Genomic DNA, 121,896 nt, shown 5'->3' on the forward strand with positions numbered 1-121,896 from the left:
TTTCTCAGACACCTTCCCAGGGCTGAGAGCCAGCACTGCATCTCATTTTGTGCTTTGTCCAGCTGCAGTAGAGCATAAAGCTGACGGGGTTTTAGAAGTGGATAGAGAAATGTTGATGTAAGTTTCTTTAAATGTTGTTGGTCTCGGCCTGTTGCAAGAAAAGCAAGATTTCCGAAGGGTTTGGGTCTCATTAAGACATCAAAATACAGTTGTTTTCAGAAACTGTAAGAGTTCTGTGTGCTTAGTAAATCCCTGTGATTGACAGAGTTGCCATGGTGAACTGCTGTGCAAAGTGTGTCAAAATATGTGCTGTCGCTCTCAGGTTTTCTAAAGGTGACCTAAGGTCAGTCAAAAACACATAGAAAAACTAAGATTGATTTGAAGCCTACAGCAAATAGGAGTGCTGACTGAATTCTGCAAAAAAAAAAAAAAAAAAAGAGTGATATTTCAAAGCCATTTCATTGTTTTGAGGAAGGAAATTCATCAGCCTCCCTGCAACCTCAAGCGTTGGTTTTCAATAACCTTTCATCCCCAACGTGAGGTGTAGGGGTTTCAGTTTGACCAGGTCAGGCAGTTCACAAAACTGCAATTTTGACTGCGGTGTTCCTGTGAATGACGGCACCTTTTCAGCTTATGGACACTGCTGGACTCAGTTGAACCTGGATGGTCAGAACAGTAACAGAGGCTATGAACTGCATTCATTGCTGTAAAGAAATCGTGACTTGTTCAAATGGGCAAAAGGCTGTAATAAAATCACCAGAAAGTAACGTGGATGTTGTGGATAACTGAATGTAAGGGCAGATGGAGTATAACACAGAAAAACACATACAGGTAGTTTCAGGGTGGAAAAAAAAAGTGCACAATTAAGTGTTGCTAATGAAAAATATTTTTATTTCAAAAATGCAATACATTTCAGACAGAAATCAGAAACACTCAGAAGGTGATGAGTGAGCAATTTCATCATGTTACCTTCTGTACCACGGGTAAAAGGATTTTACTCAGCGGGGAAACCTGGCCACATCTACAGTGATGGCTGACAGCAGTTTTTTCTTTCAGGTCTTTCAAATCTTGACTCGTTTGGCTGTCACAACCTCTTTCAAGCACGGAAGGGCACATTCTGTGTGCACTAACGCAGATTTTCTGAACCAGAATAGCTGGGAGAATCACTATTGAGACAGTGATAGTTTCCTTTGTCCTTTCAGACTGGTTAGTGTTTGGCGGTTCAGAGAATCCCTGGCCGTGGCTCTCAATGGACAAAAATAAACTCATTTACTAGCAAAGATGTTTTTCCATAATGTTCCTATGCTTACAGTCCTCTCTACATCACAACTCATTTTGAATGAAAGCTGCAGGTTCTGTCCCAGTCCAGATCAACCAGTCTGTGCTATGCAGACACAATCAACTACATTTTTTTGGAAGCTAATCAAGAATAAGATTATGACATAACCTGTTTCTGTTTAATGTCTCATCTAATTTCCCAGCGTAATAGACATTGTCTCTAATTTTAATATACTACTGTTATCTCTTCACAGGTTAGTATCAGGAGAAGTTTGAATGAATGAGCCCTTTGTCATTTGACATATAGTAGAAGAACCTGAAACTTTAATTAATCTTTATTAAAATAGATTTTAAGATAAAAGGCAAGAGAACAAAATATTTGGGAACAGAATTTTAACTGCTATAAATTAATTACAAATAAATTATTTTTAATTCTACTTTGCAGCCTCAAAAAAAGTAAACTGTGTGCAGAAGGAGTTTTCGTCAAAACTTTGAAACAAATAAATAAAAATATGAAAACCACGAATTGTGCAAACCACAGAGAAATAAAAATTATGCAAACCTCCACTTCACTATGTTTCTATTTCCACAGCATAACAAATTTTAGTTTTCCCTCTCCTCACTCTTCTAAAAGGTGGACAAGACATAAGGATGATTTCTGTTGCTCTTCTATATGCTTTCTCTTGTTTTACACTGACAGACAGGCACTGGAACCACATGCTGAAGCCACTATTGAATTTCTTCTATTTGGACCTTTTTTTTTACAATAGAATCTATTTTTACAATTGGATCTGTTCTTATGATTGAAAGAAGATATCTGGGTTTCAGTCATCAGCACTGTCTCGCACCATAAGCTGAAGAGATGCATCAAATTAATTTTTAGGAATACAGAAACAATCTCTTCTGCTTTGAAAGATGCACTCACTTCGCATGAGAGTGGAGATGTGGATGAGTGTTGGGTTGGAGAAGCTGGATGAGCTGGCAGAGGGAAGATGGAGAGGCAGCTCCAGTGGGCCCCCAGAGCCTCACCTAATCACCCAAAGCTGGTCACTGGACCACTTCTAGCACTTCCAAAGCTCTACAAAGCACCACATACTGGTTTTAGCTGGGATAGAGTTAAGTTTCTTCGTAGGATTTTGTACAGTGCTAGGTTTCGGACTTGTGCCAAAAACAGTGTAGATAACACAGAGATATTTTAGTCATTGCTGAGCAGTGCTTGCACAGCTTTGTGTTCTTTTCTGCTTCTCATGGTGCCCTGGCAGTAAGTAGGTTGGAGGTGCACAGGAAGATGGGAGAGGACACAGCCAGGACAGCTTTCCCCAGTGACTATAGGAATGCTCCATACCATATGATGTCATACTCAGCAATAAAACTTGGGGTGGATGAAGGTTGGCAGTGTCTGCCGTTGCTTGGGAACCAGCTGGGCATCAGTCAGTTGGTGGTGAGTAATTGTTTTCCTTTCAATCACTTGTTTTTCTTGGGTTTGTTTTTGTCACTTTCATGTTCGTGGGGTTTTTTCCTCCTTTTTAAAACTATTAATGATCTCAACCCATGAGTTTTTTTGCACTTTTGCCCTTCCAATTCTCCCCTCCGTTCCTGTGGAGAAGAGTGTGTGAGTGGCTGTTGTGCTTAGCTGCCTACACGGGTTAAACCATGGCACACCACTACCCTACATGAACCCTCACGCATTTTACAGCCCCTAGTTCTCTTCACCCAGTCCTCAACTCTCTTGGCGTCTGCCCGTTGAGTCTTCTCTACAACTACTGCAAACACATTCCTTATTTTTTCCTGCACTCCCTTCACTTGGCATCTACAAAATGCTTTATCTGTGGGCACTGTGACTGTCAATCAATACTGTATTTAGAAGGTCAGTGATCTTTCAAAATAAGAAAACAGCAAAGTCAGGGAATAGGTAACAGGCATCTTAGGTTGACTGTTGATTGAAATTAAGAAATATTTATGATTTTTTTTTTACATGTGCAGTGTAGGAATCATGATCGTTTGGGTCACATTGACTGACATTTTTAAAAACAGGAATTTTATCAAAAGGGATAGCTTTTACAAAAGATGAAGGGCTTGGCTCAATGATGTTGATGGGATCAAAACTAGGCTTCTGCCTCATTTAGCTGTTCAAGCAATAAGAAAGCTCATTTGGATATACAAAACTGACACAAACAGGAGCTTTGCTAAACTATCTCATGACAAGCCTCATAATCACAACAGTTTGCATTATTAATAGAATTTAACATTTTAATATAATTTTATATTTCATTATATATACAGATTTAATGCAATATCTTCTTCATCTTCTGGTGAATACAGCAGCCTGTATCCATCAGGAGGTGTAGGATGTTCGTTATATCAGAAGTTATCCTAATACCATGTATCAACTGGGAGTTGCTCTGGGCTTGTGGGCAGAAAATCTGCATCCTTCCTCAGCTGTTCCTGATTTTGTGGTGTAGCTTTCTGTGTGCTCATTACCTACTTTGCATTAGATGAAGAAGAAATAACTCAGAAGGGATACTAAATATAAAGAGTGAGAAACAAGGTAGAACTTTTTTATGTATTTCAGTAGCAGGAGAGACCTGCAGTTGTTCTAGTGCTGCGGGTTTTGAGTCAGTTGTGAAGTAGGTAGCTTCTTTCAACCTCTTAGCGTATTATTATATTATTATATTAGTTTGTAAGGAGATCAAAAAGAAAGTTGCTATTTGTACTTTGAGTCCTACAGCCCCTGTAAGATCCTGGATGTTTTCTCTACTTTGCAATCTTGCTCAAAGGAAAGGGAACATCCTTGTGTAGTGCTGAAAACTGCATTTCCACATGCTGAAAACACTAGGGAAAAAAAAAAGAACAACAAGTGATGTTTCACTTTATTTCTCAGGGAAAAGCCACTGGACTTAGGGGTAAAAAAAAATCGTCCTTTGGCCAGATCTTTCATAAACCTCTGTCGTAGTTCAGCCCTGATCAGGACCAGACTACGCAGTCTCTCTCTCACTCCCCCCACCTTCCGAGAGAACAGGGAGAGAAAATATAAGGAAAAACGGCTCGAGGTTTGAGATAAGGACAGGGAGAAATCCTTAAAGTTACCGTCATGGGCAAAACAGACTCGACTTGGGGAAAACTATTCATTTATTATTACAAACAGCAGGATAATGAGACAGAGAACAAGAAAACCTCCCTCCACCCCTCCCTCTTCCCAAGCTTAACATTATCTCTACTACCTTCCCCGCCCAAGCGGCACAGGGGGGAAGAGGGAATGGGGGTTGCAGTCAGTTCATCACATGTTGTTTCACGCCGCTGCTTCATGGTCAGGGGAAGAACTCCTCACATTCCTCCCCTGCTCCATCGTGGGGTCCCTCCCACGGGCCACAGTCCTCTGTGAAACTGCTCCGGCGTGGGTCATCTCTTCCACGGGTGCAGTCCCTCCAGAACAGCTGTCCCAGCGGGCCCTCCACAGGCCACAGCTGCCTTCAGGCATCCACCTCCCCTGGTGTGGGGTCCTTCATGGGCTCAAAGTGGATCTCTGCTCCTTCGTGGACTTCCATGGGCTGCAGGGGGACAACCCGCTCCACCATGGTCGTCACCACAGGCTGCAGGGGAATCTTGGCCAGGAGCCGCATTACTCCTCCCCCTCCTTCTTCACTGACCTTGGCGTCTGCAGCCGTTCCTCACAACAGGCTGGCAGACGCCTCTCAGGATCCTTTTTACATCTTATTCACTTCTCATCTCCTCTCCACTTCTTGCAGCCAGGCTGGACCGAATTGGGCCCAGTCGGCCGCCTGGCGAGAGGCCAGAGGGTGAGGCCCGCAAGGCCCATAGGCCTGTGCCTCCCCCTCTGCACCTCTGCCCCTGTTCAACTTCTTCACATCTTCTCTTCTCTCTTTTTTTTTTCCTGTTTTCCCCTTCTTAAATACGTTATCGCAGAGGCGTTATCACAGAACATTCTGCTACCAATCAGCTCGGCCTTGGCCAGCAGCGGGTCCGCCCTAGGCCCGGCCAAGTCCACTGAATAAAGGGGAGCGACTTCCAGCAGTTTCCTACAGAAGCTGCCACCTTAGGCCCCCCCTCACTAACAAAACCACGACAACCTCAAAGGTGGTAGTAATAGAGAAGAGTTTTCTCTCAACAGTTCACAGGTGGTTTGCAGGGCTCATTTCCCTCAGCAAATCATCCACGACAGTCTGCCTTCAGAAGTTCTTACCTGTGTGTGGTAGCTTAGCCCCACTTGGGACCAAGCCATGCAGTCTCTCACACACCCCTCAAACACACTGCGAGGGAGTAAGGGAGAGATAATATAACAAACAATATAATAAAACAAAAAGGCTCAAGGTTTGAGATAAGGACAGGGAGAGATCCTTCAAGTTACCCTTATGGGCAAAACAGACTAAACTTGGGGAAAACTATTTATTTATTATTAAAACCAAAGCAGGATAATGAGAAAGAGAATAAGATAACTCCCCCCCCCCACCACCCCTCCTTCTTCCCAGCCTTAACTTCATTTCAGTTATCTCTACTTCCCTCACACCCTGAGCAACACAGTGGGGGGAATAGGCATGGGGGTTTTGATCAGTTCATCACATGTCGCTTTCCACCGCTCCTTCCTCCTCAGGGGAAGAACTCCTCACATTCCTCCCCTACTCCAGCCTGGGGTCCCTCCCATGGGTAGTCCTTCACCAACTGCCCCAGCACGGGTCGTTTTTCCACGGGGTACAGTCCCTCCAGAACGGCTGCCCCAGTGCAGGCCCTCCACGGGCCACAGCTTCCTTCAGGCATCCGCCTGCCCTGGTGTGGCGTCCTCTACGGGCTGCAGGTGTATCTCTGCTCCTCCGTGGGGCTGCTCTGCTCCTCCCGTGGGCTGCAGGGGGATCTCTTCTCCTCCATGGGCCTGCATGGGCTGCAGGGGCACAGCCGGCCTCACCATGGGCTGCACCACGGGCTGCAGGGGAATCTCTGCCCGCAGCAGCATTACTGCTTCTCCTCCTGCTTCACTGACCTCGGCGCCTGCAGCCGCTCCTCTCACCAGAAATCCTTCACAATGGGCTCAGGCAGACACCTCTCCGGTTCCCTTCACACCTCCTCTCCTCACTTCTCTCGGCCGGGCCCAGTCGGGCCCAGTCGGCCGCCCGGCGGGAGGGAGGCCAGAGGCTGAGGGCTGCAAGGCGCACAAGGCTCGCGCCTCCGCCTCTCTGACCACCCTTCTGCTTCTTCACTTCTTCCTTTTTATTTTTTTTTTGCCAAGCCTCACAAAAGGCTCAGACCTTCCATCCCTAACACTTCATTCTACATGGAGGGATGTTGTTCTCGTCAAAACATAACCCCTCGCTAGAGCTGGGGAGCCACCTGTTCTGCCCCTTTCTGGATGTGGCCGTAGCAGAGCCACTCCTCAAGATCTTCTTGTGTTGCAGCTTCTCTGTAACATTTCTAACTCCTCGGAGAAGATACAGACACATTTTCTGTCCCAGAGGGTGAATCACGGTCACTCGCTGTGACTACCACAGCTGCTCACTGAGGACCTGGCCTTCTGCAAGGGTTTCTTAGCCCCATAACATTATTTTTGGAGGACATTGCACTTGCTTCTCACTCCCTTTCATCTCACTGACACGAGCAGTACCTGGCTGCTCCAAGTTTTCGCTCTTTGTTCGCTCAGTCATGAGCTGCAAACAGGGGTGTCTCTCACGAATGTGCCCCAGAAACTGGGGGCCCACCGGGCTCAGCCACACACAAGAATGTTTTCACTGCAAGCCTTGCGGTGAACTCTGTCTAACCGTGGGATTCTATTAGAACAGCACAATGGATTCCATCTCTCATCCCTAAACAGCACCTCTCTGTAGTACTTCTAGGCATTGTGGGACAACGCTGTAGTGGGACAGTGTCCTGGAGACAGGAGAACTGAAACACTGGTACACAAACAGCACCAGGCCCAGCACCTGTCTGCGGGTAACCTGAAGCTCCTCACCGCACGAGCCTGAATTTTGCCCCTCGTGCAGATGTTCTCTGCGTGGCGTCTGGGTGACGGGAGGGCTGGCTCAGAGCAGCAGTGCTGGTTGAGCAGCATGTTTTGGCAAAGCAGGCAGGTTCCCTTAGCTTCCCAGTGGAGCGGGACCATGTGCTCTGAGGGACTGACTTTTGCTCTTGGAATTAAGGGAGGTGGTTCCTGGACCCCACCTGGAGTACTGTGTCCAGTTCTGGAGCCCCCAGCACAAGGACATGGACCAGTTGGAGAAGGTCCAGAGGAGGCCACGAAGATGATCAGAGGGCTGGAGCACCTCTCTTATGAGGACAGGCTGAGAGAGTTGGGGCTGTTCAGCCTGGAGAAGAGGAGGCTCCGGGGAGACCTTAGAGCAGCCTTCCAGTACCTCAAGGGGGCCTACGAGAAAGATGGGGAGAGGCTGTTTAGTAGGGCCTGTTGCAATAGGACGAGGGGTAATGGTTCTTAAATAGTGGGGGCTAGATTTAGATTGGAAATTAGGAAAAAATTTTTTACAATGCGTGTTATAGAACACTGGACCAGGTTGCCCAGAGATGTGGTTGATGCCCCATCCCTGGAAACGTTCAAGGCCAGGCTGGATGAGGCTCTGAGCAACCTGATCTAGTCGGGGATGTCCCTGCTCCTTGCAGGGGGGTTGGACTAGATGACCTTTGAAGGTCCCTTCCAACCCTAACCATTCTATGATTCTATAATTCCTGTGAAAAGTAGAAATACGGGATCTAGCCCCAAAATGCCTGCTTTCATCATCAGGATTCTGGCCTTGATTTTCAAATCCACCTAGGTTTCAGTAGCTCTTAGTGCTTGGCGATTGGTATGTTTCTCAAGCCAAACGGTGAAAATTAACTAACTTCCCAATCAAAGCTTCCACCTGGTTGAATGAGGCTGTGCTCCTGCTTTATCTTCTCTAGCTCGTATGAAAAATGCTTTCCAGAGCACTATGTGGTCTGGAAAAGCTATGTCAGTTCGAAGAAGGCATGTATTTATAACTAAAGCAATGCATATATGTTTATTGAGCGAGGGAGTGCTCAAACATTTTTGACAGAATAGGGCGCACGAGCAGAGCAGTTTGAAGGCCGCTGCTGCAGGCGTCCCTCTAGGAGTATCTTGGCCCACCATCCTTCATGCAAGCATGCCTTGAGTAGTGAAACTCGGAAAAAAAATGAGCTCACCTGCTCCTGATTCCTAATGATATCAGAGTCTTAAAGCAGTTTTGCTTACAAGTAAAGCTAAGTTAGAATTCGCTATCAGTTTGTTACAACTACATCCCCTTTATTGCCTCGTCTAATGAAATTGTTGTGAGTTTAAGCCCCCAAGCACTGGGGGTCCCCCACTGAAACGCTGGAGGTACACACCCAGGCGGATGGTTCCGGGACGGACCCCTATCCTGGAAGGGCCATCAGGGAAAGAGTTTCTCTCCCCAGGAGCCGCAGTCAGTGGTCAAATGGGCAGGGCAGGACAGGGCAACCCCCCATGCGTGGTTCTCTCCTGCTCCGGCTGAGATGCTGCCGGCCTCTTCCAGCACCCCGTGCCTGCACGTGCACAGGCAGACGCACGCAGTCACACGCGCACGGCCCCCATCGCCTTTGGCAGCCTGGACACCTCCAGGGCTCAGAGCCGCCCAAAGCTCTCCCCGGCCTCAGCCGCTGCTGGCACGCACTGCCTCTTTCCTCCTCTCTCCCTTTGCCGCTGCCCATGGAAAATGTGCCAGCAACTTCCTGGGCCTGGCCGTGGAAGCAGCACACTGCTGCTCATTCCAGCCGTGTCCTTTCTGAAGTGCCAGCTAAGAGAAGCTTCCCAACTCGCTGCTGCCGTCCCGCTCCCTTCTCAAGGGCAGGCTGTTGCTAACAGGACAACAGAGCCTTTTGCGACGTGGGCTCTCCACCAGACACCCCAAGACAGCAGTGGCACAGGACGACACACCCAGCAGCCAGGCCATGGCATGAGCTCTACTCCCGAGCTCCGAGAGCCCTCTGCCACCTGCCCAAGCAGAGATGCTGCTGTTCTGCTCACACAGACTGTCCGGACTGGCTGGCAGGACCGGTTTCCCAAGCCCATTTCCCACAAACCACTGTGAACAGGGCTCTGGGGCCCTTCGCCAGCAGTGGGGCAAGGGAGTTAGGGTGAAGCACCAGCAGAAGGGCGAGAAAGCAGCACCCAGAAAGGCTCTTTCAAGGGATAAGAAATTTGTTCCTTTTTTTTTTTTATGGATCCCTGCTAGTGCCGCCAGCGGGGTGGCTTCTTGCTGGCCTGTGGAGAGTCTTGGTGGCTCGGAGCCCTCCTTTTTTGTGCAGTGTTGGGTACATGTGGGGGAAAGACCTGCCTCATCTGGGAGCGGACGGGCTGCGCCTGTCAACCTGGGCAGAGGGGCCTGTTGCCGTCGCTGCCTCCTCCTGCGGCTGCTCCTGCTCTGCATGTTTAGGTGCAGGTGAGGTGCGGCCAGGAACCCCGTGGACTCCAGCCTCGGACAGGCCACCTTCCTCTTCCAGGTCAGAGACTGCAAGGGTGCTGGAAGGGTTGCTGGGGCTGGAGATCAGAGTCCCCCGATGTGAGATGGTGCACTTGGAGCTGGAGGAGCTGGAGTTGCTGGAGCTGGACCTGCTGGTGCTGGAGCTGGCCAAAGGGCTGTTGTCCTCCTCCCCAACAGCATTGCAGCATAGCAGTCTCCCACCTCCTCACTGCACTGCTCCACAATGACACTGATGATCCCGTGGACCAGTGGTTCCGTATGTGCCTCCAGGCAGTCCTGCAGCATCTCCACCATGACTCGTGCATTCGGACCAGAGGCGCAGAGGCTGTGCAGGATCAGGCACTCTGCGCTGTTTACCTGCCACCAGCGAGCCCCAAATATCTGCTGCAGCCTGGGGCGCAGCCAGGGCAGCACGGGATCCAGGAGACTTTGTTGTCTTTGGAAGAGTCCTGCCCAGACCTCGGGCAGGAGCCCCCCCACGGTCTCTGGTCCTGCAGCCCCGTGCTCAGCCAGGGACAGCATCCGCTGCCGGGGGGACGCCGCAGGGTGATGGGGGCTGTTTTCGGCCAGGCTGTTGAGGGCTCTTCCTGCCTGGCTGCTGGCATCTGGTAACTGTTCACGGGTTCTGATGACACACTCTAGATAGTCATCTTCTCCCCGCACAGAAAACCTGACAATCCTGATTCGTGTTCTGCAAAGGGGGCACTCTGCTTTCTCCTTTGTCCAGCGCAGGATGCAGCCCAAGCAGAACTGGTGCTGACAGGGCAGCACATGAGCAACTCCATCTCGATCATTGTAGCAGATGGGGCAGCTCCACTCTGCCTCCATGGCCGTGTTTGTGCTCTGCGGTGGGTTGGCGAGGGCTGAGGATGAGGAGCTGCTCCTCCTCGCTGGCACTGACGCTGCCAAAGGCTGTCACGCACTGCAAAGCAGGGAGAGGCCATGGTCACTCCCTGTGACTTGCCATGTCCCAGGGAGGGTAGGGGAGGACAAAACGCTCAGGTTCCTCAAGCAGGACACTTTCCTGGCTCCCCAAGCCCCAGCACCCATTCCAGGCAACCCGGAGGTATGTTTCCCGACACAGCTCTCCTCACCTGCAGCAAATGAGTGTTGTAGTGCCCAGCTGCCTGAACCTGCAGGGCTGTATAAAAACACAGGGGATGGCTGTCCCTGCCTGGCCGATGACCAGTCCCCTCGGCCCCTTTGCCCAGAAGCTTCTCCCACCAAGGGGCTGCAGAGCCCCCCTGCTGTCCCCTTGGCCGCAGACAAACACCATGCAGCATGGTTCCTCCGGCTGGCCACAGCCAGCAGCAGCCTTTATTTCACAAGTTGCCCTTGGCAAAGGCACCCCTCTCCCACTGAAAGGCGGGGCTCTGTGATGGCTAAGGCCCCTGCCGCTGCACTCTCCGGGGCTGCTCGCTGCTTCTTGGCGTGGCTGGCACTCCCTGGGCCCTCGCACGGCGCTCCAGCAGCCTCGTCTTCTCCGCCCTTCTAAAATACACAGAAGAAAGGACCTCAGCTCTGCCTGTGGCCGGGGAGAAGGGCCCACAGTGCCCAAAGCCTGGCTCAGCCCAAGAGTTCCAGGAGCTGCTGCCGAGGCCAGGGCGCTGCTCTGTGCCGGCTGATGGGCCCTTGTGCCCCAACCGATCTGCAGCGGGAAGAGTGCCGATCAGCCAGGGCAAAGCCGGGCAGCGCCCAGGCCCAGGACTGAGCGGGCATGGACGCTGAGGGCTGGGTGCCCAGGAGATGCTGGCAGGGAGGGCAAGCACAGCTGCCACATTTGGGAAGGCAGAGCCCAGCAGCTGAGCTGGCCTTTCCTCTCCAGCCCCCACACTGGGGGTCCCCTGCTGAAACGCTGTCCTGAGCCCCCAGCGGGTGGGTACCCACCCATGTGGATGGGACGGGGCGCCTGGGTCCAGGCTGGGCACTGGAGCTGGCTTCTCGCCTGCAAGGGCCATCAGGGAAAGAGCTGCCTTCCCCAGGAGCTGCAGCCAGTGGACAAATGGGCAGGGCAGGACAGGGCCCCCGTCGTGCGCGGTTCTGTCCGGCTTTGCCTGAGATGCTGCCTGCCTCTTCCAGCACCCCGTGCCTGCACGTGCACATGCAGACACACGCAGTCACACCCACGGCCCCCATTGCTTTTTGTACCCACAGCCTTGCCCCAGGGAGAATCATCACAACCTCAGGGGTGGCCTCTGTGCCCGCTCCTTCCTGGGTCACCAGGAGCTGGAGGATGCCAAGCTGCACAGCCTCGGCAAGCCTGGATACCTCCAGGGCTCGGAGCCACCCAGAGCTTTCCCTGGACTCTGCCGCAGCCGGCACGGCACACACTTACTCTTCCCGTGCTCACCCTGGGAGGTGCAGCTCTGCCCGCCCCTCCGATGCTGCCTGCCTTGCAGGGTTTTGGCATCGCTCCTTCTCCTTCAGCCTCTCCTTGCTCATCTTCTCCGCACAGTCCTTTCTCAGGAGGTGGGCAGGGCGATGGGGGTCCTCACACAGACGGCGGCAGGGGCTCTGCAAAGGCACAAGAGACTCTCCTAAAGCACCCCCACCAAGAGCTGGGGCTGCTGACAAGGCTTCAGCCCAGCCCTGTGACTTGCCCGGCTTGGCTTAATCCTCACGGCAGCGGTGCGGAGCCCTGGCCGGGAGGTCCGCGCACCAAGCAGACTGCCCATGCCACAGCCAAGTGCACGTGTCGGCCTGGGGCCTTAGGGGAACGCTCCTCCTGCACGGCATCGTGCAGCGGGCAGACAGAAGAGCCCGGCTGTCCTGCCGGGAGACCCTCCCTGCTCCCCTCCCAGGCAGCGGGGCGAGAAATGCCCTTTTCCTGGGGGCTGTGCAGTGCGGGCCATACCTGGCCTTGCCCCGTGTCCTGCCCCATCCTGTGGCCATGGTATTGGCGCCACACTTCCTCTTCCACCTCTCGCCGCTTGTATGCCATCAGCACCCGCAGCCGTTTCTCCTCCCTCGCCGTGCGCAGGCAGCTCTTTCCCTGCAGGACACGCACACCCCACACACCCAGCGTGAGTCTCCTGGGGCTTGGGCAGGGCAGGAGGGCTGGGACACCGCGCAGCTCCTGCTGCCTCTTCTGCCCTGGCCAGCCCACAACGGGACACCGGGCTGCCAAATCCCTACACCGTACCGTGTCTGAGGGCTCTTGGACGCACTCAGGGAGCTCCAGCCGCGGCCCGGCTGCAGGTCTGGGCTGCTTCAGCTTCTCCTTGCGCTTTTCCTGCGTTACTGGCGGGAATCTAAAGAGGCACGGCACCTGAGCTTGTGGGAGCTCACTCTGCGCTGCTTGCTCTGTGCCGGGCTTGCAGGCTACACCCCGCCTCCGGCAGCACTACCACGTCTCCAGCAGGACAACGTCTCCAGAGACCTTTGCCATCACGCTGGGCACCCCGGCCACAGGAAACATCTCCCTCGCACTGCAACGAGCGCACGGTGGGCCCCCGTGTCCCCAGCCACACCGCTTCTCCATGAGGCTCACCTGGTTCTGCCAGCTTCCTTGGCTTTCGCCTGCTCGCCCTGCTTCGCCTGCTGCCTGGCTAGAGAGACCCTGTGCTTGGCCAGGAACACTGGATCCAGCACGCTCACTGCAAGTGGGAGGCCAGAGAACAGCTCAGCAGCTGCTCTGGGGCCGCGTGGGCCACCACGAGTGGCAGAGCTGCTCGGTCGTGCCGCGCAAGGCTTGCCGACAGTCCTTGCCACCCCTGGCAGCCACGGTCCCAGGAGCTCCTCGGCCCTGGACCACACCGGATCTGCTCCAGCGCTGAACTCCTGCTGAGCCACCCGCCTCCCCGCGACGTGGTTTCTCCCCTGCCCTCTCTTGCCCCTCTGCCGGCAGCAGGGACCCGCCACTGCCAGCAACTGGGAGGTGCCCGCTGGGCAGGGGCAGCTACCGCAGCGCAGCAGAGACTTTTTCCTCCCGTTCAAGCACAGGGCTTGCGACAGCAATGCAGGCCTGGCCTGGCCCTGCTCGCAGCTCCGGGCAGGACCACTGGAAGGCAGCCCCCAGGGCAAAACGGGGCGCACAGCCCTCGGCTCCCTCTCGCAGTGCGGGGCTGTCCGGCTCATAGTCTCTTACAGAACGGGACACCCTGCATCTACTGGGACGGGTGGGCAGGCTCGCAGAGCTGCTTGCTCCTCTCCCCTGCCTCGCACGGGGACCGTGGCTCTCCTCTCTCGCAAGGACCAGGGGAGCTCCCGCAGCGCCCTGCCAGCACTCAGCGGAGACGTTACCTCTGCGGGTGCCTCTGCCCCAAGGCGCCCGCTCTCGCTGGGGCTTCAGAGAAACCACAGTGGGCGATGCTGGGTGGCCGCTCTCGAGCTCCAGCCTGCAAACAAGAAGGCACCGGCTGAGCAAAAGGCCTCCACGCTCCCTCGGGCACTGACGCTAAGAAGCAGCTGGCAGGCATCTGTGGGAACCACTGCCAAGTCCCCGCAGGACGCAGCTCTCTGCCCCCTTCAGCGACCGGGGGCTGCACAAGCCAGCCTGCTCACCTTGGCAGTGTGACCACGCCGTCTTCACTGAGACGAATAAAAGCGTTTTGGCCAGGTAAGGCCATGATACGCTTCATCTTGGCATCCTGCAGCGGGACAGAGGCACGTCAGCAGACGCCCAGGACAATGGGCAGCTTGCTCACAAAGGCGGCAAACCCTCTCAGTGCTCACAGACACAAAGGCTGCCTCTCGGAAAGCCGCGCATCGCCTTCTCCCTTCGTGTCATCAGCCACCCACTGAAAGGGGCCGAGGCACTGTTGCGGCTTGGCCCAGCGCACGGAGAGCGTGTCTTGGCCAGGCGGCCGGGCAGGTGAGGGCAGCCAAGAGAAAGCAGCTGCAGAGACCTTGGACGGCATTGCCGCAGAGCCGCTGGGAGGAGTGCCCCGGAAATGACCAGCTCACCTCGTGAAGAGCTGCCCCCATGTTCCCTGTGGCATCCAGCTCCAGCAGGCAGTCATCAAAGAAGGTCATGCTGAGCTCTTTTCCTCGCACAGCAAGGACGCCAATGCCCTTGAAGGAGAATTCCACCTCCTTCTCGTCTTGGAGGGCCCCAGCGAAGAAAAGCAGGGTCTCGTGTATGCACCGCTCCACAATTTCTTGGCGGAAGCGGATGTCTGCGCCGATCTGCGCAAAGTCCAGCGGAACACGTAATGTGTCCTCTAGGAAAGAAGCACAAAGCCACCAAGTCACTCCGCCGCAGTTCAGCCAGCTCCCCGACCAGGTGCCACCAGCGCCCAGCAAGGCTCTGGCAACGCTCTGCCAGAGGCCGCTCCCCTTTCGGCTTCGGCCACGTCTCCACAACCGACCTGATGGACAGGAGAAGGCAAAGAGGAGCTTTGCCTCCTGCCGCCAGGAACCGGCCGGAGCTTGGGCCAGCTGGGCAGATGGGGCTGGCACCCCGCGGAGGGACAGGCTGCCGGCCCGCCGTTCCTGTGCCCACGCTCAGCGCTCTGCGCGTTGGAAGAGCCTTTGCTCGGCCGTGTCACAGAGCTGTGGGCGCCAAGCCAAATGCAGGGGCTGTGCAGGGGATGCATCCCGCTTCTTACCAGGAATTTTGGTCTTGGCACACCTGAGCTTGTAAAATTTCTTCAGAAACCTGCATGGCTGGAACACGGGTCTCTCAAGAGGCAAAACCTTGTCCTCTGCCACCGTGGCACACGCGGGCAAAACTGCAAACGTCCCGACTCCGATCTCCACTGCCTGAACATGCAAGGAAGAAGAGGGAGCATTAGCAGGGCTTCCCGGGGGCGAGAAGGCTGCCGCGTGACTCGTGTGGCCCTGGGGATGCTGCTTTGCGCCCTTCAAACCCAGGAGTCCCAGAGGGGCGGCGTGGGGCACAAGCGACAGGCAAGGCTCACCTTCTTCTGCAAGAGCTGTCTCCGGATGTACCTGGATGCGCCAGCCCAGATCCGGCAGATTTCTGGAAAGCACAGGAAAGGCATGCCACGCGCTGAGTCAGCAACAGCCACTCGTCCAGCACCCCCTACCCACGGAGGCAACAGCAGAGTGCACTCAAGCCCCTCCTTGCCCTGCGCAAGCACTTGCACCGCCGGGGCTGGCCAGCTGCGTTCTTCAGTGCCCCCGGCCTCCGAAAAAAACAGCCCTGTGCCCAGGGGATGGCCTGAGGAGGAAAGGCAGGCATGGCTAGTGTTTTGGGGAGGGGATCCCGCCCTTCGACATGGCCAACAGCTAGAGGACTGGGCTACCAAAGCCAGCCTGCAGCCCATCAAGGCACCATCAGCTGCCACTCCTTGCAGCTGCCGGTCCCTCCGCAGGAGCCCCGCTACAGCCCCAGCCCCAGCCTCAGGCTTTCCACAGCTCGTCTCCGCTTCATCTTGGCTCCCACAGCGCTCGTGCCAGGGCCCCCGGGGCCTTACCACTGGTGCTGAGCTCCTTCAGGGTTGGCAGCTTCTCGGGCTCCAAGGGGTTAAAGAGCAGGTACTTCATCATCTTGGCCCCCTGCACTGCAGCAGCTGGGTGCTGCTCCTGCTACAAAAGCCCTCTGCTCCTCTCCTCCTCCTCCACACGTCCCCAGGCGCCGTCGCCAATGCTCTCCCCTGGCCTCCCGGAGCGCTGGCCACAGCAGCCCTGCCGGTGCCCAGGCCTCCCCGGCGACTGTGGCCAGGGGCTGGGTGGGGAGAGAGAGGTGTCGCTGGGATGCCCGTGGCCCACTGTGATGCAACCCCGTGTCACACAGGGCTACGGGGACCCACCACCTCGCAGCCCCACCCACCCTTGGCCCTAGCATGGGCACGGCACTCACACTGCCCACCCAAGACTGCTGCGCTGACACTCCCGCCTGCCTGTCTCCACTCAGCTCCCCTCGGCTGGCCACCGAGAAACTCTTGAAAGCTGGGGAGGAACATGTGTCACAAAACAAAGTGATGTATAAAAGCCAATTAACTAAGTCAATTATTGCACTGTATTATGTATTGGCAAACAAGCCAATGTACAGAATTCATTCCCTAAAAATTTATGGAAAGGAGAATATAAGTTCCTAGCTTAAGTTATAAAATTTTAGATACATGTTTTTATAAAATAACTAAAGTTATGATCCTTCTAAATTCTAAGAATGACATTAGTCTGAGTGCATTCAGTTCTTTGCTGGATTAAAGACTACACTAAGTCTTAATTTTCAAAGATGAAGAAAAATGATGATCAAAGATGATAAAGGAATACATCAAGTGTACTGTTAAAGCAAATACTCAGTATTCCATAGATAAACTTTTTTTTTCTTTTTCTTGGCTCTTCAAACAGTTAATAGAATCACAGAATGGTCTGGGTGGGAACAGACCTTTAAAGCCCATCCAGTCCAACCCCCCTTCCAGGAGCAGGGACATCTCCAACCAGATCAGGTCACTGAGAGCCCCGTCCAACCTGGCCTGGAATGTTTCCAGGGATGGGGCATCCACCACCTCTCTGGGCAACCTGGGCCAGTGTTCCACTACCCTCAGTGTAAAAAATTTTTTCGTAATGTCTAATCTAAATCTACCTCCCTCTACGTTGAAACCATTACCCTTAGTCCTGTCACCAATTTGTTTGCTTCTCACATTTTTGTAGCCTCAGAGTATTTCTTACCCGTGCTTTTGATAAAATATTGTAAAACCATTTCCAGTGAGCCTTTGACTCTGTTGTGTGCTTTCATTTAAGAACAATATTACAAAACATATTTATGTTTTAAAATCCCTAGTTTGTGAAGTTGGATATGTTTTCATATTGGTATTTAATAACTCTGATTTTGCCATACTGTTTTAGGTAGCAGAAGGCTTCATGTCTACAAGCAGGATACTCCGAAGTCAGTACGATAATATTCTCTTTGTCCCATATGCTATGAATGTTTCACACCACAGAAAGCTAAGCTTTATTTATGACTCTCTGATCTCTGTCAATCTTCTTTTCCACATAGTAGAAAAATTAAGGAGTTTGGTGGAGATCTGCATGTTCTTTATAACATCTGCATTTTGTTTTACATTTTATGGCTACATAAAATAGCATATAACAAATTATACTTCTAGGGTTTATTCAGTTAAGCAGATGCAAAAATCCCCAAGATCTCTGATGTATTACAAGAACTATATTTTGAGCTAATAGATAAGAAGGGAACGTTTGAGAAGGAGAACAGGTAGCAACCTTTAAATCAAACATGCTATATCTTTCTCCATTGATTTAACTATACAAAGGGTTTTTATTCCTTTCTCTGGTCTTTATTGTTTTAGAATAAAGCTTTGGACTTCGATGATTTGGACTAGCTGGAAAGCTGCCAGGTGAAAACGGACCTGTGGGTGCTGGTAGACAGCCAGCTGAACATGAGCCAGCGGTGTGCCCAGGTGGCCAAGAAGGCCAGCAGCATCCTGGCTTGCATCAGGAACAGTGGGGCCAGCAGGAGTAGGGAAGTGATCGTGCCCCTGTACTCGGCACTGGTGAGGCCGCACCTGGAATGCTGTGTTCAGTTTGGGGCCCTTCGCTGCAAGAAGGACATTGAGATGCTGGAGCACGTCCAGAGAAGGGCAGCAAAGGTGGTCAAGGGTCTGGAGCACAACTCCTATGCGGAATGGCTGAGGAACTGGGGTTGTTGAGTCAGGAGAAAAGGAAGCTGAGGGGAGACCTTATTGCTCTCTACAACTGCCTGAAAGGAGGTGGTAGTGAGGTGGGTGTGGGTCTCTTTTCCCAAGTTCAATGATAAGACAAGAAGAACCAGCCTCAAGTTGTGTAAGGGGAGGTTTAGATTGGATAATAGGAAAAATTTCTTGACCAAAAGTGTTGTCAAGCATTAGAACAGGCTGCTCAGGGTCACCATCCCTGGAGGTATTTAAAAGATATGGAGATGTGAAGCTTAGGGACATGATTTATTAGTGGACTTGGCAGTGCTAGGTTAATGGTTGGATGATCGTAAAGGTTTTTTCCAACGTAAATGATTCTATGATTCTATGATGTGGAAAAAGGTGATTTATTCCAAGAACATAAAACTTTATTTCCTAGGCAGTAACTTAAAAGTGTTAATTTTTTTAAGCTTTGGTGAGCTGAAAGACATCACTTTGGCTTTGGTCTGACATCCAGGTTTGGTTCATAATCTTCTAGATGACTGTCGTAGTTCAGCTCCGATTGGGACCAGACTATGCCGTCTCTCTCTCACTCCCCCTCACCCTCCGGTGGGACAGAAGGGAGAATTGGTAAACAAAAAATCAGCAAAAACTCATGGGTTGAGATGGAACGAAAAAATAAATTTAACAGCAATAACAGAAGAAAACAAAACAGTGATGGAAAACAAATACAGTACAATGGCTTACAACAAATCTCCACACCTAGTTTCTTTCAAGTAGCAGGAGGCTCCCCTCAGCACCCTCCTCACTGATATCCTGAGCACAATGTCAGATGGCATGGAACAGCCCTTTAGCTAATTTGGGTAAATTAACCCCAGCTATTAGCTAATTAGTTAACTATCCCAGCTGGGTGGCGCAGCCATAGGGGCCGACAGCTCCAGTTCTCTGCCCAGCTTAGGTGAATATTAACTCTGTCCTAGCCAGAACCAGGACACTGACACTTGCTGGATAAACAATTGTTCTGGTTTTATTTAGTGGAGGGGGTAAGAAGGTGCTGGAAGTCGCTCCCCTTTGTTCAGTGGACTCGGTTGGGCCTAGGGCGGACCCGCTGCTGGCCAGGGCCGAGCCAATTGGTAGCAGAATATTCTGTGATAACGCCTCTGCAATAACATATTTAAGATGATAAAAAGATGGCCACAAAGATGATAAAAGGGCTGAAGCACCTCTCTTATGAGGACAGGCTGAGAGTCTTCTGCACACATCCCTCACAACTGTAGCTTATCCACGGATCCAGGCAGAAGTATTTCGTCAGGCGCGGTTCCGACCTGTCTGTTCCTCTGCACCGCTGGGATGTGGCACTGAACTGCTGCGTCCCGGGGAGGCGGAATGAGGGGAGAACTTTACCCTTTGCACAGTAAGCAGACACATAACTGGTGAGTGCCATGGAAATGTAGGAGATGAAAACAATGAAGAGTATTTTTTTTTTTCCCTGGAAAGTTGCTGACATGGACTCTGCCAGACTTGGTACTTTGCACGGGATCAGGGTAAGATGACAGAAGGGATGCGGATGAAGGGGAGCTTGGGAGGAGTCTGGACAAAGCTGCTGCCAAAGCAAGGTCAGCCCAGGGGTCGGCCCAGGTGCTGAGGGCTTTGTCCAGCTGCAGCTTGAAACCCCCAAGCACAGGGATGGCAAAACCCTCTCTGGCCACCACCCGACTGCCAGACTGTCCTGATGGGGGAAAAGTGATCTCCAGCCCTTGATCTCCAGCACCAACTCCCTAGTTGCGGCTGATGCTGTGTGCCTGGGGGGGCAGGTGGCCCACAGTGATGTCACGGTCTGGTGGAATGTGGTGGTGGATGGTGATGTCACTGAGCAATGGGACGTGCCCTCACGTCCCTCGCTGCATCAATTCGGGTGCCGCCAGAGCCTGGCCCAGTCTGGCTCAAGCCTGGACTCCTGCCGAGCAGGTCTGCGAGGTCTGGAGGGCAGAGCGAGACTTTTCCTGGTTTAGGGTGGTGCTTTGGGGCTGTCTGTGGCAGCTCTTGGTGCCAGTCTGGAAGCCATTCCTTGTGCTTTCATCCGGCCCTGTGTGGTTCAGGCAGCCGGGCACCGCGGTGCACACTTGCAGCGGCGGAGGTGAGTTGTGCGGGGAAGCATCCCCGTGGGGTTGCCTGGGGCACGTGCTGGGGCTTAGGGAGCCAGGAAAGTGTCCTGCTTGAGGAACCTGAGCGTTTTGTCCTCCCCTACCCTCCCTGGGACATGGCAAGTCACAGGGAGTGACCATGGCCTCTCCCTGCTTTGCAGTGCGTGACAGCCTTTGGCAGCGTCGGTGCCAGCGAGGAGGAGCAGCTCCTCATCCTCAGCCCTCGCCAACCCACCGCAGAGCACAAACACGGCCATGCAGGCAGAGTGGAGCTGCCCCATCTGCTACAATGATCGAGATGGAGTTGCTCATGTGCTGCCCTGTCAGCACCAGTTCTGCCTGGGCTGCATCCTGCGCTGGACAAAGGAGAAAGCAGAGTGCCCCCTTTGCAGAACACGAATCAGGATTGTCAGGTTTTCTGTGCGGAGAGAAGATGACTATCTAGAGTGTGTCATCAGAACCCCTGAACAGTTACCAGATGCCAGCAGCCAGGCAGGAAGAGCCCTCAACAGCCTGGCCGAAAACAGCCCCCATCACCCTGCGGCGTCCCCCCGGCAGCGGATGCTGTCCCTGGCTGAGCAGGGGGCTGCAGGACCAGAGACCGTGGGGGGGCTCCTGCCCGAGGTCTGGGCAGGACTCTTCCAAAGACAACAAAGTCTCCTGGATCCCGTGCTGCCCTGGCTGCGCCCCAGGCTGCAGCTGATATTTGGGGCTCGCTGGTGGCAGGTAAACAGCGCAGAGTGCCTGATCCTGCACAGCCTCTGCGCCTCTGGTCTGAATGCACGAGTCATGGTGGAGATGCTGCAGGACTGCCTGGAGGCACATACGGAACCACTGGTCCACGGGATCATCAGTGTCATTGTGGAGCAGTGCAGTGAGGAGGCTGGGAGGCTGATGCGCTCCAGCACTGATGGGGAGGAGGACAACAGCCGTGCGGCCAGCTTCGGTTCCTCCAGCTCCAGCTCCTCCAACTCCCACAGGTTGACTCCCAGCTGCAGCAACCCTTCCAGCCGCCCCGCAGTCTCCAACGTGGAGGAGGAAGCCGGTCCATCAGAGGCTGCAGTCCATGGGACGCCTGGCCGTCCCTCATTTGCGCCCGTCCCTGCAGAGCAGGAGCAGCCCCAGGAGGAGCCAGCGGAGGGGGCAGCTGCAGGCCCCTCTGCCCAGGTTGACAGGCGCAGGCCTTCCGCTCCCAGATGGAGCAGGGACACCTCCACCGTCCGGGCCCGGCGCCCCCCAAAAAGGAGGGCTCCCAAGCCCCAGGACTCTCCACAGCCCTGCAAGAGGCCACCGCGCCGAAGGCACTAGTAGGGCTTCCACAACTCTTTAGTCAAAAAAAAAAAAAAAAATTCCTCTTTCCCTGGAACAGACTTTCTGGGTGCTGCTTTCTCGCCCTTCTGCCGTTGCCTTTCCTTGACCCCCATGCCCCACCGCTGGCCAACGCCCCTGAGGACTCTTCGGAGGGCTGTGTGGACCAGCGGGCCTGGGGGCCAACTTCTGCCATCTGGTCCTGACAGCCCACGCGCCCTGAAGAGCAGTGTCCAGGGCACAGGTCTTCCAGAGCACGGCTTCTGTGAATCCAAACACCACTTTGTGGGGACAACCAGAGCGCCGTGGCTGCTCACAGCACTCTCTCAGAGCACATTCACACTCATAAAAGACAACGCAGGGCCTGATGCTCCTTGAAGAGCTACACTCGTGTGGAGAAACGCGCTTTGATGAAGTCATTCCTCATCTGAGCCCTTGGCTGACCCTCAGGGACAATCCAGTGGCCTTCTTGGTAGAGAGTTCATTTGTCTGGGAAAGAGAGGAACTTTGGAAAGAAAAAAAAAAGCCTTTTTTTGGCAAGGTAAACTACAGCATGAAGATGAAAGCTGTGGTGTGGAAGGGAAAAAGAGCACTAGCAGCAGCACATGCAACTAAGCTAGAGCCACGTCACTGCAGGGTCTGCAGTGGGAGCACCTCTGCTGAATCTCTTCCTGGAGGACCTGGCTAGTGGGATTGAGTGCATCCTCAGCAAGTCTGCAGGTGCCACCAAGCTGAGGGCGAGGAACTGGGGAGTTCTTTGGGCCAGTAGAAAGTCCAGCTCCTGCAGGAGCTGGAAGGGTGAGATTGCCGTGTCTGTGCGTGCTGCGGGTGCTCTTCCCTTCCATCGTGTGTGTCTTGACGCGGGCAATGCCAGGAGAGGCTGCTCTGTGACACTGCCCAGTGCGCTGGCACCTGCACTCCAGTGCGGCCTCCTTTTCTGGACGGCTCATTGCTCCCCTTTTTGGTGGGAGCTTCTGCCCTTGGAGGCCTCCTTGTTGCTCTGGTGTCTGGGCTTGGGCCGATGGCACCTTTGTTCCTTGTTTGCGTAGTGGTGTCTGTCACATTCCGATTTCGGATGAGAGGAAGGCCCCCTTGCATTCTAGCCAACCTCAGACAAGTCTGGGAGGCTAGGGGCGGCTGGTTTGGTGGACGAGAAGCTCAACTGGTGGACGAGAAGCTCAACATGAGCCGGCAATGCGCCCTTGCGGCCCAGAAGGCCAACCGCATCCCGGGCTGCATCAAGAGGAGTGTGGCCGAGGGAGGTGATTCTCCCCCTCTACTCTGCTCTGGTGAGACCCCACCTGGAGTACTGCGTCCAGTTCTGGAGCCCCCAGCACAAGAAGGACATGGACCAGTTGGAGAAGGTCCAGAGGAGGCCATGAAGATGATAAAAGGGCTGGAGCACCTCTCTTATGAGGACAGTCTGAGAGAGCTGGGGCTGTTCAGCCTGCAGAAGAGGAGGCTCTGGGGAGACCTGACAGCAGTCTTCCAGTACCTCAAGGGGGCCTACAAGAAAGATGGGGAGAGGCTGTTTAGTAGGGCCTGTTGCGATAGGACAAGGAGTAATGGTTTTAAAATAGTGGGGGCTAAATTTAGATTGGAAATTAGGAAAAAAATTTTCACAATGCGAGTTATAGAACACTGGAACAGGCTGCCGAGAAAGGTGGTGGATGCCCCATCCCTGGAAGCATTCAAGGCCAGACCGGATGAGGCTCTGAGCAACCTGATCTAGTCGGGGATGTCCCTGCTCCTTGCAGGGGGGTTGGACTAGATGACCTTTGAAGGTCCCTTCCAACCCTAACCATTCTATGATTCTGTGATTCTATGATAAAGATAATTGTTCAGGACCTTCTATTGGCATATTTCTTAAAATCTCGGACTTTTTCTGCTGTTTAAAAACTACTGTGAACTGATCAGAGTAATTAACATGTATGTAGCCAAGGAGAATAAATACTCTGCTATAAGATTTCTGTTATTTTAAACAGTTATTGTTAGGCCTAATAAAATCCAAAAAGTTACCATATGTATCCCACTGTCAACCATACAGTGAGCCAACAGGAAAAGCCAGGTACTGAGACAATATTCAGTCCATTTCTTAAACTAAGCACCCAGCGATGAATAAAATCCTGTCATTTTTCGTGGCACTCTAAAATATTGTAGTTAGAACTGCTGACCAAATGAAAGTTTGGTTGATTCTCATGACATAGGCAAAATTGGACTAACGTCCTGAACTGACAGCTACTTGTAGCTTTACGAGTTTGAATGGCGAAAGGAAAAATGGGAATAATTTGCCTTTGATACAGAATTCCTTTAGCATTTTTTCACTTTTTAAATTGTCTAAGATGGCAAGGAACACTCCAAATTTATTATCATTCTGGATTTGAATAAGTGAAGCGGGTGCTTTGATGTAAGCTAATACTTATATTTTGTTAAGAAAAGTGTAAAGTGCAGTTGTTTTGAAACCCAGAATGTCAAGAACACTCTTAAGATCACAGTGATCATAATGGTGGTGTACACGTGAAAATGATGTAAATACAATTAACTGTGTATGACCAGTGACATTAGGGATCATGACTATCTTGTGTCTGAAGAGCTTGCAGCCTGGTACTAACGTGTTAATTAGATAATCAACATTGTAAAACTACATGTCTGTAAAATTATTATTTTTTCCGTAATATTGCTTACCTTAATCTTTTGCGTCAAAAAGCCTGGAAGCATGAAAGGAATACTAAGTGTCTAGTGAAAGTCTCATCCTAACATCACAGAATGGTTTGGGTGGGAAGGGACCTACGAAGGCCATCCAGTCCAACCCCCCTGCAAGGAGCAGGGACATCTCCAACCAGATCAGGTCGCTCAGAGCCCCGTCCAACCTGGCCTGGAACGTTTCCAGGGATGGGGCATCCACCACCTCGCTCCCCTTTGGTCAGTGGACTTGGCCGGGCCTAGGGCGGACCCGCTGCTGGCCACGGCCGAGCCAATTGGTAGCAGAATGTTCCGTGATAACGCCTCTGCGACAACGTATTTAAGAAGGGGAAAACAGAAAAAAAAAAAAGAAGAGAAGATGTGAAGCAGCTGAGCAGGGGCAGAAAGTGGGAGGTGCAGGCCTCTGTGGGCCTTGCAGGCCTCACCCTCTGGCCTCTCGCCAGGCGGCCAACTGGGCCTGACTGGGACCGGTTTTGCTGCAAGAACTGGAGAGGAGATGAGCTGGATGATGGATGAAGAGATTCTGAGAGGCGTTTGCCTGCCTGTTGTGAAGAACTTTTCTTGTGAGAGGAACGGCTGCAGTCGCCAAGGTCAGTGAAGAAGGAGGGGGAGGAGTAATGCAGCTGCTGGCCCAGATTCCCCTGCAGCCTGTGGTGATGACCATGGTGGACCACGTTGTCCCCCTGCAGCCTGTGGAGGCCCACGGAGGAGCAGAGATCCCCCTGCAGCCCGTGCAGGCCACCGCAGGAGCGGGTTGTCCCCCTGCAGCCTGTGAAAGACCCGACGCCAGGGCAGGTGGGTGCGTGAAGGCAGCTGTTGTCCGTGGAGGGCCCTGCACTGGGGCAGCCGTTCTGGAGAGACTGCACCCCATGGAAGAGATGACCCACGCCAGAGCAGTTTCACAAAGGACTGTGGAGCATGGGAGGGACCCCACAATGGAGCAGGGGAGGAATGCGAGGAGTTCTTCCCCCAAAGAAGCAGCGGCGTAAAATGTTTGATGAACTGACCGTCACCCCCATTCTCTATTCTGTGCTGCTCGGAAGGGGAAGGCGGTAGAGATAATGTTAAGCCCGGGAAGATGGAGGTGTGGGGGGAAGTTATCCTGCTGGTTTTAGTAATAAATGAATAGTTTTCCCCAAGTTGAGTCTGTTTTGTCCATAACGGTAACTTTAAGGATTTTCTCCCTGTCCTTACCTCAAACCTCGAGCCATTTTTCTGATGTCGTCTCTCGCTGTTCTCTCGGAGAGTGGGGAGAATGACAGAGAGACTGCGTAGACTGGCCCCGACTGAGGCTGAACTACGAAAACTGTGCAGCTTCATTGACAAATCCTCTTGAAATTTCACAGTTGAGAATGCAACAATCACTGAGCTCACACAAAGAAGAACCAAAAAGGAAAAGACCCACTTTGACCTGTTCAGCATACCTCTACAGCCACGTTGCCGACTCTCACCCAGAAGGGTCCAGCAGTGAGCTGATTGTGAAAGACGTAGGTTTGTTCAATAGCCAGTGCTTGACTACTTACAACAGATTGCATCCAAGAAATCACATTTATTTTCTTTGTTAAGCGTGGAGAGACGCTCGTGACCGCAGGTATGGCATGAGACTATGGAAAGTGCTTACACGACGTGGTTGCACAGCCTGCAGAGCTGCATGGAGCAGCTCACACAAAGAAATCTGTGATTAGCCACGTGTAACTCTTTGCAGATCACCAAAATTTTGACACATCCAGCTTTGTATGTAAAGCCTGTGCCTACCTTAACCTGTTGATCGTATGACTGAACAGAGAAGGCACAATGCCATAAATAAGATGACCCAGTGCTACCTCAGCACAGCTCTCACTGGCTGGTTCAGGGGTGCTGCCTGGCAAAGGAGATCTCCTGATGTCGTGACGGAGAACGTGAACACTCAACAATTTCCTCAACTGTTGCTCATCAGCGGGTAAGATTAATAATTAATGGTGTTGTTCCTTGCCTACGTGGCAAGTGAGCCATTTGCCTTCCACTCATGCTTAGATTGCTTGCATTCCTCTCAGGCTTAATTATTGCTTGTCAACTGATATTATTATAATAGACTTCATCAGACTTAGTCCTTAGACCAAGTTGCCGTTTTATCATCCATTATCCAAAGAACCTTTGTCGTGTGACATTAAGATATTTTACCTTGATGTGACCTTTCCCAGTGTGATATATTTGTTTATATGTATGCAAACAGACACACACACCGACACAGATAAAACAGTCAGTAGAAAGTGTCTGCGAAGCTCAGATCAGTGTGTGTGCTTGTGCGTGGAAGCAAAGGAGTGCAAAGACCCCTACCTGCCCCCTTCCCTTCAGCTGGGATTTTATGGTGCTAAGTGCTAGGGGAAAAGGGCTGAATACCAAGAGGTAAAGTTTGGAATATATTCTTATGCCTTGCTGTGCGTCGCATATACTATTTTCTCCTCAAATCATATTTAGAAATTCATAGGGATGTGTATTACAGGTAATTTATATTTATAAATATATTTGTATTTTTATATTTGTAGAAGAAATTAAACAGTTTGAATTCTTACGATTTTTAATTCATATTCTATCGAGCAACATTGTTTTAGAAGTCAGGTTACGGTAAAATGGAGAGGAGTCACTCTATAAAAAGTATAACAAAGTAATGCTGGGAAACTTTGGTATGTCCTGGCAAGAAGATGCTGGCTGCACCACCACGTCGTGCTCCAGGGGCATCTAACGCCTCGTTAGAAACTCTGTCCTCTCCTATCTTCCTCCCAGGACACCTCTGCATGGAGACACTGCCTAGGCTTCGACCTAGGGTCTCCCCTGGGACCCTGTCAACATCCTTGAACATTTCACCCTCCCCTCAAGAGTCACAGATAAATGGCTGTGTGTGAGTTCAAGACCTAGGTAGGATAAGCACTACGAATTTCGATCCAAGCCTTTCATCAAAGCAGCGTAATTAGGGGATGCTCCTGCCTGGGACTGGAATTCCTGGCTGCTTTCTTCTCTGCCGTATGTCGATGCCCAGTTGCCAGCACTCTGAGTCTGCTGACTCAGCACTTCTTGAGCTCAGGTGTGGCACAAGTTTTTAAAAAATCGTGTGTGGACATAAAACAGTCTAAAGCGCTCTGGGGACGCGGAGAGCATGTGAAATTATCCTTTAGGCAAAGCAGCTCTAGGACTGCGAGGCTGGCGTAGAGCTTAGAAACAGAAGAAGCTGTGAGGCTTAAGAGGCAAATACAGAAATGTTTCTTCTGCAGTGATTTACTAGAACAGACACTGGAAAGAGTGTGAGAGCTTAGACAGAGGGCTCGGCAAGGAAAAAGGCCTTGAAGAGCTGTGACAGAGTTAAAGCGTAGAAAGTCTGTTTCCAAAACACAAAGGTCCACATCAGAGGACCACAGCAAAAGGTTGCCAGCCGCATTGTAGCAGCCTTGCATCTCTGTTTGCTAAATGGTTTCTCGGTGGCCAGCCGAGGGGAGCTGAGTGGAGACAGGCAGGCGGGAGTGTCAGCGCAGCAGTCTTGGGTGGGCAGTGTGAGTGCCGTGCCCATGCTAGGGCCAAAGGTGGGTGGGGCTGCGAGGTGGTGGGTCCCCGTAGCCCTGTGTGACACGGGGTTGCATCACAGTGGGCCACGGGCATCCCAGCGACACCTCTCTCTCCCCACCCAGCCCCTGGCCACAGTCGCCGGGGAGGCCTGGGCACCAGCAGGGCTGCTGTGGCCAGCGCTCCGGGAGGCCAGGGGAGAGCATTGGCGACGGCGCCTGGGGACGTGTGGAGGAGGAGGAGAGGAGCATAGGGCTTTTGTAGCAGGAGCAGCACCGCTTGCCCAGCTGCTGCAGTGCAGGGGGCCAAGATGATGAAGTACCTGCTCTTTAACCCCTTGGAGCCCGAGAAGCTGCCAACCCTGAAGGAGCTCAGCACCAGTGGTAAGGCCCTGGGGGCCCTGGCACGAGCGCTGTGGGAGCCAAGATGAAGCGGAGACGAGCTGTGGAAAGCCTGAGGCTGGGGCTGGGGCTGTAGCGGGGCTCCTGCGGAGGGACCGGCAGCTGCAAGGAGTGGCAGCTGATGGTGCCTTGGCGGGCTGCAGGCTGGCTTTGGTAGCCCAGTCCTCTAGCCGTTGGCCATGTCGAAGGGCGGGATCCCCTCCCCAAAACACTAGCCATGCCTGCCTTTCCTCCTCAGGCCATCCCCTGGGCACAGGGCTGGTCTTTTTTGAGTCTGTGGGCACTGAAGAACGCAGCTGGCCAGCCCCGGCGGTGCAAGTGCTTGCACAGGGCAAGGAGGGGCTTGAGTGCACTCTGCTGTTGCCTCCGTGGGTAGGGGGTGCTGGACGAGTGGCAGTTGCTGACTCAGCGTGTGGCATGCCTTTCCTGTGCTTTCCAGAAATCTGCCGGATCTGGGCTGGCGCATCCAGGTACATCCGGAGACAGCTCTTGCAGAAGAAGGTGAGCCTTGCCTGTCGCTCGTGCCCCACGCCGCCCCTCTGGGACTCCTGGGTTCGCAGGGCGCAAAGCAGCATCCCCAGGGCCACACGAGTCACGCGGCAGCCTTCTCGCCCCCGGGAAGCCCTGCTAGTGCTCCCTCTTCTTCCTTGCATGTTCAGGCAGTGGAGATCGGAGTCGGGACGTTTGCAGTTTTGCCCGCGTGTGCCACGGTGGCAGAGGACAAGGTTTTGCCTCTTGAGAGACCAGTGTTCCAGCCATGCAGGTTTCTGAAGAAATTTTACAAGCTCAGGTGTGCCAAGACCAAAATTCCTGGTAAGAAGCGGGATGCATCCCCTGCACAGCCCCTGCATTTGGCTTGGCGCCCACAGCTCTGTGACACGGCCGAGCAAAGGCTCTTCCAACGCGCAGAGCGCTGAGCGTGGGCACAGGAACGGCGGGCCGGCAGCCTGTCCCTCCGCGGGGTGCCAGCCCCATCTGCCCAGCTGGCCCAAGCTCCGGCCGGTTCCTGGCGGCAGGAGGCAAAGCTCCTCTTTGCCTTCTCCTGTCCATCAGGTCGGTTGTGGAGACGTGGCCGAAGCCGAAAGGGGAGCGGCCTCTGGCAGAGCGTTGCCAGAGCCTTGCTGGGCGCTGGTGGCACCTGGTCGGGGAGCTGGCTGAACTGCGGCGGAGTGACTTGGTGGCTTTGTGCTTCTTTCCTAGAGGACACATTACGTGTTCCGCTGGACTTTGCGCAGATCGGCGCAGACATCCGCTTCCGCCAAGAAATTGTGGAGCGGTGCATACACGAGACCCTGCTTTTCTTCTCTGGGGCCCTCCAAGACGAGAAGGAGGTGGAATTCTCCTTCAAGGGCATTGGCGTCCTTGCTGTGCGAGGAAAAGAGCTCAGCATGACCTTCTTTGATGACTGCCTGCTGGAGCTGGATGCCACAGGGAACATGGGGGCAGCTCTTCACGAGGTGAGCTGGTCATTTCCGGGGCACTCCTCCCAGCGGCTCTGCGGCAATGCCGTCCAAGGTCTCTGCAGCTGCTTTCTCTTGGCTGCCCTCACCTGCCCGGCCGCCTGGCCAAGACACGCTCTCCGTGCGCTGGGCCAAGCCGCAACAGTGCCTCGGCCCCTTTCAGTGGGTGGCTGATGACACGAAGGGAGAAGGCGATGCGCGGCTTTCCGAGAGGCAGCCTTTGTGTCTGTGAGCACTGAGAGGGTTTGCCGCCTTTGTGAGCAAGCTGCCCATTGTCCTGGGCGTCTGCTGACGTGCCTCTGTCCCGCTGCAGGATGCCAAGATGAAGCGTATCATGGCCTTACCTGGCCAAAACGCTTTTATTCGTCTCAGTGAAGACGGCGTGGTCACACTGCCAAGGTGAGCAGGCTGGCTTGTGCAGCCCCCGGTCGCTGAAGGGGGCAGAGAGCTGCGTCCTGCGGGGACTTGGCAGTGGTTCCCACAGATGCCTGCCAGCTGCTTCTTAGCGTCAGTGCCCGAGGGAGCGTGGAGGCCTTTTGCTCAGCCGGTGCCTTCTTGTTTGCAGGCTGGAGCTCGAGAGCGGCCACCCAGCATCGCCCACTGTGGTTTCTCTGAAGCCCCAGCGAGAGCGGGCGCCTTGGGGCAGAGGCACCCGCAGAGGTAACGTCTCCGCTGAGTGCTGGCAGGGCGCTGCGGGAGCTCCCCTGGTCCTTGCGAGAGAGGAGAGCCACGGTCCCCGTGCGAGGCAGGGGAGAGGAGCAAGCAGCTCTGCGAGCCTGCCCACCCGTCCCAGTAGATGCAGGGTGTCCCGTTCTGTAAGAGACTATGAGCCGGACAGCCCCGCACTGCGAGAGGGAGCCGAGGGCTGGGCTCCCCGTTTTGCCCTGGGGGCTGCCTTCCAGTGGTCCTGCCCGGAGCTGCGAGCAGGGCCAGGCCAGGCCTGCATTGCTGTCGCAAGCCTGTGCTTGAACGGGAGGAAAAAGTCTCTGCTGCGCTGCGGTAGCTGCCCCTGCCCAGCGGGCACCTCCCAGTTGCTGGCAGTGGCGGGTCCCTGCTGCCGGCAGAGGGGCAAGAGAGGGCAGGGGAGAAACCACGTCGCGGGGAGGCGGGTGGCTCAGCAGGAGTTCAGCGCTGGAGCAGATCCGGTGTGGTCCAGGGCCGAGGAGCTCCTGGGACCGTGGCTGCCAGGGGTGGCAAGGACTGTCGGCAAGCCTTGCGCGGCACGACCGAGCAGCTCTGCCACTCGTGGTGGCCCACGCGGCCCCAGAGCAGCTGCTGAGCTGTTCTCTGGCCTCCCACTTGCAGTGAGCGTGCTGGATCCAGTGTTCCTGGCCAAGCACAGGGTCTCTCTAGCCAGGCAGCAGGCGAAGCAGGGCGAGCAGGCGAAAGCCAAGGAAGCTGGCAGAACCAGGTGAGCCTCATGGAGAAGCGGTGTGGCTGGGGACACGGGGGCCCACCGTGCGCTCGTAGTGCGAGGGAGATGTTTCCTGTGGCCGGGGTGCCCAGCGTGATGGCAAAGGTCTCTGGAGACGTTGTCCTCCTGGAGACGTGGTAGTGCTGCCGGAGGCGGGGTGTAGCCTGCAAGCCCGGCACAGAGCAAGCAGCGCAGAGTGAGCTCCCACAAGCTCAGGTGCCGTGCCTCTTTAGATTCCCGCCAGTAACGCAGGAAAAGCGCAAGGAGAAGCTGAAGCAGCCCAGACCTGCAGCCGGGCCGCGGCTGGAGCTCCCTGAGTGCGTCCAAGAGCCCTCAGACACGGTACGGTGTAGGGATTTGGCAGCCCTGTGTCCCGTTGTGGGCTGGCCAGGGCAGAAGAGGCAGCAGGAGCTGCGCGGTGTCCCAGCCCTCCTGCCCTGCCCAAGCCCCAGGAGACTCACGCTGGGTGTGTGGGGTGTGCGTGTCCTGCAGGGAAAGAGCTGCCTGCGCACGGCGAGGGAGGAGAAACGGCTGCGGGTGCTGATGGCATACAAGCGGCGAGAGGTGGAAGAGGAAGTGTGGCGCCAATACCATGGCCACAGGATGGGGCAGGACACGGGGCAAGGCCAGGTATGGCCCGCACTGCACAGCCCCCAGGAAAAGGGCATTTCTCGCCCCGCTGCCTGGGAGGGGAGCAGGGAGGGTCTCCCGGCAGGACAGCCGGGCTCTTCTGTCTGCCCGCTGCACGATGCCGTGCAGGAGGAGCGTTCCCCTAAGGCCCCAGGCCGACACGTGCACTTGGCTGTGGCATGGGCAGTCTGCTTGGTGCGCGGACCTCCCGGCCAGGGCTCCGCACCGCTGCCGTGAGGACTAAGCCAAGCCGGGCAAGTCACAGGGCTGGGCTGAAGCCTTGTCAGCAGCCCCAGCTCTTGGTGGGGGTGCTTTAGGAGAGTCTCTTGTGCCTTTGCAGAGCCCCTGCCGCCGTCTGTGTGAGGACCCCCATCGCCCTGCCCACCTCCTGAGAAAGGACTGTGCGGAGAAGATGAGCAAGGAGAGGCTGAAGGAGAAGGAGCGATGCCAAAACCCTGCAAGGCAGGCAGCATCGGAGGGGCGGGCAGAGCTGCACCTCCCAGGGTGAGCACGGGAAGAGTAAGTGTGTGCCGTGCCGGCTGCGGCAGAGTCCAGGGAAAGCTCTGGGTGGCTCCGAGCCCTGGAGGTATCCAGGCTTGCCGAGGCTGTGCAGCTTGGCATCCTCCAGCTCCTGGTGACCCAGGAAGGAGCGGGCACAGAGGCCACCCCTGAGGTTGTGATGATTCTCCCTGGGGCAAGGCTGTGGGTACAAAAAGCAATGGGGGCCGTGGGTGTGACTGCGTGTGTCTGCATGTGCACGTGCAGGCACGGGGTGCTGGAAGAGGCAGGCAGCATCTCAGGCAAAGCCGGACAGAACCGCGCACGACGGGGGCCCTGTCCTGCCCTGCCCATTTGTCCACTGGCTGCAGCTCCTGGGGAAGGCAGCTCTTTCCCTGATGGCCCTTGCAGGCGAGAAGCCAGCTCCAGTGCCCAGCCTGGAGCCAGGCGCCCCGTCCCATCCACGTGGGTGGGTACCCACCCGCTGGGCGCTCAGGACAGCGTTTCAGCAGGGGACCCCCAGTGTGGGGGCTGGAGAGGAAAGGCCAGCTCAGCTGCTGGGCTCTGCCTTCCCAAAGGTGGCAGCTGTGCTTGCCCTCCCTGCCAGCATCTCCTGGGCACCCAGCCCTCAGCGTCCATGCCCGCTCAGTCCTGGGCCTGGGCGCTGCCCGGCTTTGCCCTGGCTGATCGGCACTCTTCCCGCTGCAGATCGGTTGGGGCACAAGGGCCCATCAGCCGGCACAGAGCAGCGCCCTGGCCTCGGCAGCAGCTCCTGGAACTCCTGGGCTGAGCCAGGCTTTGGGCACTGTGGGCCCTTCTCCCCGGCCACAGGCAGAGCTGAGGTCCTTTCTTCTGTGTATTTTAGAAGGGCGGAGAAGACGAGGCTGCTGGATCACCGTGCGAGGGCCCAGGGAGTGCCAGCCACGCCAAGAAGCAGCGAGCAGCCCCGGAGAGTGCAGCGGCAGGGGCCTTAGCCATCACAGAGCCCCGCCTTTCAGTGGGAGAGGGGTGCCTTTGCCAAGGGCAACTTGTGAAATAAAGGCTGCTGCTGGCTGTGGCCAGCCGGAGGAACCATGCTGCATGGTGTTTGTCTGCGGCCAAGGGGACAGCAGGGGGGCTCTGCAGCCCCTTGGTGGGAGAAGCTTCTGGGCAAAGGGGCCGAGGGGACTGGTCATCGGCCAGGCAGGGACAGCCATCCCCTGTGTTTTTATACAGCCCTGCAGGTTCAGGCAGCTGGGCACTACAACACTCATTTGCTGCAGGTGAGGAGAGCTGTGTCGGGAAACATACCTCCGGGTTGCCTGGAATGGGTGCTGGGGCTTGGGGAGCCAGGAAAGTGTCCTGCTTGAGGAACCTGAGCGTTTTGTCCTCCCCTACCCTCCCTGGGACATGGCAAGTCACAGGGAGTGACCATGGCCTCTCCCTGCTTTGCAGTGCGTGACAGCCTTTGGCAGCGTCGGTGCCAGCGAGGAGGAGCAGCTCCTCATCCTCAGCCCTCGCCAACCCACCGCAGAGCACAAACACGGCCATGCAGGCAGAGTGGAGCTGCCCCATCTGCTACAATGATCGAGATGGAGTTGCTCATGTGCTGCCCTGTCAGCACCAGTTCTGCTTGGGCTGCATCCTGCGCTGGACAAAGGAGAAAGCAGAGTGCCCCCTTTGCAGAACACGAATCAGGATTGTCAGGTTTTCTGTGCGGAGAGAAGATGACTATCTAGAGTGTGTCATCAGAACCCCTGAACAGTTACCAGATGCCAGCAGCCAGGCAGGAAGAGCTCTCAACAGCCTGGCCGAAAACAGCCCCCATCACCCTGCGGCGTCCCCCCGGCAGCGGATGCTGTCCCTGGCTGAGCAGGGGGCTGCAGGACCAGAGACCGTGGGGGGGCTCCTGCCCGAGGTCTGGGCAGGACTCTTCCAAAGACAACAAAGTCTCCTGGATCCCGTGCTGCCCTGGCTGCGCCCCAGGCTGCAGCTGATATTTGGGGCTCGCTGGTGGCAGGTAAACAGCACAGAGTGCCTGATCCTGCACAGCCTCTGCGCCTCTGGTCTGAATGCACGAGTCATGGTGGAGATGCTGCAGGACTGCCTGGAGGCACATACGGAACCACTGGTCCACGGGATCATCAGTGTCATTGTGGAGCAGTGCAGTGAGGAGGTGGGAGACTGCTATGCTGCAATGCTGTTGGGGAGGAGGACAACAGCCCTTTGGCCAGCTCCAGCACCAGCAGGTCCAGCTCCAGCAACTCCAGCTCCTCCAGCTCCAAGTGCACCATCTCACATCGGGGGACTCTGATCTCCAGCCCCAGCAACCCTTCCAGCACCCTTGCAGTCTCTGACCTGGAAGAGGAAGGTGGCCTGTCCGAGGCTGGAGTCCACGGGGTTCCTGGCCGCACCTCACCTGCACCTAAACATGCAGAGCAGGAGCAGCCGCAGGAGGAGGCAGCGACGGCAACAGGCCCCTCTGCCCAGGTTGACAGGCGCAGCCCGTCCGCTCCCAGATGAGGCAGGTCTTTCCCCCACATGTACCCAACACTGCACAAAAAAGGAGGGCTCCGAGCCACCAAGACTCTCCACAGGCCAGCAAGAAGCCACCCCGCTGGCGGCACTAGCAGGGATCCATAAAAAAAAAAAAGGAACAAATTTCTTATCCCTTGAAAGAGCCTTTCTGGGTGCTGCTTTCTCGCCCTTCTGCTGGTGCTTCACCCTAACTCCCTTGCCCCACTGCTGGCGAAGGGCCCCAGAGCCCTGTTCACAGTGGTTTGTGGGAAATGGGCTTGGGAAACCGGTCCTGCCAGCCAGTCCGGACAGTCTGTGTGAGCAGAACAGCAGCATCTCTGCTTGGGCAGGTGGCAGAGGGCTCTCGGAGCTCGGGAGTAGAGCTCATGCCATGGCCTGGCTGGTGGGTGTGTCGTCCTGTGCCACTGCTGTCTTGGGGTGTCTGGTGGAGAGCCCACGTCGCAAAAGGCTCTGTTGTCCTGTTAGCAACAGCCTGCCCTTGAGAAGGGAGCGGGACGGCAGCAGCGAGTTGGGAAGCTTCTCTTAGCTGGCACTTCAGAAAGGACGCGGCTGGAATGAGCAGCAGTGTGCTGCTTCCATGGCCAGGCCCAGGAAGTTGCTGGCACATTTTCCATGGGCAGCGGCAAAGGGAGAGAGGAGGAAAGAGTCAGTGCGTGCCAGCAGCGGCTGAGGCCGGGGAGAGCTTTGGGCGGCTCTGAGCCCTGGAGGTGTCCAGGCTGCCAAAGGCGATGGGGGCCGTGCGCGTGTGACTGCGTGCGTCTGCCTGTGCACGTGCAGGCACGGGGTGCTGGAAGAGGCCGGCAGCATCTCAGCTGGAGCAGGAGAGAACCACGCATGGGGGGTTGCCCTGTCCTGCCCTGCCCATTTGACCACTGACTGCAGCTCCTGGGGAGAGAAACTCTTTCCCTGATGGCCCTTCCAGGATAGGGGTCCGTCCCGGAACCATCCGCCTGGGTGTGTACCTCCAGCGTTTCAGTGGGGGACCCCCAGTGCTTGGGGGCTTAAACTCACAACAATTTCATTAGACGAGGCAATAAAGGGGATGTAGTTGTAACAAACTGATAGCGAATTCTAACTTAGCTTTACTTGTAAGCAAAACTGCTTTAAGACTCTGATATCATTAGGAATCAGGAGCAGGTGAGCTCATTTTTTTTCTGAGTTTCACCACTCAAGGCATGCTTGCATGAAGGATGGTGGGCCAAGATACTCCTAGGGGGACGCCTGCAGCAGCGGCCTTCAAACTGTTCTGCTCGTGTGCCCTATTCTGTCAAAAATGTTTGAGCACTCCCTCGCTCAATAAACATATATGCATTGCTTTAGTTATAAATACATGCCTTCTTCGAACTGACATAGCTTTTCCGGACCACATAGTGCTCTGGAAAGCATTTTCCATATGAGCTAGAGAAGAGAAAGCAGGAGCACAGCCTCATTCAACCAGCTGGAAGCTTTGATTGGGAAGTTAGTTAATTTTCACCATTTGGCTTGAGAAACATACCAATCGCCAAGCACTAAGAGCTACTGAAACCTAGGTGGATTTGAAAATCAAGGCCAGAATCCTGATGATGAAAGCAGGCATTTTGGTGCTAGATCCCATATTTCTACTTTTCACAGGAACCACCTCCCTTAATTCCAAGAGCAAAAGTCAGTCCCTCAGAGCACATGGTCCCGCTCCACTGGGAAGCTAAGGGAACCTGCCTGCTTTGCCAAAACATGCTGCTCAACCAGCACCGCTGCTCTGAGCCAGCCCTCCCGTCACCCACACGCCACGCAGAGAACATCTGCACGAGGGGCAAAATTCAGGCTCATGCGGTGAGGAGCTTCAGGTTACCCGCAGGCAGGTGCTGGGCCTGGTGCTGTTTGTGTACCAGTGTTTCAGTTCTCCTGTCTCCAGGACACTGTCACACTACAGCGTTGTCCCACAATGCCTAGAAGTACTACAGAGAGGTGCTGTTTAGGGATGAGAGATGGAATCCATTGTGCTGTTCTAATAGAATCCCACGGTTAGACAGAGTTCACCGCAAGGCTTGCAGTGAAAACATTCTTGTGTGTGGCTGAGCCCGGTGGGCCCCCAGTTTCTGGGGCACATTCGTGAGAGACACCCCTGTTTGCAGCTCATGACTGAGCGAACAAAGAGCGAAAACTTGGAGCAGCCAGGTACTGCTCGTGTCAGTGAGATGAAAGGGAGTGAGAAGCAAGTGCAATGTCCTCCAAAAATAATGTTATGGGGCTAAGAAACCCTTGCAGAAGGCCAGGTCCTCAGTGAGCAGCTGTGGTAGTCACAGCGAGTGACCGTGATTCACCCTCTGGGACAGAAAATGTGTCTGTATCTTCTCCGAGGAGTTAGAAATGTTAGAGAGAAGCTGCAACACAAGAAGATCTTGAGGAGTGGCTCTGCTACGGCCACATCCAGAAAGGGGCAGAACAGGTGGCTCCCCAGCTCTAGCGAGGGGTTATGTTTTGACGAGAACAACATCCCTCCATGTAGAATGAAGTGTTAGGGAAGGAAGGTCTGAGACTTTTGTGAGGCTTGGCAAAAAAAAATAAAAAGGAAGAAGTGAAGAAGCAGAAGGGTGGTCAGAGAGCGGGAGGCGCGAGCCTTGTGGGCCTTGCAGCCCTCAGCCTCTGGCCTCCCTCCCGCCGGGCGGCCGACTGGGCCCGACTGGGCCCGGCCGAGAGAAGTGAGGAGAGGAGCTGTGAAGGGAACCGGAGAGGCGTCCGCCTGAGCCCATTGTGAAGGATTTCTGGTGAGAGGGGCGGCTGCAGGCGCCGAGGTCAGTGAAGCAGGAGGAGAAGCAGCAATGCTGCTGCGGGCAGAGATTCCCCTGCAGCCCGTGGTGCAGCCCATGGTGAGGCCGGCTGTGCCCCTGCAGCCCATGGAGCCCCACGGAGGGGCAGAGATACACCTGCAGCCCGTGAAGGACCCCACGCCGGGGCAGGTGGAGGCCTGAAGGAGGCTGTGGCCCGTGGAGGGCCCGCTGGGGCAGCCGTTCTGGAGGGACTGCACCCCGTGGAAGAGATGACCCACGCCGGAGCAGTTCACGAAGGACTGTGGCCCGTGGGAGGGACCCCATGCTGGAGCAGGGGAGGAATGTGAGGAGTTCTTCCCCCGAGGAGGAAGGAGCAGGGTAAAGTGACAAGTGATGAACTGACCGTAACCCCCATTCCCTATTCCCCGCTGTGTTGCTCAGGGCGGGAGGGAAGTAGGGATAACTGAAATGAAGTTAAGGCCGGGAGGAGGGAGGGGTGGGGAAAGCTGTTTTTGTTCTCTTCCTCATTCTCCTCCTTTGGTTTTATTAATAAGAAGAAATAAGTAGTTTTCCCCAAGTTGAGTCTGTTTTGCCCATCAGGGTAGCTTGAATGATCTCTCCCTGTCCTTATCTCAAACCTCGAGCCTTTTTGTTATTTTATATTGTTTGTTATATTGTCTCCCGGAGAGTGGGGGGAGTGAGCGAGAGACTGAGTGGCTTGGTCCCGTGTGGGGCTAAACTACGACACACAGGTAAGAACTTCTAAAGGCAGACTGTCGTGGATGATTTGCTGGGTCAATGAGCCCTGCAAACCACCTGTGAACGGCTGAGGGAAAACTCTTGTCTATTACTACCACCTTTGAGGTTTATGAAAAATCTGGCAAAAGGAGGAATAGTTTACCACTGAGTCCAAAGGTTTTTTCCTTGAGAAATAAAGTGAAACATCACTTTTTGTTCTTTTGTGTCCCTCGCCGGCACAGAGCAGCGGGCTGGCCTTGGCAGCTCTTAGTTTTGAAATTCATTTTAGTTCTTCTCAACTTGTGTGTTTTTACTTACAAACTCATCACAGATTGTCCTGTTGTGCTCACTGCACTTGCAAGGAGTTGTGCACGTAGAGCCAAGAAGAAGTGGGAGGACTCCCCCAAAGTTAATTGAGTCTGGACCTCACTAGTACCAGCGCTGCACTCAAAGGGAGGTGAGGTTGCTCCAGGCTTAGTTCAGTTTGGAATATTCCTGAGGACGGAGCCTCCACGCTATCCCTAGTCTTCCTGTGATGGTCTCTCAGTCACTGGGGTTGAAACTGATGGTGATTCCCAGTCTTCAGCTTTCCTGCCTGTTCTGTTACCTCAGGAAGTCTGCAGAATGCCAGAGGGACAGGCTGAGCTATTACAAAATTCTATTTTAAAATTAAAATGCAGGGTAGGGTAGTACATCATTGGAACTCCTCTCCTCACTCGTGCTTCCTCTGATTAAGTTTCTAGATTAACAAAGAGACCCCATTTTACCATATTAGTAGTTTTTTTCACGATTCTTTTATCTTTTGGCAGGAAAAGAGATGGACAGGTGAACAAGGTTTGTATAAAGCTATCAGCGGTATGTTATTTTGTTAAAGGTCAAATTAAATGAAACATGAATAATTTTTTTTTTTTGACCACAAAGCTCCATTTTTTAAAGAGTTAAAATTTATTTTCACAATAGGACCCCTTTATACATATGAACCTTAAATTTGTCAGCTTTGGTGTATTTTTGGTAGAAGTTGAATTATATTGGTTAAAAGGAAAACAGTAGTCTCCAACATATGAAAAAGAAGCTGGTGACTACAGTTACAGAAAGTAGATTTGTTGACAAGTTAAGCAGCCTTTCTCCAAATGTTCAATGAAAGCGATGGAAATGGAAGAGATAATTGGCTTATCACCAAATTTCTCCTCGGCGGCTTTTGCGAAAAGAGCCCAAACACTCTCCCAGGCTGGGCTGCAGGCTTTGCATTCCATGACTAGCGGGGCTTGGGGCAGAAAGAGGAGTTCTCACTTGTGGCTGTGATCACGAAGTTTCAGAAGCTGTTGCAAATCGGTGTCTTGGCGTGGGCTCCTGTGTGACAAATAACCATTTGCCAATATTTGGGACTGTGAGATCACGTCAGCGCACACGCAGATCACATTGATGACCAGACTCTGCTCAACAGAATGTCCAGCAACTTGTATTATCGTTTTGATTTGTAGCTCTTGGTACTTGGCCACAGTTGGTCTGTAGTTTAATATTTGTCTGAATGAATGACAGACACTAATGACATAATGACCTCTCACCAGATTATACGCTCCAGCTGTAAGACCATGTATTCACGCTTGTTGCGAGTTAACCCCGGTGGGCAGCTCAGCCCCACCAGCCACTCGCTCCTTCCCCCCGGTGGGATGAGGGAGAGAACTGGAAGGGTAACAGGGAGAAAACTCGTGGGTTGAGACAGAGATAGTTTCACAGGTGAAGCAAAAGTCCATCACCAAGCAGAGCAAACCAGGGAATTCATTCACCACTTCCCATCGGCAGGCAGGTGTCCAGCCACCTGCAGGGAAGCAGGGCTCCATCGCGCCTAGCGCTTCCTTGGGAAGACAAACGCCATCAGTCCGAACGTCTGCCGTCCTCCTTCTTTCCCCCATCTTTATTGCTGAGCATGGCGTCATGCTGTGTGGGCCATCCCTTTGGTCAGTTGGGGTCAGCTGTCCTGGCTGTGTCCCCTCACAAATTCTTGTCCACTGCCACCCTACTTGTGTCGGGGCACTGAGAGAGACACAAAGGTGAACGGTTCTTCCCAAAATGGTTAAATGGACAGAAGTCACTGTCCAGACCACTAGAAAGGCTTGGCCCAAGATCATCAGTCTTCTGCACACATCCCTCACAACTGTAGCTTATCCACGGATCCAGGCAGAAGTATTTCGTCAGGCGCGGTTCCGACCTGTCTGTTCCTCTGCACCGCTGGGATGTGGCACTGAACTGCTGCGTCCCGGGGAGGCGGGATGAGGGGAGAACTTTACCCTTTGCACAGTAAGCAGACACATAACTGGTGAGTGCCATGGAAATGTAGGAGATGAAAACAATGAAGAGTATTTTTTTTTTTCCCTGGAAAGTTGCTGACATGGATTCTGCCAAAATTGGTACTTTGCACGGGATCAGGGTAAGATGACAGAAGGGATGTGGATGAAGGGGAGCTTGGGAGGAGTCTGGACAAAGCTGCTGCCAAAGCAAGGTCAGCCCAGGGGTCGGCCCAGGTGCTGAGGGCTTTGTCCAGCTGCAGCTTGAAACCCCCAAGCACAGGGATGGCAAAACCCTCTCTGGCCACCACCCGACTGCCAGACTGTCCTGATGGGGGAAAAGTGATCTCCAGCCCTTGATCTCCAGCACCAACTCCCTAGTTGCGGCTGATGCTGTGTGCCTGGGGGGGCAGGTGGCCCACAGTGATGTCACCGTCTGGTGGAATGTGGTGGTGGATGGTGATGTCACTGAGCAATGGGACGTGCCCTCACGTCCCTCGCTGCATCAATTCGGGTGCCGCCAGAGCCTGGCCCAGTCTGGCTCAAGCCTGGACTCCTGCCGAGCAGGTCTGCGAGGTCTGGAGGGCAGAGCGAGACTTTTCCTGGTTTAGGGTGGTGCTTTGGGGCTGTCTGTGGCAGCTCTTGGTGCCAGTCTGGAAGCCATTCCTTGTGCTTTCATCCGGCCCTGTGTGGTTCAGGCAGCCGGGCACCGCGGTGCACACTTGCAGCGGCAGAGGTGAGTTGTGCGGGGAAGCATCCCCGTGGGGTTGCCTGGGGCACGTGCTGGGGCTTAGGGAGCCAGGAAAGTGTCCTGCTTGAGGAACCTGAGCGTTTTGTCCTCCCCTACCCTCCCTGGGACATGGCAAGTCACAGGGAGTGACCATGGCCTCTCCCTGCTTTGCAGTGCGTGACAGCCTTTGGCAGCGTCGGTGCCAGCGAGGAGGAGCAGCTCCTCATCCTCAGCCCTCGCCAACCCACCGCAGAGCACAAACACGGCCATGCAGGCAGAGTGGAGCTGCCCCATCTGCTACAATGATCGAGATGGAGTTGCTCATGTGCTGCCCTGTCAGCACCAGTTCTGCTTGGGCTGCATCCTGCGCTGGACAAAGGAGAAAGCAGAGTGCCCCCTTTGCAGAACACGAATCGGGATTGTCAGGTTTTCTGTGCGGGGAGAAGATGACTATCTAGAGTGTGTCATCAGAACCCGTGAACAGTTACCAGATGCCAGCAGCCAGGCAGGAAGAGCCCTCAACAGCCTGGCCGAAAACAGCCCCCATCACCCTGCGGCGTCCCCCCGGCAGCGGATGCTGTCCCTGGCTGAGCAGGGGGCTGCAGGACCAGAGACCGTGGGGGGGCTCCTGCCCGAGGTCTGGGCAGGACTCTTCCAAAGACAACAAAGTCTCCTGGATCCCGTGCTGCCCTGGCTGCGCCCCAGGCTGCAGCAGATATTTGGGGCTCGCTGGTGGCAGGCAAACAGCGCAGAGTGCCTGATCCTGCACAGCCTCTGCGCCTCTGGTCCGAATGCACGAGTCATGGTGGAGATGCTGCAGGACTTCCTGGAGGCACATACGGAACCACTGGTCCACGGGATCATCAGCGTCATTGTGGAGCAGTGCAGTGAGGAGGCTGGGAGGCTGATGCGCTCCAGCACTGATGGGGAGGAGGACAACAGCCGTGCGGCCAGCTTCGGATCCTCCAGCTCCAGCTCCTCCAACTCCCACGGGTTGACTCCCAGCTGCAGCAACCCTTCCAGCCGCCCCGCAGTCTCCAACGTGGAGGAGGAAGCCGGTCCATCAGAGGCTGCAGTCCATGGGACGCCTGGCCGTCCCTCATTTGCGCCCGTCCCTGCAGAGCAGGAGCAGCCCCAGGAGGAGCCAGCGGAGGGGGCAGCTGCAGGCCCCTCTGCCCAGGTTGACAGGCGCAGGCCTTCCGCTCCCAGATGGAGCAGGGACACCTCCACCGTCCGGGCCCGGCGCCCCCCAAAAAGGAGGGCTCCCAGCCCCCAGGACTCTCCACAGCCCTGCAAGAGGCCACCGCGCCGAAGGCACTAGTAGGGCTTCCACAACTCTTTAGTCAAAAAAAAAAGAAATAAATTCCTCTTTCCCTGGAACAGACTTTCTGGGTGCTGCTTTCTCGCCCTTCTGCCGTTGCCTTTCCTTGACCCCCATGCCCCACCGCTGGCCAACGCCCCTGAGGACTCTTCGGAGGGCTGTGTGGACCAGCGGGCCTGGGGGCCAACTTCTGCCATCTGGTCCTGACAGCCCACGCGCCCTGAAGAGCAGTGTCCAGGGCACAGGTCTTCCAGAGCACGGCTTCTGTGAATCCAAACACCACTTTGTGGGGACAACCAGAGCGCCGTGGCTGCTCACAGCACTCTCTCAGAGCACATTCACCCTCATAAAAGACAACGCAGGGCCTGATGCTCCTTGAAGAGCTACACTCGTGTGGAGAAACGCGCTTTGATGAAGTCATTCCTCATCTGAGCCCTTGGCTGACCCTCAGGGACAATCCAGTGGCCTTCTTGGTAGAGAGTTCATTTGTCTGGGAAAGAGAGGAACTTTGGAAAGAAAAAAAAAAGCCTTTTTTTGGCAAGGTAAACTACAGCATGAAGATGAAAGCTGTGGTGTGGAAGGGAAAAAGAGCACTAGCAGCAGCACATGCAACTAAGCTAGAGCCACGTCACTGCAGGGTCTGCAGTGGGAGCACCTCTGCTGAATCTCTTCCTGGAGGACCTGGCTAGTGGGATTGAGTGCATCCTCAGCAAGTCTGCAGGTGCCACCAAGCTGAGGGCGAGGAACTGGGGAGTTCTTTGGGCCAGTAGAAAGTCCAGCTCCTGCAGGAGCTGGAAGGGTGAGATTGCCGTGTCTGTGCGTGCTGCGGGTGCTCTTCCCTTCCATCGTGTGTGTCTTGGCGCGGGCAATGCCAGGAGAGGCTGCTCTGTGACACTGCCCAGTGCGCTGGCACCTGCACTCCAGTGCGGCCTCCTTTTCTGGACGGCTCATTGCTCCCCTTTTTGGTGGGAGCTTCTGCCCTTGGAGGCCTCCTTGTTGCTCTGGTGTCTGGGCTTGGGCCGATGGCACCTTTGTTCCTTGTTTGCGTAGTGGTGTCTGTCACATTCCGATTTCGGATGAGAGGAAGGCCCCCTTGCATTCTAGCCAACCTCAGACAAGTCTGGGAGGGTAGGGGCGGCTGGTTTGGTGGACGAGAAGCTCAACTGGTGGACGAGAAGCTCAACATGAGCCGGCAATGCGCCCTTGCGGCCCAGAAGGCCAACCGCATCCCGGGCTGCATCAAGAGGAGTGTGGCCGAGGGAGGTGATTCTCCCCCTCTACTCTGCTCTGGTGAGATCCCACCTGGAGTACTGCGTCCAGTTCTGGAGCCCCCAGCACAAGAAGGACATGGACCAGTTGGAGAAGGTCCAGAGGAGGCCATGAAGATGATAAAAGGGCTGGAGCACCTCTCTTATGAGGACAGTCTGAGAGAGCTGGGGCTGTTCAGCCTGCAGAAGAGGAGGCTCTGGGGAGACCTGACAGCAGTCTTCCAGTACCTCAAGGGGGCCTACAAGAAAGATGGGGAGAGGCTGTTTAGTAGGGCCTGTTGCGATAGGACAAGGAGTAATTGTTTTAAAATAGTGGGGGCTAAATTTAGATTGGAAATTAGGAAAAAAATTTTCACAATGCGAGTTATAGAACACTGGAACAGGCTGCCGAGAAAGGTGGTGGATGCCCCATCCCTGGAAGCATTCAAGGCCAGACCGGATGAGGCTCTGAGCAACCTGATCTAGTGGGGGATGTCCCTGCTCCTTGCAGGGGGGTTGGACTAGATGACCTTTGAAGGTCCCTTCCAACCCTAACCATTCTATGATTCTGTGATTCTATGATAAAGATAATTGTTCAGGACCTTCTATTGGCATATTTCTTAAAATCTCGGACTTTTTCTGCTGTTTAAAAACTACTGTGAACTGATCAGAGTAATTAACATGTATGTAGCCAAGGAGAATAAATACTCTGCTATAAGATTTCTGTTATTTTAAACAGTTATTGTTAGGCCTAATAAAATCCAAAAAGTTACCATATGTATCCCACTGTCAACCATACAGTGAGCCAACAGGAAAAGCCAGGTACTGAGACAATATTCAGTCCATTTCTTAAACTAAGCACCCAGCGATGAATAAAATCCTGTCATTTTTCGTGGCACTCTAAAATATTGTAGTTAGAACTGCTGACCAAATGAAAGTTTGGTTGATTCTCATGACATAGGCAAAATTGGACTAACGTCCTGAACTGACAGCTACTTGTAGCTTTACGAGTTTGAATGGCGAAAGGAAAAATGGGAATAATTTGCCTTTGATACAGAATTCCTTTAGCATTTTTTCACTTTTTAAATTGTCTAAGATGGCAAGGAACACTCCAAATTTATTATCATTCTGGATTTGAATAAGTGAAGCGGGTGCTTTGATGTAAGCTAATACTTATATTTTGTTAAGAAAAGTGTAAAGTGCAGTTGTTTTGAAACCCAGAATGTCAAGAACACTCTTAAGATCACAGTGATCATAATGGTGGTGTACACGTGAAAATGATGTAAATACAATTAACTGTGTATGACCAGTGACATTAGGGATCATGACTATCTTGTGTCTGAAGAGCTTGCAGCCTGGTACTAACGTGTTAATTAGATAATCAACATTGTAAAACTACATGTCTGTAAAATTATTATTTTTTCCGTAATATTGCTTACCTTAATCTTTTGCGTCAAAAAGCCTGGAAGCATGAAAGGAATACTAAGTGTCTAGTGAAAGTCTCATCCTAACATCACAGAATGGTTTGGGTGGGAAGGGACCTACGAAGGCCATCCAGTCCAACCCCCCTGCAAGGAGCAGGGACATCTCCAACCAGATCAGGTCGCTCAGAGCCCCGTCCAACCTGGCCTGGAATGTTTCCAGGGATGGGGCATCCACCACCTCGCTCCCCTTTGGTCAGTGGACTCGGCCGGGCCTAGGGCGGACCCGCTGCTGGCCACGGCCGAGCCAATTGGTAGCAGAATGTTCCGTGATAACGCCTCTGCGACAACGTATTTAAGAAGGGGAAAACAGAAAAAAAAAAAAGAAGAGAAGATGCAGCTGAGCAGGGGCAGAAAGTGGGAGGTGCAGGCCTCTGTGGGCCTTGCAGGCCTCACCCTCTGGCCTCTCGCCAGGCGGCCAACTGGGCCTGACTGGGACCGGTTTTGCTGCAAGAACTGGAGAGGAGATGAGCTGGATGATGGATGAAGAGATTCTGAGAGGCGTTTGCCTGCCTGTTGTGAAGAACTTTTCTTGTGAGAGGAACGGCTGCAGTCGCCAAGGTCAGTGAAGAAGGAGGGGGAGGAGTAATGCAGCTGCTGGCCCAGATTCCCCTGCAGCCTGTGGTGATGACCATGGTGGACCACGTTGTCCCCCTGCAGCCTGTGGAGGCCCACGGAGGAGCAGAGATCCCCCTGCAGCCCGTGCAGGCCACCGCAGGAGCGGCTTGTCCCCCTGCAGCCTGTGAAAGACCCGACGCCAGGGCAGGTGGGTGCGTGAAGGCAGCTGTTGTCCGTGGAGGGCCCTGCACTGGGGCAGCCGTTCTGGAGAGACTGCACCCCATGGAAGAGATGACCCACGCCAGAGCAGTTTCACAAAGGACTGTGGAGCATGGGAGGGACCCCACAATGGAGCAGGGGAGGAATGCGAGGAGTTCTTCCCCCAAAGAAGCAGCGGCGTAAAATGTTTGATGAACTGACCGTCACCCCCATTCTCTATTCTGTGCTGCTCGGAAGGGGAAGGCGGTAGAGATAATGTTAAGCCCGGGAAGATGGAGGTGTGGGGGGAAGTTATCCTGCTGGTTTTAGTAATAAATGAATAGTTTTCCCCAAGTTGAGTCTGTTTTGTCCATAACGGTAACTTTAAGGATTTTCTCCCTGTCCTTACCTCAAACCTCGAGCCATTTTTCTGATGTCGTCTCTCGCTGTTCTCTCGGAGAGTGGGGAGAATGACAGAGAGACTGCGTAGACTGGCCCCGACTGAGGCTGAACTACGAAAACTGTGCAGCTTCATTGACAAATCCTCTTGAAATTTCACAGTTGAGAATGCAACAATCACTGAGCTCACACAAAGAAGAACCAAAAAGGAAAAGACCCACTTTGACCTGTTCAGCATACCTCTACAGCCACGTTGCCGACTCTCACCTAGAAGGGTCCCAGCAGTGAGCTGATTGTGAAAGACGTAGGTTTGTTCAATAGCCAGTGCTTGACTACTTACAACAGATTGCATCCAAGAAATCACATTTATTTTCTTTGTTAAGCGTGGAGAGACGCTCGTGACCGCAGGTATGGCATGAGACTATGGAAAGTGCTTACACGACGTGGTTGCACAGCCTGCAGAGCTGCATGGAGCAGCTCACACAAAGAAATCTGTGATTAGCCACGTGTAACTCTTTGCAGATCACCAAAATTTTGACACATCCAGCTTTGTATGTAAAGCCTGTGCCTACCTTAACCTGTTGATCGTATGACTGAACAGAGAAGGCACAATGCCATAAATAAGATGACCCAGTGCTACCTCAGCTCAGCTCTCACTGGCTGGTTCAGGGGTGCTGCCTGGCAAAGGAGATCTCCTGATGTCGTGACGGAGAACGTGAACACTCAACAATTTCCTCAACTGTTGCTCATCAGCGGGTAAGATTAATAATTAATGGTGTTGTTCCTTGCCTACGTGGCAAGTGAGCCATTTGCCTTCCACTCATGCTTAGATTGCTTGCATTCCTCTCAGGCTTAATTATTGCTTGTCAACTGATATTATTATAATAGACTTCATCAGACTTAGTCCTTAGACCAAGTTGCCGTTTTATCATCCATTATCCAAAGAACCTTTGTCGTGTGACATTAAGATATTTTACCTTGATGTGACCTTTCCCAGTGTGATATATTTGTTTATATGTATGCAAACAGACACACACACCGACACAGATAAAACAGTCAGTAGAAAGTGTCTGCGAAGCTCAGATCAGTGTGTGTGCTTGTGTGTGGAAGCAAAGGAGTGCAAAGACCCCTACCTGCCCCCTTCCCTTCAGCTGGGATTTTATGGTGCTAAGTGCTAGGGGAAAAGGGCTGAATACCAAGAGGTAAAGTTTGGAATATATTCTTATGCCTTGCTGTGCGTCGCATATACTATTTTCTCCTCAAATCATATTTAGAAATTCATAGGGATGTGTATTACAGGTAATTTATATTTATAAATATATTTGTATTTTTATATTTGTAGAAGAAATTAAACAGTTTGAATTCTTACGATTTTTAATTCATATTCTATCGAGCAACATTGTTTTAGAAGTCAGGTTACGGTAAAATGGAGAGGAGTCACTCTATAAAAAGTATAACAAAGTAATGCTGGGAAACTTTGGTATGTCCTGGCAAGAAGATGCTGGCTGCACCACCATGTTGTGCTCCAGGGGCATCTAACGCCTCGTTAGAAACTCTGTCCTCTCCTATCTTCCTCCCAGGACACCTCTGCATGGAGACACTGCCTAGGCTTCGACCTAGGGTCTCCCCTGGGACCCTGTCAACATCCTCGAACATTTCACCCTCCCCTCAAGAGTCACAGATAAATGGCTGTGTGTGAGTTCAAGACCTAGGTAGGATAAGCACTACGAATTTCGATCCAAGCCTTTCATCAAAGCAGCGTAATTAGGGGATGCTCCTGCCTGGGACTGGAATTCCTGGCTGCTTTCTTCTCTGCCGTATGTCGATGCCCAGTTGCCAGCACTCTGAGTCTGCTGACTCAGCACTTCTTGAGCTCAGGTGTGGCACAAGTTTTTAAAAAATCGTGTGTGGACATAAAACAGTCTAAAGCGCTCTGGGGACGCCGAGAGCATGTGAAATTATCCTTTAGGCAAAGCAGCTCTAGGACTGCGAGGCTGGCGTAGAGCTTAGAAACAGAAGAAGCTGTGAGGCTTAAGAGGCAAATACAGAAATGTTTCTTCTGCAGTGATTTACTAGAACAGACACTGGAAAGAGTGTGAGAGCTTAGACAGAGGGCTCACGGCAAGGAAAAAGGCCTTGAAGAGCTGTGACAGAGTTAAAGCGTAGAAAGTCTGTTTCCAAAACACAAAGGTCCACATCAGAGGACCACAGCAAAAGGTTGCCAGCCGCATTGTAGCAGCCTTGCATCTCTGTTTGCTAAATGGTTTCTCGGCGGCCAGCCGAGGGGAGCTGAGTGGAGACAGGCAGGCGGGAGTGTCAGCGCAGCAGTCTTGGGTGGGCAGTGTGAGTGCCGTGCCCATGCTAGGGCCAAGGGTGGGTGGGGCTGCGAGGTGGTGGGTCCCCGTAGCCCTGTGTGACACGGGGTTGCATCACAGTGGGCCACGGGCATCCCAGCGACACCTCTCTCTCCCCACCCAGCCCCTGGCCACAGTCGCCAGGGAGGCCTGGGCACCGGCAGGGCTGCTGTGGCCAGCGCTCCGGGAGGCCAGGGGAGAGCATTGGCGACGGCGCCTGGGGACGTGTGGAGGAGGAGGAGAGGAGCAGAGGGCTTTTGTAGCAGGAGCAGCACCCAGCTGCTGCAGTGCAGGGGGCCAAGATGATGAAGTACCTGCTCTTTAACCCCTTGGAGCCCGAGAAGCTGCCAACCCTGAAGGAGCTCAGCACCAGTGGTAAGGCCCCGGGGGCCCTGGCACGAGCGCTGTGGGAGCCAAGATGAAGCGGAGACGAGCTGTGGAAAGCCTGAGGCTGGGGCTGGGGCTGTAGCGGGGCTCCTGCGGAGGGACCGGCAGCTGCAAGGAGTGGCAGCTGATGGTGCCTTGATGGGCTGCAGGCTGGCTTTGGTAGCCCAGTCCTCTAGCCGTTGGCCATGTCGAAGGGCGGGATCCCCTCCCCAAAACACTAGCCATGCCTGCCTTTCCTCCTCAGGCCATCCCCTGGGCACAGGGCTGGTCTTTTTTGAGTCTGTGGGCACTGAAGAACGCAGCTGGCCAGCCCCGGCGGTGCAAGTGCTTGCGCAGGGCAAGGAGGGGCTTGAGTGCACTCTGCTGTTGCCTCCGTGGGTAGGGGGTGCTGGACGAGTGGCTGTTGCTGACTCAGCGTGTGGCATGCCTTTCCTGTGCTTTCCAGAAATCTGGCGGATCTGGGCTGGCGCATCCAGGTACATCCGGAGACAGCTCTTGCAGAAGAAGGTGAGCCTTGCCTGTCGCTTGTGCCCCACGCCACCCCTCTGGGACTCCTGGGTTCGCAGGGCGCAAAGCAGCATCCCCAGGGCCACACGAGTCACGCGGCAGCCTTCTCGCCCCCGGGAAGCCCTGCTAATGCTCCCTCTTCTTCCTTGCATGTTCAGGCAGTGGAGATCGGAGTCGGGACGTTTGCAGTTTTGCCCGCGTGTGCCACGGTGGCAGAGGACAAGGTTTTGCCTCTTGAGAGACCAGTGTTCCAGCCATGCAGGTTTCTGAAGAAATTTTACAAGCTCAGGTGTGCCAAAACCAAAATTCCTGGTAAGAAGCGGGATGCATCCCCTGCACAGCCCTCGCATTTGGCTTGGCGCCCACAGCTCTGTGACACGGCCGAGCAAAGGCTCTTCCAACGCGCAGAGCGCTGAGCGTGGGCACAGGAACGGCGGGCCGGCAGCCTGTCCCTCCGCGGGGTGCCAGCCCCATCTGCCCAGCTGGCCCAAGCTCCGGCCGGTTCCTGGCGGCAGGAGGCAAAGCTCCTCTTTGCCTTCTCCTGTCCATCAGGTCGGTTGTGGAGACGTGGCCGAAGCCGAAAGGGGAGCGGCCTCTGGCAGAGCGTTGCCAGAGCCTTGCTGGGCGCTGGTGGCACCTGGTCGGGGAGCTGGCTGAACTGCGGCGGAGTGACTTGGTGGCTTTGTGCTTCTTTCCTAGAGGACACACTACGCGTTCCGCTGGACTTTGCGCAGATCGGCGCAGACATCCGCTTCCGCCAAGAAATTGTGGAGCGGTGCATACACGAGACCCTGCTTTTCTTCGCTGGGGCCCTCCAAGACGAGAAGGAGGTGGAATTCTCCTTCAAGGGCATTGGCGTCCTTGCTGTGCGAGGAAAAGAGCTCAGCATGACCTTCTTTGATGACTGCCTGCTGGAGCTGGATGCCACAGGGAACATGGGGGCAGCTCTTCACGAGGTGAGCTGGTCATTTCCGGGGCACTCCTCCCAGCGGCTCTGCGGCAATGCCGTCCAAGGTCTCTGCAGCTGCTTTCTCTTGGCTGCCCTCACCTGCCCGGCCGCCTGGCCAAGACACGCTCTCCGTGCGCTGGGCCAAGCCGCAACAGTGCCTCGGCCCCTTTCAGTGGGTGGCTGATGACACGAAGGGAGAAGGCGGTGCGCGGCTTTCCGAGAGACAGCCTTTGTGTCTGTGAGCACTGAGAGGGTTTGCCGCCTTTGTGAGCAAGCTGCCCATTGTCCTGGGCGTCTGCTGACGTGCCTCTGTCCCGCTGCAGGATGCCAAGATGAAGCGTATCATGGCCTTACCTGGCCAAAACGCTTTTATTCGTCTCAGTGAAGACGGCGTGGTCACACTGCCAAGGTGAGCAGGCTGGCTTGTGCAGCCCCCGGTCGCTGAAGGGGGCAGAGAGCTGCGTCCTGCGGGGACTTGGCAGTGGTTCCCACAGATGCCTGCCAGCTGCTTCTTAGCGTCAGTGCCCGAGGGAGCGTGGAGGCCTTTTGCTCAGCCGGTGCCTTCTTGTTTGCAGGCTGGAGCTCGAGAGCGGCCACCCAGCATCGCCCACTGTGGTTTCTCTGAAGCCCCAGCGAGAGCGGGCGCCTTGGGGCAGAGGCACCCGCAGAGGTAACGTCTCCGCTGAGTGCTGGCAGGGCGCTGCGGGAGCTCCCCTGGTCCTTGCGAGAGAGGAGAGCCACGGTCCCCGTGCGAGGCAGGGGAGAGGAGCAAGCAGCTCTGCGAGCCTGCCCACCCGTCCCAGTAGATGCAGGGTGTCCCGTTCTGTAAGAGACTATGAGCCGGACAGCCCCGCACTGCGAGAGGGAGCCGAGGGCTGTGCGCCCCGTTTTGCCCTGGGGGCTGCCTTCCAGTGGTCCTGCCCGGAGCTGCGAGCAGGGCCAGGCCAGGCCTGCATTGCTGTCGCAAGCCCTGTGCTTGAACGGGAGGAAAAAGTCTCTGCTGCGCTGGGGTAGCTGCCCCTGCCCAGCGGGCACCTCCCAGTTGCTGGCAGTGGCGGGTCCCTGCTGCCGGCAGAGGGGCAAGAGAGGGCAGGGGAGAAACCACGTCGCGGGGAGGCGGGTGGCTCAGCAGGAGTTCAGCGCTGGAGCAGATCCGGTGTGGTCCAGGGCCGAGGAGCTCCTGGGACCGTGGCTGCCAGGGGTGGCAAGGACTGTCGGCAAGCCTTGCGCGGCACGACCGAGCAGCTCTGCCACTCGTGGTGGCCCACGCGGCCCCAGAGCAGCTGCTGAGCTGTTCTCTGGCCTCCCACTTGCAGTGAGCGTGCTGGATCCAGTGTTCCTGGCCAAGCACAGGGTCTCTCTAGCCAGGCAGCAGGCGAAGCAGGGCGAGCAGGCGAAAGCCAAGGAAGCTGGCAGAACCAGGTGAGCCTCATGGAGAAGCGGTGTGGCTGGGGATACGGGGGCCCACCGTGCGCTCGTAGTGCGAGGGAGATGTTTCCTGTGGCCGGGGTGCCCAGCGTGATGGCAAAGTTCTCTGGAGACGTTGTCCCGCTGGAGACGTGGTAGTGCTGCCGGAGGCGGGGTGTAGCCTGCAAGCCCGGCACAGAGCAAGCAGCGCAGAGTGAGCTCCCACAAGCTCAGGTGCCGTGCCTCTTTAGATTCCCGCCAGTAACGCAGGAAAAGCGCAAGGAGAAGCTGAAGCAGCCCAGACCTGCAGCCGGGCCGCGGCTGGAGCTCCCTGAGTGCGTCCAAGAGCCCTCAGACACGGTACGGTGTAGGGATTTGGCAGCCCTGTGTCCCGTTGTGGGCTCTGGGCCGGGGCAGAAGAGGCAGCAGGAGCTGCGCAGCGTCCCAGCCCTCCTGCCCTGCCCAAGCCCCAGGAGACTCACGCTGGGTGTGTGGGGTGTGCGTGTCCTGCAGGGAAAGAGCTGCCTGCGCACGGCGAGGGAGGAGAAACGGCTGCGGGTGCTGATGGCATACAAGCGGCGAGAGGTGGAAGAGGAAGTGTGGCGCCAATACCATGGCCACAGGATGGGGCAGGACACGGGGCAAGGCCAGGTATGGCCCGCACTGCACAGCCCCCAGGAAAAGGGCATTTCTCGCCCCGCTGCCTGGGAGGGGAGCAGGGAGGGTCTCCCGGCAGGACAGCCGGGCTCTTCTGTCTGCCCGCTGCACGATGCCGTGCAGGAGGAGCATTCCCCTAAGGCCCCAGGCCGACACGTGCACTTGGCTGTGGCATGGGCAGTCTGCTTGGTGCGCGGACCTCCCGGCCAGGGCTCCGCACCGCTGCCGTGAGGACTAAGCCAAGCCGGGCAAGTCACAGGGCTGGGCTGAAGCCTTGTCAGCAGCCCCAGCTCTTGGTGGGGGTGCTTTAGGAGAGTCTCTTGTGCCTTTGCAGAGCCCCTGCCGCCGTCTGTGTGAGGACCCCCATCGCCCTGCCCACCTCCTGAGAAAGGACTGTGCGGAGAAGATGAGCAAGGAGAGGCTGAAGGAGAAGGAGCGATGCCAAAACCCTGCAAGGCAGGCAGCATCGGAGGGGCGGGCAGAGCTGCACCTCCCAGGGTGAGCACGGGAAGAGTAAGTGTGTGCCGTGCCGGCTGCGGCAGAGTCCAGGGAAAGCTCTGGGTGGCTCCGAGCCCTGGAGGTATCCAGGCTTGCCGAGGCTGTGCAGCTTGGCATCCTCCAGCTCCTGGTGACCCAGGAAGGAGCGGGCACAGAGGCCACCCCTGAGGTTGTGATGATTCTCCCTGGGGCAAGGCTGTGGGTACAAAAAGCAATGGGGGCCGTGGGTGTGACTGCGTGTGTCTGCATGTGCACGTGCAGGCACGGGGTGCTGGAAGAGGCAGGCAGCATCTCAGGCAAAGCCGGACAGAACCGCGCACGACGGGGGCCCTGTCCTGCCCTGCCCATTTGTCCACTGGCTGCAGCTCCTGGGGAAGGCAGCTCTTTCCCTGATGGCCCTTGCAGGCGAGAAGCCAGCTCCAGTGCCCAGCCTGGAGCCAGGCGCCCCGTCCCATCCACGTGGGTGGGTACCCACCCGCTGGGCGCTCAGGACAGCGTTTCAGCAGGGGACCCCCAGTGTGGGGGCTGGAGAGGAAAGGCCAGCTCAGCTGCTGGGCTCTGCCTTCCCAAAGGTGGCAGCTGTGCTTGCCCTCCCTGCCAGCATCTCCTGGGCACCCAGCCCTCAGCGTCCATGCCCGCTCAGTCCTGGGCCTGGGCGCTGCCCGGCTTCGCCCTGGCTGATCGGCACTCTTCCCGCTGCAGATCGGTTGGGGCACAAGGGCCCATCAGCCGGCACAGAGCAGCGCCCTGGCCTCGGCAGCAGCTCCTGGAACTCCTGGGCTGAGCCAGGCTTTGGGCACTGTGGGCCCTTCTCCCCGGCCACAGGCAGAGCTGAGGTCCTTTCTTCTGTGTATTTTAGAAGGGCGGAGAAGACGAGGCTGCTGGAGTGCCGTGCGAGGGCCCAGGGAGTGCCAGCCACGCCAAGAAGCAGCGAGCAGCCCCGGAGAGTGCAGCGGCAGGGGCCTTAGCCATCACAGAGCCCCGCCTTTCAGTGGGAGAGGGGTGCCTTTGCCAAGGGCAACTTGTGAAATAAAGGCTGCTGCTGGCTGTGGCCAGCCGGAGGAACCATGCTGCATGGTGTTTGTCTGCGGCCAAGGGGACAGCAGGGGGGCTCTGCAACCCCTTGGTGGGAGAAGCTTCTGGGCAAAGGGGCCGAGGGGACTGGTCATCGGCCAGGCAGGGACAGCCATCCCCTGTGTTTTTATACAGCCCTGCAGGTTCAGGCAGCTGGGCACTACAACACTCATTTGCTGCAGGTGAGGAGAGCTGTGTCGGGAAACATACCTCCGGGTTGCCTGGAATGGGTGCTGGGGCTTGGGGAGCCAGGAAAGTGTCCTGCTTGAGGAACCTGAGCGTTTTGTCCTCCCCTACCCTCCCTGGGACATGGCAAGTCACAGGGAGTGACCATGGCCTCTCCCTGCTTTGCAGTGCGTGACAGCCTTTGGCAGCGTCGGTGCCAGCGAGGAGGAGCAGCTCCTCATCCTCAGCCCTCGCCAACCCACCGCAGAGCACAAACACGGCCATGCAGGCAGAGTGGAGCTGCCCCATCTGCTACAATGATCGAGATGGAGTTGCTCATGTGCTGCCCTGTCACCACCAGTTCTGCTTGGGCTGCATCCTGCGCTGGACAAAGGAGAAAGCAGAGTGCCCCCTTTGCAGAACACGAATCAGGATTGTCAGGTTTTCTGTGCGGAGAGAAGATGACTATCTAGAGTGTGTCATCAGAACCCGTGAACAGTTACCAGATGCCAGCAGCCAGGCAGGAAGAGCCCTCAACAGCCTGGCCGAAAACAGCCCCCATCACCCTGCGGCGTCCCCCCGGCAGCGGATGCTGTCCCTGGCTGAGCAGGGGGCTGCAGGACCAGAGACCGTGGGGGGGCTCCTGCCCGAGGTCTGGGCAGGACTCTTCCAAAGACAACAAAGTCTCCTGGATCCCGTGCTGCCCTGGCTGTGCCCCAGGCTGCAGCAGATATTTGGGGCTCGCTGGTGGCAGGCAAACAGCGCAGAGTGCCTGATCCTGCACAGCCTCTGCGCCTCTGGTCCGAATGCACGAGTCATGGTGGAGATGCTGCAGGACTGCCTGGAGGCACATACGGAACCACTGGTCCACGGGATCATCAGTGTCATTGTGGAGCAGTGCAGTGAGGAGGTGGGAGACTGCTATGCTGCAATGCTGTTGGGGAGGAGGACAACAGCCCTTTGGCCAGCTCCAGCACCAGCAGGTCCAGCTCCAGCAACTCCAGCTCCTCCAGCTCCAAGTGCACCATCTCACATCGGGGGACTCTGATCTCCAGCCCCAGCAACCCTTCCAGCACCCTTGCAGTCTCTGACCTGGAAGAGGAAGGTGGCCTGTCCAAGGCTGGAGTCCACGGGGTTCCTGGCCGCACCTCACCTGCACCTAAACATGCAGAGCAGGAGCAGCCGCAGGAGGAGGCAGCGACGGCAACAGGCCCCTCTGCCCAGGTTGACAGGCGCAGCCCGTCCGCTCCCAGATGAGGCAGGTCTTTCCCCCACATGTACCCAACACTGCACAAAAAAGGAGGGCTCCGAGCCACCAAGACTCTCCACAGGCCAGCAAGAAGCCACCCCGCTGGCGGCACTAGCAGGGATCCATAAAAAAAAAAAGGAACAAATTTCTTATCCCTTGAAAGAGCCTTTCTGGGTGCTGCTTTCTCGCCCTTCTGCTGGTGCTTCACCCTAACTCCCTTGCCCCACTGCTGGCGAAGGGCCCCAGAGCCCTGTTCACAGTGGTTTGTGGGAAATGGGCTTGGGAAACCGGTCCTGCCAGCCAGTCCGGACAGTCTGTGTGAGCAGAACAGCAGCATCTCTGCTTGGGCAGGTGGCAGAGGGCTCTCAGAGCTCGGGAGTAGAGCTCATGCCATGGCCTGGCTGGTGGGTGTGTCGTCCCGTGCCACTGCTGTCTTGGGGTGTCTGGTGGAGAGCCCACGTCGCAAAAGGCTCTGTTGTCCTGTTAGCAACAGCCTGCCCTTGAGAAGGGAGCGGGACGGCAGCAGCGAGTTGGGAAGCTTCTCTTAGCTGGCACTTCAGAAAGGACGCGGCTGGAATGAGCAGCAGTGTGCTGCTTCCACGGCCAGGCCCAGGAAGTTCCTGGCCCATTTTCCATGGGCAGCGGCAAAGGGAGAGAGGAGGAAAGAGGCAGTGCGTGCCAGCAGCGGCTGAGGCCGGGGAGAGCTTTGGGCGGCTCTGAGCCCTGGAGGTGTCCAGGCTGCCAAAGGCGATGGGGGCCGTGCGCGTGTGACTGCGTGCGTCTGCCTGTGCACGTGCAGGCACGGGGTGCTGGAAGAGGCCGGCAGCATCTCAGCCGGAGCAGGAGAGAACCACGCATGGGGGGTTGCCCTGTCCTGCCCTGCCCATTTGACCACTGACTGCAGCTCCTGGGGAGAGAAACTCTTTCCCTGATGGCCCTTCCAGGATAGGGGTCCGTCCCGGAACCATCCGCCTGTGTGTGTACCTCCAGCGTTTCAGTGGGGGACCCCCAGTGCTTGGGGGCTTAAACTCACAACAATTTCATTAGACGAGGCAATAAAGGGGATGTAGTTGTAACAAACTGATAGCGAATTCTAACTTAGCTTTACTTGTAAGCAAAACTGCTTTAAGACTCTGATATTGTTAGGAATCAGGAGCAGGTGAGCTCATTTTTTTTCTGAGTTTCACTCCTCAAGGCATACTTGCATGAAGGATGGTGGGCCAAGATACTCCTAGAGGGACGCCTGCAGCAGCGGCCTTCAAACTGCTCTGCTCGTGCGCCCTATTCTGTCAAAAATGTTTGAGCACTCCCTCGCTCAATAAACATATATGCATTGCTTTAGTTATAAATACATGCCTTCTTCGAACTGACATAGCTTTTCCAGACCACATAGTGCTCTGGAAAGCATTTTCCATATGAGCTAGAGAAGATAAAGCAGGAGCACAGCCTCATTCAACCAGCTGGAAGCTTTGATTGGGAAGTTAGTTAATTTTCACCGTTTGGCTTGAGAAACATACCAATCGCCAAGCACTAAGAGCTACTGAAACCTAGGTGGATTTGAAAATCAAGGCCAGAATCCTGATGATGAAAGCAGGCGTTTTGGTGCTAGATCCCATATTTCTACTTTTCACAGGAACCACCTCCCTTAATTCCAAGAGCAAAAGTCAGTCCCTCAGAGCACATGGTCCCGCTCCACTGGGAAGCTAAGGGAACCTGCCTGCTTTGCCAAAACATGCTGCTCAACCAGCACCGCTGCTCTGAGCCAGCCCTCCCGTCACCCAGACGCCACGCAGAGAACATCTGCACGAGGGGCAAAATTCAGGCTCATGCGGTGAGGAGCTTCAGGTTACCCGCAGACAGGTGCTGGGCCTGGTGCTGTTTGTGTACCAGTGTTTCAGTTCTCCTGTCTCCAGGACACTGTCACACTACAGCGTTGTCCCACAATGCCTAGAAGTACTACAGAGAGGTGCTGTTTAGGGATGAGAGATGGAATCCATTGTGCTGTTCTAATAGAATCCCACGGTTAGACAGAGTTCACCGCAAGGCTTGCAGTGAAAACATTCTTGTGTGTGGCTGAGCCCGGTGGGCCCCCAGTTTCTGGGGCACATTCGTGAGAGACACCCCTGTTTGCAGCTCATGACTGAGCGAACAAAGTGCGAAAACTTGGAGCAGCCAGGTACTGCTCGTGTCAGTGAGATGAAAGGGAGTGAGAAGCAAGTGCAATGTCCTCCAAAAATAATGTTATGGGGCTAAGAAACCCTTGCAGAAGGTCAGGTCCTCAGTGAGCAGCTGTGGTAGTCACAGCGAGAGACCTTGATTCACCCTCTGGGACAGAAAATGTGTCTGTATCTTCTCCGAGGAGTTAGAAATGTTACAGAGAAGCTGCAACACAAGAAGATCTTGAGGAGTGGCTCTGCTACGGCCACATCCAGAAAGGGGCAGAACAGGTGGCTCCCCAGCTCTAGCGAGGGGTTATGTTTTGACGAGAACAACATCCCTCCATGTAGAATGAAGTGTTAGGGATGGAAGGTCTGAGCCTTTTGTGAGGCTTGGCAAAAAAAAAATAAAAAGGAAGAAGTGAAGAAGCAGAAGGGTGGTCAGAGAGCGGGAGGCGCGAGCCTTGTGGGCCTTGCAGCCCTCAGCCTCTGGCCTCCCTCCCGCCGGGCGGCCGACTGGGCCCGACTGGGCCCAGCCGAGAGAAGGGAGGAGAGGAGCTGTGAAGGGAACTGGAGAGGCGTCCACCTGAGCCCATTGTGAAGGATTTCTGGTGAGAGGAGCGGCTGCAGGCGCCGAGGGGAGCGAAGCAGGAGGGGGAGCAGCAATGGTGCTGCGGGCAGAGATTCCCCTGCAGCCCGTGGTGCAGCCCATGGTGAGGGCGGCTGTGCCCCTGCAGCCCATGGAGCCCCACGGAGGAGCAGAGATCCACCTGCAGCCTATGGAGCCCCACGGAGGAGCAGAGATCCACCTGCAGCCTATGGAGCCCCACGGAGGGGCAGAGATCCACCTGCAGCCCGTGGAGGACCCCACGCCGGAGCAGGTGGAGGCCTGAAGGAGGCTGTGGCCCGTGGAGGGCCCGCTGGGGCAGCCGTTCTGGAGGGACTGCACCCCGTGGAAGAGATGACCCACACCGGAGCAGTTCCACAAAGGACTGTGGCCCGTGGGAGGGACCCCACGCTGGAGCAGGGCAGGAATGTGAGGAGTTCTTCCCCCGAGGAGGAAGGAGCAGGGTAAAGTGACAAGTGATGAACTGACCGTAACCCCCATTCCCTATTCCCCGCTGTGTTGCTCAGGGCGGGAGGGAAGTAGGGATAACTGAAATGAAGTTAAGGCCGGGAGGAGGGAGGGGTGGGGAAAGCTGTTTTTGTTCTCTTCCTCATTCTCCTCCTTTGGTTTTATTAATAAGAAGAAATAAGTAGTTTTCCCCAAGTTGAGTCTGTTTTGCCCATCAGGGTAGCTTGAATGATCTCTCCCTGTCCTTATCTCAAACCTCGAGCCTTTTTGTTATTTTATATTGTTTGTTATATTGTCTCCCGGAGAGTGGGGGGAGTGAGCGAGAGACTGAGTGGCTTGGTCCCGTGTGGGGCTAAACTACGACACACAGGTAAGAACTTCTAAAGGCAGACTGTCGTGGATGATTTGCTGGGTCAATGAGCCCTGCAAACCACCTGTGAACGGCTGAGGGAAAACTCTTGTCTATTACTACCACCTTTGAGGTTTATGAAAAATCTGGCAAAAGGAGGAATAGTTTACCACTGAGTCCAAAGGTTTTTTCCTTGAGAAATAAAGTGAAACATCACTTTTTGTTCTTTTGTGTCCCTAGCCGGCACAGAGCAGCGGGCTGGCCTTGGCAGCTCTTAGTTTTGAAATTCATTTTAGTTCTTCTCAACTTGTGTGTTTTTACTTACAAACTCATCACAGATTGTCCTGTTGTGCTCACTGCACTTGCAAGGAGTTGTGCACGTAGAGCCAAGAAGAAGTGGGAGGACTCCCCCAAAGTTAATTGAGTCTGGACCTCACTAGTACCAGCGCTGCACTCAAAGGGAGGTGAGGTTGCTCCAGGCTTAGTTCAGTTTGGAATATTCCTGAGGACGGAGCCTCCACGCTATCCCTAGTCTTCCTGTGATGGTCTCTCAGTCACTGGGGTTGAAACTGATGGTGATTCCCAGTCTTCAGCTTTCCTGCCTGTTCTGTTACCTCAGGAAGTCTGCAGAATGCCAGAGGGACAGGCTGAGCTATTACAAAATTCTATTTTAAAATTAAAATGCAGGGTAGGGTAGTACATCATTGGAACTCCTCTCCTCACTCGTGCTTCCTCTGATTAAGTTTCTAGATTAACAAAGAGACCCCATTTTACCATATTAGTAGTTTTTTTCACGATTCTTTTATCTTTTGGCAGGAAAAGAGATGGACAGGTGAACAAGGTTTGTATAAAGCTATCAGCGGTATGTTATTTTGTTAAAGGTCAAATTAAATGAAACATGAATGATTTTTTTTTTTTGACCACAAAGCTCCATTTTTTAAAGAGTTAAAATTTATTTTCACAATAGGACCCCTTTATACATATGAACCTTAAATTTGTCAGCTTTGGTGTATTTTTGGTAGAAGTTGAATTATATTGGTTAAAAGGAAAACAGTAGTCTCCAACATATGAAAAAGAAGCTGGTGACTACAGTTACAGAAAGTCGATTTGTTGACAAGTTAAGCAGCCTTTCTCCAAATGTTCAATGAAAGCGATGGAAATGGAAGAGATAATTGGCTTATCACCAAATTTCTCCTCGGCGGCTTTTGCGAAAAGAGCCCAAACACTCTCCCAGGCTGGGCTGCAGGCTTTGCATTCCATGACTAGCGGGGCTTGGGGCAGAAAGAGGAGTTCTCACTTGTGGCTGTGATCACGAAGTTTCAGAAGCTGTTGCGAATTGGTGTCTTGGCGTGGGCTCCTGTGTGACAAATAACCATTTGCCAATATTTGGGACTGTGAGATCACGTCAGCGCACACGCAGATCACATTGATGACCAGACTCTGCTCAACAGAATGTCCAGCAACTTGTATTATCGTTTTGATTTGTAGCTCTTGGTACTTGGCCACAGTTGGTCTGTAGTTTAATATTTGTCTGAATGAATGACAGACACTAATGACATAATGACCTCTCACCAGATTATACGCTCCAGCTGTAAGACCATGTATTCACGCTTGTTGCGAGTTAACCCCGGTGGGCAGCTCAGCCCCACCAGCCACTCGCTCCTTCCCCCCGGTGGGATGAGGGAGAGAACTGGAAGGGTAACAGGGAGAAAACTCGTGGGTTGAGACAGAGATAGTTTCACAGGTGAAGCAAAAGTCCATCACCAAGCAGAGCAAACCAGGGAATTCATTCACCACTTCCCATCGGCAGGCAGGTGTCCAGCCACCTGCAGGGAAGCAGGGCTCCATCGCGCCTAGCGCTTCCTTGGGAAGACAAACGCCATCAGTCCGAACGTCTGCCGTCCTCCTTCTTTCCCCCATCTTTATTGCTGAGCATGGCGTCATACTGTGTGGGCCATCCCTTTGCTCAGTTGGGGTCAGCCGTCCTGGCTGTGTCCCCTCACAAATTTTTGTCCACTGCCACCCTACTTGTGTCGGGGCAGTGAGAGAGACACAAAGGTGAACGGTTCTTCCCAAAATGGTTAAATGGACAGAAGTCACTGTCCAGACCACTAGAAAGGCTTGGCCCAAGATCATCAGTCTTCTGCACACATCCCTCACAACTGTAGCTTATCCACGGATCCAGGCAGAAGTATTTCGTCAGGCGCGGTTCCGACCTGTCTGTTCCTCTGCACCGCTGGGATGTGGCACTGAACTGCTGCGTCCCGGGGAGGCGGGATGAGGGGAGAACTTTACCCTTTGCACAGTAAGCAGACACATAACTGGTGAGTGCCATGGAAATGTAGGAGATGAAAACAATGAAGAGTATTTTTTTTTTTCCCTGGAAAGTTGCTGACATGGATTCTGCCAAAATTGGTACTTTGCACGGGATCAGGGTGAGATGACAGAAGGGATGTGGATGAAGGGGAGCTTGGGAGGAGTCTGGACAAAGCTGCTGCCAAAGCAAGGTCAGCCCAGGGGTCGGCCCAGGTGCTGAGGGCTTTGTCCAGCTGCAGCTTGAAACCCCCAAGCACAGGGATGGCAAAACCCTCTCTGGCCACCACCCGACTGCCAGACTGTCCTGATGGGGGAAAAGTGATCTCCAGCCCTTGATCTCCAGCACCAACTCCCTAGTTGCGGCTGATGCTGTGTGCCTGGGGGGGCAGGTGGCCCACAGTGATGTCACCGTCTGGTGGAATGTGGTGGTGGATGGTGATGTCACTGAGCAATGGGACGTGCCCTCACGTCCCTCGCTGCATCAATTCGGCTGCCGCCAGAGCCTGGCCCAGTCTGGCTCAAGCCTGGACTCCTGCCGAGCAGGTCTGCGAGGTCTGGAGGGCAGAGCGAGACTTTTCCTGGTTTAGGGTGGTGCTTTGGGGCTGTCTGTGGCAGCTCTTGGTGCCAGTCCAGAAGCCATTCCTTGTGCTTTCATCCGGCCCTGTGTGGTTCAGGCAGCCGGGCACCGCGGTGCACACTTGCAGCGGCGGAGGTGAGTTGTGCGGGGAAGCATCCCCGTGGGGTTGCCTGGGGCACGTGCTGGGGCTTAGGGAGCCAGGAAAGTGTCCTGCTTGAGGAACCTGAGCGTTTTGTCCTCCCCTACCCTCCCTGGGACATGGCAAGTCACAGGGAGTGACCATGGCCTCTCCCTGCTTTGCAGTGCGTGACAGCCTTTGGCAGCGTCGGTGCCAGCGAGGAGGAGCAGCTCCTCATCCTCAGCCCTCGCCAACCCACCGCAGAGCACAAACACGGCCATGCAGGCAGAGTGGAGCTGCCCCATCTGCTACAATGATCGAGATGGAGTTGCTCATGTGCTGCCCTGTCAGCACCAGTTCTGCTTGGGCTGCATCCTGCGCTGGACAAAGGAGAAAGCAGAGTGCCCCCTTTGCAGAACACGAATCAGGATTGTCAGGTTTTCTGTGCGGAGAGAAGATGACTATCTAGAGTGTGTCATCAGAACCCGTGAACAGTCACCAGATGCCAGCAGCCAGGCAGGAAGAGCCCTCAACAGCCTGGCCGAAAACAGCCCCCATCACCCTGCGGCGTCCCCCCGGCAGCGGATGCTGTCCCTGGCTGAGCAGGGGGCTGCAGGACCAGAGGCCGTGGGGGGGCTCCTGCCCGAGGTCTGGGCAGGACTCTTCCAAAGACAACAAAGTCTCCTGGATCCCGTGCTGCCCTGGCTGCGCCCCAGGCTGCAGCTGATATTTGGGGCTCGCTGGTGGCAGGTAAACAGCGCAGAGTGCCTGATCCTGCACAGCCTCTGCGCCTCTGGTCCGAATGCACGAGTCATGGTGGAGATGCTGCAGGACTTCCTGGAGGCACATACGGAACCACTGGTCCACGGGATCATCAGCGTCATTGTGGAACAGTGCAGTGAGGAGGCTGGGAGGCTGATGCGCTCCAGCACTGATGGGGAGGAGGACAACAGCCGTGCGGCCAGCTTCGGTTCCTCCAGCTCCAGCTCCTCCAACTCCCACGGGTTGACTCCCAGCTGCAGCAACCCTTCCAGCCGCCCCGCAGTCTCCAACGTGGAGGAGGAAGCCGGTCCATCAGAGGCTGCAGTCCATGGGACGCCTGGCCGTCCCTCATTTGCGCCCGTCCCTGCAGAGCAGGAGCAGCCCCAGGAGGAGCCAGCGGAGGGGGCAGCTGCAGGCCCCTCTGCCCAGGTTGACAGGCGCAGGCCTTCCGCTCCCAGATGGAGCAGGGACACCTCCACCGTCCGGGCCCGGCGCCCCCCAAAAAGGAGGGCTCCCAGCCCCCAGGACTCTCCACAGCCCTGCAAGAGGCCACCGCGCCGAAGGCACTAGTAGGGCTTCCACAACTCTTTAGTCAAAAAAAAAAGAAATAAATTCCTCTTTCCCTGGAACAGACTTTCTGGGTGCTGCTTTCTCGCCCTTCTGCCGGTGCCTTTCCTTGACCCCCATGCCCCACCGCTGGCCAACGCCCCTGAGGACTCTTCGGAGGGCTGTGTGGACCAGCGGGCCTGGGGGCCAACTTCTGCCATCTGGTCCTGACAGCCCACGCGCCCTGAAGAGCAATGTCCAGGGCACAGGTCTTCCAGAGCACGGCTTCTGTGAATCCAAACACCACTTTGTGGGGACAACCAGAGCGCCGTGGCTGCTCACAGCACTCTCTCAGAGCACATTCACACTCATAAAAGACAACGCAGGGCCTGATGCTCCTTGAAGAGCTACACTCGCGTGGAGAAACGCGCTTTGTTGAAGTCATTCCTCATCTGAGCCCTTGGCTGACCCTCAGGGACAATCCAGTGGCCTTCTTGGTAGAGAGTTCATTTGTTTGGGAAAGAGAGGAACTTTGGAAAGAAAAAAAAAAGCCTTTTTTTGGCAAGGTAAACTACAGCATGAAGATGAAAGCTGTGGTGTGGAAGGGAAAAAGAGCACTAGCAGCAGCACATGCAACTAAGCTAGAGCCACGTCACTGCAGGGTCTGCAGTGGGAGCACCTCTGCTGAATCTCTTCCTGGAGGACCTGGCTAGTGGGATTGAGTGCATCCTCAGCAAGTCTGCAGGTGCCACCAAGCTGAGGGCGAGGAACTGGGGAGTTCTTTGGGCCAGTAGAAAGTCCAGCTCCTGCAGGAGCTGGAAGGGTGAGATTGCCGTGTCTGTGCGTGCTGCGGGTGCTCTTCCCTTCCATCGTGTGTGTCTTGGCGCGGGCAATGCCAGGAGAGGCTGCTCTGTGACACTGCCCAGTGCGCTGGCACCTGCACTCCAGTGCGGCCTCCTTTTCTGGACGGCTCATTGCTCCCCTTTTTGGTGGGAGCTTCTGCCCTTGGAGGCCTCCTTGTTGCTCTGGTGTCTGGGCTTGTGCCGATGGCACCTTTGTTCCTTGTTTGGGTAGTGGTGTCTGTCACATTCCGATTTCGGATGAGAGGAAGGCCCCCTTGCATTCTAGCAATTGTAAAACTACATGTCTGTAAAATTATTATTTTTTCCGTAATATTGCTTACCTTAATCTTTTGAGTCAAAAAGCCTGGAAGCATGAAAGGAATACTAAATGTCTAGTGAAGGTCTCATCCTAAAATCACAGAATGGTTTGGGTGGGAAGGGACCTTTGAAGGCCATCCAGTCCAACCCCCCTGCCAGGAGCAGGGACATCTCCAACCAGATCAGGTCGCTCAGAGCCCCATACAACCTGGCCTTGGATGTTTCCAGGGATGGAGCATCCACCACCTCTCTGGGCAACCTGTTCCAGTGTTTCACCACCCTCACTGTAAAAAATCATTACATAATTTATTTTGGAACCTGTCCAGTGTGACTACTCAGAAGCTATCATAGAGAACATAATAAAGCATTGAGGTCTATCTAGTCCAGCAGTCAACAGTCTAGTAGTTCAATAAATTTGGGCAAGATTTTTAAGGTCTGAGCTTCATGGGATTTGACTCCAGAAATGATTAAAAAGTCCTAACCACTACATTCTACCACGTATTTGCAGGAGGATGTGTACCGTGCAGATTTGTTTCTGAAATTTCATAGTTGAAAGTGCAAGAATCCCTGGGCTCACGCAAAGAAAAGCAAAAAGAAGACAACCTACTTCTACCTGTTCAGCATACCTCTACAGCCACGTTGCCGACTCTCACCTAGAAGGGTCCCAGCAGTGAGCTGATTGTGAAAGACGTAGCTCTGTTCAATAGCCAGTGCTTGACTACTTACAACAGATTGCATCCAAGAAATCACGTTTATTTTCTTTGTTAAGTGTGGTGAGACGCTCCTGACCGCAGGTATGGCATGAGACTATGGAAAGTGCTTACACGACGTGGTTGCACAGCCTGCAGAGCCGCATGGAGCAGCTCACACAAAGAAATCCGTGATTAGCCACGTGTAACTCTTTGCAGATCACCAAAATTTTGACACATCCAGCTTTGTATGTAAAGCGTGTGCCTACCTTAACCTGTTGATCGTATGACTGAACAGAGAAGGCACAATGCCATAAATAAGATGACCCAGTGCTACCTCAGCACAGCTCTCACTGGCTGGTTCAGGGGTGCTGCCTGGTGTTGGCTTCGGTCTTTGCGATCAGGATCGGTGGTGTGCCTGTAGGCGGCGGCGGACCTCCCCCTTATGGCTTATTTGCATCCACAAGGAGCTCTGTGGAGTCCAGGGACACCCACCCTGGGGCCAATAAGCACCCTGACACCAACATGGTGGAAATGCAAATAGTAATTTAGTAGGCTGCATCACACGCTTATATACTGGCTGGCTCCGCCTTCGTGGGCGGTGCACTCCTAGGGGAGGGGTCAGCCCACCTTTCCGTCACAACACGAGATCTTCCGAGCACCGTTCCCTACATCTCCCCCTCCCCATGATTAACCTTTTAAGGCACAACTTTGTTCACCATGCATTCCTTAACAAATGGTATATAACCTGCTGATGTCTTTCATCCATTAACATGCGCAAACGAACAATAACCCATCTTCCGAAAATCATGCAAACAGGTAAACCGCAACATAACGTTGCAAATACAATCACAAGAACTACCAGAACTGTATAGAACCAATCCCAACTGAATAAGCTCGCAATCCACTCCCATTCCATGTTCAAACCTTTACCCAAATCTATACGCATTATGTCTGCGTTATCGCTCTGTTATCTGTGAGCTTCTTTAAATATATATTCCTCCTTCCTATCTTCTCATAATCTGTGTTATCGAGGCAACAGAATGACAGATTTTGTATAATGGCTCCCTCACGGCCTCCTTGACCCAGGAGATCTAATGCTGAATCTATTGCCTTCGCATGTGCCTCCAATACCTTTTGAGTGCGCCCAAACCTCTTCTCCATGTCGACAAGTGTTGCCTTTGTGAGGTTTGACGTCTTCAATGTGTGACAGGTGACCTTCTTCAAAGCTAACGTGACTCTTTGTGCAGCCAATCCTGGTGCGAACATCAAAGTGAAAAATCCCCCTGCATTGTCCCAGTCTGGGACTGCAATTTTATCAGCACATGTGTCTGAAAATGCATCTTCTTCTAATTCTACGCTCCTCTTCCTGCGATTCACTGAACCTCCCTCCTTTGTCACAGCTAATGTTTGCAAAGTCCCTAGGGTGCACACCCCATGCATGTTTTTATGGTCACCGGTTTTCCCAGCCATGCCATTACCGTTTCCCAGTGTTGTATTGCTACTCTAGCAGTTCGCTTTCGATGCGATGTTGCCAAGGTAATTTTGCAGTATGTGTCAATTGTTACAAACAGTACATGATTGCGCTTCATTACGGGGCATTCAGTAGCATCCGTTTGCCAGATTTCATTAGCCACCAATCCTCTAGGATTGACTCCTGCTTCCCATAGTGGAGAGTGTTGGCAATACGGACAGGTCGCTACGATTCTCCTGGCTTCTGAGATGGGTATTTTACACTCTTTTGCTAGTGCTTTTGCTCCTAGGTGTAAACGCTCATGAAGTGTCTTTGCGTCTTGCACTGTCCAGATCCCTGTAGCTGCTTGATCTGCTTTCATATTTCCCTCAGTCAGTGGGCCTGGTCCTGTCTGATGACTTCTTATGTGTACTATGCTGCTGGTGCCTGCTCTCTTCTGCAGCGCATCTAATAACATGATGGCAATTACGGAATTGCAATGTCCCCATCTCTTCATAGATAATACTAATTTGTATACATACGTGGAATCTGTGCACACATTAATGTGTTTATCTCTGTCTTCCTGTAATGCCATTTGTACTGCCTTCGCCTCTAGCCACTGCACACTCTTTCCCTGTTCTGTCCATGTTTGCTTCTGCCACTGTCCTTTCACTTCCCAAACTACCGCGGCGCTTTGTGTCTGAGAAGAGGCATCTGTCAAGTGCGTTGTCCCTTGCTGTGGGGAGTCTAGGACCTTCAATTCTAACGATGGCTGTAATATCTGTACATATCTTTGCCAGTTCATCTGATTGCCTGTGAGAAGTTCTCCTGGGAAACCGTAAATTGCTAACTGCAATTTGTCCTCGTCCTTAAACAATCTTTCCCACTGAGATCTAGTCCATGGTATCATAAGCTTATCAGGCTCCTTTCCGGTATGTCTCAGACTGGCAGTTCTTAAGCGATAACACATGCTTGCAGCTACCTTTATATGTGGGCTAAATGCATCTTTACAAGACCTTTGATATAACCGTAACATAGCTCTTGGCTCATTGTTTTTGATACTTCCCAGGCATCCAATCACTCCCTCCTTCGTGAACGCCCAACAAGCCACCAACTCATTAGAATTCCACCTGTATACTGCCTGAGTTTTCATTTTTTCTTGTATTTGGCTCAACATATCTCTGCACTCCGCAGTTAACTGTCTGCTTTCCCAAATTTCTTTCCCTTTCAATAACTCGTAAAATGGTTTCATGAACTCTTGAGGTATACATACAAATTATCTCAGCCACTGTATTGCTCCCACTAATTTCTGCACATCGTTTAGCGTCTGCACCTCTGGTTCTAACTTCAATGATTGTGCTATTACCCAATTTCCAGTTATCGTTGCTCCTAAATATTTGAATTGTGGACCCTTCTGTATTTTTGCCTCTGCTATACGGACATTTTTCCTTTTCAGGTTTTGTTCCGTATCATTTAATACCGTCTCACCCTCATCTTTTTTCTTTGTAGTGATCAAAATGTCATCCATATAGTGACAGATGTGTGCTTCAGGGTATCTTTCCCTTGTGGGCTCTACGGCTTGGGCAACATACCTCTGGCAGATCACTGGTGAATTTTTCATTCCCTGAGGTAATACTGTCCACTGCCATCTCTGCGCTGGTTCTGCCTGATTGATCGAGGGAAGTGTGAATGCGAAGCGTTTCTTGTCTTCTGAGGCTAACGGTATGCTGAAAAAACAGTCTTTTATATCAGTGATGATAATATGCCAGTCCTCCAGTATGGCTGTGGTCAATGGGACACCCGGCTGAAGCGGTCCCATTGCTTCCATTTGATTATTGACTGCCCTAAGATCACATGGTAGTCTCCACTGTGCTTTTGATTTCTTGGGGATTACAAAGATAGGGGTATTCCAAGGGCTGGTAGATGGTTCTAAATGTCCTGCTGCTAACTCTCTAGCCACTATCTCTTTCGCTGCAGGTAATTTTTCGCGAGTTAAAGGCCACTGCTCCACCCAGGCTAGATCATTCGTCTTCCAAGTCAAAGCGTGTATCACCACGCCTGAGGCAGCGGCCCCTAATCTAAATTTCTTAGCCGTGTTTTCATCTGTACTAGGGCATCTCTGCCCAGCAGCGATTCTGCAACTTGCGTGATGGCTGGATGCAGTAGCGCAATCAAGGGCCCCTTATCTTTGTCTATTATCGTTACTTTGATCAGGTGGACGCTTCTATAAAAGGACTGTTCTCCCCCAATACCTGTTACGGTCCCGTCGTGTTGAGCCGCCCAGGATTGTGGCCACATGGATGCAGCAATAACAGTGACATCTGCCCCCGAGTCTACTAGGGCTGTCACAGCTATTTCTTAGGGTTTCGTACCGGTTCCGTGCTGCATCCAAAGCGTCACCATGGGCCTGTCGGCACAATCTAAGACCAAGGCCACTCCCGGGAGTGATGGGGTTCCCAGGCTGCTTCCTTTTGGCCTTGCTGCTTCGCCTCTGTTGTCCCCTGCTGTTGCCAGGCTGCCGTCATTGCTGCAGAGGTTCGCGCTCCCGAGGGAGGCGCACCTCCTCTGCGCGCTAGCCTCCCTTGGCTGTTTCCCTGTAGGAATGTTTGCCTACAATCGCATATCCAACAAGGACCCTTTTGGCCTCTCTGATCTCTCGGTGGCCTCTGTCCCTGCCTGTTAGGGCACGTAGCTTGAAAGTGCCCAAGTTGTCCACAACTGTGGCACCTTGGTCCCACTGTGGCCATGACTGCCGATTGCAGTGATTTTACAAGGGGCTGGTTTGTCTGCAAATTTTCCTGTTGTAATACCGTCCTAATCAGCTGGGCAAGGGGGGTCCCTTGTGGCACATTTTTTAAAATGTCTTTTGTCATTGGATTTGCTTGCTGCCTAATGTATTCAAGCAAAACCGGTTCCTTTGCCGTATCCAGTAAGCCGGACTCTAAGGTGGCCTTCTGGAGCCTGCCACAAAATTCTGTGAAATTCTCTCCTAGTCCTTGTACGATGGTGGTCCGAGGTTCTGCTCGCCTTTCTAATTTTGCAGTTTCTCCATAGGCTCTTCTCGATTGTTCTGTAGTAGCCTGGAACTCTCTTCCCCTCAGCCCTGTGATTTGTACAGCTGGCGTAGTAAATTGCCCTCTTCCCACTAACCTTTCCAGAGCGGTCCCTTGGAGGGGATGTCCTGGCTGAGTGGCTGCCTGCGCCTTCGCAGCACATCCACTCTGCCAAGCCTCCTTCCACAGTGTGAATAATGGGGGGTTTAAGATGGCTTTTGCCAGCTGCCTTGTGTCTGCGGGTGTTCATGGGCCAGCATGGGCACTGTCTAATAAAGTTTGTGTTTCCTCATCCCTTAGTCCTTTCTCCTTCACCGCCTTGTATAATGCTTGTACAAGCCTCGCACCTAAAGGTGTCCACTCGCGCCCACGGTTGGGCTCGCCTGTACAGGGAGGCTGTCGTTACCTCGGCTCCCACTCAAGGCCTTTGGGACGCCCCCCCTTGGCTGCCAGGTTCCGCTCTGCCGGCTCAGGCCCCTCCCCGGCGGGAGGCTACTGCGGAACCTTTTCTGGTGGGCGGTGCAGCAGCCAGCTCCGGCATTCCCGCTCGGAGCCTTTGTAACACCCTCTCGGCTCCTATGTCCTTATGTGTCCAGGTCTCCTCCCCTCTCACCCCGTCTGGGTCTCTGCCCTTTTTGGCGCTGTGGGCGTGCCGGCCCGTTCTTTCGGCCGCGCCCCCTCCGGGCACGCAGCAGGAACCTCCCGCCCCTGAATTTTCCCGCCCTCTCCTTCCTTGTGATTACGCCTCCCGACTTCTTCCTGGGCCTCCTCCAAGTGCGAGGGGAAGGCAGGTCGGGGCTGACGCCATTTTCTGGCGGGAATCGGGGATGGGGGCGGTCCCTCTGCCTCTGAATCACTATCCACGGGCAGCTTCTTGGCAGGCACCCAGTCAAGTAACTGTTCTTCTCTTTTCCTGCGTTTATGTTCCTCTCTAATTTCGCCTGCCTCACGGTCCCTCCTTGCTTTCTCCTCCTCCTCGGCCCTCTGCCTGTCCATGTTTGCCGCCTCTGCCAGATCCCCCCATGGATACTGCGGCGGGGGTCCCCTTAACTCTTTCCCTTCCACCGGGTGGGCACCAGACGATTCGGGTGGCCAGTCCTCCTCGCCCGTCCTACTCCGCTCCGACTTTCCCGCCATGTTCTTCTCCCCCACCCCAGCAGCCATTTTGATCTGGCAGCCTTCATCCTCCTCAACGTCCTTTAATTTTTCTTTCAAGGTCACCTCGTCTCCTACCAAGGAGGGTCCTGTCTGCACAATTTTTTCGCTATTTTCTTTTTTCCCTAATACACATCCTCTCGCCTCCTCCCACGTCTCTCGCGCCTCGCGCACCTTTTCTAAAATTCTGATGACCTTTCCCAAGGTCTTAGCTTTTTCTGACTTACCTAAAACGGCAAGCCCCACAAGCGCGCCTCTGATGTATTCCCAATTTTCCCTATCAAAAATATTAGCAAAAGTCTTTATCGCTCCCAAATGTATCAAATAATCAATACAATCTTTGGTCAAGGCCGATTTAATATAAATCCCACATACCCTCGCCAGACCCTCCAATACCTTAATAGTCGTCTCCATGATTGCAGTCCCCCCTGCGTCTACTGCAGCGTCCTGCAGCCGCCCACAGGCATTGTCCCGCTGCTTTGCAGCCACCTCCTCCCTTCTTCAGGCTTTCAGGGTCTCCGGTCTGCCGTGAACCTGGTAGGTTAGCCCAGGCACACCTACTGCCGCAGGCTCACCTGCTTCTGTGGCCCCGTCGGTCCCACCGGTCTCGATCACGTCGACTTCCACCGCCGATCTTGTTGGTCACGTCGGACCCCTTTGTTTATCACATCGGGGTCACCACTTGTTGGCTTCGGTCTTCGGGATCGGTGGTGCCTGTAGGCGGCGGCGGACCTCCCCCTTATGGCCTATTTGCATCCACAAGGAGCTCTGTGGAGTCCAGGGACACCCACCCTGGGGCCAATAAGCACCCTGACACCAACATGGTGGAAATGCAAATGGCGATTTATTAGGCTACAAACAGGCATACACACCCACACAGATAAAACAGTCAGTAGAAAGTGTCTGTGAAGTTCAGATCAGTGTGTGCTTGTGTGTGGAAGCAAAGGAGTGCAAAGACACCTACAGCAATCTGACCAAGTTCGTACACTTCACTCCTGAAGTCCTGCAGCTCACTGGAAGCTGATAAGACAATTCAAATTCAGCTAGAGAAAGAACACATAAAGCACATATTATAATACTTAAAATGCCAATATTGTTCTGTTCAAAGACTTCGATCACAGTTAATCACAGATAAATTCAATTCAGCAAGTTCCTACCACATCTTGTCTTGAAATACAGTGAAGCCAAACAACGTTAGAGGTTTCAGCAACCAAATTGTGGGAAACAGCCTACGGAAACGAGATAGCAGTTGAGCTTTCATCCTTGTGCCATGAAGATATAGGGGTATTAATAGATCAGAAAACTATGAGAGACCAAAACTTTTTTGATTGTTTGCGAAACAAGTTTTCAGACACACACGTGTACACATATGCATGTGCTGGTGGGCAAACTTCGTCTGGTTGCCAGACACCCGCCAAGCTGGTCTCTCACTCTCGCTCCTCAACATGATGGGGAAGAAACTGGGATGAAAAAGCTCCTGGGCTGGGATAAGGGTAGGGATATTGCTCACTTGTTAGCATCACAGGCAAAACAGACTCTACTTGGGGAAAGTTTAATTTAATTTCTTGCTAATTAATCATAGTGCAGAATGGTGAGGAAAATAAACAAAACTAAAAACCCCTTCTCCCATCCTCCTCTTCTTTCTAGGCTGAACTTCACTCCTGACTTATCCATCTCCTTTCCCCAAGGAAGGATGGGGAATGGGGGCTGCAGTCAGTTCATAACACTTCATCTCTGCCGCTCCTTCCTGCTCTCACTCTTCCCCTGCTCCAGCGTGGGGTCCCCCCACCGGAGACAGCCCTTCATGAACCTCGCCAACATGGGTCCTTCTCAGGGGTGCAGTTCTTCATGAATTGCTCCAGCGTGGGTCCTTTCCACAGGGTCACAGCTCCTGCTAGGAGCCTGCAGGGATGCTTCTCTCACATTTTTCTCATTCCTCTCTCGTCCAGCTGCTGTGCAGAGGTCTCTACCCCTGGGGCAACCCTTGGTCTCTTTTCAAAGAGGTCAGCCCTACAGCCTCCCCCTGCTACCAGAATCTTACTACATAAACCCAAAACTCATGTACATGTTTTTGTACATTTCAGTTAAAGGCTCAGACACTTAAAGTGCAGGTGTGGAGTCCAACATTGACGCTCAAGTACGAAAAACAGCTCTCTGTGAAATCACTATAGTTTCACTTCAAATACAGGCAAGAATAGTTTTCAACATCCTCATCAGGCCCAAAGTGGCAAGTAAGACAGCACGTATCCCCCCAATTTCTGTCAGATCACAGCACTGTTATGTCCTAGAACTTCCCTGTCACCTCATCTGGAAGTCTATTATTGACCCGTCTTTCCTGGAGTCAGGCCGTGACACCTGCGCCACTTCAGGTGAAAATCCTGCACCTCCCACGTGCCCTTTGACAGCTCCATGAGCCCGGAGGCCTTGGAAGCTGCAGCTCTTGATCTCTTTGCTGTGCTCTTCAGCAGAGCTCTGAGGGAGGTCCTTCCTGACTCCAAAGTGCTCTCAGGGAACGTCCAGAAAGTTTCTGCCAAGCCAAGGACATTTCAAGGTCATTTCCCAGTATCAGGAGAGTAAGAGAAGTTCCTCAGGAAGGTGACAGAAAATCAAACAATTTTTGATCCTGTTTCTTTCAAAAACTACCTTTAAAATTTCTTCTGAAGCTCTGAAGTGAAAGCTATAAGCTAGAAACAAAATCATGTTTTGACAAGCTCCTCTTAGATGGGGTCCATCAAGGAGGCCACTCCCTGAATGCCTTCCGTACCTTGTCTGTAGCCTCTTATTTTTTTGAATGTGAATTTAGTTTTATAACACCTCTGTGAAGAAAGGCACAGTTAGCCCATCGAGTTTGCACGCAGGAAAGAAGTACTAATATCCTTATAAAGCAGTGGAGAACAGTGCCATGATCCTCAGGTAGACCTGGTATGGCTGCATGGACAGTGCCAACCATGCAAATGCACTGGTTTGTCTTCCTGACAGTTGCATAACCTCCCAGTTCCAATAACACAGGTGCCCCAAGTCAGATAAAACAGTCAGGAGAAAGTGTCTGAGAAGTTCAGTTAAGTGTGTGCTTGTGTGTGGAAGGAAAGGTGTGCAAAGACACCTATCTCCCCCCTTCCCTTCAGCTGGGATTTTATGGTGCTAAGTGCTAGGGGATGAAAGGGCTGAATACCAAGAGGAAACTTTGGTATGTCGTGGCAAGAAGATGCTGGCTGCACCACCACGTCATGCTCCAGGGGTATCTAACGCCTCGTTAGAAACTCTGTCCTCTCCTATCTTCCTCCCAGGACACCTCTGCATGGAGACACTGGCTAGGCTGCGACCTAGGGTCTCCCCTGGGACCCTGTCAACATCCTTGAACATTTCACCCTCCCCGCAAGAGTCACAGATAAATGGCTGTGTGTGAGTTCAAGACCTAGGTAGGATAAGCACTACGAATTTCGATCCAAGCCTTTCATCAAAGCAGCGTAATTAGGGGATGCTCCTGCCTGGGACTGGAATTCCTGGCTGCTTTCTTCTCTGCCGTATGTCGATGCCCAGTTGCCAGCACTCTGAGTCTGCTGACTCAGAACTTCTTGAGCTCACGTGTGGCACAAGTTTTTAAAAAATCGTGTGTGGACATAAAACAGTCTAAAGCGCTCTGGGGACGCGGAGAGCATGTGAAATTATCCTTTAGGCAAAGCAGCTCTAGGACTGCGAGGCTGGCGTAGAGCTTAGAAACAGAAGAAGCTGTGAGGCTTAAGAGGCAAATACAGAAATGTTTCTTCTGCAGTGATTTACTAGAACAGACACTGGAAAGAGTGTGAGAGCTTAGACAGAGGGCTCGGCAAGGAAAAAGGCCTTGAAGAGCTGTGACAGAGTTAAAGCGTAGAAAGTCTGTTTCCAAAACACAAAGGTCCACATCAGAGGACCACAGCAAAAGGTTGCCAGCCGCATTGTAGCAGCCTTGCATCTCTGTTTGCTAAATGGGTAAAAGAAATAGCAGTTACAGATAAATGAGTAAGGGGGAAGGGATGGAGGAAAACCACTGAAAATCCACTCTCTGCAGAAAAGAGGTGAAAGTACTAATGAAAACTTTATTGTTTGTGGTATTAGGGAATCTTCCTTTTCTTCTTAAAAGACCAAAAGGACAAAAATGAAATTAAAGATTCATTAACATGTCTAATTAATTTTGTCTCTTGTACTTCATTTTGCAATTTTAACCTATCAACATTCATAATTGGGTTGAGGATGCTTCACTTTTTAATGGAATGGAAAAATATGACGAAGAACTCATTCTGATTAGACATAACCATTATTTCTAATATACAATATATCAACTTCTCAGCTAATTATACTGTGGGAATTAACACACTTCTTGATATTGAAATTAAGAAATCATTTCATAACCCCTCTTTTCATAGGTTATTGAGTTTTCAGGACATTTGTTTCTCTTAATTAGGCTATTTAAGTACCAGATAGTATGTGCTAGCTAAATACAAAAATCCTTTTTGCTCTAAAAGAATTAATTCTACTTTAACCAATATTTTAACTTTTCAACGGTTTTAGAGTCCAAAGACACATATAACAATTATAAGCCAATTATTCCCTTCATCTGAGTTGCCTTCAATATTGCCTTAAGGAGACTCTATTCCAACAATTATCTCTTTTGAAGTCTTAATAGGGTGGCTAAAATTCTGTCCTAGTTAACAGCGGTGTTTAAGTAGATTAACCTTCACCCATGACGTCTGCTTGTGGGGTTAGGTTGTGCCTAGGTTACTCTGTGAATAAAGACAAAGGACTGTGACATCAGAACCAGACAGTGAGGTGAGAACAAAGCAGTTCCAGCAGAAAACATGAACAGGATTTTCTAATCTGAACTCACCTTAAGCAGAGGAGCTTTCTAAGTCCTGCTGGATGCTGGTATCTGGCCACTTTGGAGAGCAAGTGCACTGATGCAAGCTACTGGATTCCTCCATGGGAAGATGCAAGCTGTCGTTATCACCAACCAACAGTCACTGTAAACATAAATTGTCCAAGAGTTGTGAAAGGGATGCAAATTAAATTAGATGCTCTTGCCACTTCTGAGTAAGTCTTGCATAGGTTGAGCATAGCTTCACTAGTAACTATTTCTTGAATTAAATGAATAAACAATGCTGCTTTATGAACTAATGCTTCTCAAAACCACTCTCAAAGTGTCATACTGACAATGGTTTAAAAAAAAAAACCCATGAGCATCAAACAAATCCCTGTTTTCACCTCCATTTGAGATTAAGGCCTTGCTCAAAATATAAAGTGAAATACTTGTGCCCAACAGTAATGTTTTCAGATCCCTTTTTGATCCAGTATATTACTTAGACACTCACCGGCTGGCCTTACGGTGACTCACTGTGTATCTGTTATCTGCCCCTTACCAGTCGTTCTGTCAACGAGTGACTGACTCTACGGGTCTGTCCCTAGAAAGGTGGGGTTTGGAGGTGGACACCTGCAGGGTAAATAATTCCAAAAGAAGGTAAATTTAGAGTAATTTATGAGGTTGGGCTGGGCAGAGACACACAAAACGAAACTTAGGATTTTTAGTTGCTGGAAGGTTTGCCTTGAATACTGATTATCACATAAATACAGCACGAGCAGGCCATGTTCCTATCCAGAACTTGGGTCCTACTTTTCACATCAATGAAATACAAAGTAGTGTACTGTGGTTGGTACTGAATATTGGCCTGATATTCCCATCAATCCAAGCTCTCAGAAAACTCCAGTTCTGGGTGCCTAGACACTTTTTAATAGTGAAGCAAGATACAGAAAACAATGGTGTGGTGTGAATTTGGGTCAAACGATCCATGTGGACACACAGTAAGCACAAAGAAAGAACCGACTGTGAAAAAAAAATACGACTGCAAATTAGCAACTTTAACCATCAGAAGAGTGAGATGCTAGAAAACTCCTTCTGAAGTTAGCATGAAACATACACAGTTACAAGACAAAGCAGATCAGCTCTCATTAGTTTAGATGAGCTGTCGCCTACAGTCTTGCAGACAGATGGATTCTGTGTCTAAGAAGTTTTCTCCCAGTCTTAACAGCAGTGGTGCCCAATTTGAGACATTTCTGAATTTCTCACATGTGCAGAATTCCTGTTCAGTAGAAACTAATGAGATGTAAGGCAACAATGGCTCTGCATCTCCTAAAACTTGATTCTTAGTACAAGGCAAAGTGCATCACCTTGGAAGCCTTCCCTTTGTTCACCAGCTTTCTAATTATGACAATCACAAAAGACGCCTTTCATCAGTTGTCCTCCAAATATTTTACCATTAATTCAAAAGGTAAGACAGGGTGATCATTAAACGCTGTCAGCTTAGAATCAGTGTTTTGATTGCGAAGATCACAGGAATTGATTTTTTTTTAAAAATTTCATAAGGGTACTAAATTAATTATTTTCAATTTGAGATGTTCTTTAGCAGAACTCTGTTCTTCCTCTTGTATAAACCTGTAGCTGTAACTAGGTGGGGATAAAAACATTAAATCAGCCTTTATGAAATAAAATTCAGCCATTGATCCATTTCTGGAAACTGAAACTTCATGAATCATTGAAGCAAATTAAATCAGCCATCTTAATCAATTAAAAAATGCAAACATCCCATTGTCGTCTTGGTTTGTATTAGCGTATGCTGAGCTCTGTACACTACAGCTGAAGTGCCTCTACCATTTAAAATTTGCTTTTGTATTATTAGATGGCATTACATTCTTACCCATCTTGCTGTTGTTTTGACGTGTGCCTGCATTGAGGAGCTGAAGCACAGCAGCATAAATTTTAAGACTGAGCCAGCAGAGAAGATGAGCTGAGTAGGACTCAGCTCCTCCTGCATAACTCAACTCGTTGCATAGACGGTTGTGTGTCCTCCAGCAGCTTTGGCATCAAGGAAAGCTGGGTGTATATACCTTGCTGTGTCATGTCTGCTACCACAGGATTAAGCATAACAAAAGCTGTTCGTTTACGTATGTCCATGCAGAGGAACACCTTTGCACCTCTCCTTACGGTGCAAGCTTCATCTCTCTCAACTCGGTCTCCTATGTACCACTTGATTACTTAAACATGAGTCTAACATAACTGTAGCTAACCTAATGAGGGTTCGGATTTGGTTTTTTCTTAATTTATTTTTGCAGAGGGACACTGGTATGGAATTGATGGAACCAACTTGTTTTGAAAGCCATTCCCAGCTCTAATGTAGGAGGGCATGCCATAGTGCTGTGTAGAAGAAATTAAGCTATCTGATCACTTTCCAAGCTGTATACAAACCTTCCAAGCATACCACAGACCACCATAAAAGTGAAACTATTCTAACTTATTTTAAAGTTTCAACAGCTTAAGAATTGGATTCCATATGCCATACAACTGTTTCCTAGGGCAAGAAGGAACTCGGTTCAAGTCAGTTTTCTTAAAACACCACTGCATATGAGTTGGGTAGGCCAATCTGTAAGAAGGTTGTGAACTTCCATGGATGCTAAAAACCTAATTTTTCCATAATTTTGCAGATCTTCTCTATTAAAATACTTTGAATACCACAAAAAGAATTATATTTTTATTTACCAGAATACAACTACAACAAAAGACTCCGCTGAAAGATGCGCGTAAGTTAGAATCCACTACTCTAAGTCAGCTACTTAAGACTTTTTCTTAATTATTCAGCAGAGTTTGAAGCCACTCTTTCTACTATGATTCCAAATTAATCTATTGCAAAGGAATTTTATTTTTTATTTTCTCACTTTCCATGTGATGTGTGTGCACCTTATTAAAGAACAAAATGAAGATCTCTAGAATGTAGAAGACCAACCTTGGATTCATATAAAAACAATTTTAGATGAAGTTTCCAATACTATATGGCATAAAAACCTTTCTGAAGAAAGCTGTTCAGTTTCACAGATGTCATTTTGCTGGAAAATTAAAGAGAATCAATAAAAGCAAAGAGAAAAATATATTTGGCAGGTAAATGTACCTTATTCCTTAGCTCCTCTAAAATATTTTTATTAAAATTTAAATTTTCCTTCTATTATCCACACAAATAACAGTAAGTCTTCGTACTGAAAATATCTCTGAGTCAGTCAGTCACTGTGCATTCTGTTCTTTCGAAGTACAACCACAGTGAGATAAGTGCAGGTAAATCAGGGGTATTTTTAGGTTTTTTTAAAAGTACGGTGCCATGTACTAGAGACATTCACATACAACAAGACATTTTAATATATCAAAATAAAAATATGTGTTACAAGTACACATGTACCATATACAGGTTCCTGTTTATGCCAATGTCTAGTAATAGACATTAAATTGTTCATACATTTTTATGCAAAGCTTGATTTCTTCTGTGACATAAGTTGATAAAGTTTCACTGGTTTCTGTGAAGTCACATCAAGTTGAACCAGATGAGTTTAAAAAGCAGTCAAACTAAATTTACCAGGAATTATTAAATACTCAGATACCTTCTGCATTGTACAACCTCCAGTACTTCAGTCAGGAGATGAAAAGATTGAAAAACTTTGGCAGTCTGGTGGTAAAGAACACTAGTCTCATTTCTTGTAAAAAAGTGATAACATGTCAATAAACAAAGTTAAAATAGGAAATCTCCACAAATGTGTCAACACCTGGGAGGTTCTGTCATCATATTTATTTTGTGTGGGCACAGCATCTTCCAGAATAAAAAGGAAAAATTCAAAGTGTCCAGCTAAGTCCTTACCAAATCACTAGAAACAGGAGAGGCAAAGAGGATTAGGAGATAAGAACGATGCTGTTTGGGTGAAAATGGAGCAGAGAGAGACGTTGTTTTTCCATCAGAAAACAATTACATCCCAAAACATGTGACAGATATTTCTTTGAAGGACTATAACACCTTGAACATGTTCAGACAGGAGAGGAAGGACTACATGGAGTGCCACCCACAAGCGCTTTGGATGAAGACCAGCAGCGAGCAGAATGGCAGCAGCACCACGCTGATTGACCACGGGGCGACGCACCGTGAGCAGATGATTCAAGATCTGACCACTTCTTGTGCTCCCTCAGTACAATGCGACGTGTCAATGCCCTCTTCTTGAACACTAGACCAGCCCTCACAGAGGGCTCACTTTTCAAGATGGGCAAACTTTTTTTTCACACAGGCAACAGTTTAAAATAATCCTTGGTGTTTGGGGAATGACAGACCTACCCTTCTCTGATTGCTCCCAGACGCTTGAGAACAGAGTATGGAGAATTGCTGGAAATTACGTGAAATGGAAATTTTAGTGTGTGGTCAGTGGCATCTGGTGGCTTTAGCGCCTTTAAGAGAGCTGTTCAGTCTGAACACTGACAAAGGCAGGCAGGAGAGAGGTGGTGGATGCCCCATCCCTGGAAACATTCCAGGCCAGGTTGGACGGGGCTCTGAGCAACCTGATGTGGTTGGAGATGTCCCTGCCCAACCCTGGGGGTTGGACTAGATGACTTTTGAAGGTCCCTTCCAACCCAAACCATTTTGTGATTCTATGATTATATGAGAAGGAACAGGTACTCTGGTGTGGAGAAGAGAGAGCAATGGGTTGGGAAACTGAGACATCGAGCTTGGTACTACAAGGATGAAAGTGGGAAATGTAACCAGGGTTTTCAGAGAGACAAATGTTGCTTGGTCTGCTTGGGAATGAACCAAGCGGGTTCCTTTTGTCCTTGTGCACAGCACAGTCAGTTTTATTGACTTCTGTGCAGATAGAAACACTGGAAACCTTGGCTCAGAAGACAAGAGCATGCAAACCCCTTGACGCTCCAAGCAATTTCTGTGCTTCCCCGCTGCGGGGCCACAAGCTGGAACTGTAGCACAGGAAGATTTCTTATAACTGCAGCTTCACCAGAAGTAAAAGTCTTGCCCGAGGATCTGCAGGGAGAAAAGTGGGAACAGGAAAGCATAACAGTGTACAAGTCCTAGAAATAGCAGATCAGCATGGAGAAAGGACAGAAGCTGAAAGGGACTGTCAACAGAAAGTAGATTTGTCAGAGACAAGAAAGGATAAAGCTGAAAGTTACTGTAAATGGAGAACAACAGCAAAATTATTTCTTTTATTTCCCACATTTCCCAGGGATAATCTATGGGCAATAACAAGACCTTGTCTTATTTCTTTTGGGTCCTTTGCTATCTTGCACTTTCTTTTTAAGGCTGGCTTATTCTTTCCTTAGTACGTATGTGCAGTTTTCAGCATAGCTGCAGACCTCCACAGCCCTCACCTACATCTGCACTGCATAAAACGATGGGGTGTTTTCCCTACTCCAGTCAACACCAAAATTTGGTCTAGTAGCAGTCAAGAAAAAAAAAGCGCAGTTGAATAAATAGTTTCACATGTAAAACCAGGTTTATTCGTGAGCTTAGTTGGATTAACAGTTCAGGGCTGCACCTCATACATCACTGTAAGCATGTGCTTGTCAGGAAAACATCGTAATTCTTGGGTGTTAAACAAATCTGCCAGTGCTGGGAGACTGAGCTGAAACCCAAAGAGCTTTTAGGGGATGATTATTTAAAATATTTGTTTGCCCTTCATGTTTTTATATGTATCCTGTGTTGGCTTGCACCTGAAACCAGCCTGAAATAATTTTGCATACTACGAACTACAGAAACGGCACAGTGTGCTCTTTCTTTACGGTCTTTCTGCCCTCATGGTGCTCCTTTCTCACCTACGTTCTCTGACACTTGCATGAACATCAGCGCATGCTGCCGCTGTGCGAGTCAACGCCGGCGGCACGTCACGGTGCTGAGCACAGCCGGGATTCTCTGCCAGGAGACTGTGAGGTTGTTTTAAGCACTTTTCTGTTGCCCCTCAATGATTCCTTCTTAAAAATGCTCTCTGCCATGAGAAAACCCTTCCTGTGGGGCAGGTTGGAAATTTGTCATTCGCTGCATGTGTAGAAACATTAATCTCTGCTGTAAGTTACTGAGGAGGAGAAAAGGTTTTATGTCTATGTGTTTTTCTTTTCCTTTTTTTTTTTTTTTTTTTAGTGAATAGTCTAATATTAGCTCTACCCAAAAACCTTCGTTCTCTTAAGCATCTGGAAGGATACACGCAGGTGTTAAAACAGAGGAAAAATGATTTTTACAGCTGCGCTGGCGGCCGTGGGGGCCGAGCGGGGCCGGAGCCGCCGATTCCTTGTGGCACAGCGGCACCGGGCGGCCCCGCGGCTGTGGAGCCACCGGTTGCGCGGGGAGGTTGGCGGGACCACCCAGCCCGGAGAAACAGCCTGGCACCACCGCTCGTCTGCTTGTCCCGAGAGGAAGGGGCCGAGGGGGGGGCCCAGCTGCCAGTATTTGCTAAAAAAAATTCACCAAGTACCGGAAAAATAGAGAAAATAAATGCTTTTTTTCCTTTTTTTTTCCCTAATTATTACCATTATTCTTGTTATTATCATTCTTGTTGTTATTGTTATTTTTATTATTATTCCTGTTTTTATTCTTGTTATTATTATTTTTGTTGTTATTATTATTATTATTCTCATTATTATTTTCATCAGAAAGCCTAGCCTTGCATTAGCTAGTTTTAATCAGCTACTCCTAGACCTAAGCACTACAGTTAAGCTCACAAATAGGTACGAAATAGCTATGCTTCTTCATACATTTCGGCTTAAAAAAACTGCAGTTTTGCTGTGACAGATCACGACTCTGCCCTGTTCAGTAACCCAAAACAAACAAACAAAAATGATTTAAAAAAAAATGCCTCAGAGTACAAAACAACGTGAGCCTAAACTGAACTTTTCTATAACTTTTCTACAACAAGAGGGATTTATCTACAACATGTTTTTCAAGCACTTTTTGAACAAAAGCAGAATTTTATCACCCATAACATATTGCAGCATATTACAGCTTACATTCTCTAGGTGAAGTAGCATCTCCTTCCACTCTGTTTCTCTCTCTCCATACATATAAATACACATATAAAAACATATATATATATTTTTTTAATATATATATATATGTACAAGCAAATTACTAACTTCATGCTGAATACAAGGCTGGCCTGCTTACTCTGTTATCTTTTTTGGAACTCATCACCCACACTGCCACTTTATAGTTTTTACCTCTGATAAATGGTAGATAACAGCTGTCTATCTGCCATCTCCGTGCCACTCACAGCAGCGTAACTTCCCTCTCTCCTTTCTTATTGTATCATTTCTTTTCCAGACTGGAAAAGTCTGGCTTTACACAGTTTTTGACGTGGAAAACACTCTTCAGTTTTGGTCAGGGACGACCTTTTTCAGCACGTCTTTACTTCTGTTGCTTCATTTGAAATTTAATACAGATGTACGAATTGCACACTGCAGTATTTAAATGCGTCCATTTGCTTCCCTTATTATTCCCTTTACATTTTTCTCTGGCAGGAAGGTGATTTCTGTCTCACCTCCTTGAGACCCCAGACAATATTTCTACAGTGGATTTAATTTCTCTACACTCCTTTCTCTGCCGCAGCAGTGGCTGTACTTTCAAGTTACCTGCAACAACAAACTGTTGATTTAACTGTATGAAAGGTGTGGGAGTATCAAAAATGTTATGATAATCTAAACTTGGAAATAAATTGGAATGTTATGAAGCATGAAACTGTACTATCATAGCCAAGGGAATGCTGCAAGCAGCTGGTACTCCTAAAACAAACAAACAGGGCTGGGACCTAAACAGTGAACAGGAAGTCTCTTATAAAGTATCAATATTTGTTCTAATTCAGCACATTAGCTCTTAAATAAACAAAACAAAAAAAAATTTATTCTGAGATATAGGGAAGCAATACTACATAAAACATGCCATAAAATATCTTGTCTTTCATACTACCTAGTTCCTAATATTTCTAAGCAGACGTCTTCAGCCATGATCTTTATTTCCCTTTAATTCAGATACTCTTTGAAATCAATATATCAGGTATAAATTCTTCATCCAACAGTCACCAATGTGACTTTAGACTTCTTTTCTCCCACCGTAAATTATTAAGTACTTTCTTTTGTGATGCTACAAAATTATTTTCACCAGAAGGCTCAGTCTGACAAAAATTTTGGTTCATAAAGATGTGAGTCCCAAAGAGACAGCAGCAGGCTGCTTTTCAGCTGTAAACTTCTGATGAAAATAAAAGAAAAAAGTGAAGAGTAGGCCCTCTGCCGTCCGGCTGAAGTGATGACAGGTCATTTTCCTCTTGCTTGAGATTATAAAAATTGGCATCATGAAAAGGATGTGAAGGAAGCTGCATTTGAAATGAGACTGTTAGCAATATTTGTTTCATAGAATCGTAGAATGGTTTGGGACCTTTAAAGTTCATCTAGTTCCAGCCCTCCTGCAAGGAGCAGGGACATCTCCAACCAGGTCAGGTTGCTCAGAGCCCACATCAGGCTCACAGGGATCAAATAGGTTGCCCAAAAAGGTGGTAGATGCCTGGAAACGTTCAAGGCCAGGTTGGACGGGGCCACACTCTTTCAATCTAAATCCACACTCTTTCAGTTTAAAACCATTGCCCCTTGTCCTATCACAACAGGCCCTGCTAAAGAGTTTCTCCCCAGCGTTCCTGTAGGGCCTCTTGAGGCGCTGGAAGGCCCCTCTAAGGTCTCCCCAGAGCCTCCTCTTCTCCAGGCTGAACAGCCATAACTCTCTCAGCCTGGCCTCACAGGAGAGGTGCTCCAGCCCTCTCATCATCTTCATGGCCCTCCTCTGGACCCTTTCCAACTGGTCCATCTCCTTCTGATGTTTGGGGCTCCAGAACTGGAGATGTTCATGAAGGATTAGTGTTTGACCTGGACCTCCTCCAGCTGAGCCATGAAATTCCCTTTCCACAAGCCCTAAAATCACTCTGTCCTCACAAAGCAGAGGTAATCTACTTTGAAGTGAAGTTCTGGACCCCATGAGTCCATAGAGTGCCCAAGTGACTGATCACCCATTTGAAGGAGATTTTGACGAGTTGTGCCACTAGCAATGATCTGAGCAGCATCTTTAGGTTCTGCACAAGATCAGAAATCTTTCTCTGCTCCCTAAAAGATACTCATCAGTAGAGTAAGTCTTTTTTTTTTCCCTTCACTCTTCCTATCAGTACTTTAGTACCTAATGTTTTTGATGAGAAAAAAAAAAAAATCTTCTACTTAATAAAATAAGTTCAACCTTCATTTTACAAATTAAATAATTTGGATAATTTTCAAGCCTCAATAATTGAGTGTCAGGCTGTGACAAAGCCTTTAAATATTTTCACAGTTAACTCCTACTTGTCATTCCTGGTCTTTGCTGAATTTAACATGAGTCACTGAGAGACACAAGCTCAATTAACTGTAGGTGCTCACTGTTTTATCTATAAATAGCATACGTAATCTGTACTTCACCAATATCTTTATTCTAAGTCACTGAAGAAGCATTTTTGGTGTACTTTTTAAAGCCTCTTTTCTTGCCTCTTGAAGATAAGAATCTCTGTGGTGCAAAATATTATTTGAGAGTCCATGGCAGTGAGTAATTTGTACACGAAAAAAAAAAATTGGGAATGCTTCTTTCTGGATATATCTTATTTAAATTTAAAAACCTTCCAATTTAATTAATTCCAATTCACTCTAATTTTGGTCTTTTACTGTTGTAAAATAAAAATAAAAATAAAAAACTAATAGAGGAGGGTTATTTTCCAGTATCCACAGTGGATTCAACTCTTGAGGTTATGACATACAATTAAAGACAATGACAAATGGATGACTCTTGGCATCTGAAGCCCAGCCAGCAGAAGAAAGAACTTATTCTGTAAGGGATTAAATCCAAACAATGAGGTTCATTTTTTTTTTTCCTACAGATATAAAACAGTCCCACTTGCAAATATCTGTAGACGTTTCTATACGAAAGTTTGTTACAGCCTTTCATTTTTGAAAATGTGTTTTTTCATCATAATGGAATACTTTAATTCCTCTGTTTAAGTTTTGAGTCTTTTTTCCTTCTTTCTTTTCCATTATCTACAAAAAAAAAAATCATATGAAAAATATAAGACGTGGAGGAAGTCTAATAATTTCAATAATTTATTCTCTGACAATGCTTAATTATGAGTGGGATTTAATTAGGTGTTAAATTATACTTCTTTGAAGTGTCCAAGTCCAAGAAATTGCCTAATAAAAAGCTCCTAGATAGTTGTATCTCCTTGTGGCTTTATTTTTTTTTAGTCTACATAAATTAATTCCATATAGTGTCTCCTCTTCTTTTCTTTTAACTTTCTCAGATCAATAAAGACTAGACTTTTTGCCTTCTGCCAGAGGGAGGGGGAAAAAAAACCCTGGTTAAATATTCCAGATTTTTAAAAAACTGCATTGTTTCACTGACTTACTAAGTCATAAGTATGGTTTCAGGTCCGATCCTGTTTGCATGGAAGCCCAGTATGAAACCTTCCTATTTCCAGTGAAAAAGATACAGTCAAATATAGAGCCGTACTCTTTGAAGTTTAGTTATAACTGAATTCATTCCTTCAATTTCTGCTTGTAAGTCAAGCTCACTGTTGGTTAGAAAGCAACATTAATCTTTAACTCTTTCACAACTGTATCTTGCTTTGTCAAAAATACTTTTAACATCTTAAGCTGTACCTAACTACCCTCCATCCAGGTGACCAATAGTTTGGCAGACCTGGAGGAAACTTATTTATCAGCATTCTTCCAGAAATTTGTTCTCTATGGCTCAAAATATGTTACAAAACTTACCAATTTTTAGAAAAAAAAAAAGGCAATTTTTACCCTAACACCCAAACTGCAAGACCATCAGTTTCTATCCAGTTAAAGACCACAATTTAAAAAAAAAATTGACTCTGTGTGTTGTTGCCTTCAGTTGCTTCTCACTTCAGTGGCATTAAATTTTTCTACAAGTGCAAACTTTAGAGAAGAGGGTGAAACCCTTACCTCATCGTTAATTAAATATCCTGAAGACAGTAGGTGGATCCTTAGACTCATCCTGAGTGATTTACTAACTAGCAGTGAACAAAATACTTCTAAAATCAAATAATTTTATTGGAGTTGAACCAAAGAAATTATAGTGGCATGACCCATGATGCTTTCTGACATAATAGAAATCACAAAGTAGAGACAAAAACTACCTTTACTATTTTATTTTAAAATTATGGTCTCTTGTGGATGCTACTATTTTTCAGGTTGAGTGTAAGAAGGTGGAAGTACTTACTTCCTTCTGATAATATAATTAGATATTAGGCTTGCCAACCACCATTGGTTTTACTGCTTTTGTTTCAGAAGTTCCTAGGAGATGTTTCAAACAGAAAAGAGGAGTCAATATTAAATACCTGGTGCTTAAATTTTAAGCAACTCAAATAAACCAAGCACAGATACAGGCTGGATGGATGGAGAACAGCCCTGAGGAGAAGGGCACACTTGGGAGTGCTGGTGGACGAGAAGCTCAACATGAGCAGGCAATGCGCCCTTGCGGCCCAGAAGGCCAACTGCATCCTGGGCTGCATCAAGAGGAGCATGGCCAGCAGGTCGAGGGAGGTGATTCTCCCCCTCTACTCTGCCCTGGTGAGACCCCACCTGGAGTACTGTGTCCAGTTCTGGAGCCCCCAACATAAGAAGGACATGGACCAGTTGGAGAAGGTCCAGAGGAGGCCACAAAGATGATGAGAGGGCTGGAGCACCTCTCCTATGAGGACAGGCTGAGAGAGTTGGGGCTGTTCAGCCTGGAGAAGAGGAGGCTCTGGGGAGACCTTATAGTGGCCTTCCAATACCTCAAGGGGCCTACAGGAAAAATGGGGAGAAACAGCTTACCAGCGCATGTTGCAATAGGACAAAGGGTAATGGTTTTAAACTAAAAGAGGGTCAACTTAGATTAGACATTAGGAAAAATTTTTTTACACTGAGGATGGCAGAACACTGGAACAGGTTGCCCAGAAAGGTGGTGGAGGCCCCATCCCTGGAAACATTCTAGGCCAGGCTGGCTGAGGCTCTGAGCAACCTGATCTGGTTGGAGATGTCCCTGCTCCTTGCAGGAAGTTTGGACGAGATGACCTTTGAAGGTCCCTTCCAACCCAAACCATTCTATGATTCTATGAAATGGATTTGCATTTTGGAAAAAATATACTTCACGACTGTGAAAGCAAGACGATACAATATTCGAGAGGCACTGTTTCTTCTGCTTCCCATATTTGCCATCTGAGATTATACTCCTTTGGCTCCATTTCTGTGGAGTTATGTTTTTGTCCCTGATTTTCTTAGCATTCTTCTCTTGGAGATTTATGAAATATCTTAGAGATATTCTTGTGGCTCAGTCTATAACACATTTTTCTGAAAATCTTATTTTTCTGTATAGAGGTAAAATGTGAGGAACGTAGACGACTTGTATTTAACCACTTTCAGTGTATAACTGATCCCGTTCTAGTGTACGTTAAAGAGTGATCAAACAGAGATAAATTAATAACCCATGTTCTTTATGACCTAACACAAAGTTTCTTGAACAGCTACCTGAATGTTGGGCATAGGATCGGTGTTTATTTATGAGATGCTCAAATGCTGCTTATGAGACCTTGTGCTATTAGGGGAAATTACAGGGATTAAACAAAGAGAAGTGTTTCTAGTGGGCTTATTCTTTCTCCTGCAGCTGCTGGTCCTGGCGCTTAACACTTTTCCAGTTCAGCTGTTTTTTAGCTACCCCCCAATATAACAACAAAGAAATATTTTTAAGGGTTGTAATGCAGACAAGGACTGAGAATTAATCACTCAAGCTAAAGGAGGTGAATTTAGTGGGATACTGCATTTCAGTCTCAGAAGGAAAAAGGTTGTAGAACTAAAATGAAATGAAAAAAAAAAAAGTTTTGAGAGTGAGAGAATTTAAAAAACAACTGACACAGAACCAGCCTGGTATCTGGCCACAGAGGAATGCCATTCCTCAATACAGCGTATAACACTGCCCTGATGCTGAGGTAAATTTTATAGTCCTAAAGCCTCTTTTATTCATAACATTTGGTCTTGTTTCTGTTCTTCCTTAACAGACTTCCTTCACTCAGATGCATCAACCAGTTTTTAGTATCTTTTCTGACATGAAATTCTGTAAAAATGATAAATCTACATTTCTGAATAGAAGAATAAGGTATTTGTAGCACTAAGTAACCATTACAGCATTGCCTACATTAGAAACATCAGAAACAACTGAAAATTAAGGTCAGTCCCAGCTAGAACAAGAGCTGACATCCAGACAGATGAGATTTGGTAAACCTCATCTTGTTCCTGCTGCTGGACTTTTATAAAACAATGGAAAATTATAAAGAGAAATAAATTTCCCAGAATCTCCTACTCTTATAGGGTAATTTCACAGTAACTATAAAGTCAGCATCTGCCACACTTATTCAGAGTTGATGTCAGATGGGGAATAAAGGGATTTGCTTAAAATTATTTCTAAGTAAAAGCCTGTTGAAACTGTCAGCTGTTCATCTCCGTTTTCTTCCTATGTGGCATGTTCCTCTCAAGGAACATCCGTTCCAACCTGGGTTGGAAAGTATGATCAAAGGTGGCCACATCTGTACTGGGGACAGTCCCAGGTCCACCATGGTCCCAGAGCAATCCCGGGCATTGCCTGGGAGGAAAATTGAGGAAAATTTTTGAATCAGATGATGTGCATGTAATCTCAGCAGCCCAAGTGACCGTCTTCTGGAAATCTGTACACGGCAAACTGACAGATGCTGCAGTACTATACAACAGAAGTGACAAACATATCCCTCTGTGTTTTGTCTTGCGCTTACAGCCTTTCCTAAGTATCTGCTACAACACAGGAACCATTGGCTGACTTGGTATAGCCACTCATACAGACTTCTATAGCAAGTTATCAATTTTATTTTGTGGATACAATGACCACAACACTGTATTGAGTGTCCTTACTGACACAACTATTTGACAAGCCTTAAAGCAAGCCTGTAGCTTGCATCTCTGACACCTTGTCAAAAATAATTGTGCCTCTTGCTTCTGCAGTAAATTCTGCCTGTATTACAGCAATGATGAACCATGTATTTTGAAGCCTTCTCTTCAATGCCTGTGAGATGCCAAGTTATTGTGGTTATAAGTATTAGGAAATACGGTTGGAAATAAACAATTAAGTCTCTGAAAACTCATGTCTCATTTGATACTTATGAGTTGAAGTCATTTTTCACAGCTTCACTTCCTCCTAGGTTCCTCACTCTCTCATGTTTCAGACTTCTTAAAATGAAGTATTTTTAATTTTTATTAGTTGAAACCACCAGCATTTCTTTTGAGGTTTGTAACTCTTCCTACGTTCCTTTGTGGTATTCTTTTTAAAAAGCTCACAATGCTTCCTGGCTTAGAAAAATCTGCACATTTCTTCAATGTGGTGCTTGTTCCCCTTTCTGGAAAACTAACAAAGTCACTGAATAAAAATCACAGGTTTTGCCAATGACTGGTCTCCCACAGCTTGCCTATCTGCAGACGTTAGTGTGCTGTAGACATAGGAGTGAATTTACTTCATGATAATTGGTTTATATCCTTCTCTAGATGCATGCTTTTAATGCACAATAAGGATGTATTATCATAGAATCATAGAAAGGTTTGGGTTGGAAGGGACCTTTAAAGCCCATCCAGTCCAACCCCCCTTCCAGGAGCAGGGACATCTCCAACCAGATCAGGTTGCTCAGAGCCCCGGCCAACCTGGCCTTGGATGTTTCCAGGATGGGGGATCCACCACCTCTCTGGGCAAGCTGGGCCAGTGCTTCACCACCCTCAGTGTAAAAAAAAAATTCTTGTTTTTCCCTTTTTTTTTCATGCTGACTTCTAAGTCAGGGCTTATGTGTTTTTCTAACAGCTGTCCGCCCCTAGCTACACCATAGCTTGTAGCTCACCACAACGCCTGCAGATTGTTTTTTACAAGATATTTTCAGACAGAAAAAGAGAGAACTGTAAGATTGCTTCAACATCCTGGGACTGATGCCTACAGCTTCCAGCATGCATAAAACATAATGGAGAGAAGATAGGGTGAGTATATCAGAAGTTTAGTTACTCTCCTGCCTGACGTTCCCTGGTGTTCATGGGTCAGGTTGAGCTGCTGGAGGGAGCCACCATTAAAGGTAGGATATTACTGGCAGGTTTCAAGCTTAATTTCTCAGAAAAAAAAAATCTAAATATGAGACAGTTCATTCTACTTTCAAATTGATATAGGACTCTGTAAAAGCAACAAAACCAAGTAGTGAGATGATTAAGCAAAGCTGAGATGGATGGAGATGAGAAGCAAAATTAGAGAAAATAGCCAGGGAAAAAAAGCCAACATGGAAGACTGTGATTTGGCAGATTTGTAAGGCTTGTGGGATTGTAGGATTTGACAGACTGATCAGATTTCCTTTCCACCAGCCAAAGTTAATGTTTCAGCTTGTGTTGGTTACTTGGACCCTAACAGCTAATGCAGAAAATGGTGTAAGAAGACACAAGGACAGAGGAGGAGAAATATAAGAAGAAGGGAAAAGAGCAGTCCCGAGGCAAGGGATGAACATAGCATCTAGGGATGATTTTTGCAAAACCATTCTCCTACTGCTAAGGGAAGCTTCACTGAGCAGCTTCACTGTTTTCTGTTCAAATGAAGCCAAGGGATCAAGACAGGAGTTATACACGGAAAGAGAACGGACGGACAGTCGCTAAAACACACCAATTACTCCTCCTGACTAGCCATGGGAAATGGAGGAATATTCCCCCTATTCTTATGGGTAACTTAGCCAGATCATTAGCTGATAAAATCAAAATTTATTGATTTTCATCTGTACTGAGAGCAGATTGTACATTTGAAACTGTGTGGGGTTTTTTCTTTTCCACTCTCCACTGCATTGCCTCACGGTGAGTCACAGAGTGTCTTCTTTCCAAGATAACGCCAAGGCATGCTGCAGCAAATCAGACGTGGTACGACAAATAGCAATGAATAAAAATGGTGCTCACCACTTTTTTTAACTGTCAAATCCCTAGCACAATTTTAAAGCCATGGGATGGATGGCCTGTGTGTCAGAGGAATTCAGCACTGAGCAAAACATTGCCCTGGATTCCATATGTCTTTAAGTAATGTCTACAAAGGTCAGTTCTTGCAGCCCATGCTGGTAACATGCCCCAAAAAAGGCAGTCACATTTAACAAACAGAGCTAGACAACGCTGAAACCTGAGCTTGGTACCTTGGAAACCCTTTAAAATCAAAGCAAGAAGCTACTGAGACCACGCAATGCAAGTTCCCCTCTTGAGGATCTCCGGTTGGTTGCTTCAATCAGATAAGTCCAGAAGCACAAGACACCGAACTTCTGTAATGCTCTGCCTGATGCACTGGCCCACCTGAAGGTCCTACCAAGAGACCTTGTTGGCTCTCTTCACCTACCACAGATCTTTCTGAAGACTCTGTCCTCTGCTTCGGGTCTACAGCAACCTACGGAAAGGACTATCAAGAAGATAAGCTAGGCATGAGTCTAAGTGAGACATAGTTGGAGCTTTATTAACATTGACTCCTTTTGATGTGGTAATTATTATTTTCTGTTGAAAAAAAAAATCCTGCCAGGAAATTTCTAATCAGCTTTCCAATCACCAGCAGCCTCTTCAGTGTCAGTAGTCCGCCAGGTAAACCTGTATGTGCAAATGTGAACTTTTGGCATGTGGATGTTGTTGTCATGGTGAAGTGGCTTCATCCAGAAGCAAGTTGGCCTAAGAGCAGGAGCTGTTGATCTGTGAGGACAGGATGAACTGACCGGTAGGATCAACATGGCCTCTGACTCTGTGATGCAGTCTGTCCTGTTTGATAGATGTCAGTAAGCAGCATCCAGGTGGTCAGCTCATCGTGTGCCCAGGTCAGTGGAGATGATCAAAGACAGGTGCTCTAAAGGAACGGAAGGCTCTAAATAAAAGCAACAAGGATACATCAGAGCACAGCCCTCAACTACATCAGTGGAAAATGTGGTATCTGTGGGAGAAGAACTATTTTGGTAGAGTCAAAGAAACATGCTTCCAGAGCCAAGCTGCTCCACATGGATAGTTCCACCCACCAAGGAGAGCTTTAGTTAAAGGTTGTCCGGAGAAAAGAGTTCTGGACTGAGATGAGCAGGGAAGAAAAGCTGTGGGCACACCCTTCATCTGAGCAAAGAAACAAAAATAATCACAAAATAGTGGCAAAATCCCAGCAGATATTTCTTGTACAAGATTCATTCTTTCACATATGGGCAGCACAGAGAAATCCACACAGGACAAGAGCTGGGAAAGTATTCCAGTCAAGGCTGGACCAAGTCTAAAATTGAGTGGGTTCAAGTATCAAGGGATACTGTTAGTGCCTAACAGAAATGAGAGAAGTTATTGACCACATTTTGGAACAGCAGGGAAAACAATATAATTTTAAAATTATATTGTTTTCAGTCTCATCTATCTCCTGACAGTATATTTTGGCAGTCTTAAATGTGTCAGTCTGCATGGTTTTTATTTGCTCACTTGCACATTCTCTCATGAGAAATTTTATCTATACACATATATATAGACACACATATATATATAAAGGCAGGCTTTACTCCATAACTTAATGAATGGATAGAGATACTTCCAAGTGATGTCACCCTGCATTTCTCTTACATTAAAATATTTTAACATACAATACAACGGCATCTACTTCCTTTTTCTCCCTGAAATCCCACAACAACCAATATACGAAATGCCTCTTATCAAAACGTTTTTGGCCCTAACGGGTTTAAAAGCTTTACCTGCCCTTTGACTCTTAAACTAAAAGTTTTCTCAAAGTTTGCAAAAAATACTGGAAGGCACATCTGTTTATTTTCTTAAGAGTAAGCAGACTTCAGTAAGAGGAAACATCTATTTCTGAGCAGCTGTTGAAATGTTAAGGCAGCTGCACCTTCCATGTAAGAGCTGACTGGAACTTCAGATACGCTGAAAATGTTATAAAACTACTTCTTTTGCAATTATACAGCAAAACAGGAAAACTTGAAATATATGTAAAGACATATAGTCAGTGCCAGATTGACTAAATATTCACTCCTTTTGACCTAGAACAAATTAATTTCTGAATTACCTTACAATAAATAAACTTGAGTCAAAAGGTAAAATAATTCTATTTTTGCATAAAGGATTTTCATTTTAGGACAGGAAGCAAGTTTTGAGACAAGCTAAAACTGGCCTACATCTATATCAGAGGGGAGAGTGCCCCATAGGGGCAGATTATGGGACAACAGAGCTGGAATGGAAGAGCTTACAGTCGTATTGTACGCACTTGGTGGGGAGAGCAACCTGAATCATAGAATCATAGAACAGTTTGGGTTGGGAGGGACCTCTAAAGGCCATCCAGTCCAGCCCCCCTGCAAGGAGCAGGGACATCTCCAACCAGATCAGGTTGCTCAGAGCCCCGGCCAACCTGGCCTGGAACACTTCCAGGGATGGGGCATCCACCACCTCGCTGGGCAACCTGGGCCAGTGTTCCACCACCCTCAGGGTAAAAAATTTCTTCCTTATATCTAAACTGAATCTACCTTCTCTTAGTTTAAAACCATTATTAGTACCAGCAGAGCAAAGATCTCCAGTAGTATGTTTTGTTTAGCTTAAACTGAAAGAAATCCACTTTGTTCACCTCAAGACCGCTCTGTAAAATGCGCAAAAGTGCAGCAAATAGGGCTGATTCATTCAAACTGGGAAACTGATTGATTCAAATTAGAGCACCACTGTTTCTTATATCTTGCCTGATAACATCAAAACAAGTTGGTACCAGGTGTGTACAGACCAGTAAATCACAGGATTACATTCCAAGAGAACTTATTAATTCACATTTCAAGAATTGCTCTTTTGACCTTGTTGAGATTACCTATCAAACTATTAAGTAGAAAACTCCTCCATCTTCCCCAACAACATGCAATAACTATTTCTTTCTTCCCAATGACCACCTGCCATAATCACATCTTATCTGAGTTTGCTAGATGATATCCCTGCAGTTAGCATCCTCATCCTTGGCATTAAGTCCACAAACCTGCTTCCCTACCCTACTTGTTCTGTATCCTTCATGGCCTTTATCTCCTCGAAGACAGATGAAATCCTAACGGAATTGTCCCAAGAACATGTTGTTTTGGGTTGGTTTTTTTTTTGCAAATGTTGGCAATTATATAGATTGCAAAAATTGTATTCTTTTGTCTCCAAAAAGTTGTATTTGACAAGAGCAGATGTGTACAGCAGGCCTTATAACTCACAGTGTTGTCAATTACATGCCTCATGGGCTCTGCTGGAAACTACTGTGAATAAATTTAACTCAGATTTTGCAAATGTCAGTTTTGACATTCATCCATCCAAATTTCTCCTTCTGAAAAAAATCTGTAAGGCTAGTAAACAGACCTTGCAAACCCCAGTCCTAATCTAAACCCTAGTCCTAATCTTAACCTTAGTGCCTATTTCTTGGAGTATGACAGACTGGATCTGTTGGGTTAAGATGCATTTACAACATTTTTACACTTGGGTGACTGTCCTGCTCACTCATTGGATATTATTGCTCCCTCAACAGTGATAATAAAGCAAAAGGCATTTCTGAACTACAGCTATCCCACTTTACAGCCTGATTTTTTTTTCAAAATATCAAAAAGTGTTAATAGACTGGGCTAAACAGAAGTGAGGACGCGTCTCATTTTGTCCCTTCAGTTATGAAAGTGATAGCACCCAGCAGAGGAGTAGAGAGATGGATGTGGTAACATCTGAAACTGCCTCTGCTAAATGAGACAGTCCTTGAGCAGAGGCTGAGGCTGGGTCTAGATCTGCAATTTAAGAGTAATCATAGACATAAATAAATAATAAAAAAAAGTACACCTACTTGATGTTTTCACTAGACAAAGGCAGTTCTACCTACTCTATGGACCCACATTCAAATTGGAAAAACTACATTAGGGTTTAATAACCAGAATTAAAGCTAAGTTGCCAAGGCTTGAGTTGACTTCCCAATCGATTAGAGTTAATATTGTGTCTAGATAGGATGGACAGGCTAAGATTAGGACAGGCAGTGCCCCTGGGGAACTGGCAAGTGTTGTGGGAGAACTTGCAGGCATCACTAGCTTAAAAGTGACAACCAAGCTTCAGGTTCAAGGTAGCAAGTTTTGGTAGGTCAGTAGACCATGTAGGGGTGGCAAAAGTAACCAGGTGAACTTTAAGGCTATGGTTGGTTTTGGGGTCCCCAGATGCCAGTGAGCTTGGAACAGCTTTTGTGTCAGAAGACGCTTTAGGGAGTGTTTAGAATGTGTGCTGTCAGGGATCACACAGCACAGGCATCAGTATCTTATAAACAGGCATCAAATCATTAGCTGCAAAATAGCTACCACAGTTTTTTTACTTACTTATCACATCTTCAAGACTTTAGGCTTCAACTGAGACAGATTCACACATTCCCTATCATATGACTAATGGTAGCAGCATGAGTAGCTAAGCAAGGTATATGACAAGGCTCTAGAGTCCAATAATAGAGAGAAATTGGCTTTAAACATTTACACATATACTGAAGAAACACATTTCTTAAATTCTAGATTGGAATCTTTCCAGTTTGTCTGAACATATTTATTAGCTCTTAAAAAGCATGTGTCTGTTTTGGGGGGATCCTAGGTCAGAGGCATTGTTCACAGTAAGTGGGGGATTGTGAGCAGGGCTTCAAAAAACGAACCACCGCATCACACAGGAAACAGTACTTCTAACCTACACAAGTGAGACTCATTGATTTCAATACATTTCAGAGTCTCAGAGTTGCTCATTCAACTTGTGACTGGTTTTGAGTCATTTTGCGGCTTGAGGTTTGAGGGAACAAAGGAAATGTGCGCTGTGACCAAAGCTATTCAGCAAATTTGATCCAAGTTTATGAATATTTTCCATCAACCTGAAGCAGAAAACTGTGCTGAGGACTGAAAGAGCATTAGTGAGAAATAAAAAAAATTACTAATGCAGTTCACTTGTCAAGCAACAAGTTCTGAACTAAGACCACAAGTATCTCGTGCTGGTGCATGATGGTATTATTTTTGCAAAGAATTCTTCTGAGAATAACCAAGGTGTGAGAGTTGGTTGCCCTCTCAAGTTAAATTAAATGTTCAAGTAATGAAAGCCCTTGGAGATTAGACACCAGGAAAGGTCATGACACAATACAATGCACACTTCCACAGAGCAGTTACATAGAACCTTTCACCTAGAAATACACTTCAACAGGAAACAAAGAGGATTTTTTACTGGTTTTGTATAGCAATATCACTTGGATCATACCAAACTATTGCTTCTATTTCTTCTTTTTTAACCAAAATTCTATCAAACCTAATGCATAATATGGATACTTGCAAGGCTGATAATCTTTTGCCACTGTGAAGATTTTTTTTTTTCCACTTGAAAAAGCAGTAAAATATCAGCAGTAGCTGCTCGAGCAACAGCAAGCTTGTATGAAAGTATTCGTAAAACCAAATGTAAAGTCTTCCGTGGGGGTGGTTCACCACTTCCTTTGGCTGCCATGCAGGAACTCATTTAGCAGAGAAGATAAAAACAAGAGCTGAGTGTAGAACAATTAGACACTGGAGATGACTCCGGATCGAGACTTCTTGACATGGTGTACTGCAGAACGACATCGTCAGTTGTTGGTGATGCATATGTAAGACGCCCCACAGTTGGTATTGTTAATTGTGGATTATTTCTTTCTCTCCAGTATGATTTTGGTTTTATGATGTGCAATGACAATTTAGTTTCAACCTAAGACTTATACAAATATCAGCAGAAAGATAATATTTTAATAGAAGATCCCCCAAATAGGAGTAAATCCATAAATCTTTGTCTTATCTGCACGAGACAGATTTACAATTATTATTTCCCCGAAAAGCCATTTGTAAGTATTTGTATCACACCCAAACAAAACAGTAGAATGTAGAATACTAAGCATGAATGTCTTTAATATTTTTTTTTCTTTGCATATTACTGAATTTCCTCTTCATTCTAGAAGTGTAATTGAGGACCACAGATGAAGACCCGTTCAAATAGTATTCCTTTTCAGGCAAAGCTCAAAACACAATGTTTGTCTTGAAGGAATTTATTCCACCTAGTCCAATCTTTCATAGGAAAGGATGCTTACATGAGATTATCTAACACCTTGCCCAACTGCATCTTGAAAGGCGTCAGTGAAGGAGGCTCTTCGGTGTCTCCTCGTAGGACACGTTCTCCAGCCCTTTGATACACCACAGTTTATGCACCAAGAAGCCCAGTAAAGGCAAGCTTATCACATGTTGCCTGGGCAGATGAGCCACAGTTCTGCTAGCAACACAAATACAAAACCTGGATGCAAACCTGGACAATCAGATGGCTGTCATCATAGATGCTCTTATCAACTGAGATATAAATCTTTGAAAATCAATGTGAAGTAAACTGCGATCTTTCATAGAATCATAGAGTCGTTTGGGTTGGAAGGGACCTTCAAAGCCCATCCAGTCCAACCCTCCTGCAAGGCGCAGGGATATCTCCAACCAGATCAGGTTGCTCAGAGCCTCATCCAGCCTGGCCTTGAACGTTTGCAGGGATGGGGCATCAAACACCTCTCTGGGCAACCTCTGCCAGTGTTCCACCACCCTTCCTTATATCTAATCTGATACCTCCCTCTATTTTAAAACCATTACGCCTTGTCCTATCACAACAGGCCCTAATAAACTGTTTTTCCCCATCTTTCTTATAAGCCCCCTTGAGGTACTGAAGACCCTATGAGATCTCCCCAGAGCCTCCTCTTCTCCAGGCTGAACAGCCCCAACTCTCTCAGCCTGTCCTCATAGGAGAGGTTCTCCAGCCCTCTTGTCATCCTCATGGCCTCCTCTGGACCTTCTCCAACAGGTCTACGTCCTTCTGATGTTGGGGGCTCCAGAGCTGGATGCAGTACTGTAGGTGGGGTCTCACCAGGGCAGAGTAGAGGGGCAGAATCACGTTCCTTGACCTGCTGGCCATATTTCTCTTGATGCAGCCCAGAATGCAGTGCCCTTCTGTGCTGCAAGAGCACTTTGCCAGCTCACGTTGAGCTTCTCATCCCCCAGCACTCCCAAGTCCTTCTCCTCAAGGCTCCTTTCAATCCATTCCCCGCCCAGCCTGTATTTGTGCCTGGGACTGCCCCGATCCATGTGCAGGACCTTGCACTTCACCTGGTTGAATTTCATGAGGTTGGCACGGGCCCACCTCTCCAGCCTGTCCAGGTCCCTCTGGATGGCATCCCTCCCTTCCAGTGAGTCGACCGCACCACACAGCTTGGTCTCATCAGCGAACTTGCTGAGGGTGCACTCTATCCCACTGTCCATGTCGCCGACAAAGATGTTGAACAGGGCCGGGCCCAGTATCAACCCCTGAGGAACACCACTCGTGACCGGTCTCCACTTGAACACTGAGCCGTTGACCACCACTCTTGGAGTGTGGCCATCCAGCCAATTCCTTATCCACCAAGTGGTCCGTCCATCAAACCCATGTCTCTCCAGTTTAGAGACAAGGATGTTGTGTGGGACAGCATCAAACGCCTTGCACAAGTTCAGGCAGATGATGTCAGATGCTCATCCCTTGTCCACCAATGCTGTAACCCCATCATAGAAGGCCATCAAATTGGTCAGGCACGATTTGCCATTAGTGGCTGTCACCAATCAACTCCTTATTTTCCATGTCCCTTAGCATGGTTTCCAGGAGAATCTGCTCCATGACCTTGCCAGGCACAGAGGTGAGGCTGACTGGCCTGTAGTTCTCCAGGTCTTCCTTGTTCCCCATTTTAAAAATGGGGGTTATGTTTCCCCTTTTCCAGTTGTTGGGAACTTCACCAGGCTGCCACGACTTCTCAAATACAATGGACAGTGGCTTGGCAACTTCATCCACCAGTTCCCTCAGGACCCACAGATCCATCTCATCAGGTCTTGTGCACATTCACGTTCCTTAGATGGTCTCAGACCTGCTCTTCTCCTACAGTGGGCAGTTCTTAATTCTCCCAGTCACTGCCTTTGCCTTCTGTGACCTGGGTGATGTAGCTTCAGCCCCCACCGGTGAAGACTGAGGCCAAAAAGCCATTGAGTACCTCAGCCTTCCCCATGTCCTGGGTAACCAGGTCTCCAGTTTCCTTCCAGAGAGGGCCCACATTCTCCCCGATCTTCCTTTTATTCCTGATGTACTTAAAGAAGCTTTTCTGTTGCCTTTGTTGTCCCTGGCCAGATTTAATTCTATCAAGGCTTTAGCGTTCCTCACCTGATGGCTGGCTGCCCAGACAATCTCTCTGTATTTCTCCCGGATACCTGTCCTTGCTTCCACCCTCTGTAGGCTTCCTTTTTGTTTTTCACTTGGTCCAGGAACTTCTTATTCATCCATGCAGGCCTCCTGGCTTTTTTGCCTGACTTTCTCTTTGTTGGGATACATCACTCCTGAGCTTGGAGGAGGTGATTCTTGAATATTAACCAGCTTTCTTGGGCCTCTCTTCTCTCCAGGGATTTATCCCATGGTATTTCGCCTAGCAGATCCCTGAAGAGGCCAAAGTCTGCTCTCCTGAAGTCCAGGGTATAGATCTTGCTGTGCACCCTCCTTGCTGCCCTAAGGATCTTGTCTTCCACCATTTCATGATCACTGCAGCCAAGGCTGCCCTTGAGCTCCACATTCCCCAGCAGCTCCTCCTTGTTGGTGAGAACAAGGTCCAGTGTAGGACCCCTCCTCGTTGGCTCCTCTGCCACTTGTAGGAGGGAGTTATCATCCATGCATCCCAGGAACCTGTGCCCTGCTGTGTTGTCCTTCCAACAGATATCGTGGTGGGTGAAGTCCCCAATGAGGACCAGGGCTTGTGACTATGAAGCTGCTCCATTTATCTACAGAGGGCCTCATCCTCTCAGTCTTCCTGGTCAGGTGGCCTGTAGCAGATCCCCACTATAATGTCGCCTGTTGCTGTCCTCTCTTTAATCCTGACCGATAAGGTCTCGGTCAGCTCCTCCTCCATCGCCAGACAGAGCACCACCCACTCCAGCAGGTTGTTGACATAGATGGCAACACCCTCTCCTCGTCTCCCCTTCCTGTCTTTTCTAAAAAGCCTATAGCCTTCCATGTTGACGCTCCAGTCGTATGTGTCATCCCACCACGTCTCCGTGATGCCAGTAATGTCATAGCCCTGCCAGCGTGCACACATCTCTAACTCCTCATGTTTGTTCCCCATGCTCCGTGCGTTGGCATAGAGGCACGGTTGCCTGTAAAATTACTGAGACAAGCTGTATATATAACTTTGAAGTTTTCGCTTTTCTCCTCAAAATACATTTCTGGAACAGTTACCACATGGCTCTAGGGATTCTGTTCAGGGTATGGATGTCCATAGGCTGCAAATCTTCAGTGCAAATTTCTCAAGCAGTCACTTTTAACAACGTAGGCACATCTTACCTACCAAGTGGTAGAGGCTTCAGAAAAGCACAAAGGAAAATGAAGGAATGCATTTCAAAGCTGTGTGCAGAAGACAAAACATTCACATCCCCTTAAAAAAAAAAAAAAAAGCTAAGCAGATATTTGTTCATTCCTTGCAGATTATTTTGTTAATCCAGCTCTTATCACATGGGTGGATTCCATGCTTACATGCACATTGCTGTGTGCACATAACTTATATAAAGATCTGAACAGAATGAACTCTTTTTTTTTTTCTTTTTTTATGCTGTGAGGGAATTTGAATTCAAATTATTCCAAAAAGACTCAGAATTTTCTATACTGAATTCAGATTTCAATTCTTCATCCCTCTCAAAGATAGCTTTGTAAATTGGGAAAAGATAAGCTCTTTCTGCTCACATATTAAAAAAAAAAAAAAAATCTCTCTTTCTCAATGATTGCAATTTGTTGTAACAGCAAAAAGTGAGGTTATGAATATTTACATATATATGTGAATGTATATAACTTGAAAATCCTGTTTCATTTGCAATTTACTATCAGAGCAAAGAGCTATGCTCTTATCGGGGTAACAAACATTGATATACAATGCTGTAATAATCTTTCAGATTTCAGATCTTAGACCTACTTTTTTTCTTTATTTCCTATCGCCTTGAATACAATTCTTCAAATCTCTTACGTTCAGCACTCCAATGTGCTTACCTTCCACTGAGTAGCCACAGTACCACATGTTCCTTGGGGTGTAATCGTTCACACCCGCTTCCGACAGCGCTCCTCCTTGGCATCCTAGCTGTGTTAGTTACGTGGCCGCTGACCAAAGACCGATGCTTTCTTTCCAAACCAGTCTTGTACATAGCTCCCAGACAGAAGTAAACCTGTTATAATCTCTTCAATAAACTTGAGCTCTGTATTTGAACTTCCTACTGCCATCCATGTCTACAATTACTAGCTGGAATAAACTTAAGTGTATGCATAGCATTAGCACAACTGAATCACATGGGTTTTAACAAAAGCTTAAGATTTTAAGTTATAAATTGTCCCTAGGTCAGCAATCAGGATATTTTTGTTACAACTTCCTCCAACTCTGACTTCAGTGATGTGCTGACCTTGCACAAAATTTAAATTTTATTACATCACACGGCTATGATTTAATGTTACATTGAATAAATTAGACCTTAACCTAAACTTTTCCCCTCTATGCTCTTTGTATAGTGCTGGGGATGCATTTTTGTTTATAGCCATTCTCTTTAAAAGAATACATTGCTTCTAGCTCACCTTGAACCTAAGACAACTAATTCTGCAAGTAGCCTCTTGCAAAAACAATGAACTTGCTTTGCAATTTATTCCCTCTCAAACAATATTAAGAAAATTACTTCATACTTGAAGAAGTATAGAACATCTTCCACAAAGAAATATTGCTGGCAGCCGCCCAACACAAACTGGCACTCACTTGATTGAAATGTTTTGGTTATTAAAAAAAAAAAAAAAAGATTACATTTTTAAATTGCATATTGCTAAAAAAAAAAAAAGCATTGCATGGCTCTACATAGGCTTTTCTCTTCTCCCCTCGTCAAAAGTAATTTTTCAGTTGTTACTCATTGGACTAGGTCTGGCTGGGGTGGAGATCGTTACCTCCACAGCAGCCCGTAAGGTGCTGTGTTTTGGATTTGTGGCTAAAACAAAGGCGACAACCGCATTTTGAGCAGTGCTTGCAGACCACCCAGGCTTTCTCTGTTTCCCACTCTGCCCCCACAGCAAGCAGGCTGGGAGGGGACACAGCCAGGACAGCTGACCCAAACTGGCCAAAGGGGTATCCCCTGCTATATGTCGTCATGACGAGTTAAAAACTGAGCAAAAGGGAGTTTGGGGGAGGGAGCCAGTGCTTGGACACTGTCTGGGCATCAGTCCACTTGTGGGAGGTGACGAGTGATTGCCTTTGCACCACCTGTTTTGCCAGGCGTTTTTCATCTTATTTCCTTTGCTCATTAAACAATTTCAACTCATGAGTTCTCTTGCTTTTGCTCTTCTTATTCTGTCACTCATGCCATGTGAGGTGCAGTGAGCAAGCGGCTGTGTGGTGCTTAGCTGCTAGCCCACCACACTGGTTTAACACACAAGTAGTTTTAACACTTGACATGAACTATTTTCATTAGAAGTAACGACAAATTTAATTTCTGATGATACCATAAGAACAGACAGCAGGCCTTGAGTACTACAACAGATATTTTGCGTTCAGTTCTGAGCAGGAGGCATTGAAAAGTGTGGGTGGGATGGGCTATTCCAACTGAAGGTTTCGAATCACTACACGTTATAACAGCAGATTCCTCTAACGAGTGCCTCTGGGTACTTGCCAACTAAGCAGCGGCAACGTAACGGCTACAATGAAATAGATGACACTGATATTTTGCTTAGATAAAGGTTTATGTTGGTTTTGATAATTAATTTCTTTTCCACCTTCACAACAAAATTCTATCTGTGGTTACTGGAAAAGCTGCTGCAAAACAAAGGTCAATAGATTTTACTTGGGGAAGAAAGAATGCTTTTTAAGACGTCTGCATCTCTGAAAAGAGTAATGACTGATCCCAACCATCAATTAGTCCTACTGAATCCCTTGAAGCAAACATTTTGTAGAGGAGAAGACAGAAGGTTAACAAATATTTGGATCTATCAATTCATTCTTTCACTGATGTGTTTTTCTTTATATCCTCATCACTACACTACAAGGAAGAAATATAAATGGAAAGGAAGGAAGCTAAAAAAAGACAGAGCTGTTTTACACTGAAAAGTGTTAAGAAGTGGGGGATAATGCCCATCAGCCAATGTTGTAGATTTCCTATTCAGAAGCATAAAACCATGTTAGCCACAATAATTCATTTGTAGCTGGTGGCTGTTTGATAACCTCAGGAATGTTCTCAGTGGCATCCCTACAGGACAGGTGTCATATCAGAGAAACCACTATCAGAGCCAGGTATCACCTGAGGTTAATAAATAAACAGTTGAAGCCAAAGCCTGAGAGAAAACGACAGCTGAAATGCCGTGGAAAGCAAAGAGTGAAAGAAAGAACACCTCAGCTCAATAACTGTTAAATAACACTTAATCTCAACAGTGAAGAAAACGCCCAAAAGGTCAGCCACCATCTGATAAGCTTGTGGAACTGTTTTCCTAGCAGATTACAGCAGATAATTCCACAGGTACTTGCCTTTGAAAGAAAAAAAAAATGATATAATAAATCTGTGACTTGTTTTGGCATAGCCGCACTCAGGCAGAGAATTTAAACACCAAGATGTTACTCGTTGCCAGCCCCTGAAAACCAATGGTATCGTAAATCAACGTCAGGGTCTTGCTTCTACTCTCTGTCTCTTCTTTTTATTGCTTCATCCAACAAGGTGGAAAAATGAAGACCTGCTGCACAGCTGACAGGAACTAAAGAATATACTGCCACACGAACATCCATTACATTCCAACTCAAGCCTTCATACATTGTTTTGAAGACAGAACCCAAACAACAGAAATGTGAGGAGCAATGAGAGCTGCGACTTCCAGCTAACTCCAGAAACACTGCTGTAATAAACCCAGCGGGCAAACTCTGCCACAGAAACAGCTGATCAGCTACCACAAAAACACAGGTTGGGAGCTAAACCAACTACCACACCGTCCTTACCCAGATAAATCTCTTACAAAATTCAGGCTTTGGCTGACAAGTTGGTGGTAAATGATTGATAAACCAATTTTACAAAAAGAATAGCATCACAGAGGAGAAATACTTTTGGTGGTTTGGTTTTTTTTTTAATTACTGTTCTTCTAATAAAGCCAGTCTAGAAAATATTCCTGGTACTTCTACAGAAAACAAGTATAATGCAAAGTTTACAGAATTGGCAGGTAATTATGAATCAGAAGAGCTACAAATAACGCATATACTAGGCTCGTATCTGGTTCACTCAGGCTGGAGGAACAAAAGGGTGAACGAGCTAAAGGCAATGTGTATATATGTTAAAAATGTGCAAGGAACCAAAGTCAGACTCCCACTAAGCATAAAATAAAAATAAGTAAAAAGAGCAGATTACAACTCTACATTGTAGAAGATATTGAAGATGAGAGATGGAAACTAACTAAAAGTTACCTAAGGCTGCACGTCGTTCTTGGAGCAAAGAGAAACACTTTAATTTTAGAAGAAGATGAAACAAATCTGAAGAAAATTGACTGCATTCCTACAGGGATCTTATCTTCTGCTTCTTGTCTTTGTTTCTCTTTAAAATATAATTTGTTTCTGCTATCTTTACAGAAACAAATGGGGAAAAGGTGACCTGCTCTACATTTACTGCTGTTTTCTTTTCTAAAGGCAAAGAGCTGACTGTACTGCACCCAGACACCTCCTTGGTGACTAACACAGACACGTGAGCTGATTCATCCTCACCCACCGGAATATGTCACCGGAATGTGACACTCTAACGTTCAAGCAAACTCACAGTCCCCAAAACACAGAGTCTCAAAGGCAAGTGGTCTTACGAAATGAAGCTTTCACCAATCTGGTATAGAGAGTGCTAGTAGTTGACCCTGGCAATAAATCTATCTAGGTGGTAAGTTCTCTCTTGATAACATTGGAAGGCAAGATCCAAAACCTACTGACGTCAATGAACGGCTTTTCAGTAATTTCAGGAAGATCTGCATCAGATTCAGGAAGGCTTCAGCTGATGTATGGAGATGACCTATACTGCCTGGAGAAACATTATTTCCAAGTTGTGTCAAAATCAGAAGGTTTAAATTCTGCTGTTCAGCTTGGATTATTGCAGGAAATGTGTACCTTGAAACAAAATCTGATACGCAGATCCTCCATGGGAAGATGAGCGTAATACTGATGCCACTTCCTACGCAGATTAACCACTTTGCTGGCCAAGTTTCACTTACATGTGTATTGCTTAGTGCTCTGCAATTTGTTGCAGCTCTAATATCCAAATCCATACTTTGTTAAAAACTAAAAAAAAAGCGCTTTCTCTCTTTCCCTGTCATCAAAGCATCATGTTAATACGCAGTTCAGTGCCTCTGGAAGAAAAGAAATAATGTTCATATTAGATCAAACAACAGATTTTATTTTGAACATCACTTCCATATGATCTTCAGGGAACGAGATAAAACACATTTGTCATTACATCATTCTAACATGTAGCCGTATCAGCTGAAAATCTGATTTCTACCACTATGGTGAGCCTGCATGTGTCAAAAATAACTACAAACTCTCTTATGATATTTTTGTAAAGCTGGTGCAAATGACATGTCAGTCCTAATGTCTCATATTAAGTATAGGCCCAAAACATTATCATTAAAATGTATCACAATCTGAGGAAAAACTGGGTATTTTTTAAAGTCATTAAGAAATAGCTAGGACCTCTTTACTAAAAACTTATACCGTATCACCTAAATTAAACCCATTCTCAAGTTTTAGAAGCATTTCTTTGTCCATCTGACTGGATTTTGTTCCTTTACCACGAATTCCGTCTCCTCTAATAGTCTCCAGGATGGCTGTGTGCCCGTTTCCACGTGTCACACAACTTTTTCTTCCTTCTGAGACAGGAGCAGCCCACGCCAACCCTCTCACGACACAGGAACGCTTGCCCTGACTTTCAGCAAGAGCCGAACACATCTTCCTGTACTCGCCACAGAGTGCTGGGCTGTTACCACGGATCTGCGTGGGTGGCAAATAAGGCTGCCGGCTGTGTCACCCTCCTGACCCGAGAGCCAGATTTTACTGCTGCGGGCCGCGGAGCAGCAGCGGTGGTGGGGAGTCGCCGGTCCCCAGCCTTCGCCAGCCAGACCTACTGGTCACAACGGATAAATAATCCAAAGAGGGCTTTCCAGGATGTTGCTAGAAAATTAGAAACATCCTGAGTGTTTAAACAAGAGAATATAAACTAAGAAGATTATGTTAACATTTTAGTTGGTGGTGGTGGTGCTGGTATAGCCTGTGGTATGAAAAAAAAGAAGAGACTTCAAAGAAAAGTTACGGGGCTAATTACAGGACTGTAATCAACTTAACATATTGAAATGAGACTTTCACCACAATCTGTTGATATGCACCAAAATTTAGTAGGAAAGAGTCCACCTATTACTTTTAAATTAAGAAAAAGTATTTTTTTAGTAAAGCAGGTGGTATTAGACCAATGCAAGAAAATACTATCAAAACCTTTTGGGAAAAAAATATGCGAAGATTGAAGCAATAGGGGCACCATGTTGCTTCCCTATATTATGAGAATGAAGTAACTTTTCTAGATAATTCATTATTTCTTCTCTTCCAAACTGAGATAATCCTCTTTTAGTTCCCAAGTGAATAAACTTCAGTGCAAAGGTGACACGTGCAGCAGTGCTGCATGACTTTCACTTTTCAGCCACTACTTAATTCATGACTTTGTTATTACTCTGGTCTATCTGCATTTGTTCAAAGCAATTCATTTCACCGATAATAGAAAAAACTGTGTCCTTAGTATACTTCATTTTTATGCAGCAAAGCTCTCATGGTTGATGTTTCTCTGATGTCCTTTACGGAGCTCTTTCTATTTGCATATTTTAGGTCACTGAAGCCTAAGTGTACAGTGTATGCTAAAAGACTTAAAAGTACATCATTAAACTTGTAAGCAAATACGCAGAATTATTTGCTTCACAGTGGCCAGGGTAACATTCTCGTAAACCAGCTGTGGTCAGTGTCTTGGTTTTGTTCATCCCATACGTTACATCAGAATACCCATCCTTCACACACAGCTTACTTTTTCTGTTTTTGTATGGAAGTCTGCTCTCCGAAGCAAAGAACAAATATTATCGTCATATATACCTAGAAAATGTGAGACTACAAATACTAATGTAATTGTATGAGAGATAAGAGAAGACTGTTAGAAAGTAGAAAAGAATCAACAATGATAAACAGAGTTTGATTGCGGTTGCCACATCCATGCCAAACAATGAAGGACGCTTGCATAGCAAACAACTCTCCACAAGGACGAATCACGTTCAAATGACGGAGAAAGCGGCACTATTTTCATCTTGCATTGTAACAGAACCGAGGTTGATCTGCATTGTGTGAGATATTGCACAAGGACAGCAAGAGGGGCAGCCCCACTCAGAAGAAATTAATCCCAAATAATCGCGAGGTGGAAGGAGGATCATAGCCTTGAAGAGTCCCAGCAGATGAAGTGACTGAATGAAGACCACAAAGCAGAGAAGCAAGAACACATGCAGGTCTCCTTCCCATCTAGAGAGTTACTTACTTTTTTTTTTTTTTTTTTTTCTTCTTTTGAGACATGGCTTCATTTGACCTCAAGTAACAGTGCTGTATTGTACTCCTACACTGGTTTCTACATAAAAGACAGCACGAGGGGAAGGAAGACAATGCAGAAGGACACCTTTAGGTACAATGCATTGCAGATCCTATAAGAGCTGTGACAAAGCAAGCAAACACACACATGATGCAGCAGCTCCAATATTCCAGACAAAAAAAAATCTTCCTGGTCCTTTCATTAGTGGAATGTCTTCAAATAAAACAGTATCTTTAAGTACATGACTGTCCCAGCTTTTATCCTCTTCCACCCAATATTCTTAGTGATGAGCACCCATTTCTCTCAGATCTACCTTGACCCTTACACAGCAATTAAATGCTGGGTATTATTGAGCCGGTTATCTAATGGTCTGTAACAGGGTTAATTTATTACCTTGATTGTTAGGTTTAGATAAGAAAGCACAATTTTTTTTTTTTCATGTGGGTGCACTTAGTTTTTTTCCTGTCCATAGTCTGAGCAGTTTTTGAAAACCTAAAAATGAAACAGACAAGTAATATTGATAAGAACTAGGTTCTATGTTATTTTTTAAATAATAACCTGCTCTGCCAGCCTTTTAATCTGAATGAGCCTTTCCAAAGCACTGCTCTATCTGAATACACTAATGATGCAAAATGCTGTAAAAAGGTGAATAGTGAAAGCGCCTGTTATTGTACCTTTTTCATGTAGCCTGGGGACATATCTAATTGCTTCACTGTTTTCAACTATGGACTCAAAACACATGAACCAGGAGATGCTAATGATTACTGATGTCATGCATTATAAAAGCCTGAAGGTTTGAGTTAGCAAAATATTTTTGTTCCGTATGTCAAATCTGAACTAAAGCTCCAAATGTGTTGAAAGTAGTTGGTAAAGAGTTGAAGGCGTCTGATGAAATCTCAGGTGGTTGCCCAGCTCACCAGGGTTTCAATAAAAGCAACACAACTTCCCTTCATCTGGGACAAAGAGAGAGATACCATCACTCAAGTGCACAGGAAAAAAAAGGGGGGTCGTGTTAAGTTATGTGATGGTACATAAAGCCCTTGAACAACTAAATAAAAAAGACCAGAACTTCTAGATTATTTACCACAAAGGAAAAGAATAAACAATGACTCTGTTTCGGCACAAGTGACAGGAAGAACTTTATTTTCTTTGGGTTTCCTTTATCTTTTCTCAGTTTCAGAAATGCTAATTAAACTGAGATACAGTTCGTCAAGCTTTAAGCTTTAACTCCTCAGTTGTGACAAAAAAAATCACAGATCAATGGATATTAAAAAAAATTAAATAGAACCAAGTGCATGTTACTGTTACAAATCTTGACTTGACAGTGGCAAGACATAGAACAATTAAACAAACTTAAAGAAAAAAAAAGTCTACATAATAATTATTTTTTTTTGTTTATGTGGTATATTTGGCCCCATTAATAAACTGGCTTTGTAGGGAAGGCTAAATATGGATGTCTTAACTTACATTGATATAAAATCATGTTCCTTTGCCTAAAAAAAAAACCTCCAAAAAACTCTTATTTATTTCAGGGAGTTACTAGAGAGACTAATTTCACCCAGTACAATCAAATTCTATGCAAGCAATTTTTTTCCTTCTCTCTAAACGCCATGCTTAGAGATTCAAATAAGTTTTCATTGTGCAGCTGCTGTATCAGGGCTTTGTCTGTGCTTTCACATCTTCTTTTGGTCTACTGTTTCTACATCTGAGGCTTGCAAGTAAAAGTATAAATGAAGAAGGAAACACGCTGCAGTGTTCATAAATGAGTCAGGTAGAATTGATTTCCGTCCGCCAGAAAAAGCTTCTTTATAGGTAAGAAAAAAGTTTACAAGATTACAGTGCAACTATTTCTAAGTAATAACTAGGAACTTGAAAACCCCAGAAATCTGAAAAAAAAATATTTTCACATCTAAAATACTGTAACAGTCCACCTTCTAGATCCTGACTCAATTTTCTAGGCTTAGAATACTCAAATCTGCCAGCGGAGTGCATGCTCATGGGATCTATACCCTAACGACAGCCGAGTCTCTACTCATACTTCTCACACCTGTAGGCTACAACATTTAAAATAACACTATAACTTCCTGCCTTTTCTATGCTTTAAAAAATCTCCTCTTGCAATGTCATCTTGCACAGAACCTATGGCAATATAATTATAATTACATGAACTCTGAAATGACAAAGGGAAAGGAAGCAACTTTAACACCTCTTGACTGGAAGATGGGCAAATGTTTAAGTAGAAGAGAACATAAGGATCAGACGTTAAGCAATGGAGGCAGGTAAGTAAGCGTTAAACACTTCAATAGAAGAGGAAATTATATATCTAAATGGAAGACTGGGTGGGAGAGAAAGGATTCAAACACCGCACTATTTTATTTAATTGCATTGGGCCTTTGATATAAAAAGACAGATAAGAGACTGAAAATGCATCAAGAGAAGGGACGCTGGAGGAAATGAGAACTTGTTCAATACTACTATCACTCCTGTCATTTTCAGTTTCTTTTATTATTATTATTATTACTAGTAGCAGTATTAGCAGTACAGAAGCTTAACTAGCAGTGCTAGTTAAACCTATTTAACCTGCAATTACCCTACCTGATCTCCTCAACAGGTTTCTTGGCTTATAGAGGGTTACTTTTACTATTGCTATAGGAAACAGCCTCCCCTGTCAAACCGTTCGGCAGAAAGTGCCTGTTCCATCACTGACACAACTCCAGTAAGACCGATAACAATACTGGAGAGGGGGGGAGGGGGAAGAGAACAAAAATTTACAGAAATCCATAAAATATAACATTTTGCTTCAAAATTTCTTTTTTTTTTTCCCCTAGATAAGCAAGGGCATGAATGTCAAACAGAAAAAAAGGCCGGCGTAGACAACTCACATGGTAAGCAAACCACAAAAACAGCAACGTGATGGAAATCACATTCTGAGACAGACCCTTAATGACTCAGATATTCTGAATTACTTTTCAAAAGGAAGTGGTTATTTCTGTACGAGGGGAAAGGATATCAACTGTCACATGACACTTCACTATATTCGCAGTCAGGGCTCTACTGAAATCACCTATTATTGCTTTAAAAATGCATAAAGAACTTTACACACTCCTCAAAAGTGCCACCACAGGAGTGGGAGAATAAACCCGACACTCATGTTCTGCAGGTAGAATCTGGTTTTCAGTATTTTCTTTCAGCAATGGGACTTCCAGAGCATCGATGGACAAAAGACAGAGCTGCCCAAGGATGAGAATGGAAGTGAGATGCACACTGCCAATAGACATGAACCGCTGTATTCAACCTAAGTTACACTGGTAACCAGTTTGGTTGTCCACCATTTTGTGTCTTTGTTAACCCTCAGCAGTTGTTGCACCAACTAGGAATTTGACACAACTGGGGATGTGTCTTTCTCATTCCTACACAAATCCCCCTAATCCTGAACTTAACCCTAATCTTAGTTCTCCTGCAACAAAAAAATCATATCTTCCCGTCTTTGTCTGGCATTAGCCATTAAAGTGAGAAAGTTCTGACTTTGAAGGGGAAGTACCAGGCTCTTATGAAGAGAGATGACTCTTCCCATTTATTTAAGTAGAAACAGGATCAATGGAAACAGCAACGGGAGAGAGTTTACCTTCTTTAGCTGAACCTCCAACCTTGTGGGTTTCAAGTGTTACAGCTCATAGCTTTGATATGGATGGAGAACTTGCTGAAGTCTCTCTTGCACGTAGGTTTGGAGAAGGAAAGTCATGCATTCATTCTCCATCATTTAGAGACGCACTCGACTTTGAAGGAAGACCACATTAGTAAGCTAACATTATAGAATTCTGTGTGATACAAACATCTTGCTTTAACTTCAAAGTCAAATATCAAACCAGTCACTTATTACTGGATTTGTGAGATTGCATTCTTATACCTGACTTCTTATAAGGACAGATAATAACTCACTAATTTAGTGCTTGCCTACTCTCAAGTGACATGTATGGAGTTAACATCTTTGTAATGATCCGGATTGTGACGCAGAGCGCACCCTCAATTTGCTGATGATACCAAACTGGGAGGAGTGGCTTTTACTGGGAAGAGTGGCTGATATGCCAGAGGGTTGTCCTATTATCCAGAGGGAACCTCAACCAGGAGAAATAGGCTGACAGGAACATCATGCAGCTCAACAAGTGCAAAATCCTGCACCTGGGAACAATAAGTCCAGACACCAGTGTATGCCGGGGGCCACTCAGCTGGAAAGCAGCTCTGCAGCAAAGGACACAGGGGTCCTGGTGGGCTACGAGCTGAGCATCAGCCATCAACATGGTCTTGCGGCAAAGAAAGTGGATGGTATCCTGGGCTGCATCAGAAGAATGCCAGAGGTCGAGGGAGGTGATCCTTTTGCTCTACCCATCACTACTGAGGCCACACCTGAAGTCCTTTGTCCAGTTCTGGGCTCCCCAATACAAGAGAGACATGAACATACTGGAGACGGTCCAGAGAAAGGCCACTGAGATGATTAAGACACTGAAATATCTCTCCTGAGGAAAGGCTGAGAGATGGGACTGCTCAGCCTGGAGAAGAGAAGGCTGGAGATGGATCTTGCCATTCTATACAAATACCTGTAGGGAAGGTGCAAAGAGGATGGAGTCAGGCTCTTTTCAGCGGTGTCCAGTGACAAGACCAGAGGCAACAGGCACACACTGAAACACAGGAGGCTCTGACTGGGCATCAGGAAACTTTTTCACTGTGAAGTGACCAAGCAGTGGCACAGGTTTCCCATGGAAGTTGTGGAGACTTCATCCTCAGAGATATTCAGAAGTCATCTGGACATAGTCCTGGGCAACTGGGTCTGGGTGGCCCTGCTTGAGTGGGGACAAGATGACCTTCAGAGGTGCCTTCCTACGTCAGCCATTCTGTGATTCTGCGAATACATGTGATAAAAGACCATGAGACTCTGGATATGCTAATGAAGGATTATGCATGAGATATTTGCACATTGATATAGAAGAAAAACTACCAATAATTAATTACTACTATTAATCTCTTCATGTCACATATAAAACATACAGCAAGAGGACAGTAAGGTCGTTAACGTAAGCACTTAAGAGTCATAAAATGGCAGAATTAAGGTTAATGGTCCAAACTTTTTTTTTTTTTTTTGGTGTGTATGTATTATGAGGCTGTTATTAAAAGACATCACACAGGTCCTCCTCCACTCCTTCTGGAATTTTATTTATGAAAAGTAGATTGGAGTATTTTGCTCCGACTTGTAAAATCTCCTGGTAAACTTTGGAACAGGGAATTGTTTCCAATGAACAATTACAAATACATAGTGTGGAATAGAAGAAATTGTAGAATCTGTAAACAGAATAAACATAATCTCCTTAAATTCTATAGCACTTGGCCACTTTTTATTGCCTTGTCAGCTTTTTCCCTTTCAGCTTCATCTCCCAAAATAGCCAAAGGAGTGGATTCTCTCTGTTTTCCACAAGAAGCATTACGTTTTCCCCTGCATTTGTTAAAAGCTGAGTATATTTCACTCTCTGAATCTTCTGTGAAGGAACCGCTACTTCAATTTGATATTGTAAAATAAAACTCAAGGTCAAAACAATACTTGGGAAAATAAATGCTACCCACATTCCCAACTTAAGGAGGGAAAAGGGACATTTTTTCCCCTTCCTTTTTGATTTTCCTTTAAAGAGCAACAAGATAGACCAGACCAAACCCACTAAACACAATTAGTGGAAAGCAAAATCACTATCTTATTTGATTAGCAAACAGTTACTCTAAGAAGAATATGTCTGAACAAACCTTTCCCTTTTCTATAGTTTAAGATCTTATTTGACATGTGGAACAATAAATAATTATAATAATCCAGCACTGTAGTAAACGTGAAGTATAAACAGCTGAAAGTGTAAAAGCTACAGTATTTTACCTTGAAATGTAAAAACCTTACAGTTACCTTTAAAACTGTGTGAATGATATTACATCTGAGGCTGAGACAGAGAGAAAACATTTAGCGTGCCCTGAATACAAAGAACATTAATTCTCTCATCAGTGAGACATACTGACGTTCGTCTAGAAGATAAGCATAACAAAAAAAAAAAAAATTACTGAGGTTTTCGATGAAAAATAACGCTTTTGTTCAATGGCATAATAGCTGATTAATGAAGGCTGTGTACAACATCATCCAGGCTTTGCGTTTTTACCGAGATGGATAGCGTGGGATAAGGTTCTGTCAGGCAAATGTCAGACGGTCAGCAGAAAAAGATTATCTTAAAATAAGTATCTGCTGGTTTTTAGTATTAGCCAACCCCTCTTCTAAAGGAGAAAGCTTCACATGCCTCACCCATTTTATTCCGATTCAGCCTCTCTTGGTAGGGCTATATGTACTGGGAGAGAGGTAGGATGGAGTTAGGTAGATACCAGGATTTGAGCTTCATTTTCGGACAGTGCTGAGCTGATTGCTTAGAACTAATGCAAGTTTCTCTTTGTGGCACCTCTGCTTTGCAGGGGAGCTAGTCCCCTCAGCAGAGTTTTGCTGTAGTAAAAATACAAATACCCTGCGGCCAATGAAACCTATTCGTAGGACAGCCAAGTTCTAAAGAGAAACAGACGCAGAATGCTCCTCTTTCTTTGGTGTAGTTCTATTTTCCCTGAGTAAGCATGCTTAGAAATACATTTCAGGTGTCTGTTGTAACATATATTAAATAACTTCAGCAACATTTATTCATTTAAAAAATTATTCCCACTTTCACCTTGATTAAACATGAAATATTGTTTCTTTCATAAAACCAGAGTTAAGTTTTAACAGCCAAAACCAGAAAAGTATTTTGACATTAATCAGCCAAGACACATAAAATATTTTTTTCGTGTGTGTGTTAATAGTAGCATACAGATTCAAAGCAGTTTATCCAGTCTCCTCCTTCTCCTCCTCAGTTATCTCCTTTTTATGTACTTTCTCATGCCCTGTGCTCAAAAGGTACTCATTGCTTATTGTCTCCAAATTTACCTCAGCTCATCTGGAACCCCAAAATATTGAATGCTTTATTTTTGTAGGCTACTGTTAGAATTCCTGGTATCATTATAAAATTAACTGATGAAAATGGTGGCTTAATTATTTTCTTCGAAACTGGATAGCAGGATTCAAAAGGTTCTCAATATTCTTCAAAGTAATTTCTTCAAAACTCCAGGACACTCAGTTTTCTTTCCTTTTCTGATACATCTAAAAGCATCACTATTTCAGTCTTCTCATGTAATTATTTCAGGGAATCTAACCAGCCCTTAGATGCACATGTGGACAGATTTTAGTGTCTCGTTTCACTGCATAGGATTTGAGCATTTTTACACAGGTTGTTTGGCTATTTTTTTTTTTTGTACTTCAGAGATCCCTCTATCCAATAAGTGACTACAGACATACAGGTGTTGGCACTCAAATAATTCAGCTTTTTGGAGGAAAGACTGTGATACAGCCGTTCAGACAGAGCATTTGTACACTTTTCCTTTCAGACAGTATTTTGGATTGTTTCAATCCCTGCTCTCACAACCTTCTCTTCCTTTGTTTCTATGTGAATGCCAGCCAATTTGACACATGTGAAGAAATATTCATGGCATATTACCAAGCACTTCATACTCTTTGAACGAGAGACACACTGATCATCATTTTCAGAAAAAAACCAACTGCATAATGATACATTCAGAGGGAATGAGCAATTGTGGAACACACACTCTCCATAATTACGAGACAAATTACATGTGGTTTTCACTGCAGCAGAGTGGATCAGACCCCATTTGAACACACAATTTTTAAACCAGCTTATGTAAAGGTGGGGCTGTAATACCATTTTTGTCTATATTGAGTGGAAATCTGCAAAGGTTGGAAATGTTTCCTAAAATACATAGAGGCTTTGACATTTTGCTTCACTCTAAGTCAGAATGAAAACCTGGCTTTTTCACATTCTCTGAAAGAAAATTCAAGGGGAAAAAGCCTGGGACTGATCAAACCCTGTTGTTGTTACAGCATATTGTATTTGCTCTGCAACACGAAAAATTAAAAGAGAATTCAAATGAGTATTCAAATGAATACAAATATCTCTTTCCAAAATCAGCAGAATTTTGAGCAGTCAAATCCAAGGTGAGTCAGCAGCCATCCTAGGTGTTCTGGTTTTGTTAGTGAGGGGGGGCCTAAGGTGGCAGCTTCTGTAGGAAACTGCTGGAAGTCGCTCCCTTTTGTTCAGTGGACTTGGCCGGGCCTAGGGCGGACCCACTGCTGGCCAAGGCCGAGCCAATTGGTAGCAGAATGTCCCGTGATAACACCTCTGCGATAACGTATTTAAGAAGGGGAAAACAGGAGAAAAAAAGGAGAAGAGAAGATGTGAAGCAGCTGAGCAGGGGGCAGAGAGGGGGAGGCACAGGCCTCGTGGGCCTTGCAGGCCTCACCCTCTGGCCTCCCGCCAGGCGGCCGACTGGGCCCAACTCGGCCCGGCCCGGCTGCAAGAAGTGGAGAGGAGCAGTTGAAGTGAATAAGATGTAAAAAGGATCCTGAGAGGCGTCTGCCAGCCTGTTGTGAGGAACGGCTGCAGACGCCAAGGTCAGTGAAGAAGGAGGGGGAGGAGTAATGTGGCTCCTGGCCAAGATTCCTCTGCAACTCGTGATGAAGACCATGGTGGAGCGGGTTGTCCCCCTGCAGCCCATGAAGGTCCACGGAGGAGCAGAGATCCACCTGCAGCCCGTGGAGGACCCCACGCCAGAGCAGGTGGAGGCCTGAAGGAGGCTGTGGCCCGTGGAGGCCCCGCTGGGACAGCTGTTCTAGAGGGACTGCACCCCGTGGAAGAGATGACCCACGCCGGAGCAGTTCCATGAAGGACTGTGGCCCGTGGGAGGGACCCCACGCTGGAGCAGAGGAGGAATGCGAGGAGTTCTTCCCCCGACAATGATACAGCGGCGTAAAAACAACGCGTGATGAACTGACTGTGACCCCCATTCCCTTTTCCCCGCCCCGTGCCGCTTGGGCGGGGAAGGTAGTATAGACAATGTTAAGCCAGGGAAGAGGGAGGGGTGGGGGGAGGTTATCTTGTTCCCTGTCTCATTCTCCTGCTAATTTTAGAAATAAATGAATAGTTTTCCCCAAGTCGAGTCTGTTTTGCCCGTGACGGTAACTTTAAGGATTTCTTCCCGTCCTTATCTCAAACCTCGAGCCGTTTTTCCTTATATCATCTCCTCCTATTCTCTTGGAGGGTGGGGGGAGCGAGAGAGAGACTGCGTAGTCGGGTCCCGATCGAGGCTGAACTACGACACTAGGTTACAGGGCATAAAGACGTGAAGGTGCTCCCAGAAGCTTTTACATTGGTCTAGTATTGACCATTTTGCTCAACGCTAATGTTCCACTGAAACTGCTCTTTTAAAGCAAACGGGTCTGTCCTGGAACACTGTTAGCAGACTTTGTTCCTTATCTTATCTAAATAAGTGTAAAGGAACAACACATCCCACTTATGTCTCTTAGACAGCCACCCTCATCTTCCCTTTCTATGAGCGGAGTGAAACAGCTCTAGAAAAGGATTCTGAAAAAAGATTGCTCAAAACAGGTCAAAAAAATTACATTTTCTGAGACAGTCTAGAAACTTGTTTAAATGGAAACATCTATGGTTTAATCCATTGTCAAGTATATGACAGGGGTGAGCTGTTTTCTCATAGCCAGTTTGGCATTATCCCATATGAGTTTCCTATACGCATTAGCATGAATTTTATCTTTGACACGGAACGGTGTATATACAAAATATGGTGACATTTAAAACTGACAGAACTGAGTAAGCAACACTGTAAACTCTTTACTGGTTTGTATAGGTGTAAATAAAGTATTGGTTATGCCAGTGAAAAAATAAACAGTATTTGAAAAATAAGACTTGAAAAGTGCAAAGAGCTTTTAAAAGTTATTATGCTAATATCATTTTGTATAAGTTAAAAAATTAGTTTAAAATTCATATATTCCAGTTTGCTGTGTATTAACATCAGAGAAATACGATATATAGTATTATAAGAAATATCTTTGATCATTAAGTAATTTACACATTCAGTTGTAAAGTAGAGAAACAAAATTATTCTAACTCTAAGAATTGCACTACGGTTCTCTGAGAGTGATTGCTTCTCCTTTTGTAGTAGGAGTTACATGGAATTACACATACGTCTTTTCTGTACTTCTGAGAACTTGGAGAAACAGCTGAGGCTGGTGGTCTGTGCAGTATTTGAATAAGTTCCTTCGCACACTGAAAGAGTTTTATTGAATGCATTGTGCGTAAAGCTGAAGTACTGACTGATTTTTAACCAATTGTGTGAATTCTGCCTACTTATTATACCAGATAATCCAGGACAAAGAAATCTTAATACTCTACCCAACTGCATGACAGGCTGAGTGAAATTAGTCTAATTGACTATTTTTCAATCTGACAACCGGCGAGAGATTACAGATATATATCAGATACGTCATTATAGTCAATTACACTAAACTGATGGTCTTACTATACTTGGGGGAGTATTTGAAAATCTGAGTATTAGCGTCAGGATTTAATCCTAGTTGGCCCAGTCTAAGCAAACAGCTGATAAGAGTCATTGCTTCCACATGCAGGGTATTTCCCTTGAAGTCCACCTAAATGCCATGAGTGGGTATCTCATGATGATTGCTTCTACTACCTGTATGAGAATATCTAGCACAATCTGAGCCCCCAACATAAGAAGGAGGTGGACCAGTTGGAGAGGGTCCAGAAGAGGCCACAAAGATGATGAGAGGGCTGGAGCACCTCTGCTGTGAGGCCTGGCTGAGAGAGTTGGGGCTGTTCAGCCTGGAGAAGAGGAGGCTCTGGGGAGACCTTAGAGCGGCCTTCCAGTACCTAAAGCGGGCTACAGGAAAGATGGGGAGAGGCTGTTCAGTAGGGCCTGTTGTGATAGGATGAGGGGTAATGGTTTTAAAATAGAGGGTGGTAGATTTAGTTCGGATATTAGGAAAAAAGAATTTAAAATACGAGTTGTAGAACACTGGAACAGGTTGCCCAGAGAGGTGGTGGATGCCCCATCCCTGCAAACGTTCAAGGTCAGGTTGGATGAGGCTCTGAGTGACCTGATCTGGTTGGAGATGCCCCTGCTCCTTGCAGGGGGGTTGGACTGGATGGCCTTTGAAGGTCCCTTCCAACCCAAACCATTCTATGATTCTATGATACTATGATCTAGCCAGCAGCCTATTCATTCTGTAACTCCATGTCAAATTCTAAAATCATTACAAAAAGCCTCTTCTTGAAGACCTGCATAAATTTTAGCCCAGACAGGAATCCAACATGAGTCATTTATTGACTCAAAACTCTTAGCGTTCGGTCCCCGATCACTGCTCCTCCCCAACCCATCTGACGTGGACAGTTCTACTGTGGCTGTTGCGGTAGAGTTGTGTGCAGCCACTAAAGGGATAGCGAGGCGTTTAACAACCTCTAGTAGTCAACAATAATTTACAAATATACAGCCCTCTCGTCACATTCATGCAATTAACAGAACCCACACTCTATAATCTATTCAAATCCTCACATATACTAAGGGGTATTTGTAGAGAGTTTATATATACCAGGAGTTCCTTTAGGAGTTTATATAGGAGCTCACATACACTAAGGTGCATTTCTTCAATGTGTTCTGAAGTCTGATGGCTGTTCTAAGTCCCATCAGCATTACTGCAGGTTCACGTAAAAAAAAGGTAATCTGAAATTTCCAGGTATTCTCCCCTGTTCATTGCAAAGGAAACATACTGGCTTGTTAGGGAAAGTGATGCTTTGGAAATGAGTGGTGTTGGCAACCCTCCGCTATTCCAGAAGACTCTGCCTGTCCTCTAGCAGTATGGCTGACGAAACTTTTTATCAGATTAGAAGAGAATTAACCGTCACAAAAGTGGATGCAGGGTGATAGAGGGGTAAGCTCTTGGGAAACTGATGGGTAATCAGAAGGCTGGCGGCACCAAGCAGTACCTGCCCTGAGTTACAAGCACATGCTCAGTCGTCCCATAAAACATCTGAAAAGTAAAGGAGGCGATTCTGCAGAGCTGAAAAGATGCTTTACACAGCAGTTGTCTCTTTTTAAGAAAATTATGTTTTTTGATGTGTTTTCATAGAGTTACAGTGTGATGGGCATTCACAACATTTATTTTCCAGGAAGTTCTTCTGCGGAGTTAGTGTGCCTGACAGGCTGCTGTAACAGAAGCAGTGTTCCAGTGAGGAATATGGTGGAAAGTGACCATATGAACCATAAGCACCAACAATAGCATTTACTCATGGTGACCAGTACCCCTTGCTCCTGACCCCAGCAATGTGGTTGACAGAACTGACGCTATTTTATGAAGGAAGCAGCACCTCTCTGAGACCAAGCGGCTGGTGTATTTGTTCCCTTCCCCTCATTATCAGGCCCTGAAGGTCCTGTGCACCAAGCAGACAAAACAAACAGATTTCTTCTTCCCCTCCCTTAAGGCTCCTGGGCTCCAGGCTGGTTACTCCCCTCCTCCCTGGCCTCGAAGGGCCCAGGCCTGCGATGGTGATGATCTGGCACAGGACAGGGACCAGGGACCAGGAACAGCACTGAGCATCGTCCATAAAATTGAGCTGTTACAAGTCCCAAAGGGGAGCTGGGACCCAGGTCACTGCTGGGCAGTGAGACCCAGGAACACCGTGGCCAAGGAGGTCCCCACCGTCCCCTGCTGCCGTTGGGGACGGAGGGAGCGACTCGTCTGCTGTTAGGCGATTTTCAAGTCTAGATTGTGGTTGCTAAACTGACAAAACAAACCACGTGCTAAGATCTGACCTGATCTGCAGAGGGCCCAGGTGATTAGAAATCCTAAGTTACATTGCATTACAAATTCTCTGCTACACTAGCTATAAATTGTGCTGCATTGATTCTGCTGTAGAAGTCCTGTGCTATTCTAATAATAAATCTCATGCTATACTAATAATGATATTCTGTTAAGTAAATAAAGTTTTAATTGTAACAATTTTGTGCCATCACCATTCTCAGGATCTCTAAAAGAACA

General features: G+C 48.9%; 6 protein-coding genes and 1 long non-coding RNA gene across 7 annotated transcripts; 5 read left to right on the forward strand and 2 right to left on the reverse strand.

Annotated features, from left to right (window-relative positions):
- Positions 1-13,220: 13,220 nt before the first annotated feature.
- On the reverse strand, positions 13,221-16,187 carry LOC147596438 (coiled-coil domain-containing protein 81-like). Its single transcript, XM_086771541.1, has 7 exons — positions 16,115-16,187; positions 15,596-15,657; positions 15,284-15,437; positions 14,640-14,896; positions 14,238-14,323; positions 13,977-14,071; positions 13,221-13,330 (listed from the first exon to the last, which is right to left on the reverse strand). The coding sequence occupies exons 1-7, from the start codon at positions 16,185-16,187 to the stop codon at positions 13,221-13,223; spliced, it is 837 nt and encodes a 278-aa protein (XP_086627667.1).
- A 4,489-nt stretch (positions 16,188-20,676) lies between these two features.
- LOC147596439 (E3 ubiquitin-protein ligase Topors-like) lies at positions 20,677-21,729 on the forward strand. The gene has a single exon (XM_086771401.1). It carries the CDS (start codon positions 20,677-20,679, stop codon positions 21,727-21,729), a length of 1,053 nt encoding a protein of 350 aa, XP_086627527.1.
- A 6,547-nt stretch (positions 21,730-28,276) lies between these two features.
- On the forward strand, positions 28,277-31,242 carry LOC147596440 (coiled-coil domain-containing protein 81-like). The gene is made up of 7 exons (XM_086771543.1): positions 28,277-28,349; positions 28,807-28,868; positions 29,027-29,180; positions 29,568-29,824; positions 30,141-30,226; positions 30,393-30,487; positions 31,133-31,242. Exons 1-7 carry the CDS (start codon positions 28,277-28,279, stop codon positions 31,240-31,242), a joined length of 837 nt encoding a protein of 278 aa, XP_086627669.1.
- Positions 31,243-41,654: 10,412 nt separating this feature from the next.
- LOC147596441 (E3 ubiquitin-protein ligase Topors-like) lies at positions 41,655-42,707 on the forward strand. The gene has a single exon (XM_086771402.1). The coding sequence runs from the start codon at positions 41,655-41,657 to the stop codon at positions 42,705-42,707; it is 1,053 nt and encodes a 350-aa protein (XP_086627528.1).
- A 6,539-nt stretch (positions 42,708-49,246) lies between these two features.
- Positions 49,247-52,213, forward strand: LOC147596442 (coiled-coil domain-containing protein 81-like). The gene is made up of 7 exons (XM_086771542.1): positions 49,247-49,319; positions 49,777-49,838; positions 49,997-50,150; positions 50,538-50,794; positions 51,111-51,196; positions 51,363-51,457; positions 52,104-52,213. The coding sequence occupies exons 1-7, from the start codon at positions 49,247-49,249 to the stop codon at positions 52,211-52,213; spliced, it is 837 nt and encodes a 278-aa protein (XP_086627668.1).
- A 10,494-nt stretch (positions 52,214-62,707) lies between these two features.
- On the forward strand, positions 62,708-63,760 carry LOC147596443 (E3 ubiquitin-protein ligase Topors-like). Its single transcript, XM_086771403.1, has one exon. It carries the CDS (start codon positions 62,708-62,710, stop codon positions 63,758-63,760), a length of 1,053 nt encoding a protein of 350 aa, XP_086627529.1.
- Positions 63,761-72,068: 8,308 nt separating this feature from the next.
- Positions 72,069-113,765, reverse strand: LOC147596444 (uncharacterized). The gene is made up of 3 exons (XR_015261506.1): positions 112,498-113,765; positions 76,111-76,243; positions 72,069-72,289 (listed from the first exon to the last, which is right to left on the reverse strand). It is a non-coding gene; the product is annotated as an uncharacterized LOC147596444 (long non-coding RNA).
- Between the last annotated feature and the right edge of the window lie 8,131 nt (positions 113,766-121,896).

Source organism: Chlamydotis macqueenii, chromosome Z (assembly GCF_036417535.1).
Source record: "Chlamydotis macqueenii isolate bChlMac1 chromosome Z, bChlMac1.mat, whole genome shotgun sequence".
NCBI lineage: Eukaryota > Metazoa > Chordata > Aves > Otidiformes > Otididae > Chlamydotis > Chlamydotis macqueenii.

Coding starts and splice junctions, on each gene's coding strand:
- LOC147596438 (XM_086771541.1), bottom strand. CDS start 16,187: ATGATGAAGTACCTGCTCTTTAACCCCTTGGAGCCCGAGAAGCTGCCA. Junction 14,897..15,283: donor TGCCAAGACCAAAATTCCTG/GTAAGAAGCGGG, acceptor CTTCTTTCCTAG/AGGACACATTACGTGTTCCG. Junction 14,072..14,237: donor GGCGTGGTCACACTGCCAAG/GTGAGCAGGCTG, acceptor TCTTGTTTGCAG/GCTGGAGCTCGAGAGCGGCC.
- LOC147596439 (XM_086771401.1), top strand. CDS start 20,677: ATGCAGGCAGAGTGGAGCTGCCCCATCTGCTACAATGATCGAGATGGA.
- LOC147596440 (XM_086771543.1), top strand. CDS start 28,277: ATGATGAAGTACCTGCTCTTTAACCCCTTGGAGCCCGAGAAGCTGCCA. Junction 28,869..29,026: donor GACAGCTCTTGCAGAAGAAG/GTGAGCCTTGCC, acceptor TTGCATGTTCAG/GCAGTGGAGATCGGAGTCGG. Junction 29,181..29,567: donor TGCCAAGACCAAAATTCCTG/GTAAGAAGCGGG, acceptor CTTCTTTCCTAG/AGGACACATTACGTGTTCCG.
- LOC147596441 (XM_086771402.1), top strand. CDS start 41,655: ATGCAGGCAGAGTGGAGCTGCCCCATCTGCTACAATGATCGAGATGGA.
- LOC147596442 (XM_086771542.1), top strand. CDS start 49,247: ATGATGAAGTACCTGCTCTTTAACCCCTTGGAGCCCGAGAAGCTGCCA. Junction 50,151..50,537: donor TGCCAAAACCAAAATTCCTG/GTAAGAAGCGGG, acceptor CTTCTTTCCTAG/AGGACACACTACGCGTTCCG. Junction 51,458..52,103: donor GGGCAGAGGCACCCGCAGAG/GTAACGTCTCCG, acceptor TCCCACTTGCAG/TGAGCGTGCTGGATCCAGTG.
- LOC147596443 (XM_086771403.1), top strand. CDS start 62,708: ATGCAGGCAGAGTGGAGCTGCCCCATCTGCTACAATGATCGAGATGGA.